Source organism: Chenopodium quinoa, unplaced genomic scaffold (genome assembly GCF_001683475.1).
Source record: "Chenopodium quinoa cultivar QQ74 unplaced genomic scaffold, ASM168347v1, whole genome shotgun sequence".
Classification (NCBI taxonomy): Eukaryota; Viridiplantae; Streptophyta; class Magnoliopsida; order Caryophyllales; family Amaranthaceae; genus Chenopodium; species Chenopodium quinoa.
In genome coordinates this window covers 5,902,847-6,045,221 of record NW_018743920.1, presented here as the reverse complement: position 1 = coordinate 6,045,221, position 142,375 = coordinate 5,902,847, and the positions used below count along the sequence as shown (strand labels likewise).

At 36.6% G+C, this 142,375-nt stretch overlaps 16 protein-coding genes and 1 non-coding gene across 20 annotated transcripts in view; 13 read left to right on the top strand and 4 right to left on the bottom strand.

Annotated features, from left to right (window-relative positions):
* Positions 1–29,070: 29,070 nt before the first annotated feature.
* On the top strand, positions 29,071–36,584 carry LOC110688162 (transcription factor LHW-like). Of its 2 annotated transcripts, none has more exons than XM_021864869.1 (10): positions 29,071–30,044; positions 30,845–31,099; positions 31,234–31,315; positions 31,760–31,801; positions 31,898–31,957; positions 33,185–34,906; positions 35,004–35,105; positions 35,277–35,417; positions 35,506–35,631; positions 35,737–36,584. In XM_021864869.1, the coding sequence occupies exons 1-10, from the start codon at positions 29,950–29,952 to the stop codon at positions 35,902–35,904; spliced, it is 2,793 nt and encodes a 930-aa protein (XP_021720561.1). In that variant the 5' UTR covers positions 29,071–29,949; the 3' UTR covers positions 35,905–36,584. The 2 variants fall into 2 exon arrangements, with proteins under 2 accessions (XP_021720561.1, XP_021720562.1); XM_021864870.1 differs by having other exon boundaries at positions 30,845–31,033; positions 35,737–36,503.
* A 1,292-nt stretch (positions 36,585–37,876) lies between these two features.
* On the top strand, positions 37,877–47,175 carry LOC110688163 (aluminum-activated malate transporter 2-like). Its single transcript, XM_021864871.1, has 4 exons — positions 37,877–38,776; positions 38,899–39,171; positions 46,097–46,212; positions 46,308–47,175. The coding sequence occupies exons 1-4, from the start codon at positions 38,404–38,406 to the stop codon at positions 46,944–46,946; spliced, it is 1,401 nt and encodes a 466-aa protein (XP_021720563.1). The 5' UTR covers positions 37,877–38,403; the 3' UTR covers positions 46,947–47,175.
* A 982-nt stretch (positions 47,176–48,157) lies between these two features.
* Positions 48,158–50,392, top strand: LOC110687628 (aluminum-activated malate transporter 2-like). The gene is made up of 5 exons (XM_021864266.1): positions 48,158–48,508; positions 48,605–48,745; positions 48,865–49,137; positions 49,275–49,390; positions 49,485–50,392. The coding sequence occupies exons 1-5, from the start codon at positions 48,304–48,306 to the stop codon at positions 49,752–49,754; spliced, it is 1,005 nt and encodes a 334-aa protein (XP_021719958.1). The 5' UTR covers positions 48,158–48,303; the 3' UTR covers positions 49,755–50,392.
* Positions 50,393–53,061: 2,669 nt separating this feature from the next.
* Positions 53,062–55,574, top strand: LOC110688161 (aluminum-activated malate transporter 2-like). Of its 3 annotated transcripts, XM_021864867.1 has the most exons (7): positions 53,062–53,463; positions 53,560–53,700; positions 53,836–54,108; positions 54,343–54,452; positions 54,534–54,680; positions 54,764–54,936; positions 55,038–55,232. In XM_021864867.1, the coding sequence occupies exons 1-7, from the start codon at positions 53,166–53,168 to the stop codon at positions 55,084–55,086; spliced, it is 1,191 nt and encodes a 396-aa protein (XP_021720559.1). In that variant the 5' UTR covers positions 53,062–53,165; the 3' UTR covers positions 55,087–55,232. The 3 variants fall into 3 exon arrangements, with proteins under 3 accessions (XP_021720559.1, XP_021720558.1, XP_021720557.1); XM_021864866.1 differs by having other exon boundaries at positions 54,770–55,574; XM_021864865.1 differs by having other exon boundaries at positions 54,764–55,573.
* Positions 55,575–59,995: 4,421 nt separating this feature from the next.
* LOC110688568 lies at positions 59,996–63,562 on the top strand. The gene is made up of 4 exons (XM_021865337.1): positions 59,996–61,768; positions 61,872–62,015; positions 62,131–63,006; positions 63,096–63,562. Exons 1-4 carry the CDS (start codon positions 59,996–59,998, stop codon positions 63,378–63,380), a joined length of 3,078 nt encoding a protein of 1,025 aa, XP_021721029.1. The 3' UTR covers positions 63,381–63,562.
* Positions 63,563–63,694: 132 nt separating this feature from the next.
* On the bottom strand, positions 63,695–64,852 carry LOC110688160. The gene is made up of 2 exons (XM_021864864.1): positions 64,512–64,852; positions 63,695–64,248 (listed from the first exon to the last, which is right to left on the bottom strand). Exon 2 carries the CDS (start codon positions 64,243–64,245, stop codon positions 63,766–63,768), a length of 480 nt encoding a protein of 159 aa, XP_021720556.1. The 5' UTR covers positions 64,246–64,248; positions 64,512–64,852; the 3' UTR covers positions 63,695–63,765.
* A 13,149-nt stretch (positions 64,853–78,001) lies between these two features.
* LOC110688159 (histone deacetylase 8-like) lies at positions 78,002–81,324 on the top strand. Its single transcript, XM_021864863.1, has 3 exons — positions 78,002–78,308; positions 78,589–79,169; positions 80,651–81,324. The coding sequence occupies exons 1-3, from the start codon at positions 78,062–78,064 to the stop codon at positions 80,975–80,977; spliced, it is 1,155 nt and encodes a 384-aa protein (XP_021720555.1). The 5' UTR covers positions 78,002–78,061; the 3' UTR covers positions 80,978–81,324.
* Positions 81,325–83,428: 2,104 nt separating this feature from the next.
* LOC110688157 (receptor protein kinase TMK1-like) lies at positions 83,429–87,849 on the top strand. The gene is made up of 2 exons (XM_021864861.1): positions 83,429–86,528; positions 87,038–87,849. The coding sequence occupies exons 1-2, from the start codon at positions 84,071–84,073 to the stop codon at positions 87,550–87,552; spliced, it is 2,973 nt and encodes a 990-aa protein (XP_021720553.1). The 5' UTR covers positions 83,429–84,070; the 3' UTR covers positions 87,553–87,849.
* Positions 87,850–87,942: 93 nt separating this feature from the next.
* On the top strand, positions 87,943–90,175 carry LOC110688158 (pentatricopeptide repeat-containing protein At1g05750, chloroplastic-like). Its single transcript, XM_021864862.1, has 2 exons — positions 87,943–89,729; positions 90,066–90,175. The coding sequence occupies exon 1, from the start codon at positions 88,163–88,165 to the stop codon at positions 89,726–89,728; it is 1,566 nt and encodes a 521-aa protein (XP_021720554.1). The 5' UTR covers positions 87,943–88,162; the 3' UTR covers position 89,729; positions 90,066–90,175.
* Positions 90,002–90,922, bottom strand: LOC110688567 (putative pentatricopeptide repeat-containing protein At3g11460, mitochondrial). Its single transcript, XM_021865336.1, has one exon. It carries the CDS (start codon positions 90,920–90,922, stop codon positions 90,002–90,004), a length of 921 nt encoding a protein of 306 aa, XP_021721028.1.
* Positions 90,923–97,763: 6,841 nt separating this feature from the next.
* On the bottom strand, positions 97,764–97,836 carry TRNAE-CUC. The gene has a single exon. It is a non-coding gene; the product is annotated as a tRNA-Glu (tRNA).
* Positions 97,837–103,496: 5,660 nt separating this feature from the next.
* On the top strand, positions 103,497–110,804 carry LOC110688156 (serine/threonine-protein kinase Nek5-like). The gene is made up of 14 exons (XM_021864859.1): positions 103,497–104,134; positions 104,212–104,278; positions 104,364–104,429; positions 104,519–104,565; positions 104,658–104,703; positions 104,797–104,877; positions 104,992–105,034; positions 105,144–105,193; positions 105,481–105,562; positions 105,650–105,699; positions 105,813–105,886; positions 107,318–107,369; positions 107,494–108,096; positions 108,539–110,804. The coding sequence occupies exons 1-14, from the start codon at positions 104,037–104,039 to the stop codon at positions 110,471–110,473; spliced, it is 3,294 nt and encodes a 1,097-aa protein (XP_021720551.1). The 5' UTR covers positions 103,497–104,036; the 3' UTR covers positions 110,474–110,804.
* A 5,447-nt stretch (positions 110,805–116,251) lies between these two features.
* LOC110688155 (NDR1/HIN1-like protein 10) lies at positions 116,252–117,323 on the top strand. Its single transcript, XM_021864858.1, has one exon. It carries the CDS (start codon positions 116,349–116,351, stop codon positions 117,075–117,077), a length of 729 nt encoding a protein of 242 aa, XP_021720550.1. The 5' UTR covers positions 116,252–116,348; the 3' UTR covers positions 117,078–117,323.
* A 3,011-nt stretch (positions 117,324–120,334) lies between these two features.
* On the top strand, positions 120,335–121,387 carry LOC110687627 (acidic leucine-rich nuclear phosphoprotein 32 family member A-like). Its single transcript, XM_021864265.1, has one exon. It carries the CDS (start codon positions 120,472–120,474, stop codon positions 121,339–121,341), a length of 870 nt encoding a protein of 289 aa, XP_021719957.1. The 5' UTR covers positions 120,335–120,471; the 3' UTR covers positions 121,342–121,387.
* Positions 121,388–124,270: 2,883 nt separating this feature from the next.
* Positions 124,271–125,487, top strand: LOC110688154 (NDR1/HIN1-like protein 1). Its single transcript, XM_021864857.1, has one exon. It carries the CDS (start codon positions 124,523–124,525, stop codon positions 125,159–125,161), a length of 639 nt encoding a protein of 212 aa, XP_021720549.1. The 5' UTR covers positions 124,271–124,522; the 3' UTR covers positions 125,162–125,487.
* Positions 125,488–132,923: 7,436 nt separating this feature from the next.
* LOC110688566 (5'-3' exoribonuclease 3-like) lies at positions 132,924–137,949 on the top strand. The gene is made up of 18 exons (XM_021865335.1): positions 132,924–133,053; positions 133,182–133,301; positions 133,410–133,472; positions 133,711–133,884; positions 133,973–134,143; positions 134,230–134,262; positions 134,485–134,577; positions 134,670–134,765; positions 134,851–134,921; positions 135,051–135,179; positions 135,277–135,353; positions 135,439–135,479; positions 135,621–135,695; positions 135,775–135,836; positions 136,106–136,181; positions 136,257–136,327; positions 136,380–136,918; positions 137,825–137,949. Exons 1-18 carry the CDS (start codon positions 132,976–132,978, stop codon positions 137,947–137,949), a joined length of 2,094 nt encoding a protein of 697 aa, XP_021721027.1. The 5' UTR covers positions 132,924–132,975.
* Positions 137,950–142,075: 4,126 nt separating this feature from the next.
* Positions 142,076–142,375, bottom strand: part of LOC110688565 (auxin-responsive protein SAUR71-like) — a 463-nt gene continuing 163 nt past the window's right edge. The window contains exons 1-2 of the mRNA XM_021865333.1: positions 142,199–142,375; positions 142,076–142,080 (exon numbers count right to left, since the gene is read on the bottom strand). The exon at positions 142,199–142,375 is cut by the window's right edge and continues 163 nt beyond it. Coding sequence (XP_021721025.1) covers positions 142,076–142,080; positions 142,199–142,375 — 182 coding nt within the window. The remainder of the gene's footprint in view (positions 142,081–142,198) is intronic.

Here is a 142,375-nt window from a genome sequence, read left to right as displayed (position 1 = left end):
GGCCCATGAGCCCAATCAAATGGGCCTTTTTGGCTTTTATGTGCGTGTGAATCCATGGTCCAGACGGCCCTACTTTTGTTCATCACCCATATGTCAATGTCCTGACCAATCACAAAATAGGGAGGTTTGAAATTTTTAGCAAAAATCAAGAAATTTGGATATGTTCTCGAGTGAGGCTTGTCGTACTCTGATTGGGACACGTGGCATGGATTTGAAGCTATTCGCATCTCTTTTGAAAGGCCCTTAAGTAACCTCTTGGACTTGTAGCTTACCTCGTATGCTTGAAAACTCACCCATCATCCCTTTGAGTTAGATTGTTTATCATTTTCAGAATATGACTTTTTTAGCCCTTTCACTCAACCTTTAATTTTTTTTTTTAAAAAAACAAAAGATTTAATCCCATTACTCCATGAATATTTGATAAGCTAATATATTGATGTTATACAACTTGATACATACATATGAAAACGTGATTATAAAGTTCAATAAAAAAAAAAAAAAAAAAAAAAAAAAAAAAAAAAAAAAATCATTTACCATTAATGTTTTCTTTCATATGTGATATGTACATAATTTAATCAAGAGGAAAAATTGAGTTTTGTACTATTATCGACCTCTTGTTATTCATGTTTTGGTTGATACATTCATTAAATAATTAGAGAAAACTTTGTTTAATTATAATTGTTACATTGTTTGTCTAATATGAAGTATAATTCCATCGTACACCCTTAACTTCCATGAAAAGGTTTACCAATATTGCTTAGTCTTCCTTCACTAGCTTAGCTAGAAATTAAACATGCATATATAAATGGAGCTCCAAAGTCCTACATACACCCTCCCATGACCCATGCGGCATGCATTTATGATGATGCATCTACACTAAAACTAACAATTTGCTTGTATCACCTCCCATACTCTTCGATCAATCTAATCATTCCATATTTGATCTGTATACTGTCTTTGACAAACTCGAAAACCGGAGAAAATGAGTTAAAATTGGACAAGCCACGAAGGAGACAGTCAAGGTCAATAATGCAAATTATATTAGGATGAATAATGCATGGCGAAAATTTATTCATAACCATAATCATCAAATGATGATATGTAGTGCACCGCCTGTACGGTGGTGGAGAACTTTAATTTATGAAATCCAGTAGTATTAATACAAGATATTATAATATGGTCATTTCATAAATTATTTTCATTCCATCAGAGGAGAGTGGGCTGATCAGATTATACTGTCCGACCATGTCCGCATATTTGGGATCAATATATATCCATACTTCATATTGCTGCGCAATTAATAATTACATTCAATTCCGTTGAAAATTTGAAATAGAGCAGTCCAAATTTCTTTTCTTTAATTTGTTAGCCAATAAAATACTTAGCTTTCATTTAATTAAGAAGTAAACATGCAACTCATTAAAATCTAATGTTCGTACTTATATATATTGTGCTAGTGTGCTACTATATATTAGTCTTATTACTCATGCTGCACGGAATGTATAGATATAGTTATACACATGCAAAATTTCTTATGAAACCAATAAATAATAAAGGTGTAGCTCCTTAAACCTTATGAAGTTTGGTTGGTAAATTATTTGCTCTTCACCAATGTAGGACAACGAACAAACTAGGGTTTAAAAACAAACGAAGTTTACATACGGATTACTTCATCTGTATTAGAATAACTGACACAATCAAACTTTGCACACATGCCAATGCATTAGTTTGACCTTATTTTTACATAAATAAATATTAATGAAAATTATCAACAAAAAAAAGTTATATTATGAAACTTTATATCAATACCTATCTAACAGCATATTTTATGATAAAAATAGGTTGTTAATATATTAATAAAAAAAAACTAGTCAAAGTTAATATATGTATAGTGAAAAAAAATGTTTATGCTAGCCACATGTGATAGGCCTGATAGTTTCATGTCATTGAGCTCCATGGATTTTATTTAGGTCCTTAGTCTTAGCTTGAAGCTTAGCCGCATGAGGGCACTCTTAATTAGAAGGTCGTACGATACTTGTAATTAGCTAATTAAGGCTAATTGGTAAGCTTGATGTGATGAACATGCAATATATCCTTTAAGTTTCCCCAATAAAATAGTGATTTAGGCATTATATTCATGCAAATGTGTTAAACCCTAATTCTGAAATCATATATTGTATTTTCATATGCATTATATTTAGTATATAAAGGTCGTGTAATATGTAGCATGTCGATTTATGTCTTGGTAGGGCTATTACGCTCACACTAATAAAAATATAACAACTTCTTCCATTCTTTATTTTATTGGTTGCATATTGATTAAAATATTAAAAATGAGCGACTGCACCATAAATATATAAACTTAAAAAATTAGGAGGGGGACAAGGGTTGTTACATTGTTAGGTGCACTAGTTATCTTTGTAGTTGTAGTCATAAAATTCATGTCTGCATAGGGGCCAAGGTTGATATGATCCACTAACTATAGTTTGTCCACATTAATTTTTAATTTAGCTCTCCATTTGCTGCTAATTAATTGTAACTGTTTAATTAGTTGTAATGCATGTAATCGATCGTTGAAATGTAGCTGTAATGCAATTGGCTGCTGCTAGAAGCACGTCTAGCTAGACTTGTTTGTAGTTTTGTACCAAATTCAAGGTTGCTAGATAGAGGGATTCATCTATGGAGAAAAGCTCCTCGGACAATCCCACCCGTGAATATGACTGACATTCTTTAGTCATCAAAATATTTATATGAAGTAACAAAATAAAAAGGTTGAGAAATTATTAGTTGACTTGGTTTAATAATAGAGGTTACAAATATTATGAGTAATAACAGTCAGAGATGTGTGTTAACAAGTACGGAGTACTACGTATTTTGTATTACTAACAAACTAACATAAAAAGCAATAATGGAGAAGCATTTTGCCAAAACAAATGTTGCAATTCCAGTTGTGATCATCAAAACAAGAAACCAATAATTAATTAAAAGCACCATAACATAAATCTGAGCACAAAAGTAGACTGCCTTCCAATGACATAAAAGTAGAAGCCGATGAGGCTAAACCGGCCTATATTTTTCTCAGGTGCCCACATAGCTACAAAATAGGCTTTTAATCTTTTATTTAATGCATCAGAAATTTAAAAATAAAAAAATAAAAATAAAATTAAAAAAAAGGGTGTAGTGTATTTAGTTATATAAATATCTTGACTAAAAAAATAAAAACTAAAGATTTATATTGGGGATGGTTTATATTCTATACCCTCTTTTTCCCATATTAGTTCACATTTTCTTTAAAAAAGTTTTTTTAAAGAAAAATATTATTGAAGAATAAGATTAGAAATTAAAGGATATATAAACTATTTAGATCAACCAATAAAGCCAAAGATTATTAGTTATATAAAATGTGTGTTTAACATGACTAAGGTTTTTTTTTTTCCAGGTAATTTAACATGACTAAGGTGTAAATTATTTAACAGGAAATTCTAATGACAAGTAAAATTTCACTAAGCTAGGTTGACAATTTCAAAAGTTCCCTCTAGGGTGTTTCCTTGATTGGGAGGGTTTTTCTGGTTCCCTCTAAAGTTTCTCCCTTGATAGGGTTTTTCTAGCCTCAATTTGTGAATCTTTGTAGAGGTTTCCACTGGCGTTTTTACCGGTGGTAATTAAGCCCCAAAAACTGTTTAATTGCTTTCAATAAATGGATCTCATCTTTAAGATGGTGGTTATTCTATTATGCTTAATTTCTTTTTTTTGTCCATCTGCCAAAAATTAAAGATTTAGGGTTTCATAATTTCCGAAAGTACCTAGAAGAACATATAAGTATTTTCACTCAATCAACTATTCATCAGTGGATCTCAAACCGAATTAGTGTTAACTTACATATATTGTATTGCTTCGAATGAAGTTTTTTATTAAGGCGATCGTTGATCGAATCTATGATTATACTAGTTCTAAAGTGATTTGTACTTGTGTTGAAATTTTAGATTTCCTAGAAATTGTTTGTAAGTGTCGTTCGACTATTTTTTTATTAATGAAATCCTTTTTCTTCTTATAAAAAAAAATTAAAAATTAAAAAAAAAAAATAAAAAAAAAAAGGTTGACAATTAACAAAACTATTCGTTAGATAAAAATCAGTTATTGATTATATGGATTTCTCAAATTTAGTTTTTTTTTTTTTTTTTTTTTTTTTTTGGAAAGAATCAAATTTAGTTATTATGATTAAGCAACAACTAATTAATTAAGATCAAAAGCCTGTATAATAATTATTGCTCGAATCCGCTTCTTTAAGCTGGAAAACGTAAGTTGTAATTTAATATGCCTTTCTTGACTTTGTTATTTATGATCTACGTAGAGGGAGCATTCCTAAAAGCTAGATATATATGCTCAATCTTCTTTGAGAGGGAGGGGGGAAATTCTGGAAGCTAAAGGTATATGCTTTCCTTGACTTGTATATAACTTGGATTGTTCCAACAATATTTTACCTGGCCTAATAATATTTAAATTTAATTACATTAGTATAGTTCTATGTATCAATGTATCTATAAAGCTACGGAGTATTTAAATATAAGTAACGTAAAGTCTAATTGTTGCAACTTTAAGAGAACATATGCCGACAACAAAAATGCCTATACTTTGCAATTTTGCATTGACTAGGGTCCTACTATACTATCTAGCCGTGCACTAAAGCCACTAATGCACTACATGTTGGATCACATCATAAAATAAGACGAAGGAAAAATATCGTTGTTATTATTATATACATTTGAAAGAAATAGATGTGACTTTGTACGTAGTATATCTTCCTAAAATAAAGAAAGATATTCACATTTATAAAAAGTATACCAAAAAAAAAAAATGATATTGTATGTACAATATAATTATCTATCCAATTCATCACACATCTCATCAATTTAATAACTATTCATTATTATTTATATATTCTTGATCTCTCTCACACACATACATATATATATATATATATATATTATTATAATGCAAATGCATTTCTTTAATTTAATTAATAAGTAAATTAAATATAAATAATGCATGTCCAAGTAGTTTTGGTACTTTGTGTAGGAAACATTGTGTGCTTCAGAAAGCATAGGCAAATCATGTCTTGTATAGAACAAACTAGTTCTTTCATTACAATAATAATAAGAATTATAATCATTTTAGATCTTGAAAAAGATATCATAAAAACATTTTATTTCATACGTCTCTATTCTTTAATTTTTAGTTTACTATGTGCTCGAATCGGTCCAACAACAATTATTATTTTTTTATATTATTATAATATTATAATATGAATTTGCACCACTTTAAATGATTTGTGAAGATGTAACGCGTCACAATGGCAGCTCATGCAAATCAAGTCATCAACAACTCAATTAATTAAGTATATTTTTAAGTGCTAATGACATGGTGAAGTGTTAAAATAGCTTATCGACATACTATGATGCCTAACCTTTTTAAAAGGCTATGTTATCTTTAAAGTTTGTGTAATCATAGTGTATATATTGCAGGTTAATATACTACCTCCGTTAAAACAAGTTTTAGTTACAACTTTTGCTATTTTAGGATGCTTCGTATTAGTTGCAATTTTTCATTTCTTTTCTTTTTTGGTAAATTTTTTTAAATAAAATTACAAAAATATCCTTACTAATAATGTTATAAACACACTTAGATAATTAAATCACAACTCATTAAATTAATAATTTAACTTATTTAAAATAACTATTCTCACCCAATTCCAATTAACCCGTACTAATTCAATCAAAAAATCTTAAAATCAACCCAACAAATCATTCCATCAGATTCATCTTCCAATAATTCATTCGAACACCACCTTCAATATCGCCGCCGTCGCCATCTCTGACCACCACCTTCAACGTCGCCACCTCTAACCACCGTCTACAACGTCACCACATCCGCCTCTTGCTGCGGTGTTCTTATTTCTCTCTCTCTCCCTCTCTCTCTCTCTATCTCTCTCTCTCTCTCTCTAAGATAAATGTTTCGGTCTGATGGTTTGAGGGCTAGGTGGTTTGATTTCATATGGTTTCGGACTTTCGGGTTGAGTGGGGGTTTCTGGTTTCAGGATGAGTGGTGGTTTAGGGGAGTTTGTGGTTCTAAGATGGGTGGTTCGATTTTCGATGATTTTGGTTGAGTCGGGTTTCTGGTGGTTTCGAGTTGAGTGGGCGTTTGATTTCCGGTGGTTTCGGGTTGACTGGGGGTTTTTGGTTTCGGGATGAGTGGTGGATTAGGGGAGGTTTCGAAATGAGTTAGGGTTTTGTGGTTTCTTAGGTGGTTCTGGGTTATGTTGGGGTGGTTTTTGTGGCCTGGGTTTTAGGGGAGGTTTCGAAATGGGTGGTTCTGGGTTTGTCGGGGTGTCGGTCGGTCTAGTTTAGGGGGTGCGATGGTGGTGAGGTTGGATTTAGGAGGTGTCGGCGGTGGTGGGTTTGGGTTTGTGGGGGTGTCGGTGGTGATGGACTGGTAGGTGGTCTAGGTTTAGGGATGTCAGTGGTGGTGGACTGGAGGGTGGACTGGAGGGTGGTTATTTAAGCAGAGTTATTTTCTCTCTCTCTCATCCTTAATCACATACTCTTTCATCCAATAATCACAATTATAAAATTTTGACTTGGGATCCGTGCTAGGCCTCAAAGTTGCAACTAAAACTTAACGGAGGTAGTAATATGTATATTAAAGTTTAGATTTTGAAACAAAGTTTTTATTTGTTTTTTTATTTATTTTTTTTCCCAATTCTTCATCATGATGTTATAAGTTTCGTTTTTTTAATTAGTTTATATCCGCTTTACATGTAATGTCCAAATAATGCCCGTTTTATTAGTTGATTTTTGTTCATGGATATTGAATAATCTTGGGCGTTATTAGTTAATTAGCTAAAATTACATTATTTTTTTTTTAAATCTTAAGGTTGATTTTAAAAACCCTAGGATGAAAAACTTGTTATACTTGCTCCTTTTTTTTATTTTTTGTATGTAGTATTGCTTATTGAGTAAATAATTACTATGGAGTATGAGATATGCTCGATCAGTGGCAGATATTCAGGATGCAAAAGGTGATTCCCTCGCCCCCAGGGCCCCCACCGCCTGACCCGACAGACAACATGGGGGAGGTAAATCATGGTGACTCAACGGCCTCCTAGGTGGGAGGGCTAGAAATTGAAATAATGGTGTCCTTCGAACAAGTGTATTATTCTGATAAAGGGTTCAGAACTAATTAGGAAAGCTAATTATTCAGTGAGGTCAAGTGATCGGAGTGCCTAGCTAGAGGCCGCTTCTAATCAGTAATATTAATGTATAATTAATATTACAGTTTGCTCTTGACTGAACCCTTCGGGTCACACCCTATCGTGTAACCGAACCATGGCAACGAATTAATTCGGAGGAATAAATGAGTCAATAGATTTTACGAACTAAGATGTCGAATTCCGAGCTTAGAGCGTCGAATCCAAGCGATGAAAATCGAGCTGAATATATGAATCGGCGAGACGAAAAATTAGTCAAACAACAAGTCAACGCACGTGAAATCCTAGCCTTGCAATGGCCTAGCCATGCGAGGGCTAGGTGGGATAGCATGGCTAGCCGAAGTCCTTGCCGCAAGGTGAGGCTTGGCCGCAAGCCCAGCATGCATCGCATGCATAGGCTGGGCGAGCTTGCCGAGCAACGCTTGCTAGCTAGGCCGAGCATGCATGCGAGCGTGGCGCGCAAGCAAGGCTTGCTAGGCCTCGATGGCAGGTGCAGTGCCTAGCGTAGCAGGCTTGCTCGCTGGGCCGCGTGCACGTGCGGGCTGGCTAGCAGGCCCAACCAAGCACCAGGCCGCCAGCAAGTCGCGCCTTGTGCCCAAGGCTGGGCGCCAGCTAGTCGTGCACCATTGGAGTCGGTTTTGAGGAGGGTCTTGCTTAGGGAGCAAGGAGACCTTGTGGTCCTCACCTACTCCCTTGCTCTCCTTGTGACACTTGTTACTTGCTAATTGACTTCCTATTTTAATTTAATTTAGAATTAAATTCATTCATTCGTTTTAGCATTTCACCAACTCCCCCACATGGAAAGTTGATGGAAAGCCATGAGAGCTTTTCCCTATAAATACCCACCTTGGATAATGGGAAAATTCACTTGAGTAGAACTCAAAAGGAATCTTCTATTAAGTGAGAAAGCCTTAAGTTCGTAAAACTCTAGTATTTTGGTCTAACCCCGTCTAAGCTACGGGGTAGGGGCCGGTTCGGTAATCGAGGGTGTGAGACGTCGGAGGTCTTGCATTTGCGGGGCTTAAAGTTTTCCAAGTCTGAGCTCGATTAGCGAACGAAGCACGCGTCAAGGGTGAGCTTCTTTCTCTCTCTTCTCTTTATGTATTTTTGTTTTATTTGTTTGCATGCTATTTTGTTATGTTGTAATTATTATGCATGCGATCCGATTTTTGGGTTTTGTTTCCGTGCGGTGTCAGACACCACAAAACCAACAGAAATCGATCCGCATTGGAATCGAACCCTGCACTTTCAGGATGCAATCTTCCACCCGAGTACCAACTGAGCTGAACCCTTGCGGATTCAATGGCGGATATTGGCCGAAAATATAAGAGGGGTCGGGATATGAATATTTTACTTCCCACTCAAAACTAATCACTATGTCCCAATATTTTATAAGTAAAAATAACGTTTTAAGTTTATTAACTAATTAATTATTATAATTTACCGGGGGTCAGGGACCATTTGGCCCCGGTGGAAGGTCCCCCTGTGTGGTTGATGTTATAAATTGATATTTTGCACATATGTTGAAGTTTGGCATCTATGTATTAATATCTCTAAAGCAATCATTAATTGTTGGACTTGAAGTCTTTTAGAAGGAATTTTTACAAGTATAATTAGTGTTTAGCCCGGGCGATTCCCCGATTCTATACGTTAAATATTATTTTGTTCGTATTATAGTTTTCATGTATTATAATAATCTTAAATACTTTTTTTTTGGAAAGAAAATATTAAATACTTTTATTATAGATTTAGTTGAAGAAAATAAAAATAAAAAACCCTCGTTTCCTACATCAACTATATTTAAGAAGAATAAATAAGCAAAAGTATTACACAGCAAAGATAGTATGGCTTCTTATTATTTTCTAGTGGACCTGAGTTCAATTCTTGACATAAGCATTTTTTTAATTGACATGTACCCTTCATGTATAATTCTCCTTGGTGACATGGCATCTTCTTGGTGGAAAAGAGGGGTGACACGTGGCGTGTATCCTTGATTAGGAACGCTTTTTAATATATAGTATAGTTGCCATTCATGAGCATATGTTATAATCAAAATTTACTAATTTAGGTATCTTCTTACCAATTATTACCTCTGAATCTTTTTGGTTCTACACTCGTTTTCCATTGTTTTTTAATGCACGTCTTTAATCATTATTGTATTTAATAATGTATATGTAAAGTTATAAAATTTTGAGATTTTGAAACAAATCCAAAAAAATTCCATATGAAAATTTTATTTCTTAACATGTATAGCCAGCCCATTAGGATTAAAATTTCCTTATTTTGAACACGTAGGAATGATTTTTTTTTTTTTCTTTTTTTCCTTTTCTTTTATTATTATTATTATTTTTTTATTTTTTTTTGTACTGTTTCAAGTGAACAAAGAATCTAAAGATTAATGAGCCAAAGACAGTATGAGATAATTGCATTTGCATATATCTTGTTCAAAAGAATCACAACAAATGAATCGATTAAAGTAGTCATAACTCACAAGTGACAAATTAACAACCAAACATAACGAAACTAGCAACTTAAAACTGAGCTTCGGCCCAGCGAAAGCCAAATAGCCCATTTTAGTTAAGGTAATAATTTGGGCCCAAAGATATTTGCCCATATAAGATAGTTGTTTGTGGCCCAAAGCCCAAACAACGCAAAATTTGCAGTTTGGTTTAACCGTTTAAGTTATCAGCTGGACCTTATAAAATCATATTATGAGTGTAACACCATATTATTTAACCCGGATTAGCCCAAAGGGTGAAATACCCAAAAAAAAAAAAAAAAAAAAAAAATATTTATGAGCGTAGTATCTATTGCTTGCAGCCTTGCACTATCTCGTGGTTTTTATATAATCTCAACTTATCCAAAAATAAAGGTAAATAGATTCCAAATTACGGGGTATATGTTTATATACCATGTACTTTTTTTTTTTTTTTTTGGTGTTCTACCCGGTTCACCCTTTGAGCTAATTCGGATTCGAAGATCAGTTCTAGGTGGTTAGGTTCCATTCCCCTCCCAATCATTGTACTAATTTTGGAAGTGTCTAAGGTCGTATAAGGAGTTAATAACCTTGTTGTTTTAAATCCCAGTTATATTGCTTACCATGTTTAGCATATTATTAGTATGTTACCACATTATCTCCTGCTTCTTATATTATTTATGTTGCCAACATTGCAATTCGTGTATGATTTTGCCCTCAACATATGCTCATCATATATTGTTTCTCATATTTTGTTGGATGTTATTTGGTGCAATCTGAACTACTTTGGAGCTTGAAGAGCTGATTGGTAGTCTTCGGTTTCACATTTCTATGTGTTTTGCAACAGTTAGTAAGTGAAATTTTGTAGAAGATAGCAAACATGAATCACGCACAATTTCATCATCTGATCCTTGTTTTTAATAGCAAACTATAACTATAATATGCTCTTGTTGTCTTGTGCAATTTAACTCTATTTAGAAAACATATACTACAAACTCTGTTATGAGTTTGTAGACACCTAATCGTGCCTTCCCGGCTCAAACTCAATGATGAGTAAGCTTTTGATCACGTTGCGTATCGGAATTATTAGCCCATTCCATATCCTCCCTAATCCAATTCCTTTTAACCTAAACAACAATCTAAGTTTTTTCCTCCCTTGTATATTAAGCCCAAACCCATTTAAACCATTTGCATCTATCAAGCCCAATCTCCAAAACCTAGCCCAAACCCTAATCTGGAATGTCAAAAACACGTCTGGGTAGTCGCTAAAGATCAATTTATTCTTAAATTGATAAAACTGAGAAAATAAAACTTCCGTAAACCATAATTTTGTCGCTCCACAGCAAAAAATTAGCATGTCATTGAAATAAATAAATACATATATATATATATATATATATATAGGGAATTGCAAATATTCCTTTCTTATATACTTTGTACTTTATAAGGGACACGTGGCAGTTTTTAACTGGCTTTATCATATTCTCATTTCTCTTTCTACCAAATCCTGATATATATATATATAACAAACCTTAGATTTGTCAAATCCAATGGTTGGTATTTAACCCACCTCATTAATGACATAATTGGTAATTTTCACCAAGCTTACTTAATTCGGTAACAAAACTGCTCTTCAATGATCACACCATCGAAGAACCAGCCACTACCCCCAATCCCCCATACTTCTTCTCTGTCCTCTGACTAGCAACGACGTCGGAAGTAACCGCTTCGCAACTACCGTCTTCGCTACCTCACAACTATGCTTTGTTTTCATTAAATTTTTGTCATTCACAACCGCTACTTTCTCCTTCCGAGGGGCTAATGTTTAGGGTAAAAATACCCTTCACGCTTGGACTAATCAGAGTCTGCCACGTGTCACCTGAGGAGAGCCCAAAGTGGACCTATCAAGGCTCAACACGTGGTAGGCAAATATTCAAAAGGGCTTGGTGGCCCAAAATCCTAGGCAGACCGTTAGTCCTAGGTCTTCGTAACCTACGATGGGCATGAATACAGAGACCCTATAAAAGGGAGATGTTTCCCTTTGGAAACACACATTGAATTGGACACATAAATTCAACTCAAAAATCAGAGAGTGAAACACTCGGATATGGAGGTTGTCTCAGATAGCCGGATGATCACTCCTCTCCTAGGAGGAGCCTGATCCCATCTACATTCCGCACTTTATCTTCCAAACTCGTTCTAACTTAATCGTCAGAGGCGAAACTCCACCCAACTGGAGTCTCCATTGTTTTGCAAGTACAGACGTCTGGAGTCCAGTCTTGGTGTTGTAACTCTTCCGCAGCACACATAAAAAACCCTGAAACATTTGGTGCCATAGATACGTTGCAATTCATGAAATTGGTCCATTATGGGCCGACCTTCAACAAACTTAAAGTTATTGAAATTGCTAACTAAAAATTTCTTACTTGAAGCGTCTTCCGCCATGTATTTGCTCTCTAAGGACTCCCAAAGCTCCTTAGCCGACTCAAAATTTTGGTAGACATCAAAAGATCATCCTCCATTCCATTCAAGATGTGACCACGACATATGAAATCATCGTTGTCCCATTTCGACCTCTCCCGAACGGATTACAAGGTTTCATTCTCATGTTCATCTGGCCTTGGAGTACTTATCACATAGGCAACATTCAGAGATGTAAGAAGAAAATACATCTTCTTCTTCCATCTCCGAAATTCCACGCCGTCAAACTTTTTCAGTTTAACAAAATTTGTGGTCAATTCTTTCACACTAGACATGCTTGCTAAAGATAGATTTAACTTCTTTAGATTGTTAAGTTTTACAGTAATTCAAAAACAAAGAATTACTTTAAAATTGTGGGAACAAAACCTAAATAGTGTATAATTCCAATCAAATTATACAACAACCAATACTAATCAAAGTATTACAACCAAAGCACCAAAAAGATCAATGTATTACAGAAATTACAAAGAAAAAACACTAATGTGAAAGTATCTAAACTTGCCTCAAGTCCAAGCCTTTAAAGATGAACATGAACATGAGAATACCGGTGACCACTTGAGTCTCAAACCTTGATACTCTGTCTTAGGCGTGTATACACTTTCCTAAAGAGGTTAATTCCCCCCACAACGGTGTTTGGGTTCAATCCGGAAATCCTCTTTGAGATACAAAAGACAGCACTTCGTTCTTAGCACAAAGTAAAGAATCGAAATATAGATGATAAATTCACAAATTTGACTGAATTTCAAGAATTTTTCTCACAAAAGTTTGCAATAAATTTGAGAGAAAATGTGGAGAATAATGTTGGGAAGAATTCTGTAAAAATGAAAACTATCCTTTCGTTAAAACGAAAGATATTAAAAGCCGAGAAAATAACCGTAAAAAACCGCAGAAAAGGGAAGCAGCGCGGGCGCGACTACCCAATTTTGCCACAATTTTGCATCTTCCCAGATAGTTAGTGCGATTTTGATGCAGTTTTGTCGCGAGCCGCACCAACCTTGCGCGGGCGCGCTGAACATTGGCGCGGGCGCTCCACTCTGATATTCTAAATCATCCGAAATAAATCAAATGATCACAATTCTCACATACACTCTAAATCATCTAACACTAAGCACTTCTTTGATATAGGCGGCATCCTAATTAAGGAAATGAAGGTGACCTACGCTTAGTGAGGCTAGCATAGTGAGGTTCTTCAATGATGATACAGCAGGCGTCATGAGGACGAATGTCTAGTACCTCAATGAGCTCACGGTTATGCATGTACTGCATGAAGGATGGTTGCATGACATACTCAACTCGCTTGTTCACATCAAGAAAAGAGCCGGCAGCCGAGTATGGTAGACGGCAGAAGCAAAGTTGAGCTTGGTTGTCTCAAGCGTAAGCACAAGCAACATTGTCAGCTAGCTAACATCAACACTGGATGATACAAAGCCATCTTTATATGTTGATACAACAGTTGAACGACACCATTGAGCTTGAGTAGCCGACACTTTGATGTTGGGCATTGGTAAATGGCACCTTCCTTGGTCCTCGCAAATAAGCTGGCAGTCGGCAACTCAATACCAGCCGGCTCTTGGTGGCAGCAACCGGCAAAGGTGGGGCTTGATAAAAGCAATGTATGACCTTCCATTGCCGACATTGACTTACAACAACGTTTCACCTTTCTTCCATGCATATCAAGCTAGCCGGCAACGGAGGAATGGCGCATAAGCATTCGACTCTTCGATGCTGAACCTTGAATGCAAAAGCTGAATGGCTTTTTATTTCGAACACATACAAGCGGCATTATAGAGGGAGCCTCTTGTTAAGTTTAAAGGTTAGCATAAGCGGCAAATACAAGACCCTCAACTCCGCAAACACAACCGGCATTGTCATGCATGAGAATCACGGTTCTCACGCTGTTGTTATCAATAAGGTCAGCCGGCACTATCCAAAAGTGAGCATGCTATTGCGTATGTAGCCGGCAAGAGAAAAGCACAGCGTTACAGCGAGGTTGTGATACATCCGGCTACAAGCCAAACACCAGGCATCCAGTCAAGATGCTAAGCCGGATGTATATATGCGAGCTGAGCCATGATCTGTCCGGATGGGTGGCGCATGTGTTACACCATTAAAGCCGGCTGTGGATGCATGTTTTTCAACGCCATGATCAACTATAACCAGGCATCCGGCACGAATAGTTCGGCTGTGTGTATACGAGTTGAGCCATGAATAGTCTGGGTGGCCAACAATATAAAGCAAAGCCTCGTGACTATAAAAACATCCTTCATTATCACGCATGGGGGAGGTGGCCTTTGAAGCCGGCTATGAGTGCGTGGGTTGCTACTGCAATTCTCGTGTGTGAATATTAGCGTGAGGTGATACTTGAATGTCGGATGGTCATGGGCAAGCAAAATCACCTTGTAAGAGCAGTCGAGAGGTAATTTAACTTCGTATACCGCCGGCCTTATCATGCATGAGTGAGGCGGCGCTTGTGTGAACACAAGCTTGGAATGATTGCTGGATGATTGTTTATTGCAAGCGGCATCCTGGTTGGCCGAGTGTATGTAGCTTGACGTCTTGCCGAATGTGTATGGCTTGAGTCTTGCCACATGTCTATGATTGAATGCAAGCTCATGAAATGGCATGGGTAATGACCGAGTATGTGGCTGGACGCCTTGCCGTATGGGTAGAGTTTGAAGTCTACCGTGTGTATATCGCTTGAAGTCTTGCCGCATGTATATGGGTTGCCAGCATAAGTATTGCTCATCATTATTATGATTGAAAAAAAAAATAATAAAATAAAATAAAAGTAGGAGGCATCTCAATAAAAAGCCGTCTGTATAATCCGAGAGCAAATTCATTTCTCGAGCCCTGTTACCTTGCGTCTCATGGCCGCTTGTCACCATTTGAAGAGCTCGGTATCATGAATCAGGCAGGAGGCATCTCAATTTCGTCCAGCATATTGACGAAGATCCTCCATTGAAAGGCACTATTCTAATACCTCGATATAAGCATTATGTGATTCTTTATTATTATTGATTGAATTTCAATAGTTAGACGGTCTAAAAATGACCTCTCAACCTACTTGAACTTTGTAAACATTTAATATTGGATTAAGTCTCTTTTCAAAGGCAGCATACTGACTGAAAAAAGGTCTAAAAAGTATGTTGAACTGGCTTTTTACATCCAATAAATGATAGATGTGTTTCTCGAAGGGAGAAGCACCGCCTGTGCAATGTGCAAGTGGCAAAATCAAAACCGGCCATCTGCCCCAACATGAGTAGATATAAGCTAGGCCTAAATAACTTAGCGGCTATGTGTTGTTCCTTTTAGAACAACCTTATGAGGCCTATGGCCGGATGATCAAAATGAGGCTTATGGCCGGATGATCAATATGAGGCCTATAGCCGGATGATCTTAATGAATTAAAAAAAATAAAAAAAATTACGTTTGCTCCAACATGAGAAGGCGTCCGGCACATCCATTTGGGTGAATTCGTCGCAGAGAGCATCTCCCATTTGGGTGGCACATTGCTCTATAAACTTAAAACAAATGGCCTTACCGACTGTCAAAAAAGACAAACTCGCAGCCGTTTGAATTGATCAAATGAGACTAAGATAACAAAACTGTCGACTGTTTAATACCAGCATTACCCAGTTACTATCTTGGTCAGATGCCGCCTGCTATTGCTCAGAGGCAATACAGTCGGCTAAATTTGAGGATATAAGCTTTGTCCAAAAACTTAGCAGCTAAGCGTTGTTTCTTTAGAACAACCTAAAGAGGCTATGGTCGGATAATATTGGACGCTTACCCACCTGCTCGATGGCCGACAGTTAGCCTGATTTGGGGCTATCACCATAGTGGGGATAAAAGGAATAAGAGTCGACATCTATCTAAGTTCAGCGGCAATCATTATTATGATTGATTAACTTAGAAAATGTCATACTATTCAAGGTATCAAAATTTTCCAAGTTAATCAAATCCCTTTTTTTATTGAACTAGACAAATGCCGACTAAAGAGACTTAAAACTGCAGCAAAAAAGTCTTAATTTCTAAAGGAGCAATCTCTCTTAAAATAGAGATTACTCCTTTCGAGGGGCTAATGTTTAAGGTAAAAATACCCTTGACGCTTGGACTAATCAGAGTCTGCCACGTGTCACCTAAGGAGAGCCCATAGTGGACCTATCAGGGCTCGACATAAACCTGGGCACGGGCCGGGTTGGCCCGCGTGCCGCCCGGCACGGCCCGCCGTTCGGCGCAGCCCGACACGAACCGAATTAAAGCACGGCACGACACGAAGTTCAACTCCCGTGCCACAGACAGGGTTGAGAATTCCCAGGCACGGCCCGACACGAGCACGGCCATGGCCCGCGGTGCTGGCCCGCATGCACGGCCCGGAACGGCCCGCGGGCCAACGGTAATGTTACCGTTTATTCTAGATCCTTAATAAGCCAAAAAAACGGCTAGTTTTTTGCCAATTTGCTCCCCAAAAAATCTATAAATACTCACCTCCATTTCATTCCCAAATCACAAAATCACAATCTCTTCTTCTTATCTCTTATATTCTCTAAATCTCTAATAATCCTTATTTTCTTAAATTCTCTAATTATTCTCTTAAATTCTCTAATTATTTTCCTAATATCGGAAAAAATTAAAAAGTTCGTAATCGTAATTAGTGGAGCGTTGAAGCACGGTTGTAAGATCTAAACTAATCTTAAATTTATTATTGTTTTATTGTTATTATTAGAATAATCTTGTTTAATTATTATTGTTGTTAATTGTTATTGTTGTTGTTATAATTGTTGTTATTAATTATTATTATTGTTACAATTGTTGTTATTATTTATTTTTGTTGTTATTGTTATTGTTATAGTTGTTGTTATTAATTATTATTATTGATATTTTTATTGTTAAAATTGTTGTTATTAATTATTATTATTATAGTTAACCACTTTTTATTAAAAAATTAATTGTTAATTATGGCATCGAACAACCCATCATCTAGGTCTAGGGGGAAAGGCCGACTTATCCGTAGTAGTAGTTCTAGGGAACCACCAAATACAACGAGCCCCCAAATTACGAGTCAAACCAATGACCCCATTTACTTCCCCCCGGGCTATGAGCCATATAATACGTCGGGATTTCCAGCACCACCACTAAACCAATTTCCACTACCACCATACCAATTTCCACCTAATTATATCGGTGATCAACAAAACTATTGTTCTAGCCAAGGTAGCCAAGAAAGTACCCGAATTCCCTCCGGTTCTACCCCTTCTACTGCCACTCCCACTAGTCCCACTACTAACCATCACACACATCATGAATGGTTAACCGAAACTGAGATGCTACTTTTGAAAAACCGAAGGAGTGAGGTATGGCGTTATTTTGTCCTAAGTAAAGATGGTGAACAACGGGCAAAATGTAAAACATGTAATAGTGTATTCACGGCAGTTACCAAAAACGGGACGGGACACTTATCTAGACACATGAAAGCTTGTGCAAAACCAGCTAGTGATCCAACCCAGCCCAAAATTTCCCAATTCCATCCATACGGCTTTACATACAACTATGAGAGGGATAGGGATGAACTAGGAAAAATGATAGTACACGCCGAACAACCTTTTCTTTTCTCGGAAAGTGACGCATTCAACACCTACATTAACAAAGCACTACAACCCCAACATAAAAGAATCTCTAGGAAAACCGTTCGTTCCGCCGCAATGAAAAATTTCCTAGAGTACAAAGTCCGGTTACAAGCCGAATTGAGTAACCTTAACTGTAGAGTATCTTTAACAGCCGATTCTTGGGATAGTGGTTATAAATATCACTATTTATGTGTGACTTGCCATTGGGTAGATGATCAATGGATGTTACAAAAAAGAATAATACATTTCAAAATGCTGGAATACCCACACACCGGCATTAACATTGCTCACCATTTAATGCAAGCAATAGACGAATACAACCTTCGAGATAAAATGATGTCTATGACTTTTGATAATGCAACCTCTATGACATACACAGCTAATCTTATCAAACAAAACTTAACCGATGTACTATTAGACGGTGAAGCTCATACTAGATGTGTTTGCCATGTACTTAACTTATGTGTACAGGATGGAGTTCGGGCAATTAGCCCATACTACAGCAAAATCAGAGATGCTATTATGTCTATTAATAGCTCTAACATGAGATACCAAGAATGGAAGAGTTTTCTAAAACAACAAAAGATAAGGGTAATAAAAATTAGAACCGATTGCCCAACTAGGTGGAATTCCACCTATGACATGTTAACAAAGGCAATTGAGTACAAGGGCCCGTTAACATTATTTTACAACCAAAAATTTCCACAAAATGCTTTGTATGATGATGATTGGAATAACTGTGAAAGATATATGCAATTTTTACAGTTATTATATAACATGACGTATTGTTTTTCTACTGTTTACAATCCTTGTGCTCAAAACTTTCTTTCTAATGCATGCTTACTCGCCCAACTTTTCGCTGATCATCGCCATCAAAGTGATTATGATCAGTATCTTCCAGCAATGGAAAAAAAGTGGCGTAAATATTATAGTGAGATTCCTTTGATTTATATTTTTGTTTCCATATTAGATCCTAGGCAAAAGTATGAAAACACATTTATGTTAGTTGACATTTACTTTCAATGCATGTTTCTTGACGATGATGTAGAAAACTATAAGACTAATGTGAAGGATCAGTTTTTTTGCTTTATATAGAGTCTATGAAGCCAAATATGGCACCGTTCCTCGCTCAGGGCCTTCCCAACCATCCAAAAACGTAAGTAAGAAGGCCAAACATTTATTTTCACAAGCTACTAACTTGATTTCAAGGTTTTTAGGTGATTCATCAATCAGGAGAACGCAAAGCGACGTCTCGGAGTTGCAGATGTACCTGAGTTACGACTTCACCAAAGGCATGGACGACGATGAGATAAACAGCCTCGACCTCCTTGCATGGTGGAAACAACAAAGCTCGAAGCATCCAACTTTGGCGGCAATGGCACGAGACATTCTTGCTATCCAAGTTTCCTCCGTCGCCTCCGAACGAGCTTTCAGCGCATCCGGAAGGGTTTTAGACGATAGAAGAACAAGTCTAAAACCCGAAACACTAGAAATGTGCGTGTGTTTCAAAGATTGGTTGGATGCGGAAAATCGCTCACAAGACCGTTCTTACGACCACAACGACAACGAAGAAGGAACCTCCGCTTCCGGTTCGGGTTCGGCTAGTTCCCAATCTATGCAACTAGCCGATGACCTTGAAGGCGAAGGCGAAGACGAAGACGAAGACGAAGACGAGCAAGAAGAAGGAGAAGAAGAATAGACAATTATTGTATATTGTACGATTTTAAAAATATCAATTTTATCATTTTCCAATTTTTGTTTAATACCATCATTGTATGATTTTTATCATTGTTATCATTGTACAATTTTCTCAACTCAAGTAATAATAATATAAAGTACGCATTATTCACATCCAAAGTCCAATTTGCCTTTTTTCCCCGTTTTGTTACAATTTGTAAATTCATATTAAAAAAAAAAAATTATACCAATTACTAATAAATCATAAACATTAAATTTTAAAGTAATAGTATAAAGTAAATATATAAATATAAATATTGAATATACAAATTATAAAACATAAATATTCAACTTATAATTATAAAATTCATAACTTAATAACTTATAACTTATAAGTTATAACCTTATAAAACTTATAATTATAATTTTATAACTTATATACATTATAAACTTATTAATTTATAATGTTGTCATATATATATATATATAAAAAAAAAAAAAAAAAAAAATTATTTGAAAACTGCACCAGCCCGCTGCCAGCCCGCAGGCCGGCACATGGCCGGCACGGCACGAGCCCGCCAGGCACGAGGGTCGTGCCGTGCCGTGGGCTGGCCTGTGAAAATGGCCGGCACGGCACGACACGAAATCCTGGGCCCGCCGGCACGACCGGCACGGCACGAACCAGCCCGTGGCCCGCCAGGCACGGCCAGCGGCGGCACGGCCCGGCACGGTGCCTAGGTCTGGATCGACACGTTGTAGGCAGATATTCAAAAGGGCTTGGTGGCCTTCAAGGCCCAAAACCCTAGGCAGCCCATTAGTCCTAGGTCTCCGTAACCTAGGATGGGCATGAATTTAGAGACCCCATAAAAGGGAAATTTTTCCTCTTGGAAACACACATTGAATTGGACACATACATTCAACTCAAAAATCAGAGAGTGAAACACTCGGATATATATGGAGGTTGTCTCAGACAGCCGGATGATCACTCCTCTCCTAGGAGGAGCCTGATCCCATCTACATTCCGCACTTTATCTACCGAACACGTTCTAACTTGATCGTCGGAGGCAGAACTCCACCCAACCGGAGTCTCTGTTGTATTGCAGGTACAAGCGTCCGGAATCCAGTCTTGGTATTGTAACTCTCCCTCAGGACACATCAAAAACTCCGAAACAGCGTTCATCCGAGGATCTGGCATACTCAGACACCTTGGCCCTCACTACTAAAAATAGGCCGTTTTCCGACGGAATCGTTCCAACGGACCTAAATTCCGTCGAAAAAGGTACGTTACGATGGAAAATCCGTCGGAATTCTTGCGACGGAAATTAAATTCCCTCGGAACTATAGGCTTCCGACGGAATATTCCGTCGGAAAGTTAACTTTCCTACGGAAATCCCAAATATTCCGACTGATTATTTTTCCGTCGGAATGTTCTTATATAAAAAAAAAACCAACCCTCAATTCCTTCGTTTCTCTTTCTCTCTCTTCTCCTTCTCTGACCTCTCTCCTTCTCCTTTCGTTTATCTCTCCTCCTTCTCTAACCTCCCTCCTTCTCTCAGTTCTCCTTCTCCTTTCGTTTCTCTTTCCTCCTTCTTCTTCCCCTTCGTTTCTCTCTCTTCCTCCTCCTTCCCCTTCGTTTCTCTGACCGCCGCTGCGCAACAAAGCCACGCACCACCGCCGCTACGCAACAAAGCCACGAACCACCGCCGCTGCGCAACCAACACACCACCACCGCCTTCTAAAGGTTTTTCAAACAACAAAATAAGGTTTTTCATGTCAAATTCGACCATGAAAACCCTAGATCTAGAGTTTTCATGGTCGAATTTGACCTTTAAAACCCAAATTCCAGCTAAATTAGGGGTTTTGAAGGAATTCAAGGTAAGTTGTCTATTCTCTTTCTCTTATTTTTTTCGGGTTTTGCTTGAAACATCAATGAATTTCTGGGTTATGTGATGGAATTTCTGGGTTTTGTAACTTGAAATTACTTGGATTTTTTTCCCTTTTTTTCGTTTTGTGATGGAATTTCTGGGTTTTTTTAAAAAAAATTCGACTTGCTTCGTTTTTTTTTTGGTGGTTTAGGTGGTGGTTTGGGAGGGTGTGGAATGGCGAGGTGGGTGGTGCTGGTTTGTAGATCTGGCGAGGTGGGTGATGGTATTTGGGTGGTTGGGAGGGAATACGGGTTAAAGTGGTGGGTGGGTTTTTCGGTTGGACGTGGTGGTGGTGGGTGGTGTGGGAAAAGGGGTTTGACGTGGTGGTGGTGGGTGGTGTGGGAAAATGGGTTGGACGTGGTGGGTGGTGTGGGCTGGTGGCGGGGGTGGATGTGGGTAGGGTAAGGGTTACAGGGTGGTGGGGCTTTTTTTTTTATTTACTATTCCGACGGAAATTTCCGTCGGAACATTGTGACAGAATTTCAATTAAAGTCAACAAAACCGCCGACAGAATTAAATTCCTAAAAAATGTAATGCGACGGTGCCTTCCAACGGAATTCCGTCATTTCCGACGGAATTTCAAGGTTTTCCGACGGATTTTTTCCGTCGTTGATTAGGCGTTTTCTAGTAGTGCCTCCAAAATAATTCGGGTGATCCTCCTCAGCAGGAGCCCAAATCTAAATCCACTTGCCTCGCCAGTCCTTATCAGAGGTATCGTTCGGCCAGGTGGTCAAATACCCCGTTTGGGTCTTAATCCTCCACCACCCAGCGCCATGATGCTCGTCTGATTGCTGGTTCGGCATCAATTTAAGTAACTTTCGGAATACGTGGATGCTCGGCTCAAATCTGTAGAACAGACACACCCAAAGGAATGTCATTACTTTTCGGATGCTGGCTAGGGTTAACTTGCACAACGAGATATTGTACCCGTTCAGCACCTCCACAACGAATGCATGCAAGGGATACCGAAGCCTAAATTGCAGCTGCCTGGTGTACACTCCAATGTAACCAGGAGGGCCTATGAATCCTATCCTTGGCAATGGGTATTCGGCACCAATACCCATCTTCTTCCATAATGTCGTGAAATACTTCAATTTGCTCGGCAAAGCCGCGGAGGGCACTTTCGTTGACCCACCAGTCATACGGAGCAACATTCATCAACCCAGCGTTCTCGGGTGGGTTATACCACTCAGTGGCCCCAGATGGCAGCTGCCGAGGCCCATGCGCTGAGCCATTGCTAGAAGTGCTTGCCTCTTCCCAGTCTCGGAGAGGCACCAAAGCTAGTGGTATCGCATCAATAGGGGCATCTCCCGAAGAAGCCCTAGCTTCCCTCCTAGGGCGGGAGGTTTGGTTGCTTAAGGGCGATATCGGCCCAAGTGGACGATTGCGCCGAACACCCAATTGAGGAATTTCCTCTTCTTCTTCAGCAACCATTTTCCTCGGTCTTAAGCCATTTTTATGCGAAGAATTGGGAAATCGAGAAAAAGGGAAAAGCTTTGGAAAACAATGAAATCCGAACAAGTTTCGGAAAAAATTACCTTTATCAAACGCGGAATTTGCCGATATATACTTTTGGAGCAACAAATTTTAGTCTAAGGTTCGGAATTGTAGAGAATGCTTGGAAACATAAATGCGGTTTGCAGTGGGTAAAATGCGAAAATCAGAAATTGTTTGCAAAGAAGTGAGGAGAGAGAGTGGAGCGAGTGGCTATTTATGCGTTTTTCTGGAACAAGTTTTTGGGAATTCTGGCCACTGAAAACCCCACTAACTACCCTTCTCCACTTAATTACCCACTAAACCCTCAGAATTCCGCAATTACTCTCCATAAATAGCAATAACCGTCCACCCTTCCCTGATTAATCTCACAAAACGGCAGTTACAACCTCAAAAAATTTCCCAAATTCCAAATTCAAATTACAATCATTTGTTTTCCTCCAAATTTTGCAAGTCAAAACCCGACTTGTCATTCTTCCGAATCAGGTCTGGGGGGCAAGTTGTTTGAGTCCAATTTAGTCATCCAATTGGGCTGGTCCAAATGATTTAATTACAAAAGCCCAAAAGCATGGTTCAACTCTCCAAAGCATGCTAAATCAGCCAAGCCCAGTCAGCATGGCAAGCTCATTTGACCCTGCGGTTCACTCGTCTATCGAGCAAGGTATAAAAGCCCTCAATTGCCCCATTTATTATTCATTCAAAAATATTCAATACAAGCCTCAAGCATTAAACCCTCTTGCACAGCTTACTCTATCTTTATATACACTGTATTAACTTCAGCATCGGAGGGGCCTTCCTCGGCACCACCTCCGAGACTAGTTTTAAGTGTGTTTACTGTGCAGAAAATCCTCGATCAGTCACTACTTGGACCGAGACCAGTCTTCTCCCACTAAAAAGGGCCGGTCGAAGATCCTATTGTTTTCATACCGAAACAATTATGAAATCAATAAATATTGTATGTTTAATTATAAAACCAATGAATAAATTGCCAAACGTGAAAACCTCAACATTGTGATTAGAAAATAATAGAGCTTGTATTAATATATCTCTTGCAATTAAAATTAGATGTAGAGGTACGTATACAAGTACGTGTAGATGATAGACTAAGCAAAAAAATGCCGTACGTTCAAGTCTAAATTGAATTTTGATTAAGTAGGCTTTCGGTCCGAAAGCATTAGTGAAAATCCTAACCAAACAAAAAAGTAAAGGATTAGATAAGTACAAATCCAAAAGGTGATACGATGCTTTTCTCCAACTCAATAACAATCATATAATGACAGTCCAACTGTCTCCCTTGATCATCATTCATTACTCATAATTAACCAATGCCACTATCTTACAATCTTTATCCATGATCTTTGAAATCCGATTATATGGGAGAATTTCTATGAAACAAATACTCCCTCCGTTTCCTTCTGTTTTTAACCTTTAAAATTATGCGCGGTTGTTAAGAAATTGTGTAAAATAGAGGTATATTGGAATATTGTAATGATTGAAAGTACAATTCTATTGAAAAAAACAATATTGTACATGCGGGGTGAATAAAGTAGAGGATAGAAGAGAGAGAAAGTAATAATGAATATTAGAAAACTATGAAAATAGTAAAAAAAAAGTACAATAGCACATGAAAAAGTAAGGATTTTTGAGTATTGAAATTGTAAAACAAGGGTAATTTAGTCCAAAATTTATGACTAAAAAAAAAATACTAAATGTAAAGAATAAAAAGAAACACTTAAAATGAAAACGTAAAAAACAAATGGGAACAGAAGGAGTAATAATAATAATAATAATAATAATAATAATAATAATAATAATAATAATAATAATAATAATGAAGAAGAAGATCCCAAGATGGATTTAGGTAGAAATTGAAGATAATGGTTTATGTATGTTAGTGGGGATGTGGCTTTATTCCTTTATCGATCAATAGTACAGTAATTTTATCGATCGGTAATATGAGTATGGTATCTAAAGTTTTGATTGAATAAATTTGATAAGAGAATTTGATTTAACAGTACTAATACGTAGTGTATGTTAAAATAAAGTTATTGTATTTTATGGTCATTTATAATATAATTATACAAACTCAAAATAAGCAAATAAATAAGAAATTTAGAGTAATATTAGGAGGGCAAGATATACTTTGTATTCTAAAGTCTGTAATCTGTAATACAAGTATGTAAACAGTGAATTGCATTACCAAAATTTAATGGCCGGTCTAGATCATCATGGGCCTTTTGTCGCTTTGCAATATTTCCCTTGCTAACTTTTTTTATTGGCTTTCCGTCATATCATCTCATCATATTCATGAGATTTTAGTGGCCTGGCTTTATTTTTTTTTTCTAACATGTTTTATTTTTAAATAAAGTATTGCGTGGCTTTTTAATCATTAAGAGCATTTTTAATGGTAATCTAATTGTTAAATTAACTTGTTATGTCATGTATGATTTTAAGCTAACCTTCTTTTTAGCTATTTTATACGCTAATGGTTAGCTATTAGCTTGCTAATTAAATAAGCTTGACTTTCTCAATTAGCTTTATAAATTTAATTATTTCATATATTAATCTCCTACAATTCTGGAAACTTTTTTCTCAAGCAAATTAGCTTGGGCAAGCTAATTTGCTTGGCCAAGCTAATTGTATTTTTTAGCTTTAATGGTCAAGCTAGTAGCTACAGGCTTTTAAAAATTACAAGCTAATCCCTAACTACAACCATTGGAGTTGCTCTGATAATGTAAGTGTGCTGAGCTTATCTTTGGCATAACCATAACTATTATTGCTAATTTGATCAATAATTTATTTATCTCTTTCCCCAACTCTCTATTTTTGTTGCAATCCATATCCTTCATATATAGCAAATGCCAAATGGACCCTCGATGATTATTATAAAAAATTATAACGTTACTGGCATGCAAGGATTGAACCCGGGTGCTTATGACCAAATAATGGGTGACCTACCATTTAACATTGGCATGCAATGGGAAAATATCAATGGGCTTATATGGTTTGGTTTGTCCAAAAAAGGCATGATATTCACACCTCAAGGGAAGGCAGCTCATTATAGAGTCTCACCATTTATGTATAGTAATATAGTGTGGTATACTGGTATGCCTTGTAAGGAGTAATCTAATGCTTACTTTGGATAATGATGGCGGACCCTTTGTTTCGTTCATTACTTTTCCCGCTACTCCATGAGTATTTTTGTAAAAAATTACAAGTAGCTTTTAAAAAGCTGCTGAATTATTATAATTACTCTTGACACTTCTCACTCTAGTGTCTAACTAGTATAGTTGTTGCATTCATACTTGGCCGTGTCCTCTTAATGCTTCTATCTGAAGTAATGTGAATATTATTGGATCAATTTGCTGCGAATAGGAAACATAAAGGGAAGGGATAAAAATAACTAACAAAAGACCATTTGATATACGTAGTTTCTGGTAAATAGACACGATTCTAGTACTCTAGTCAAGTATATGATTATATGAACATTAAGCCAAGAGCAAAGGCATATGATTAGTCAATAAAACTAAATAATGTTGATGTATGTGTTCATGGTTTTGAAGAATATTACTGTATATGGCTTTATTCAAAGGTTTACATAGAGGAAGCTATCACAATGTATATACTATACGTAGTATATATAGTCTTTTGTTTTTTCTTACTTGCATTTGAGAGAATTTATGCATGTACTCGTATATATGATTGTATAAATAAACATATAAAGTGTGAGTTTTTAATAAATTTATCATTTTAGTTTTACAAATATCTTGTTGCTTAAACTTTAGGGGTTGGACAATTATCTTATTACTATGAAACAATTATTAGTCGTACTAGTAAAAGTGTAAAAGATTACCACAATAGTACCATTCTTTGAGAGACAACTTTTCTTTAGCTGAATTGTCACCTCGGGGAGTTCTTGACTAACTTGAGGCGAGTTCAAAATTCACGCAAACAATGCAAAAACAAATTCAGATTTATAAATTACTCCATTTTTCATTTTCTTCAAGGATGAAACATGAAAATGTACTCATGCATATACTATTGCAATTGGAGAAATGGGAATCTTTTTTACCCGGTTCCCCACAAAACACACTATTATTACAGCAGATAAAAACAAGAAAGAGGTAAATATAAATAGATAAAGGAAATACTATATTGTACCAACCCACAAAAAAGCAGCACAAACTCATGTGTCTCCAACTATGGCTCCATCTTTTTATGCCGTAGTCCCCCCTTTGATTTTTTACTTTTTTTTTTTCTAATCTGAGAAAATACATTCCCTATTTAAATAATAACCCGTATATAATAAGCTTGAAATTACTAAATAATGTACTCCGTATATAAGCCATCAACCGGCGAAATCAAGAAAATGACGTATAAACCGACGGTGGAGAAGAGATGGGATGCCCGACGCCATCCTTAAATTGTCTATAGTAAAAAGTAATCCCACAACGTTTATCAATAGGTCAAGTATTGCTTGGTAATTAAATACATTGTGTAAATATACAATTACACATATAAATGCATGTATATACTGATCTGAGATACCTACCAACCCACCCCTTTTGCCCTTTTCATTCCAAAATTAATAATAATAAATAATTAACTGTATATGTGTAATGGATAATGTAATTGATAATTAGGGAATATAGGGTATTAGAATAGAAGGACATGAATATATTCAATAAAACACAGCCACCTAAGAAAGGGTTTAAGGGAATGTTGCTGTTTGTAAAACAATAATAATAATTGAGATAAAAGTGAGCCAACAATGACTGTCATGTCAGCAAAGTTTTGGTCGTACCAACAAATTTTTATTGAAAAAGAAAAATGGAACAACTGCCCAGGATATGAGTTCTTCCAATACATCTTATTTTATTTAGAATGTTTGTTTTTTAACATATCTTATTCCGCCCTTGAATGTTGGTATAGCGCATGCAAACTTAATCTTTTATCTATTATGTTTATGGTTAGGGATAATCATGTTTTTCTCAAGCATACAATGATAAACATCCAAAAGATTAAGTAAGGGCCATTTCATCATACTATGCAAATTGATTACAAATCAGACGATGGTATAATTGATATGAAAATCGTCGATAACAAGTACAAAGCTCAACAATAACAATGGCGGAGGTACAAATTAAAGTAACCATGAAAACTTGTTAAGGAAGCATCAACTTTTAACCTAGCTACAAACAATGACAATTGGTTAATAAGCTTGCAACTAGTGACTTCATGGTTGGAAGCCATATACATATGCCAACTATCTTAATTAATTTTCGTTGTGCTATTGTATCTTAATACCACTTTGTGATAGTTAGAAAAACAATACATACATTCGATTAGTCTCTTCCTAAATCTAAAGTGTGTCGATTAGTCAACAAGTACAGTCATTCAATTTAGCTTTATTAGGCATTAACAGATTGTACACAAATCACTTACACCTTCATAGTTATTAAGTGTAATCTCCATATTGGCTCAAATAATAGAAAAAATAATGGGATATCAATATAGTTATTGATTACACCCATATATCTTTAATTATAAATGTTTGACTTCATATTTTTTGATAAATCTATAGAATTTATAGAACTTATCAAAAATCATAATACACGTCTAATACACTATTGTCGATCTTTAAGTTACATATAGGTACATTTATACTGTAAGTAAGCAATTAAAAGACTTATAAATTCAAATACTCGTACGTAAGTCAAGGACAGAGTAAATCAAATAACACTTAAAATAATTTTGGTCCATTAATCTCAACATCTTACTGCCTATTTTAAGAAATGTTTGATAACTACATGTTCATAATCTGAAGAATATTGCCATAAAAAGAAATCCTACGACTATACGGAGTACTGAATAACAATAATCCTGAAATTAACAAAAAAAAAAAAACAAAATACTCCGTACAAATGAAGGTAATTAGGAACAAATTAGGAATTACGGATAAACAAAAATGCAAATATGATGAGATCATAGTGGGACACGCGTCTCCTAATAGACACAATTAAGATTTGGCCATGTCCCGACACTCTCACATGCCTCTTTCATTCTCTCTCTTTCAAAAAGCTGCTACTTCACTTCCCACCATCTATCGGAGTAATTTCTTCTAAAAAAAAAAAAAAAAAAAACCTCTCGGAGTAATAAACCCCATTTTACGAGGGCATTTCTGTCCTATTCTCACGTCATCTCTTTCGACAGCAATACTCCGTCCTATCCCCATACGACAAAATTCACGGAGTGGCATTTCTGTAATTTCTCCCTTCTTTTCTGCCCCTTTTTCTTTTCTCTTTATTCTTCCGCCATTCCTTTTCATTACTCCCTCTTCTGCTTACTTCACTCTCTCTCTTTCACTCTCAACATCTCAATCATACTAACTAACATTCAACCTCACCGGAAAACCACTTTTCTCGCCGTTAAGCCGCCTTTTAACCCTAATTATCCGGAAATGGAGGTCATTGTGTTTGATTACGAGCTTAAAGCTAGTGGTATAGTGTAGATTTTCTCACTCTTTGTTTCTTTAATTTAATTACTCTCATACTTTCCCTCTTTCTTCTTAGACACTTAATTGCTCACTTTCTTAAGAGAAAGAGAGTGTTGTTGCGGTGGTGGTTGTTTGAGGGGTGGTTCCGGTGTCGATTTCTCTCTCCTACGTGTCAAAATCTCCATCGTAGGATGGATATGAGAACTATGATCGTTGAAAACTTGGATCCATTGAGGAAAAGGTGTGGGGGATTGAGGACTAAACAAGCGGGGAGAGGTTCGTGCCGCGGAAGTTAGGGTTCGTTTCATCGCAAAAATTCGTCCAAAAATTAATAATAATAAAGCGAAAAAAAAATGTACTACGATCTCTATTCATTTCTTTTTCTCTTATTCGATTTCTCCCAGTAAGAAATCTAGAAAGCTACGTTTTTATTTTGTTTCTGGAAAAAAAAAGGTTATTATTGGTGTTAAAACGCATCGTTTTATTGAGAAAATTGGTGATTGAAAACGATGGGTTACTTGTTGAAAGAAGCACTTAAGGCACTGTGTGGCGTCAATGAGTGGTCCTATGCTGTTTTCTGGAAAATCGGTTGTCAAAATCCTAAGTAAGTTTGCTCTCACTTTTATTTATTTTCAATTTTTATGGCGCCAAAATAATATCACTATTTTCATTGAACTTGATTTTTCATACTAAATGGTCAGTGTTCTTTATGTGAATCCAACCCTTGTTTATTTATTGAATTTTAGTGTTGTTTTTGGTTTGATTTGTTTGCTGAAAAAGAAAAAAAAAAAAGAAAGAAAGAAGAATCAAAAGTTAATAGGAAAATGAAGTATGAATGTTTATGTTTGGTTTATTAGGGTCAAAAGAAGGCAATGTGCTGAAATTAGTAATTGAATGTCAGTCCTTGTACTTTTTCCTTGGCTTTGGGGATTTGGTTTGATTCTTTGGGTTTTCAGATGGATTTTGATTCTTTGTTTTTGGACTTTCTTATATTTTTGGTTTTTTCTTTATTGTCTTTCAGAATCTTATAAGAGTTATAACTGTTATAGTTCTATGTCTGTTTTCAGTTTTTAATTTTGCGATTTCAAGTGTTATTCTATTGTATATATTGCATAATAAACTTTATATTAACCTTTGTTGTATTAGTCATGTTAATTTTGAAAACTGACGGGAAATTAATTTTTCCAGCTTCCAAAATTCAACGATCACGAACAAGCCCTATAATTTTAAATTAGGTTTATCGTGACTACTAATACTACTCTACTAGCTTTCGTTTCTTCATCTGTATTTATTTTCGTCCTGCCTTGTCAATGTTGCTAATAGGTTGAGAATACTATTGGTGTTTGGGTGGTTAATATAATTGGTAACTATTCTGCTAAGATAATCAAAATTATGAATTGACAGGCTACTGATTTGGGAAGAGAGCTATTACGGATCATCTCCCAGTGTGCCCTTGAACTCAAGTATAGGTAACCAGGAAATAAATTTGCAGAAAGTGGAAGGTTTTAATAATGAGACGCAACTGAGTGACAAAGTTCATTTGCTAATGGATAGGATGATGATGTCTAACCATGTTAATGTGGTTGGAGAAGGGTATGCCCTGCTTGTTATTTTTGCTTTTCTTGGCTTGATTATCCACACTACAGTTGACAAATGCAAGTATGACGTTTTTTCAAGTTAAAGAAGAAAACCTTTGTTTTATTTCCCACCTTTTGTTCAAGCATCTACTGTATCTTTGTTTGGCTTCTTTAATTTTTTCCTAACTATAGTATTTTTATCCATGGGTTCTCTAGATTGGTTGGCCGGGCTGCGTTTACAGGGAGTCATCAATGGATTGTCTCTGGAATGTACAATGAAATTGCTCACCCAGCTGAGGTACATAGGAGATATTACATTTTTTCCCCTTCTTCCCATGATTGAATTTACGTCTCACTCATCTAGTAAAAGTTGGGTGATTGGTTTTTGCACCACAAAATAAAACAGTGGCTTCTTGTTTCTAGTCCTCTTAATGATGTCCTACATAGGTCGTAGTGTACATCTGTGTAAGAAGCTCACTAACCGTTGTGTTTATGCTCTTGATGAAACATCAGTAATTTTATATGGAGACATTCCCAGCTTTTACTTGAGAAGTTGAATATCTATTTTACTCATCTAGTGAAAGTTGATTGTTTCCTGAGTATGCGCTTATGAAAGAGTATGTTGCTTTCAAAAAAGCTTAAAACTGACGTGTTTATGTTCTATATTAAATAACATTCCCTTTTTAGTAACAGTGTGGATATGAGAGATAATATCTAACTCGATTTTTCTTGTTATCTTCAGGTTCTTAATGAGGTTCATCTCCAATTTTCTGCTGGCATGAAAGTAAGGCTCAATCTTGAACAGTGTTTGGTTGCTATTCTCCCTGCTGTTACTGCTTTTGTCATGCTGTTGTTACTCAGATGTATATCTATATTGCAGACAATTGCTGTCATTCCAGTGATTCCACATGGAGTAGTTCAGCTTGGTTCATCATTAACTGTAAGTTTACTTCATCTATCTGGATGAAGAAAATGTAACTGTTCATTTTCTTTTTTAAGTGCTCTCTTTTTAGATCATAGTTGATATTTCCAACATATTATTCACTGTTTTGTGTATTTCTCAATTCTCATGGAAAACACATCACTCAAAGGCACTTAGCAGCATAATTTTATTATTGGCTTGATCTTCACAGAAAGATCGGAGATATATTGAGTCATCTAATGCATTCTGAATGCCAGAAGTTCCCTAAGTCTAGAGTCTTTATCAAAGACTATTTATATCATTCACTCTTCCTTGGTATAAACTAAGTGTTAGCGATAAGTTACTTCTGTAAGATGTAGTGTCATCTTCCCCAATTTGCCGAAGTAATTCAAGAGCTTTGCTGCATATTGATGTTGATGCCTTCTTTGTTAAAATTTTGTTTCACGTGTTTGATTGTGAAACCAAAGCCCCTGCTATTTTTTACTGCAGGTTTGTTAAAAATTTAGTATAAACATTATAAAGCATTAAAAGCTATGAAGGAGAAAGCTGGGTTACTTACTTACCTGGCAAGTTGTGGGCCTAGGCAAGTAACATAGGTCACAGCTCACCTTTCAGTCTAGGAAGTTGGATCTATCGTGTATAGATTGTTCTTTCCATCGCTTGCCTTTCAGGAATTATATCCACAAGAGCTTTTTTTTTTTTTTGTTTTGTTTCATAGATGTCCCAATAGATTCAGATCCTGATACAACTTACAGAATCTGAGCATGCAGGTTGTTTGCTGGCTATTCAGGATGAGTCTAATCTTGTCATCCTGATACAATGACATGTCAGATGATTTTATACCCCAGATGCCTTATCAGATGTTTCACTACTAATTACGTTAGCATAATGCACTCTGAACTGGATATACCCACTTATCCCTCAATGCACTAATCTACACTTTCACCTACCTTTTTACATAAATTCATGCTACACCTTTCCTTTAAATTATGCTACATCTTCCTTACTGGGATGTTTTAGTTTCAATATTACTTTAAATGCCATGTAATCTCAAAAAAGCCAAGTTCAATAGGATATATGCTGGATCATCTTCAATTCAGTGGTTGAAAAAAAAACTTGAATTTACTGTGTCCTCATCATTTTGTTTGTATACTAGACTACTAGTTGTCCCTTTCTTGATGACTAATGTATTGTTCCACATTTCCTGGTTCAAATGATTTTTTCCTGATGTACCTTTTGCTTCAGATAATGGAGAATGTTGGATTTGTGCATGATGTGAGGAGTTTTCTTCTTCAATTGGGATGTATTCCTAGTGCGTTTATCTCTGATAATTATTTTGCAAAAGATGCTGCATCCATGTTGGGGCTGCCAGTTGCTGATGCAACAGCTAACCCCATCAATCTACACAGACAACCAACACAGATAAACTCTCATGATATAGCTGCAGGAGGTTTCAATTTGCAGAGAAACTCATCTGATATTCACGGGCTTGTCAATCAATCGTCCAATTGTCTTCTTACTCAGTTTCAAGATAACCTGCAAGTTAGTGGCTCAATATTTACGATGCCTAACCCGATTCAAGATTCATGCAAGGGCAAAGGAGTTCATGATGCATCAATGGTTACTCCTATTGTTCATTCCAATGTCCTTCCAGTATCAAACAGAAGCACTCAAGGAGTGGTAATGCCTTTAAAATCCGATTTAGCGATGAAACAATCTTCTTCCAATAACCCAGGTTTAGGGATCAGTTGTCCTCAATCAACTGTCAATTGTTGGCATCCCACATCGTCAAAGCAGCTGATTGTCTCACATGAAGGTTCAGTAAAAGGGAAATATAACACTTCAACATCTGTTTTTAACCCTAATGAACGCCATCATGCAGCTTTAAATCAGACTGATGCCCCTTTGTCAGCAAAAAATAAATTGGATATTGATATTGATGGTGGCCATTCATTTCAAACATCACCTTGTGCCAATATGGTTGTTCAGGACACTGATTCTTCTATCGAGGATGTGGCTAATTTGTTAAAGTCTGATAATTCAAGTACCCCTAGTAATTTAAAAGGTGTTCTTAATCATGGAAATTACACCAAAGATAGTGCGCTTACAGCTACATATATTCATGGGAAACTGAATGATCGTTGTGAAGTCCTGGAAACTCATCCTAGAAAACAAGTGCATCAATCTGGTGGTTTCACTTGTGATAATATTTGTATTGGTAATTATGTACAACCATCAAATAACTCTGTGCTTGAGGATATTTTTCTTCAGTCATCAGCAGGAGATGACTTATTTGATGTACTAGGAGTGCATCTTAAAAACAAACTGTTGAATGGCAACACTATTAATCTTCCTACCAGTTTCTGTGCTATTTCAGAAAATCAAACTAAGGATTTGCCAAAATCTGTAAACCAGCAAAATTTGGGATCTGAGGTGTATTCAGATTATGAAGGTATCTCTGAAAGTGTTGTTTTCTCTTCATCTGGTTCCGATCACCTTTTGGATGCTGTGATATCTGGTACTGGCTCTGTTACCAAGCAGATATCAGATGATGATGCTTCCTGCAAGACTGCTGTATCGAAAATCAGTAGTTCCTCTGTCCCTAGTACTCCTCAAAACAATCCTAACCTATCTGGACTGTTTAATATGTCTGATAGGATGCAGGGCCAGCTATTTGGGCTTGCTAAGCCTATAAGTAGATTAGTTGAACCAGTAGGCAATTCTGTAAGGTCTGCAAGTGGTAAGAATGATGATGGAAGCTGTACATATGGATCGCAAATTAGCTCCTGGATTGAACAAGGGCCTAGTACTAGTGTTTCTACTGCAAATTCAAAGAAGTCTGATGGAGGAAAGTCGAATCGAAAAAGACTTAAACCTGGGGAGAATCCTAGACCAAGGCCTAAGGATCGGCAGATGATCCAAGATCGTGTGAAGGAACTCCGTGAGATAGTGCCAAATGGGGCTAAGGTATTTTTTTTCTTTTCTTTTTCTGTTAACTGTCCTCTTAATAGGTTTACAGTAATGAAAAAAGACATTGACACCATTTTATGTCTATGTTGTGCAGTGTAGTATAGATTCATTGCTGGAACGTACTATTAAGCACATGCTTTTCCTGCAGAGTGTCACTAAGCATGCTGACAAACTAAAACAAACAGTGGAGTCCAAGGTAGAGATGATCATTCTTGCATTACTTCTGGTTTTAGAATCAGTCACAGTTCACATTTGAATTCAGCATAGCCATTTTGAATAGGCAGTTAGTGCTAGTTTTAGATTTAATTCTAAAGCACAGAATGTTAGAGATGCAAAGTGTCCTAGTCCTCTGTTTTTTATCTTGCAGGTTGCCAAAAAGGAAGGTGGAATGCCTTTAAAGGATGAATTTCAAAGCAGTGCTACCTGGGCCTTTGAGCTTGGTTCCCAATCTCTGGTTTGCCCAATAGTGGTTGAAGATTTAAATCTACCTCGACAATTGCTTATAGAGGTAATATCTTGTTTTTTAAAAGAGACGGTGATTCTTATTCCTTTGGAGCTGGATTTAGCAATCATGCAATGATTATATATTTTCTCAGATGCTTTGTGAAGAACGGGGTTTTTTCTTGGAGATAGCTGATATTATTAGAGGACTGGGGCTGACCATTTTAAAGGGTATAATGGAGGCTCGGAATGATAAGATATGGGCACGCTTTGCTGTTGAGGTAATTCTAAAGCACATAGACCTTCTCTAGGGCACTTGATTTCACATGGTAATGCAAGCATCATATTCCAGAGAAAATGACAATCATCTTCATTTGTGCTTGTAGGCAAACAGGGATGTCACGAGGATGGAAGTATTTATCTCACTAGTCCATTTACTGGAACAAACTCTGAAAGGCAGCACAAGTTCAGTTCACAGCACTAATGATGATAATATGGCAGTTCTTCCTGTGTCCATTCCCGCTCCGATAGTTTGCGGTGAGCCATCTATGTAGTCTTTTGAAATTGAATATGTTGCAGAGCCATGTATGGAGTAGTCTTTTGAGAGGGAGTATGTTGCGGTGAGCCATCTATATGAAGTAGTCTTTTGAGAATGGATATGTTGAGAGCAAGACGTCTAACTTGCTATGACCGACAAATCCAATGTCCTTGCGTGGGAGGGGTAGAAAGTACATATGGAGGGTTTTAATTTGGGTTGTGTAGGTAGTAGTCTTTGACCTCTGAATATGTATGGCATCTCTATATAGGGTATTTCCTATGGACATTGGCTTCCTTGGTATTCTTGGTGTTTCTAATTTGGGTTTAAGTAGATATAGATATAGATTTGAAGGGAGAGATTAACTATTTGGAGGTATATTATAAGGGGTAAAGTGCGATAATTGTATAGAATTACACAAGAGGTAGGGTTGGAAAGGGGGTTTTATAAACTAAGGTTTGAAGATTAGTGTGTTTATTAAGTTGGCTTCAACCATGTGTACTTGGATAGTTTAAGATCTAAAATTCCAGTAAATTTTATGTATGATCTTGTGGAGTACTATTCCAAATGCAATTCGGAAGAAAATGTTTTTTGTTTTTTCTAGGCAAGGAATTTTCATATGTTTTCGTCTTTTTATTGTATGTATGATCAATTAAGAAAATTGATACATGCGGATCTAAGAGCCGCATACTTCGTACAGCCGAGTGACGTGCCGGCGCTCATAATTTTTTGCCGGTTAGCAGCTCCAGCTCCGTATCAAGGTCACGATCGATATCGTCACACTACATTCTATGAACTTCGTCAGCAGTTGACTCTATAAGTTCAATTAACATCTTTCTTCGTACCAAACATTGAACTCGCAATGAATTGCTCCAATTTATGTTTATGACTTTATGAGGTAATTAAATCAACCATCTCAGATCTCACCTAAAATTTTCGTGAAAATTCTAACAAACTCGACTCTGGGACACCCTAGGATGCTCCTTTACAATCTCGGAGTTTTTGACACCCTCTATTGTAACCTCCTAAAGTGATTGATTTCGTGCATAGCCTTTATTTTTGGACAATTTTAGACTTTTTTTAAATTTTTTTAAAAAAGGGACCGTGATGATATTCATGAACGCTACGACACCTTGGACGTACATTTGGTGGTTGAAACTGTCCATTTTGCCTTCAAACCATTACTTAGGTTGGTTACAAGTCTTACAACTTATACCCCCTTCATAATATGACTGACTACTAAGTACTCATGTTCATATACAGTTTCAAACAATAATATACGATCTCGAGTTACATCTATTACAATCACGAGAGTTTTGACACCAGCTTTGAAGCCTCCCAAAGTGATCATTTTCGTGCATAGCCTACATATTTGGATAATTTCCAATTTTTTCGGATGTGGAAGAAAAAGAGGCCAGGTGATTTAGTTGATTACAACATACACCTTGGAAGTATATTTGGGTGGTTGAAAGTGTCATCTATTTTGCCTTTAAACCACCAATTTAGTTGGTTACAACTTACACCTCCTTTCTTAATTTTAGACTTGTGAATGTGATACCTTGGCTTGGCCTTGTGTTGTATTGGCTTACTTTGGCGGTAACAGAAGCCAAAACGATACCCTCAATTGCTAGAAATAAATGTTTCTACAGTAAAACTGAGGCGTTTTTATGCATTGTCCTTGTGAACATGGCTTGTGTAGTTTTGCCCATGCCGTATGTCTACAACATGGGTGGTGTGCCTTGGCTGGGCAACAACATCAACACCCCAAGGTTTGTGGGCAGAAACCTCTAACGCCCCACACTTAAGCGTTGTGCCTAGACCGATTGGCCCTCCCTAATTAAAATTCAAAGAAGGTCACCAAATTGTTCGTTTAAAAAATCCAATAATCTGTTGTAAAAATGGAATTAGCCAGCTACAACCAGAGAATTCATGAAAACGAAGTGACACGCGGTGCTTTGAGGCTAACCTTCCAAGCTATCTACCAGAAGAAATAATCAATCAGGATACTTCTCCGCGTTTTGGCACAAATTTATGGCTATTTGTTTTTAACTTTTCCTAACTAAACAACATATTTGACCCCAATGGTTGAACCATCACCTACGCACCACCTACTATTAACTTTCTTGTTTACTTCGTGCAAAGAGACCCACCAAAACGACAAATTTTTAGCCGGAATTCAGTCGTTCAAAACTGTAGCTAATGAATCAAACTAACTAGCAACCACAACTTTAAAGTTACTCCATATATGTTTGTCAGATGAAAAGGGAAAGAGTTGAAATTCATACTGGAAGAGTCCAAATAAATATCTCTTTTTTAAAGTTAGTAGTGGCCAATCATTCCAAGTTAACTAGCTTAGCACATGAGCATCTGTCATTCATTTACTAGATTAATTCCTACTAATAAACTAATTGTCTAGAATCTAGATTAGAAATCAGTTCGTACTACTATTATTATTATTATTTCAAGAGAGATCAATTAAGGAGACTAGCATCAATTAAGGAAGGAGCAATAATATAAGATGTTGATGTCTAAGTATGACAAGATTAAGACTGATATTAGTCATATCAGTCAATTAACAAAGACGCTTGCTAAAGATGATCCTAGAAGGATCATTCACTCCATCAAAGTTGGTTTTGCCATCACCTTAGTCTCCCTCTTCTATTACTTTGATCCTCTCTATCAAGGGTTCGGCGTCAATGCAATGTGGGCTGTTCTAACTGCTGTCGTCGTCTTTGAGTTCTCTGTTGGTGCTACGCTCGGAAAAGGGGTTAATAGAGCCTTGGCAACTATTATTGGAGGGATGTCCGGTTTTGGTGCTCATAAATTATCAACTCTTTCAGGAAATAAAATTGTAGAGCCTTTTCTTCTTGGGCTATTCGTCTTCATCACAGGTAATTATAACTTATGTACCTAATAATTTAAGTATTAGGATGATTTATGATGTTAGCGATTCTAATTCGTATAATCGTATGTACATTTAATTGTTGTATGTACTTGGTATGTATTTATGCAGCTGTATTAATGACGTTCATGAGATTTTTCCCAAAGATGAAGGCGAGATTTGATTACGGACTATTGGTATTCATATTAACATTCTGTTTGATATGCGTATCCGGGTACCGAAACGAAGAGGTAATAGACATGGCGCATAGAAGGATTAGTACCATTCTAATAGGAAGCTCAACTGCTGTCATTGTATGTGTTGTTATATACCCTGTTTGGGCTGGCACTGATCTTCACAACCTTGTTTCCACCAATATTCTCACGCTTTCCCTTTTCTTTCAAGGTAATTACTTCATCCTTTCTACATTTCCCTTAAAATTGCATTTCTTTTTATCAAAGATTAATTTCTTTTTTTGGTTAACATTATTGTTATAAACGGAACTGCGGGAAAAAAAACAGTAAGAACAAAGTTACCGAAAAATAGACTGAGTCGCGGACTATGTCGCTTTCTTTAGAACATTCACGGCACTGCCATGAAAAGGTGCAAGCAGTTCGTACTAAACCGGATGTTCCCCAGGATAAAACAGCCTTTCTGTATTGAAATTATACCGGTGGAACTGCACAAAACCACCGGGCAACTAAACACCCAAAAAGAAAAGAAACTGCTCGAGGGTTTTGTTTTTTGTGGGGAAAAATAGAGAGGAGAAGAAGATTGCTTTCTGTATTTTTTTTGTGTGTCAAAAACAGGAAATCAACACGCCTTTTATAGGAAAAATTGCAACGTAACTGCTGCTGTTTAATTAGGCACTAATCACGCAATTAAAACGGTCATAAGTTGATCGTTCAAAACGGTTACAGAAGATTAATGCGTGGCAAAACGTTTAGCAAAAAATCAGTGAAAACGTTTGCATGATTAACGCTCCATTAACCAGTGTTGAAAAAACGGTCAAATGTAATCAGTCAAAAACGTTTAGCAAAAATCAAGGAACTAATCACGCAATTAGCCTTGTCCAAAAAATAAGTTTATTTAATAAACCCGACCCGACCCGACCCGACCCGACCCGACCCAACCCGGCCCGGCCCGGCCCGGCCCGGCTCGGCTCGGTTCGGTTCGGCGCGCGTGTGTGTGATAGATGGTTTACCATATAGGTCCTCCCTCTCCACAAAATGTGGGTAGCCCAAGGGCCACACCCCTTTAGCCCACTCTCTATATTATAAAGAGAGTAAAACTCTCATTTCCCACCAATGTGGGACTTTGAGTTTTTCACAAAATTCACACACTACACACTTGTTGTTCCAACAATCCCCCACTTGAATTTTTTGAAAACATTTTCGAGCAGAATCCATACATATATAGGTTGCGCATAAACAGAAGTGTTTTTCAACTTGAACTTCGACGTAGTGAGTACGATTCAGATTCAACAAGGGTGACTCGAAGTTTTGAACCCTATCTCTGACAACGTACCACACACAACCTACTCTTGGTGTTGTTCTAGACCCGTGCTATTTCGGCCATGCACGTCTATCCCAGTGTAGTGAATGCTCTAGAAATGCTGCCACACATTTCATAGGAAGCGGCCTAACTTCCACATTCACATAGGTGAATCTATCAAGAGTACTCCTGTAGCTTGGTACTCCACTCCAAATTGGAGTATAGATTTCATTAAGAGTTCCTATTAACTCATCCTTGATCGCTTCAGGAAATTATGTCTTTTGAACATATTCAACTCATAACACACCATAACTTGTTATTACCCTTTGAACCTATTTCTTGGGATCTCCAGTTCATAGGTTGGGTTACCATTATGTGTGGTTCATTTCAATGGCAATAGTCCCATTTTCTTAGAGGAAAAATGGACTTTCTCCCTAGCTAATCCTTTCGTCAAAGGATCAGCCAAGTTATTCTCAGTGCGTACGTGATCCACTCTAACAGCTCCGATAGAGAGATATTCTCTCACAGTGCTGTGCTTACGACGTATTTGTCGTCTCTTACCGTTGTAATAACGGTTCTGAACTTTTGCAATAGCCGCGGTACTATCGCAATGGATCAAGACAGCCGGTAATGGCTTTTCCCATAGGGGAATTTCACCTAGCAGGCCTCTTAACCAACCTGCTTCTTCACTAGCCGTAGCAAGTGCTATCATTTCTGACTCCATGGTGGACTGAGCCAAAATAGTCTGTTTCTTAGACTTCCAAGATACAGCTCCACCGGCTATAGAAAAAATATATCCACTAGTAGCCTTAGAGTCATCTGATAAGGTGTTCCAGTCAGCATCACTATAGCCTTCTAGTACAGCTGGAAACCTTTCATAATGCAACCCTAGGTTCATGGTCCTCTTAAGGTATCTCATGACCCTTTCAATAGCATGCCAATGCTCATTACCAGGACAACTAGTAAACCTGCCTAACAATCCCACGACATAGGCAATGTCGGGTCTAGTACAATCAGTGGCATACCGAAGGCTGCCAATGATTCTCGCATAATCAGATTGCCTTACGGCATCACCAGTGTTCTTAAATAATTTAACACTGGGATCATAAGGTGTACTAGCAGGTTTACAGTCAAAGTAACTATATTTCTTTAGGATCTTCTCAATGTAATGAGATTGATCCAAAGAAACTCCATTTTCTGTCCTAGTAATCTTAATTCCAAGGATTACATTAGCCTCTCCTAGGTCTTTCATATCAAACTCAGCATTCAACAATAGCTTTACATCATTCACAGCATGAATGTTCGAGCCAAAAATTAACAAGTCATCCACATATAGACAAATTATAGTGCATATGTCATTCTCAAATTTTACATATATGCATTTGTCACTACCATTTATCTTAAAACCATGTGAGATGACTAAGTTATCAAATTTTTCATGCCATTGTTTAGGTGCTTGTTTGAGACCATAAAGAGATTTATCTAGCTTACATACCAGATGCTCTTTTCCTTGAACAACGAATCCTTCCGGTTGATCCATGTAGATTTCTTCTTCCAATTCACCGTTCAAGAATGCAGTCTTCACATCCATTTGATGTACAAACGGGCTTTGAACTTATCAATGGTCCCATCAACTTTCAGCTTTCTTTTTAGGACCCATTTGCAACCAATTGACTTGCAACCTGGTGGCAACTCAGTTAGATGCCAAGTTCGATTAGACTCAAGTGAGTCCATTTCGTCGTTCACGGCTTCTTGCCATAAATCTGCATCCACTGAGGTTAGAGCTTCTTGGAGGGTAGAAGGATCCTCCTCTACATTCAGAACTACAAAGTCTGGGCCGAAGTCTTTTGCTACTCTAGCCCGCTTGCTCTTTCTTAGTTCGGGTTCAGCATCCAAGTCTTGTGAGTTAGACCTGTCTTTAGGAATAATAGAGGAGGACGAGCCCCCACTATTTCTAGATTTAAAAGGAAACCTGTCCTCATAAAAATCAACATCATTAGATTCAATAATTACACGAGCATTTAAATCAAAGAATCTATATGCCTTACTGTTAATAGCATATCCAATGAATACGCATTCATAAGCTCTACTAGCTAATTTAACTCTTTTAGGATCAGGAATCCTAACATATGCTAGACAACCCCAAGTTCTGAAATAAGAAATGTTAGGTTGTTTATTACGAAGTATTTCATAGGGAGAAACCTTACTCTTAGTCTTTGGAATACGGTTTAAGACATAACACACAGTTAGTAGAATTTCACCCCACCAATGATCAGCAGCACCAGAATATAAGGAAATAGCAACTACTAATTCTGTAAAGGTCCTATTTTTCCTTTCAGCCTTTCCATTCATTTCTGGGGAATAAGGAGCTGTCCTTTCATGTATGATACCATGTGAATTATAAAATTCTACAAAAGCATCAGTATCATACTCAGTTCCACGATCACTTCGTAATATTTTTATTTTCTTGTTAAACTGATTCTCAAATTCTGTTATAAACAACTTAAACATTTCAAAAGCATCACTCTTATTTTTCATCAAATAAATACAAGTATAATCAGAACAATCATCAATAAAGGTGATAAAGTATCGTTGTCCATTTCTGGTCAACGTTCCATTTAGTTCACAAATATCCGAATGAATTAAGTCTAATGGTTCTGAATTTCTAATCACTGATTTATGAGGTGTTTTTGTAATCTTAGCCTGACTACAAGAATCACATTTGTCAAAGTCATTGAGAGAGATATTTGGAATAAGGCCTAAATTGCTCATATTTTTTATGAGTCTTTTGTTCACATGACAAAGTCTAGTATGCCAAACATTAATAGTAGAACACAACATATAAGCAGAATTAGAAATTTTATTAACTTCAACATTCAGTTTGAACATGCCATCAGTAGCATATCCTTTTCCTACAAATATTCCATTCTTAGTTAAAGTAAACAAATCAGAACCTATGGTTTGTATAAAACCAGCCTTATTAAGCAAAAAACCAGAAACTAAATTCTTCCTCATTTCCGGAGTGTGTAACACATCTTTTAGAATGAGAGTCCTGCCAGAAGTAAACTTCAACTCAACATTTCCAACACCAGCAATGTTAGTGGAATGGGAATCACCCAACAGTACTTTCTTATCATCGGTCTTTTCAGTGTATGTTTTAAACATTCGACGATCATAACAGACATGGCGTGTGGCACCAGTGTCTATCCACCACCCATCTGATCCACCAGTAAGGTTGATCTCAGTAATCATAGCCACAAAAGGCTCTTCAATCATGCTAGCCTGCGCTGGCACAGGGTTAGGCATGTTCCTGCACTTTCGTGCCATATGGCCTGGTTTTCCACACCGATAGCACAGAAATTGACCAGTACCATTCTTAGGGGGTTGTGACTGTTGTCTTCCATTGTTCTTTTGAACATTCGGTTTATTGAAGTTATTCTTCCGGTTCTGAGGTTTGAAATTCTTACCAGCAGGTTTAAGTACTGCAGCAGATCGCGTAGGAGCATTATTAGCAGAGATTTGTAAAATCTCTTCCTTTAGATCCTGTTTTCTGGATTCTTCTTCTATACGTAGCCGAGAGATCAAACTCTCTAAGGAGAATTCCTTAGTCTTATGCCTGAGATTATTTTTGAAATCTTTCCAGGAAGGAGGCAACTTGTCAATAATAACAGCAATTTGAAATTGTTCATCAAGGGCCATACCTTCGGAAATTATCTCATGGGCAATTTTCTGAAGGTCGTGAGACTGCACTTCCACGGACTTATCATCAGTCATCTGGAATTTTAGGTACCTACTGACAGCATACTTTTTGGCACCTGCTTCTTCAGTATCATACTTTTTTTGTAGGGCATCCCACAAATCCTTAGCAGTATTTTCCATATTATAATAGTCATAGAGGTTATCAGACAGACCATTAAGTATATAGTTTTTGCACATGAAGTCAGTTTCATTCCAGGTTTCGATTTCACTATTCAAGTAAGCTAATTCATCTTCAGGAGCATTATCAGGAATAAATGGCCGAGGGGCTGTTAAGGCAGAATTAACTTTTTTGACAGTTAAGAAAAATTGCATTTTTTGTTTCCATCTTTTAAAGTGAGCTCCTTCAAAACGGAAGGGCTTGTTAAGGTCAGCAGACATAGTAATATCTTCGGTAGACATATGGTTCTTACAGGCAGAAAATGAATGTTCTAAAATTGTTATAAACGGAACTGCGGGAAAAAAAACAGTAAGAACAAAGTTACCGAAAAATAGACTGAGTCGCGGACTATGTCGCTTTCTTTAGAACATTCACGGCACTGCCATGAAAAGGTGCAAGCAGTTCGTACTAAACCGGATGTTCCCCAGGATAAAACAGCCTTTCTGTATTGAAATTATACCGGTGGAACTGCACAAAACCACCGGGCAACTAAACACCCAAAAAGAAAAGAAACTGCTCGAGGGTTTTGTTTTTTGTGGGGAAAAATAGAGAGGAGAAGAAGATTGCTTTCTGTATTTTTTTTGTGTGTCAAAAACAGGAAATCAACACGCCTTTTATAGGAAAAATTGCAACGTAACTGCTGCTGTTTAATTAGGCACTAATCACGCAATTAAAACGGTCATAAGTTGATCGTTCAAAACGGTTACAGAAGATTAATGCGTGGCGAAACGTTTAGCAAAAAATCAGTGAAAACGTTTGCATGATTAACGCTCCATTAACCAGTTTTGAAAAAACGGTCAAATGTAATCAGTCAAAAACGTTTAGCAAAAATCAAGGAACTAATCACGCAATTAGCCTTGTCCAAAAAATAAGTTTATTTAATAAACCCGACCCGACCCAACCCGGCCCGGCCCGGCTCGGCTCGGTTTACCATATAGGTCCTCCCTCTCCACAAAATGTGGGTAGCCCAAGGGCCACACCCCTTTAGCCCACTCTCTATATTATAAAGAGAGTAAAACTCTCATTTCCCACCAATGTGGGACTTTGAGTTTTTCACAAAATTCACACACTACACACTTGTTGTTCCAACAATTATGTTTTAGAGTAATTAGGTACTCTGTTTTTTTTTTTTTTTTTTAAATACTTCTTCTAGTTGGTAACTTAATTGATAATACTGTAACTAAATTAAAATAAGATCGATGTATTTTCTATTGACAGTTTATGCTTGATTGTATGAGTTACATTACTTTATTGTAAAACAAATTATTAGTAACAAGTGTCCATGAATTGAAAAGGACATGGATATATATTAAAAAGCAGGGAGTGGTAATTGGGTGTCACTTTCAGAAATGAAATGATAAGCCATTATAAACTCAAATAAGAGTAGTGTCTTATCTTGCATCTTCATGATCTGAGGTGTTGGATGCTTTGTCGTTAATTTAGTGAATGACCCACCTACTCTAGAATCTTAGATTTAATACATCATACAAATACCTGGCCTTTTAATATTAACAAATGACAATCACAATTATTATAATTACTCAACATTTGACTCATGCTCCCATCTACCTCACGTCATTATAGTATAATTTAAGTCTATAAACAAATATTAGTTAAGGATAGAATATTATAATAATTTAAGTCTATAACAATAAACAAATTCCTACTGTATTAGTTAAGGATTTTCCTTTCACAGTAGTAAATATGTTTTACTTGTACTATTATGCATGCCTATCTATCTTCAGATCAGAGGACTTTTTGGTGATAACTTTTTGAAATATGGAGTAATTAAGTTTATGACTTTTAGTGCAAGCTACAATAATTAATTCCATGCATGATTGAGCTTTTCTTTTGAGGCATATTGCTTCATTTGTTAATTTTACCTAGAGTATAAATGAATAACCATTTGGTTCATCACAGGATTTGGACTTGAATATTTCAACACTTCATCGGAAATAAACTCAGATGATGAGTATAAAACATCAATTGATGCAATTAAAAATGTACTCAACTCCAAAAACAACATAGATACTTTGGTATGTTTCTCTGCATTACTACTTCCTTTGTCTTAAATTATGGAGTTCTCTTAATTTCCCATTTACTTAGACTGAAAACATATCCATGAATACAGTTAAACTATGCAAAATGGGAGTTTCGCCATGGACGGTTCAAGTATGGCCATCCATGGACTCAATACCAAAAAATTGGAGAGTTAGCTAGACATTGTGCCTGCAGAGCCGAAGCCCTCCACGGGTTGCTATATTCTCAAGTCCAGGCATCAAATGAAGTGAAGGCAAAATTCCGAGAACCTTGCATGAAGATTAGCGCTGAATCAGGCAATGCATTGAACGAACTTTCGATAGCTATCAAGAAAATGAATAAGCCCTCCAAGGCAAACCCTCACCTCCAAAATGCCAAACAAGCAGCTGAAAATCTCAACCTCATGTTAAATTCAAACATATGGAAAAACCTTAACCTTTCAGATGTAACACCAGCGGCCACAGTTGCCAATCTACTAGCAGATGTTGTCTCATGCACTGAGGATATTGCTGAGGCGGTCCAAGAGCTTGCATCCCTTGCCAAATTCAAGGATGTTAAGGTTTCACCTAAAATCGAAAAAGCCAAGTTGACGAATCAAGGATCCACTAAAAGGCGTTGTGTTGCTAATCATGTGATACTAATTGAGACCTCGTCACCAACTTCTTCTCCGAGAGTCTCAGTACCAAGGGATCCACCTTCCTTAGCTATGGCTCAACAAAATGCAGAGTAATACATGAACTCTGCTCATTTGTTTACATTGGGAAGGCATAGTCTTCTACAAAATTTTGAACTAATTGTTGGTCTGATCATGTTACTTTGCAGACTAATTAACTTTCTTAATTTAGAATGTATAATATGCATATATAATGCTGCAGACTAATCAATAATGTGGAATAATATGATCCGTTGATTATTACTTCAATACTTCAGATTTAATCATCATTTTTATGGTCATAAATGATGTGACTATATTAGATCTTATCATGTTATTTATGTATTCATGTTAGCCTTGTTGCCTGTTGGGCTTTGATTTATGAGGATATAAGTCAACCTAATTTGCAAACTTACTATACCTGAATTGTGAAAGGTTTTGGGCCAAAAACATGTTGTAGTCATGGGCGAATTTTAGCCCAACAAGATTGTTATTATCTTTGAAGTCCACTTGCCAAGTGCAGTTGATCTTCCACTGGTCAATGGTCAACCTTCTAGATGGAACTAAATAAGACACAATCGGAACTAATTAAAAAATTGAAAAGTGTAACCTTAAAAAATGCTTATCAGTATAAATAATGCAATACATAATCAGATGGAGGAAATGCCTTAGTGCATGTGTGGAGTTGCCACTACTAGTAAGCCAGGCTGGTTTAATTTGTTTTTCTCTATTAAATAAGATAATCTTGTTAATCTTATCTGCGCTAAACTGAACGACCGATTAAAATTAATCATCCTTGATTTCATATCATATTAATTGATATCTAATTAAACCCGATTAACCTTGATAAAGTCTTGAAATTTATTTATTTATGTATGTATGAAGAGAATGCATCGATATCATAAATGTAATATCTTAACATTATATTAATATTATGAACATACGAAGTAAGAATATAAGCTTATCATTTCCCATCCAAAATAAAGCGGTATTCAATAAAGTAACTCAATTATAGCATGTGAAATGTCCTATTAAAATGAAATAATATAATAATATGACAAGTATTTATAATGAACCTAAATACTAAAATGAATCTAATCACTATTAGTAGTATAATCTGTAGCATATAAAAGATAGCACTAAAGCTAATATACTACTCTCTAAACCAGTAATCCTTAAAACTTTAAATCGCACTACTCAAGTTGAAACCTATAGACCACACTAACTAAATATCAAACACTAATGTAGTATAAAGATATTTAGTCAAACAAGATACAAGCAGCCCGGCCCCCACGCGGTTGCACTGCATTAGCTAAGATTAATGGAACCACTATATAGCCCCAACAGTACTGCACTTCTTCTTCAGCAATTACACAGTTGTATCAGTTACACTTGTTCTTGTTTGTTTATAATAATCTAAGCTATTTGTAATATAATGGGTAACATAGTAAAAGAGGTTACAAAGTGTGTTTTAAAGATAGGGCAAGATGATCCAAGGAGAGTGATTCATTCTATGAAAGTAGGATTAGCAGTGACCTTAGTATCTCTCTTTTACTACTTTCAGTCAATCTACCAAGACCTTGGCACCACTGCTTTATGGGCTGTCCTTACTGTCGTCGTCGTCTTTGAGTTCTCTGTTGGTACTGAATTCTCAACATTATTCCTTCGTTACTTGTTTTTATTTTTTCTTTAGTAAGGTGCCAAAGATTAATTGTGTTTAACTAACTTGCATGCAGGAGCCACATTCTACAAAGGTTTGAACAGGACAATTGCAACATTAATAGGAGGGGCACTAGCAGTTGGGCTACATAGCTTGGCTACTCAATCTGGTCATATTGGTGAACCCTTTCTCATCAGCATCTTTGTTTTCCTTCAAGGTAAATTACTAATTATTATCACTAGTTATTAACATAAAGATCGATTTCAATAGTATACATAATCCAACACTATATATATATACGAAGGTAACAGTGTAAGTTGATGTATGTTAATGCAGCTTCTTTGTCGACGTATGCACGATTTTACCCAAAGATCAAAGCAAGATATGATTATGGGTTCCTCATCTTCATACTGACCTTTTCATTAATATCCATCTCTGGATTCCGCGTTGAGGAAATTATAGACTTGGCTCGCGATAGATGGGCTACAATTTTAATTGGTGTTTTTGGTTCTCTTCTTGTTTCTATACTTGTTTTTCCTGTTTGGGCTGGTGAAGATCTTCATAACTTAATTGCAAACAACTTCGACAAACTTGCCAATTCCTTAGATAGTATGTAATTAATTAATTAATGTCATCTCCTCTCTTTTTAGTGTATTTTTTCATTTCATTAATTTATATATGTGTGGCTGCTTAATTAATACAGAGTATTATCGAGGTTAAATAATAAATGAGTCATACGATTTCAGGATATGGAAATGCTTACTTCAAAATGAAAGAGAATTGTACTGCAAACGAAATTCAAGTATCAAGACTTCGAAGTTACAAGAGTGTTTTCAACACAAAGGGCAATGAGGAAACCTTGGTACTTAATACAAACACAACTACATACATACAACTACTAGCTACTTGTTCATCTGTTAATATCCTAATCTAAGCTATTACGTAAATGTCAACAGATTAATTTTGCAAAGTGGGAGCCAACTCATGGTTGTTTTAGGTTCAAGCATCCATGGAAACTATACCTACAGCTAGGAGCTCTTTCTCGAGAATGTGCCTACAAGATTGATGCGCGCCTTAATGCAAATATTAAGGTATATATCCATCTTCTATTGTCATACTCACATACTTTCACATTTACATCTCATGAAACATTGAAACATATGATACATTACATTATTTGTGTACCTCATAAGCTGCTCCCGCCAGCTACAATACTAGCAAATTAATTAATAGCAATGTTTGATTTTACTCTTTGATTTGTAATTTATGGCATACATCACCAAATTCTCAACATGAATTCAGTGCAACTTGTAATCGAATGACATTAGAAGCAAGCAAAACACTAAAAGAGCAAGCAATTGCATTGAAGACTATGACCCGGCCTTCTCGTTGCAAAGTTTATGTTGCAAAATCCAAACAAGAAATGAAAAGCTTGCATGAATTGTTGAAATCAACTACATTATGGGAAGACTATGAGCTGCAACTGCTCCATGTCATTTCAGCTACAACAATCATATCCATACTAACAGATATTGTTATTTGTACTGAAAAAATAGCAAACTGCACCAGTGAACTTGCTTCCTTGGCACATTTCAAGACGACTAAGCTAGAAAAAACACAACCCGAGTCAAAAAGTATTGATCAAGAATTGGGAAAACCGGTTTTCATAACAAGTGATGAGAGACAAGAACGGAATCCAAGTGATGTCAAAGTTGTGAATTGCTCCCATACAGCAATAACAATTGAAGCAGGAGACTAAAAATATATCATCCTTCAAAAATCTGTTGCGAGTTTAGTGTGTATACTAATTAGTTGTGAATTAAATAATGAATGACATCTCTTTATTCATCAAGTTACTTACAAATTAATTTCTTGTTAGGAAATAGATGAGGATCGATTGATTTAGGTTATGTGTTTGATATGCGCGGAACATAGATAACAATATATAAAACATAAATTTGAGAAATAAGTAGAAAATAGATTAGATGAACACACATATATACGTAATTCGGTAAACAAGACCTACGTCCACGGGGTAAGGGATAATACGTACATTCTTATTAGCTTTCATGGAGGATACATAAGAGAGATAACAAAAGGAGATGCAACACTCTCCATTTCACAAAATCTCTCAAAAAGTGGATTACATAACGACTTGAATTGAATAGGCTAATTAATCATATTTCACACTTTTAATTGTCCACCCAATGGCTCCTTATATTACATAAGGAAACCATAAAGAAACCCTAAATTATTCCCCAAGGAATACTCAAATAGCCATCAAAGAAAAGAAATAATTTTAGGAAATATCCCACAAATTATCCTAGAAGAACCGAACTACCAAGCTATAGCTCGGCAGCTAGCTCAACCCTACCGCAAGTCTTCATAGGGCCGAGCTATAGCTCACTCGCCTAGAGCTATAGCTCACTCGCCTAGAGCTATAGCTCGCTCGCTCGTCGCAATTTTACAGGTTCGTTAGATTTTCGTAAAATAGCCATAACTTTCTCGTTTCTTATCGGAATTGGGCATATAACCTATCGTTGGAAAGCTCTTGAAACAAGCTATCACCTCCAACTTGAATCATCTCAAGATCACTTTTGAATTGAGAGATATGTGCGTTTGAAGTTGACCCTTTGCCATTGTACTAGATTTCAAGTCATATCTAACAATTCTCTTGGTTTTAAGTTGTTTGCATGAAAATATAAGATTAGTATAGACATAGTCTTTAATTTATCACTTATCAACCCTGAAATACTTGTAAATAGAAACAACCAAACATGCACACACACTTTTAAATATATCATATTATTGTCAATTCATGTTTTTAGGCCCAATGCAGATTTCGATCCATCGAGACTATATCATCCCCATTATATATTGTGAATTTGTGAGCTAATCTTAGCTTACTTGAGCCCATTACTCCTAATGACGCCCATGATATCACGGATTTACCTTTAATCATTACGATTTCACTTTAAATATCATACATGCACCTTGGTACAATTGTATAAGTATCTTTTTTTTTTTTGACTTCAAATTACAATGTTGATTTACCATAAGAGGGGCATTTTCACTTTTTCAGGACCAATCCTAAAAAACTGCCTAATACCTATGATTTTCATAGGGCCTTAGAATGGGTATCATGTCAACTATATGTACATTCTGTTTCATAAACATGATATTGCAATTTTGCAAGATGAACTGCTTTTACAAGGATTGGAGTTGATATTATATATAGACAGAGATGATTTGATCAGACAGATGAATAAAAAGGTTTTAACAACTTATTTTGAGATGATAATCAAAGTAACTTCTCAATTTAAGTCCTATTCTTATCACCTTAAAATTTTATTTAATTTATTTAAAAAGCTTGGCAATTAGTAATCATTTAAAGTGTTAAATTTGTCAACACCTTATCGTTTTTGGTATTTGATTATATTAGATGTGTAGCCAAACATAGCCGGACAAAAATCACAAGAGACGAGATCTCCAATCTTTATATGAGAAATAGTTCCTATAATAATAGGAAGAATTTCGCATATTCTAGCAATATCGAAGAATTATAATGTATGCAGCCTTTTACGATCAACACACTAACCCTATATTTTAGTTGTAATTTGGCTATTAATAAACGGCTGACAATCTGTGATGCATCATAAGGCTGCATCTTCCTTTTTGACCCACCCTACTTCTCGTAGTACTCAATCTTGATTTTTCTTTTTTATTATTATTATTATTATTATTATTATTATTATTATTATTATTATTATTATTATTAGTTTTCTATAATAATAATAGCTAGTGTGGTGACCCCAGTGCGCGATACTGTATTATTACTTAAAACAGCATATTTTATACTTTGTATAGTTACTTAAGCTCCTAATCACATTTTCTGAATAGAAGCTCATAACTCTGTACATAATAATGAGCATTAGTAAGCAATGAAGCGGAACAATTACAAAAAAAAAAAAAAAAAAAAAAAAAAAAAAAAAAAAATATCTAATAAGTTACAAGTAGATGTATTCAATTTGAGTTAAATTATAAAAGCATAAATAAAAGACGATTAAGATGATAAGACATCTAATTCAATTTCAACACTATAAAATTTTATTGTGAATAACGTGACATGATTTTAGTGCATGAGAAAGGTGTCACGTGATATGTATATTTTTTAAAAACGCTTTTTAAAAAACTATTATCCTCAGCTTGGAATTCCTGTAGAGCACGCCCTGTGTTAATAAAAACATCGAGCGGTCAGTAATTATCTTAGGCCATCACGACAGTAACAGTACACACCACTTACTCACTTAGGCACTTACCGATCACCTCCCTCTGTTCCTGTCTTACACCATTTACACACGCTTTCTATTGACGGACTACTTTCAAAACGACACCACTTAGTGCTTTATTATTATGCATTATAATATAATTATTGTACATTTGTCATTACTTTATTTTATTTTATGTTATAGCTCGTGTAAATTTCATTTTGCATTCCATCATATCGATCGTATGGCCCTATAAATACAGCTGATGACTTGTGCTGATGTTGTCCACCTTCCACTTCTCAATTACAACCTCCTTTCCAAAATATAAATTATAACCAAAAAATTAAAGCGAATTTCAATTCTAACCAAATGGCCACCATGAATGTTGTTTCATCTCCAAATAATGAAACAAAAGGTGGTTGTACCCGAGCATGCCAATATCTAAAGTCCTTGCCTAAGAGTGTAAAGGACAATGTTGTCAACTTTACCCTCGAGGCCAAAAAATTAGGGCAAGATGATCCTAGAAAGATTTATCATGCCTTAAAAGTCGGCTTTGCTATAACAGTTGTTTCTTTGTTCTATTACTTCCAAGCTCTCTATAATGGATTTGGTGTCTCTGCTATGTGGGCTGTTATCACTGTTGTTGTCGTTTTTGAGTTTACAGTTGGTAATAATTTATATTTGCAATTATTTGTACGTAACAACTAATTAGCATCTTTAACAAACTTAATTATAATTACGTTGCATTTGTGTGGGCATGCAGGAGCAACCTTGGGAAAAGGTTTAAATAGGATGATCTCCACTTGTGTGGCAGGGTTTCTAGGGGTGGTGGCCCATTACTTGGCTGATCTTTCAGGGGAGACAGGGGAACCTATTTTACTTGCTCTCTTTGGCTTCATAGTAGGTACGGATATACATGCATATAACATATGTATTGTTACACTATAATATACGAATTGAAATACACATTATTCAATTCATACAACTAATAGAATTGAAGTTTTTCACTAATTAAAGACTAAAAATGGTTTGGATGCAGCTTCTATACTTACATTCATGAGATTTTTTCCAAAGTTGAAGGCAAAATATGATTATGGACTGATGATCTTCATCCTAACCTTCGCTTTGGTGGCGGTTTCGGGATATCGGGATGATGAGGTGATAAAGATAGCCCAACAAAGGCTGGCCACGATCTTGATAGGAAGTTGCATTGCCATGCTTATTTGCATACTTATTTCCCCTGTTTGGACAGGAGCTGAACTCCACAATCTCATTGCTTCCAACATGGAAAAACTTGGCAATTTCTTAGAAGGTACATCTTTTTTCGATCTGGTTCTTATAATCACTTAGTTAACTTTAGTGCATGTAGCTATCATATAGCTAGATTAATTAGTAATACAACGATCTATAATAACTTGCCATTTCCTTCAAATTTCATTAAGAAAATCTGTTACACTTTCTTTCACCCTTTCGAGATTAATTATATATTTATATAGTGGTTCTTAATTAAATTAGCTCATCACCCTCAAATGGTAAAAATCCACAGGATTTGGAAGTGAATATATGACAACAAAGGACGAAAAGTCAAAAGAGGAGAAGTCTTTTCGTCAACAATACAAAAGTGTACTAGGTACCAAAAGCACCGAAGAGACCATGGTAAGCTCATATTCTTTTTTAGCTTAAATATTTAACAAACTATTATATGTACTAATTAATTCAAATATTATCATATTCTAGGCAAACTTTGCATTTTGGGAGCCTAGCCATGGCAAGTTTAAATTCCGTCATCCATGGAAGCAATACCTTAAAATTGGAGCCTTAATTCGAAAGTGCGCCTATAGTATTGATGCTCTCAATAACTACCTTAACCCCGACATCCTACAAGTATGTAACAATTTTAAACACGAAATATCTATCCTTGTTCAACAAATAGACGTGCTAACACAATATATGTTGATTTTTGTAAGATGCAGACACCAGAAGAAATCGAAGAAATGATGAGAGAAGCATGCAAAAAATTAAGCAACGAATTAGGCAAAGTACCAAAGGAGGCAGCTATAGGGTTAAAGAAGATGAGGAAGACATCAACACCAAAAACACAATTAGCCGAAACAAAAGAAGCAGCTAAAGAGCTAAAAAGGTTGTTACAAGACACAAGTGTTTGGGAAAAAAGCAATCTCTTAGATGTTTTACCAGCAGTAACGGTAGCATCGATACTAATCGATATCGTTGATTGTGTAGAGAGCATAACAGAGGCGGTACACGAATTAGCTTCCATGGCGGATTTTAAGACCATGGACAATGAAATAGTCTGCCCTGAAAAAGAGCTCTCCCAGATAGTTGTTGTTGGGGATGTCACTGATATTGACACTCATGTTCCTGATCATCAGAAAGTGACAACTTCATCAGCTGAATCAGAAACCAAAACTTCTCACTAAAAAAAAATTATATTGTATGCATATTCTACGTCCGTACTATCAAGATGCACGTATAGTAGATTAGTAGCTGTGTAAATTGTCAGTTATCCACTTTCTTTTTTTTTTTTTTTTTGTTGGCAAAGTGTATCCACTATCCAGTTATATACTTACATACAATTACTCGGCTACAAATAATTAAGAATAACTTAGGTTGAGTTGAAACATTACTCATTCTTATGATCATAGTCTGTATAATTACACATATAAACAACAAAAACACATAATAATATATGATTATGTATCATGCACTTCGAATTCACAGTGCATTATAATGTTTCTATAATCATATTTATGTTTCTACAATTTTTAATTTATGTGTACTAATAAAGCAAAAAATATGTTTATACTATGTAGTAGGATTATATTGGAATACCAATTATTCTTTATCAAAATCTTATGATCTTATTATATACATTCTGATTTTAGAATGTGGCATAGAGTTTTATGAAAAGTGTACAAATGCTTGCACGGCATTATATGTTCAATTCTATTTTGATTCACAATTATTGCTTCAATCATACCCACTATGCTGCTAAATCAAGTGAATTTGGGGGGTTCGACCATTCACAATTATTTTCTCTTAATACTAAGCCTTTGTTTTCGTCACTTATTTTCACTTATTTCAGATTTAATACAGAGTAAGTTCTTATAAAATAAGATAAGAGATAATAAATTTAGATTAAATAACATTAGGGTTAATAACTTAGATAAGATAAAATAAGATTGATAAGTTATCCTGATAAAATAAAGATAAGTTATTCTTTTTTTGACACAAAAGATAAGTTATTCTGATAAGATAAAGATAAGTTATTCTTTTTTTGACACAAAAGATAAGTTATTCTGATAAGATAAAGATTGATAAGTTTCACTAAGGTCTAACAAGTTTGCTATTTGGATTCAAGGATCTTCAAACTCTATATGCCCCTTCTCCTTTCTTCCTTTTTCTCTCTAGGTTTCTTCAAAATTAGTGTTTTATAAGTTGGAAATAACAATAGCACCTTATATAAGGTTCAATAAGGTCTATTAAAATTTAACAAGATAAAATTAGGTATACAACTGAAAGTTATACAATGTATGAATGTATGATTAAGATAATTTTCTGTGAATATTAAATGAAAAATAATTTAATGTTGTCGTATGTACACTGTGAATGAGGGGTGGACTATCCGGAGAAAGTGAAAATCGACAAAAATTGATGTCTGATTAATATAATCACCAGGAGTCCACTAATGTAAAAAAAGGTTATTAGCACCAGACCACATTTCAACCAGGTTCCATACCAGTATTATCAATTATACCTACCTATCATCTTTGCTTTATTTTGAGTTTTTAAAGGCTCCAAATTAAATATTCAGAGAATTAATTATTATAATGAAGAGAAGTAATCAAGTGATTTTTTGGGACTGCAAGCCCATACATAATTATATAGTCCGCCTCCTTTATTTGCTAATACTCCGTATCTGATTTGATATCTATGTCCTGTTATAAAACACAAAAAATTCCAAATTCCTTGTGCTACGTACGCATTAATAAATTTATAATACTCTCATAATTCACTTAAAAAGTGTTTGGACTTTGGATTATTGTATATAAATTGTTTTAATTGTAGCGAATGAAATAATTGAATAGTTCTGTAAATGGTAATAAATACTATATATTTTTGTTTTCTAGGTAAAATTTGTTTGTGAATGATGAATACATAGAGAAAGAAAGATAAAGATTGAGGAGAAAAAAGAGATGAGAACTTGAAAAGAAAATAAAACATTTTTTTTTGCAGATAATGTATAGCAACCAATTTTATTAAGTTATACAAGTAGTATATTTTTATTTTTTTTTTATTTTTTTTTTGAAAGAACAAGTAGTATATTCTTAAGTGTACTTTTTATCTATCTTGTTTACTTATTTCCATATTAATTTATTATAAAGAATCAAACTATAAGAAGTTGATCGTTAATTAGACAATAGTTCTATTTTCCTCTAGAAAGATGTTTTTTTTTTTTTTTTAATAAAATTAGACTCCGTAGTAGTTTTCATTAAATATTAATATGTTGTAATCATAGACTCATATAGTGGCGTAAATGTGATTATAAAGTTGAGAATGAACGGAACGGCCTTGTGTACTTGTAAGTACAACGAATGACATAGGACTAATAAGGCCAGTGTACTCGTCTTTTTCTGATTAAAGGGAAATAAACCTAAATTTTCAAACATCTGTGACTCTAATTAATATATACGTGGGCCTATTGTTTACCTATTTTTTAACCATTCTTCCTGGCGAATTATGACACCATTGAATTTGAGACTTCTTGTCATTATCAATAGATAATGGTATTCACGAAATTGATTTAATTTGAGAATAATTGAAGATAATTTGTTAAACCACCCAATTCTAACTTTCAATTTAAGTCAAGAGAGGAAGATTATATTGCTACGATATATGAAGACAATCGACAAATCACCCATGGCCGACAATCAAATGAGGTCATGGATATTTTCAGTTGTAATTAGATAATAACTAGGAATTTTTAACAATAAATAAATAAAATCAATTAATTTACATAAGGGAATAGGAGTCAATCATGATCAGAATTATATGTACTCCTTTCACCCTTAGACAATTGAAGTTATTTGGTACAATTGTTAAAAATGATTTTAAGAGTTAGAACTTATAAGTGACTTAAATTGAAATAGTACATTAGTATTTATGTAGTTATGTGCATCTAAAAGCATTTTTTTTTTTTTTTTTTTTGTTGGAAACAAGCCTAAAATTACATAGCCTAAAATCTTGCTCTGATCACCATTTCTTAGTTTTCTCATTTTTATTCTCAAACCCACCAAACATTAAGAAATGAAGGGAATATACATTTTCAAAATAATGAAAAGAAAGACATACAAATAGTGTCAAAAATCAATATAAATAGAGAATTAGATTTGGATTTAATTTTATTATGACAACTAAACAATAGTTATCACAATTCTTACAATTGCCAACTTCTTGGTTCCCCCTTAATTTTTTAATCTTAAAAGTAAATTCTCTATATTACAACAACAATAATAAAAAAAAAAAATTGACAACTACTACTACTACTACTAATAATAATAATTAGGTCAAAGCAGAGGAATTTCACTTCTCCTTATTTCCGCGTCAGGTTGCCTTATGGAAGTCCCACCAAAGGGATCTTACTTCTGCCTGGTTGCGAGCGGTCCTAATATCGGGGTTGGGTCAGACTATGAACAGTAAGGCTTACCGTTCTGTTCTATGCTACCGGTTGGGTGTTCCTTTATTCTCCATTTCGACACCGTGTTTTGCTTGCTCAAGGGTTTTCGATGGGGATATTTTTTAGGATCATGCAGTGTCCTGTGCTGGGATGGTGGGTATTAAACATCGGCATAATGTTGTTCGCAATACCCTTGTTGATATTTGTTTTCGGTCTGGGATTTCTGTAAGAAAGGAGGTTAACGTTGGGTTGACTAGAGGGAACGATGGGCCTCTTCGACCTGCAGATGTGTTACTTTATTCTTGGGACAGAGGCCTTAATGTGTGTGTTGACTTGACGGGGTCTTCTCCCTTAACACAATCTGGGTTGTCTGATTTCGTTCCTGGTCGTGTTGTGTCAGTCGCTGCTCATCGGAAGCGGCAAGTATGGGGCGCGTTGCAGAGCTATTGGCTATGGTTTTCTTCCTTTCTCCTTTTCTTTATTGGGGGAATTAGAGAATGATGTTGTTGCGTTGCTGAAGCAGGTTCAGGCGTTCGCTGACTCAGGATATTGGTGCTCGTGCAACTGCCCACATCTTCAGCAGGATCAGGTTCGCTATAGCTAGAGGGCTGGGGGCCAGATTGTATCTCGGCTTCCCACTAATTTCTTGTAATTTGGTTGATTTTGTAGGTTTTGGTATTTTTTTTTATAATAATAATAATAAGGATTATTTTGGATTTTAACACCTTACAAAAGGCTGAAAATGTTTTTTAACACCCCCCAAAAAAAAACTTTTATTTTAACACCTCCCAAAAATATAAAAGTTGGAAGTTAACACCAGTTAACGATTTCCGTCACGGAAATTTAACGTGGGTCCCACAAATTGGCTTGAACTTCAATTTTCACCCAGCAAAACACGAAACTTCTTTCTTCATTGAATTCGCAGCAACCTTCTGCATTGAATTCTTTCTGAACCTTCATTGATTTCGCTTTTGAACCAAAGGAGATCTTGGCTGAGAAGTGGAGTGTAGGGTGGTGTCAACGTTGGAGAAGATAAGCTCAGGAGGGTTTCTTCATCATCTTCTTCAACTACAAAAGTGCGAAAGCCGCTTGAAATTCACAGAAAATAAGGTAAAATTGCTCTCCTTTGATAGCAATTTCGTCAATTACTGGTGCTTCATTGCTGTAAACCTTGCAATAATTGGGTAATTAGGGTAAATTTTGGGACCACAGTAGGAAAGCCTTGATAAATCAATTTCTTTAACTGACTATGCGACTTAGGTTAATTGGATTTCGTAATTGAAAGTAGAGATTAATTAAGGTGGTTTATTGTTAATTAAACTAGCAAGTGTGGTTTGTTGATTAATTTATGTTACTGAGCACCTACATTGGCTTGTATATGTTTATTTTCAATTTTTTTATGTGTTTGTTTGTGTGGCTGTGATGGATTTGTTTATTCGTATTGTGCATGTATAGTTACATGGCTTTTAATATGTTTTATATGTTTTTCACTGGTGGGTAGATAATGGGTGACAAGGATAGTTTGGTTGACATCTGCCTTAGAGTGGGAGGTGCTTTTGTCCCTAAAAGAGTAACCAAAAACAGGCAGCTGCTGTGTTGGTGTGGTGGTTGGTGTTACTGGAAGAGGAAGGTTCAAGTATCTAAGTTGGATGTGCATTTGATTAGAACAGCTGCAATTCATGGTTTTGTTAATGGTGATATGGATGTGCCTATGCATTACAGCTGTTGGTATAGGCAGAAGGGGAAAACCTTTAACACTGGGAAAAGGGAACTAGTTAACAGTGAAGAGGTTAAGGGCCTTTTGGAGACAGTAAATGAAGAGGGGTATGTTGAGGTTTTTGTAACAACAGAAGCTCCTAGTCAGCCCATACAAGAGGCCCAACCCAATCCTGCAAAGACAAAAAAAAAGGATAAGAAGGTAGAAAGTTCAAATACATCGACTATTAGGAGGAGCCCTAGGTTTAAGAAGACAGAAACTGAACAAAGGGAGGAGAGTCCACCTAGGAAAGCCTCAGCTAATGCTAAAGTGTTGAGGTTTGATGAAGAAAAGGATGATGGATGTGAAGGATCTGGTTATTCAAGTTCAGATTTGAGTGATGAGGGACAAGATTGGGAACCTGGTGAAGAAGAATTTGATGAAGGGGATGAGGAATGGTATATTGAAGGGTCAAAGGAGATCTTGGCCAAAGTGAACAAGAGCCTTAGGAAAGGTTTGGAGAGTGCAGTAGATGACAGGGTTGGCAAAGATAAGAGAGTAGAGTTGAGAAATGATTTGGATGTTGGAAAACCGAAGGTGAATCCAGAAAGTGATGCTGATTCAGATGATTCAAGGAGTTTGTGTGGATCTGATGAGGAACAGGACTATGCTCCTTGGTTTAATGCTGATGTGGACTTTGACAACCCAATCAAGTTGAAGTTAAATCAGAAATTCAGTAATGCTTCAGTCTTGAGGAGGGCCTTAAGACTTCATGCCATTCAAAACAGGTATGAGTTCTACTACTTGCATAATGACAGTAAAAGGATTACAGTTCAGTGTAGATATAGATGTGGCTGTGAGTTCAATAGCTACACTTGTAGAATGCCTGCTTGTACATGTGTGGGGGGGGTAAAGTGTCAGTTCAAGGTGTTTGCATCAAAACTTGTTAAGCAGCAAACTTGGCAAATCAAAACCTTGAATTTAGACCATTCCTGCTTCAGAGTAAAGAAGAACAAGATGCTTACTGCTGAATACATAGCAGAGAGGTATTTAGAAGAGTTTAGGAGTAACCCTGGTTGGAGAATTAAGGAGATTAGGGCTAGGATTTTGAATGATTTAGGAGTTGATGTGAGTTACTATAAGGCATGGCTAGCTAGGTGTAGGGCAAAACTACTGATATTTGGTTCAGCTAGGGAGCAGTATGCTAGGGTGTGGGATTATGGGAAAGCTGTGATGAAGTACAACCCTGGTTCAGGGTGCAATGTTGTTGTTGATGGTATTGACAGGCCAGAGCCACCATTGTTCATGAGGATGTTCATCTGTTTAAGGCCATTGAGAGATGGATTTGCAAAGGGTTGTAGGCCTTTAATAGGGTTGGATGGTTGTCACCTCAAGGGTGCCTTTCCTGGGCAAATTCTGGTGGCAGTTGCTAAGGATGGGAATAACAACTTGTTTCCTCTAGCTTGGGCCACAGTGGAGATTGAAAACCAGGAAACTTGGGGTTGGTTCTTGGAATCCCTTATGTCAATGTTCACACATGATCAAGGAGCTGGGCTGACCATCATGTCTGACAGGCAAAAGGTAATGCTTCTGTTTCCCTCTTAACTATTTAGGTTCAATTTCTAAGTTTTCATGTGTATGTATGTGATTGACTGATGATTATACTTTTGTCTGCATTTGGTAGGGTTTGATTAAAGCAATGGCTGATGTTATTCCCAAAGCTGAGCAAAGGTTTTGTGTGAGGCATATTTGGGCTAACTTCAAGCTCAACTTCACTGGATCAACCTTTAAGGAGCTGTTTTGGAGAGCAGCTAGGGCCACCACCATTGTAAGTTTATTGATTGTTGAAGCTAGCCTATGCTTTTATATGACTGTTGGTGTGTTTTTATATTGGTTAGCTTGTATATGCTTGGTGTGATTTCTGGTATGCTTTTATATGTCAGTTTGAGCATGAAATTGCCATGGAGTCTATCAAATTCCTCGATGAAGAGGCATATGAGTATTTAATCAACATTCCTCCCCACCATTGGTCTAGACATGCATTCACACCAAACTGCAAGTCCAACATGTTGTTGAACAACATGTGTGAGACTTTCAATGCAGTCATTAGGCCTGCCAGAGATAAACCTATCCTCACCCAAATGGAATGGATGAGGAGGTATATTATGAACAGGAATAATGAAAAGTGGGAGGATTCAAAAACAATTACACACAACTTAGTGCCATATGTGAGGCATGTTCTGGGGAGGATAGACTTTGTGGCTAGGTCCTGTGTGGTGCAGCCATCCAGAGGGAATACATTTGAGGTGCAGCTGAAGGATGACCAGGTGTTGGTTGATTTGGACAAGGAGACCTGCACATGTTACCATTGGGAACTCACTGGCATTCCATGTGTTCATGCTTATGCCTGCATATTGGATATGAGGGGTGACATAGAGGCTGTTGTTGACCCATACTATACCATGGACACATACAGGTCTGCTTATGAACCAGCTGTCCAACCAATGCCTGGCCCAAAGCACTGGGAGAGAGTCAGAATGAGGGAACCACTACCCCCTTCTGTTAAGGTGCAACCTGGGAGACCAAAGAGCAAAAAAAGGAAGCTTGAGCCAGGAGAATGTTCTTCTTCAGGTGGTCAGGCAAGTACCAAGAGGAAGAAGCAATGCAGCAACTGTGGGGGATATAGGCATTATGCCAAGACTTGCAAAGTACCTGCTGCACCAGCTACAGAGCTGATAAAGTCAGCAGGCAGACCCCCACTGAACACTCCTTGGATGGTGGAGGAGAGGAAGAAGAAAGAGATTAGGGCTGCTAAAAAGGTAACACAAGCATTACACCAACTCCCCCTTTGTTTTATATATGTATGTGTCTTTTCCATTGACTTTTTATTTTTATATGCATGTCATAGAGTGCAATTGGGGCTGGACCAAACAGCATAGGAAACAAAAAGTTTCCTCAAGAGCAAGAAGGTTGTCTGCCATTCAGCAAGCGCCCACAGCCACAGTCTTCCTCAGCTAAGCATTCCTCAGCTCAGCCATCCTCTAGTCAGCCATCCTCAGCTCAGCCTTCCTCAAGTCAGCCTGCCTCAAGCCAACCAAAAAGAAAGACAAGGTCTTCCTCAAGTCAGCCTACAACAGCCACAGGTGTTGTAACAAGGGCCAGGCTGCAATCCCTCAACAACCTTACTCAGTGATGTACTCATGCTGGATATCAAACATTATGTCTGTTGAACAATTTCAAACTTTTATTATGTACTCATGACTGGTTATGTAACTTGCTAGTTTTTTAGTGGCTTCCCTTAACAAATTTGAACAATTAGATATTGAATTGTAATGGTTGCATGGCTTTGATTGCCATTGAAACATGTTGAAGTAAGGTTCTTTTGTCAACCTGTACTTGAACTATCTTAGTGTTTCACATATTTCCCATGTTTTAATGTTTCACATGTTTAAATAGGTTGATTAAAAGACAAGGCATAAATAGGAACTTAGACAAGGCATAAATAGGTTGATTAAAAGACATATTTATAACACTTCAAGTCATTACAAGAAATTATAACTACTTAATACAGCTTACTATTACACACCCCTAGCCATTAGGAAAATTACACCCATTGACAAACCTATACAAATGGCCATGCCCACCCAACCAAAACAGCTGATTGAAGACACCTTCCCTTCATTGCACTCCCTGTTCATTCTCTTCCTGTCAGCGTTCAAGGCCTTGCATCTCATCTTCAAATTATCAACTTCATTAAGTAGGCACCTCCTTTGGCCACTGATTTCATCAACTTCCCTTTTCAATTCATTAACTTCACCCTTTAGCAGCTTCTTATCCAACAACAGGTTGTTGATAACCCCTGTTTGCCAATCTGTTCCATCAGGTTGATCAACCCATTCGAAAGCTTTGCAACCCCTTGTTTCTGTTATTGGGTCATAAAACTTACATGATATGAACTTCCTGCCTGGATTCTCCCTTGTCCAGCTAGTGAGCTTGGCCATTGGCACACCACACTTACATTTTCTGGCCTCAGGAGGGGAAGAGCTAACAAACGACATAATCTGCATCAATTTTAGATCGACAGTCACATTTACAGATTTGTACACTGACGAATTAACATTGACAGCAACAAAATTCATTTTTAATTTCATAATACGAAAAGCCCCAAATTCAATTTCTGACGAACCCTAATTTCGCAATTGGGCATTTAGATGCGTACATAACATAATCCAACCATTAATCTGAGTACGAAACAATTGCAAATAATAATTGAAGAGAATTTAAACCATAATTACCAAACAACCGAACAATTGACCGCACTCACCTGTTTCAGCAGCTTCAATCTGTTCCTCTTCTCAAAAATCGTGGAAGAATCGTGAAAGAATTGTTTCAAGTATCGTGCAACAATGCAATGCGCTGCTGCTATTCAATAAGAACAACGATTTCGTTCATTGGGGGAGAATCGTGCAAGAATGGTTCTTATATATCGTGCAAGAATCGTGGAAGAATGGTTCTTATATACAGATCTTTTAAAAATATATCCGTTGGGGTGGGCCCCACTAACAGTTCTGTTAACGGAAGATGGATTTTGGTGTTAACTTCCAACTTTTATATTTTTGGGAGGTGTTAAAATAAAAGTTTTTTTTTGGGGGGTGTTAAAAAACATTTTCAGCCTTTTGTAAGGTGTTAAAATCCAAAATATCCTAATAATAATAATAATAATAATAATAATAATAATAATAATAATAATAATAATAATAACTTTCTCAATTCTATTCTATGGTGTTGTAATAAGCTAGACATGCAAGGACGAGTCCAGCTAATGGATGTTGACTTCTTTAAATGAGCATGGGATGTGCCCATTAAGAGATGTGCCCTTAAAGAATGAAGAGATCGAGTTATTACTTTGATTTTATTAAGAGGTCTCATCTCATAAATTTTAGTGTTTGGCTTTCCAACATAAGGTATGATATCATTTTGACTTTGTCAATAGGACCTAGGTCGTGCAAATCAATGAAGAGAAAAGTTATTCACTTTGACCTTAATATGAATTGTCATCTTAAAATCAAATTGATAATAAGAAAAGAAGTGGAGAAGCTTACCAAATTTATACGTAAATTTTTATACGTGGCCGGTCACACCGTGTAGCGAGAGTTATTTATTTCGGGGTTACTTATTTAGAGGTTACCTATTTCGAAGTTACCTATTTAGGAGTTACTTTTTCCAGGGTTACTTAGTCGATCATGAGTTACTTATTATGGGGTTACTCAGTCGGTTAGCGTGTTTTCTGTTTCGGGGTTTTCTGATGTCCTGCGGGAGAGTTACAATTCCGAGACTGGAACCGGACGCCTGTACCTGCAAAATAACGGAGACTCCTGGGAGCTCCGCCTCCAACGGTCAAGTTAGTACCTGATTAAGGAGTAATTAATGCGGAAATTAAAGTAATAAGGTCTCTCTAGGTGAGAGTGTTTAATGTAGGTAATCTGCTTTGTTAGCGAGATCAGCCGGTTATTAGTGTGTTCCGTAATGTTTTTGTTCTGTTCTGTTCTGTTCTGTTTTTCCTTAATGAGGATTAATTAAGTATTTATAGTCTTGAGAAGCGTGCCACTCTCTAGGTTTAGGGTAAACCTAGGGCTGACCGGGCCTCTAAACAGGATTGGGCCTTGTTGGCCGGTTTTCCCATTTGGCATGGGTGGACACATGGCGTGTCTCAATTGGTCCGTAGAGGACGTATCTGTGATTGACACGTGGCAGGCTCCTATTGGCCTACGTGAAGGACACGTGGCGGAACCTGGTTGGTCCACTTGTCAGACGGTGATTGGTGGATAAAAATCCCCTAATCATTTGCCCCTCACAGGTGGCACGTGACTGGTCACGTGTCACCTGTGACAGGTGCCGCACAGTGACAGGCGACGGCCTGCTACAGGTGTCACCTTGCAAATGGCCGAGAGATTTTCCCGCCCAAATTTTGAATTTGGAAGCGACCCTTCGCCTTCTCACTTTGCCTATATAAGGAAGTGCTGACTTCGGTCATTTTCACATTTGAGAACTTTGCGAGAACATTCGGACCCCTGAACTTGCTCTGACATTTCGGACCTTTTCTGCCTACCGCCTGTTCTGACAAGCCGACTGCACAGGATTTCCAGAACTTCATCAACCGTCACTCGTTCAGGTAACTGTCAGTTCTCTTACTCTTAATTTTTCTTTTTATTTTTTGAAATGGCACCACGGAAGCACACGACACGACCTAAGTTAGTGATCAGCCGGTCACCGGGGACGGCTGAATCTAGGACTAGGAGTGCCGCCTGCCCTTTTCTGGACCCATCTTTGCCCTTTATACAAAGTCCGACTGTATCTGTGTCTATGCAGAACGTGATGGCCAGAACAAAAAAGACTGATATGATCTCAAACTCGGACGGCTCCTCCCAAAGGGTGCTCATTAGTGAAACATCTGACCAGGCGCCAGATGTAGAAGTGAAACAAAGCGGCTTGACAGCCGGCAGTTCTGAGGGAGGGGTCAAGGTGGTCCCTTCCCATTTCACCGTTGATATGTCTAATTTTCCTCTTGCTCCTTCTAAGGGAGAGGAGGCGGGCCCCTCTGGGAAAGGGGAGGAGTCGTCCTCTTTGGACTCGTCAGAGGACGAGTCCGAGTCCAGCTCTTCTGGCCACGCTTCTCCAGGCTCAGAAGAAAGAAACAGCCGCCTATAAGAGGCGAGGCTTTCTCATGCAGTTGAGAAGAGGGGCAATTGGGCGGAGCCGTCCGCCTCTTACAGAGAGGAAAACACCCCCTACTACTGCACGGTACCCCGGGGCCGGATCGCAGCCATGCAAGACAAAGTGGAGAGCTTTATAGCTAACCACAGAATGGGCCCCGGATTTTTACTGTTCGTGCCGGATCCAGAAGACACTGTCGTCTGGCCGGCTGGTACCAGCTATGATGGCGGCTGCTTTGGCTGCTATGTGGCGGCCATCAAAGCTGGACTGCGCTTCCCATTACATCCGGCTGTTCAGCGGATTTTAGATGGGTATGATTTGGGGTTATGGCAGTTAGCCCCCAACTCTTGGGTAAACGTACTCGGCTATGTGGCCGGGTGCGAAATGTACGGGGTGGAGCCAAGCTTTGAGGCTTTCGCCCACATGAACTATCTCAGCCGGACCCCTAAGTCGGGAGGTACCGGCTGGTATCAATTAACAAGCCATAGGGGCTACCTCATGACGAGAGGTAAGGCGAACAAATGGAAGGATTGGCGGAACACCTTCCTTATCATCGAGGGTTCAGACACGGAGCTGAACAAACGCTTTAACAAGTGGAATAGGGATCCGCCTCTTCTCGCAGGCGGCCGCAGCATGCCGCCTGTTCCCCCAAAGGCTAAAAAAGAGATCCTAGACAAAGGACTCTTCAAAGTAGATACTAGGGTGAACTCTACTTCAGGGGTACGAGAGCAAGTACCCCTAAACTGCGTCCCGAGCTTCAAGTGGCTCTATGACGAGTACTTTTTGGCCGCCTGTGGCCTCAGCAGTCGGTGCTCTAGAGGTAGCCGGCCTGACAAATACTCTGTTTTTTCACGCCTTGTTTACTTGGGATTTTTACTAACTTTGCTGTTTATTTTTTGCAGCTGACGCCATGAGTAAAATAACAGCATCCAAGACTGCGGCGGCCATGTTGCGGGCCTCTCTCATGCAACAGTCTTGTACCGACTCCCCCAACAAGGGGGCACCCTTGGTAGGCTTCGAAACTCTTCCTCTTTTAGGAGTTGTCTTATGCATATACTAACTCTTTTTTTTTTTTTTTTTTTTTCAGTCGGGCACTCCAAGAGCTTCTTCCTCGCAACAGCCGGACCCCAAGGCCCGGAGGACGACTGTTGCAAGCTCTCCTGGGTCTTCCAGGAAAACAGTGGCGGCTGAGAAGCAGCCGGCCACTTCTTCTAAAACTCCGGCGGGGCCGCCTAGAAGTATGGACAATTACTTGTAAAAACTTTTACACTTGCTTCCTTCTTGACTAGGTCTAACTTGCTTTTTTACGCTTGATGCAGCCGGCCCTCAGGGGCCTGACTTGGTAGAGGTAGCCAAGTCCATGATCAAAGTAGTTCCTCCATCTGAAAGGGAGGCGGTCAGGGGTGTCGGCACCCTTGACCTTGATGGGATTGCAGGGGTCCTTGCTGAGGTATACTTTTTGAGTATTTGAATTCCAGGACGCCTGTTATCTTTTTTGTTTGGAAACTGACGCCTGTTTTTTTTTTGTACTTAGGCCCTGCTCCGAGTTAACGGCCTTCGCAAGCCGCTTGATCGGAAGAACAAAGAGGTAAAGGCTGCGAAAGCTATGGCCGCCTCTGACTGTGATAAGGCAATGTTTCAAATTGCCCAAAATGAAGTACTGACCATTGATATTCTTTATTATCAGGCGCAGGCTACCGCCGCTGTTCGGGCTCAGTTAGAGGCGGCCCAGAAGAAGAATGACGAGCTGGAGGCGACCATCACAAATCTTAAGGCCGAGCTGAAACCTCTTTGCCTAAAAATGTACTCTTACGAAGCCATGGAGAAATCCTTGGCAAGCGTAAAAGAACGCCTGGTGAGCCAAGAGAAGAGCCTTACCCAAGAGCTCTCGGAAAAGGCCGAGCAAGAGAAGAAATAGCTCGTCCGGGAGATGATGGAAGACTCCGCTCAAATCCAGCGCATGACCTGGGGCCGCCTGTTCCCCAATGCCGACTTTGCCTCTTGGGAAAGAACGTACCGCCAGTGTTCGGAAACATATAATCAAGAGATCCTGGCGGCTGCTGAAGAAGAAGCGTTGGGAGAAGCGTTGGAGGAGGAGGAGCCGGTTGTGGCGCTTGTGCCACTTGGGGGTAAGGCATCAAAAAAGGATGCAGCTGAAGCCGAGTCCAGCAAGAAGAGTGCTGACCAGGCGGCAGCTGCTAATACTGAACTGCCCCCTTCTTAAGCTTAATTTATTCTTTCCACGGCCTGCGTGCCGTTTGCTTTGTATCTACCCGGCCAGGGGGCCGGGGCTTTGAATATTTTGCTGGTCTTTAATGACCGGCTTATTTTTAATGAATTTTTGTTTGCAATGAATTTTTGTTTGCTTCAAATTTGTCCAAGTATTCCATATCTAATATCCCATTGTTTACTAGACCGACTGTTGTACATGGCCGAACGTGTTGCAGACAGGTACGGATAGTTAGTACGCCGCCTATGCCCCTGGACGACTGGTTGTCTGTTTCCAGGATAGACGATCAGTCGACCATTTATTCAATCGGTATTCGAACTATTTTGTCTGGATCCTTTTTAGGCAGGCGTGCCTGTCTTTTTGTAATTTTAACCAAGTAGGAAAGTGGTCTGACCAAGTAAATAGAGTATTACCTAGTCGCCAAGGAATTGAGTAGTAAAGATAACAAGCGGCGGGTACCGGTTGTTTCCCTTTATTGCCAATGTTGTTGGCTTTTAACTCATAATTTGTTAACTTAGCAAGAGTAGTGGTTGAGAGCCCCTGTTTGTTAAAAACAGGCGGACGACTCATACCTTTTAGGCTCCATACTAAGTTTGAGTGACTATTAAGTTAACATAGGAGTTACTTAGTCTTCGTCACAATCTAGATTGAGTAGTAGAGGTACCAGGCGGCGGAGGCCGGCTGATCCCCTTGATTTGCCAATGTTTGTTGGCTATTAACTCAATAGGTTACCTAGTAGGAATAGGGGTTTGAGTGCCCCTGTTTGTTAAAAACAGGCGGACGACTCAAACCTTTTAGGTTCCATACCAAATTTGAGGGAGTGACTATGAGTTAACGTTGGAGTTACTCAGTCGCCGTCACTTTTGTTTGAGAAGTAGAGGTACCAGGCGGCGTAGGCCGGCTAGACCCCTTGATTCGCCAATGTTTGTTGGCTATTAACTCAATAGGTACCCCCTGCATTTATCCCAAGTAATACAGGCGGTCATCTGACTTAGATGTCAACTGCTACCACTGGTTTGGTTAGTGAAAGAGTTATCCTTGTCTCAAAAACGGCTACGTGGTTGCCCTTGGGGACAGTCGTATGGGTGCCGTGTAATTAGTTTATAGAACAATGTTCCACCCAAAAGGGAGCTGCTCTCTGCGACGAATTTCATCCGGAGGGATGTCGTCGGACGCCTGCTATGATGTTGGGACAGGTCGTATTAGTTTTGTAGATTTGATCAGTTGGCTTGGCGCCTGGTCTGATCATTCGGCCTGTGGCCTTGGTAAGTTCTTGGTGAACGTTGGTGCTAAATAAAAGGAGGGTAGCCGCCTGTTAGGCACAGGGTCGGCCAAACCCTAATTTTTTAGCTAAGTATTAGGGGGGTGGCTATGTGTTTGGAACCAGTCGGCCATCTTCTTATGGAGAGTAGCCGACTATATGCCCAGGCGACATGCCCCTATTGTGAGTGAAATAATCAATGGAGAGTAGCCAACTGTAAAGGTACAGACGGCATGCCCCTCTGAAGATAGAGTGTAAAACTCAATGGAGAGTAGCCGACTGTAAAGGTACAGACGACGACATGCCCCTCTGAAGATAGAGTGTAAAACTCAATGGAGAGTAGCCGACTGTAAAGGTACAGACGGCATGCCCCTCTGAAGATAGAGTGTAAAACTCAATGGAGAGTAGCCGACTGTAAAGGTACAGACGGCATGCCCCTCGTAATACAAAATTGAATAGTAAGCGCAAACTTTTATTAAGTAGCTCTTTACTTTACATCATTCAAAAGAAATATTTTTTAAGATTATCTACATTCCAAGTTCGAGGCAACGGTTGTCCGTCTGGTGTTTCCAGACGGTAGGTACCGTCCCTGACTTCCTCATAGATTCGATAGGGTCCTTCCCAGTTGGGAGTTAGTTTGCCAGACTCATTAGCCCTACCAACTGCTTCCATTTTTCTAAGTACAAAGTCCCCTACTTTGAGTGGACGCCTGTGTACTTTTTTGTTGTATGATCTAGTCATTCTCAGGCGATAGATCTCATGGCGCAAGACAGCATTGCCCCTCTTTTCAGGAAGTGAGTCTAATGCCAGGCACATGGCTTCCCAGTTTGCCTCTTCGTCATATAGCATTACACGAAGAGTCGGCTCGTAGTGTTCTATTGGAAGAACAGCTTCCGCACCGTAAGTTAGGAGGAATGGAGTTTCTCCAGTCGCCCCTTTTTCAGTCGTCCTAATGGCCCAGAGAACATGTGGTAGTTCATCCGCCCATAGGCCGCCTGCTCGTTCAATCTTTTTCTTGAGACCGTCTGAGATGATTTTATTAAAGGCTTCTACCTGGCCGTTTGCTTGTGGACGGCCGACAAATGCAAAGTAGTTTGCAATTCCTTGGTCACCCAACCAGCTTTTGAGAACAGGCGTCTCAAATTGGGGACCATTATCAAAAACCATAGACATGGGAACCCCGAACCAAGTGATGACATTTTTCCAAATGAATGAAATTACATCTTTCGTCTTGATTCCCTTTACAGCCTCCGCCTCTACCCATTTAGTGAAGTAGTCAACGGCAACAAGTATGTACCTTCTGCCGCCTGTAGCAGGCGTATATGGACCCAGAATGTCCATGCCCCACTTAGCAAACGGTAGTGGGCTGTGAATGGTAGTGAGGTCAGTAGCCGGACGGTGAATTAGTTTGCCAAACCTTTGGCACTTGTCACATTTTTTCACCATCTCCATTGCATCTGCTTCCAAAGTAGGCCAAAAGTAGCCCTGCCGCCTTGCCCTTTGAGCAAGCATCCTACCACCTATATGCGAAGCACAGTAACCAGAGTGAAGATCATCTAGTATCTCTCGTCCCTTTTCTGGAGTAACACACTTTAAGAAGGGTTGAAGGTACCCCCTCTTGTGAAGTTCTCCCTTAATCATTTCAAAACAAGTGGCTCGTTTTTTCAGTGCTGCCGCCTGTTGAGAATCATCCGGTAGTGTACCGTTTGTCAGATATGCCCTGATTGAATCCATCCAGGTTGAGCTTCTGTCTAGGATTCCAATAGGGTTTTCCTCGATGCTTCTCTTCTCCATTACTTCCCAAAAAACAGTTCGAGGAGTATTAGAGGAGGCGGATGATGCTAATTTTGAAAGTGCATCCGCCTGGTTGTTTTCTGATCTCGGCACTTGGGTCAGATGGAAATCCTCAAGGGAGCCGACTGCTTGTCGGACCGCCTGTAAATACTTGATCATGGCCGGATGGGTTGCTTCGTATTCGCCATTGTACTGACTCACTATCAATTGTGAATCGGAACAGGCGTCTATTTTTCTTGCCCCTGCCGCCTTGCACATGCGGATCCCGGCTAGTAAAGCTTCATACTCTGCCTCATTGTTTGAAGCCTGAAAACTGAAGCGTAGAGCATACTCGAACCTGTCGCCCTCTGGCGACTGACATATGACGCCTGCTCCACAACCATTTGAAGTAGAGCTTCCGTCCACATATACCTTCCATACTTGGTCTGGAACTTGAGAGTCAGGAGGACGAGTCATCTCTACAATAAAGTCAGCAAAGGCTTGCCCCTTCACTGCTTTTCTAGGCTCGAAAGTAACTTTGAGGCTCTGTATTTCTATGGCCCACTTGATCATTCGGCCTGACGACTCCATGATGGTCAGCGGCCGCTTGATAGGTTGGTCTGTATACACGACGACTGTATGTGCCAAAAAGTAGGGCTTCAATTTTTTAACAGCCATGAAGAGTGCAAGACCAAATTTCTCCACTAGGGGATACCTCAACTCGGCATTTTTCAGTACGTGACTGACAAAGTAGACCGGGAGCTGACAGCCGTCCCTTTCAGCAAGGAGAACAGCGCTTAACGCATGATCAGAGACGGCCAGGTACATGTAGAGAACCTCTTTGGGCAAAGGGCTGACCAGCCTCGGCAAGGAATGCAAGTGAACTTTTAATTTCTGGAAGGCGGCCTCAGCATCCGGCCCCCATTCAAACCTTGCCTTTTTCTTAATTGCCTGGAAAAAATATAGGCATTTGTCGCCTGATCGGCTTAGAAATCTTCCCAAGGCCGCCAGACAACCTGTTAACTTCTGAACCTCTCGGATGGTACGAGGCGACTGCATGTCAATGACCGCCTGCACCTTCTCAGGGTTCGCTTCTATTCCTCTCTGATTGATAAGGAATCCGAGAAATTTCCCAGACTCAACACCAAATACACATTTCTTGGGATTGAGCATGACATGGTGCCGCCTGAGTGTGGCGAAAGTTTCTCGGAGGTCCGACAGATGATCTTTCTGAAGTTTAGTCTTAACAATCATATCATCAATATATGCCTCGACGTTTCTCCCAATCTGATCAAAGAACACTGTGTTTATCATTCGTTGGAAGGTAGTCGGGGCATTCTTAAGACCAAACGGCATGACCGTGTAACAGTATAACCCCTGATCAGTGACGAAGGCCGTCTTCTCCTGATCTTTCTTCCATAAGGGAATTTGATGGAAACCAGAATAGGCGTCCATGAAACTCATCAAGGCATGGCCGGCTGTTGAGTCGACCAGGTTATCAATTTTAGGCAGAGGGTAACTGTCTTTGGGGCACGCCTTGTTTAAGTCTGTGTAGTCTACACACATTCGCCAGGTGCCATTCGGCTTTTTAACAAGCACCACATTTGCAACCCAGTCTGGGAAGTAACATTGCCGAATGAACCCTGCATCAAGTAATTTTTTAACTTCGGCGGCTGCCGCCTGACTTCTTTCTTCGCCATGGTTCCGCTTCTTTTGCCGTACCGGCTTCTTTTTCGGATCCACGGCGAGTTTATGTACCGCCAGATCAGGACTAATGCCTGGCATTTCATGGACTTCAAATGCAAAGATGTCCTTGTATTCTTTCAATAGGTTGTGAAAGTCGTCACCAAGGTTTCTCAGAGCAGTCGTCCCAACTTTGACTGTTCGGTCAGGACGTGAGTCGTCTAAGATCAGGTCCGCATGCTCACCAGCCGGCTGAGGGCGGAACTCATCCGGCCGCTCCTCTGCCAATGATTGCTATTTCCTTGCTTTTCTTGCGGACTCTGTCTGGGACGCCTTTCTCTTTTTGCCGCCTGCTTCTTGAACAGGCGCACTCTCCTTGACATTGTCAAGGTCTGTTTTTTCACCACTTGACCCAGTGGCCATAACAGTGGGCTTGACATCCGAGAGATAGCACTCTCGGGCCATCCTCTGATCTCCCCTTAGGGAGCCGACTGTTCCATTATCCCTCTCAAACTTGAGCAACATAAGAGACGGGATTATAACAGCCTTGGAATTATTCAGGGTTGGTCGACCCATAATCATGTTGTAGGCCGAGAGTTCCTCTACTACTAGGAACCGGACTACCATGTGTCGTCCTTCCCCTTTTTCGCCCAGGCGAATGGGTAAATCTACTCGTCCTAGTGGGTGGACGACTCCTCCTCCAAACCCTATTAAAGGGTGGGAGGCCGGATGTATGCAGTCAGTCTGATATTTCAGTTTCGACAGACATTTGCTGCTGATGAGATCTGAGGAGCTCCCGGTATCTATGAGGATTCGGCCAACTCTCTGGTTGGCCACTTTACATTCAATAACGAGAGGGTCGTCATGCGGCCCCTTTACCCCTCCTAGATCCTCTTCAGTGATGACAATCTCAGGAAATGTATATTTGGACGGCCGTTCTTGGTGAACGGAATTTACATCTAACCGCCTTATATTATCTTTGTTGCCCCTAATAGTGGGGCCGCCTCCTGAGAAGCCACCTGCAATGTTGTAGACGACTGCATCATCTGTATTGGAGCTGTCGGCCTGCTGATTCTTTTTGGCCGACTGCTTTTTTGAGGAAGTGTTCCCCGTAGATTTCTTGACATAAGTGTCAAGATCACCTTGCTCAGCCAGGCGGTCTAGGTACCGCATAAGACTGATGCAGTCATTGGTGTGATGACCAACGTCATCATGATAAGCACAGATTTTATCTTGGTTCCGGTTGTTTGCAGAACCCTTCATGGGGACCGGCTTCTCAATTGAGATCCGTCCCTTGATTTCTTTTAGGAAAAACTGGTTATCCTTGTTAAACGCATACTTTGGGGAGTATGGTTTGAATTCTTTTTTCTTTTTCTGGGTTGGCTGTTTAGAGGAATCAGCCTCCCAGACCTCTTTTCTTTTCTCATCTTTGTTTGACGACTGTTTCTGTCGTCCTTCTCTTTTGTCGAACCTTTTCCCGTCCGACTGTTTTATCGTACAAAGATCAGTCGCCTGTATATAGGCTTCTGCTTCAATCAAGGCCTCTTGAAGAGTTGCCACCCTTTTTCGAACCAAATCAAATTTAAAGGTAGACCCGTCTTTGAGACCTCTAAAAAAGTCGGTATAAGCTACCTCATCCGGTAACCCTTGAATCTGTATTCTCATCAGGTTGAACCGCCTGATGTAAGAACGAAGCCCCTCCTTCTCGCCCTGCTGAATTGTTCCCAAATCAAGGGTCGTTTTCTTCGCAGGGATGTTCATGGCGAAGTTGGAGGCAAATAAGTAAGCAAGCGTCCTGAAGCTATTTACACAACCAGTCGGCAGGTTGCCGAACCATTGCTGTGCGATTCCTTTGAGAGTCGCTAGGAAACACTTGCACCAAGTGGGATCATCCAACCCTTGAAGGTACATCAGGTTGGTGAATGCCATCAGATGGTCTTCTGGGTTAGTAGTGCCGTCATAGGCGCCTACTAGTACATTTTTCACTTTGGCCGGCTGAGCGGCTTCAGTAATTTCCTTGGAGAAGGCCGACGGCTGTTCACCAAGTCTTAGCAACCGTAGCTGCCAGTCCATAGGTTGGACGTTTTTTGCTGTAGGTCCACCAAATGGAGGTGGCTGCATAAAATACTGTTGTTGCGGCACAAATGGTAAGTTTGGTACCGCCTGGGCACTATGAAAGCCGGACTGACGGGAGGTGCCGCCTGACTGACTCTCATGGTACGATTGAGTATGTCTTATCGAGGCATTTCGCAAACTGTCTTGAAAGTTTGAAGTAGAAGCCGAATCTGACAATCGGTCACTCTTCTTCTGCTCTAGCAGTAGCCGAGCATCTGTGAATGTTTGCTTTGACCCGTCCGCCTGAATATGACGAACCGGTTTCCTATTTCCTGTAGGATAACAGAATTTTGTGAAATCAAGGGCAGGTGGCTCCCGCTTCCTAGATTTAGGATGAGGAGTCGCCTCTCGCCCTTGAACTGGCTTCCTCTTCAGTGAAGTGGAGGGTTTCTTGGCCGACTGCTCCTTGACTGAAGCAGGCGGCTTCTTGTTGATCAACTCTTGAATCTCTCCCTTGAAGTCCCTCATGAAGGTCATGAGTTCGTTCCTTGTGATGGGAGCAGACCCATCAGTCGGCTGTTGCCGAACAGGCGGTGCGCCTGCTGGCTCGCTTCCTGTTTGAAGATGCTCCCGTTCCCTCCTTTCAGTATGACGGGTACGTCGGGCCCTTAGGGTCCCGTTTGAAGCTGTATGAGTTTCAACTTCAAATTCACTTTCGGTGTCATGGTCCGACTGAACTTGAGGGTCGTCTACGGGACGCCTCTCTTCAGGAGTCGGTACAGACTTGGATGCCATCTCTGAAGTACTCTCCCCACAGACGGCGCCAAATGTTTCGGGGTTTTCTGATGTCCTGCGGGAGAGTTACAATTCCGAGACTGGAATCGGACGCCTGTACCTGCAAAATAACGGAGACTCCTGGGAGCTCCGCCTCCAACGGTCAAGTTAGTACCTGATTAAGGAGTAATTAATGCGGAAATTAAAGTAATAAGGTCTCTCTAGGTGAGAGTGTTTAATGTAGGTAATCTGCTTTGTTAGCGAGATCAGCCGGTTATTAGTGTGTTCCGTAATGTTTCTGTTCTGTTCTGTTCTGTTCTGTTTTTCCTTAATGAGGATTAATTAAGTATTTATAGTCTTGAGAAGCGTGCCACTCTCTAGGTTTAGGGTAAACCTAGGGCTGACCGGGCCTCTAAACAGGATTGGGCCTTGTTGGCCGGTTTTCCCATTTGGCATGGGTGGACACATGGCGTGTCTCAATTGGTCCGTAGAGGACGTATCTGTGATTGACACGTGGCAGGCTCCTATTGGCCTACGTGAAGGACACGTGGCGGAACCTGGTTGGTCCACTTGTCAGACGGTGATTGGTGGATAAAAATCCCCTAATCATTTTCTGTGTGAGAGTAATCCTTAACCGACTGAGTAACCCCTGACCGACCGAGTAACCCAAAATAAGTAACTCCGACCAGACATAATTTATTTTTATTTTTTTTATTACATCCACCTCTTTCTTCAATGTCAACAACTCAAAATAAACATTTTTCATGATAAAGTTTCCTCAAAAATGGTTAGTTGTGTTTTTGATGGACTGATTCATATTCCATTTACTTCATATTTAATGTCCTTTCAAATATCCACTTTCCAACCTCTAAAGATACTTGTATAATACTCTCTCCGTCCCTTTATTTTTGCCCCATTGCTATTATTTGGGTCAAATTTTGAAAATTTTGACCATAATTTACCGTTAATCTGTAAAAGATAATATATTCATGAGTGCTTTTGTTAAATTCGTCTCATGATATATTTTATTAATATATCATGTTTTTATAATTTTTACGTATGGAAATAAAGATATAGACGTTTTAAAACGCGTCTTGGAGACCACGCGCAGTCAAATGGGGCAAAAAAATAGGAACAGAGGGAGTATCGATTTATTGTTGTTACAAATTGACGTCATTGCTACGTTGCCTTTTCGGTGTTGAGAAATGGCCCAAAAATTAACCTTTGGCCCAATTTTAAACGAACCTTAGTCCATACGACCATGCAGATCCAGCCCAACCCGTGAAAACTCCAAAAAGCCAACCTAATTACAAATTTTGACGATTGACATAAACAGAGATAGAATCCCCAAAATTGTTGTCAATCTCTCTTCTCTTGCTGTCCCATGGCAGAAGCTGAGAAAATTCACGTGTTCTGGGATGAGGGGATGTTAAAGCACAATACGGGTCGGGGTGTGTTCGATTCCGGTGAAGACCCGGGTTTTCTTGATGTCCTTGAAAATCACCCTGAAAATGGTGATAGGATCCGAAACATGGTTTCCATCCTTAAACGGGGCCCCATTTCTCCTTTCATTTCTTGGCATCATGGAACTCCTGCTTCTCTTCCTCAACTCCTTTCTTTCCACTCTCCAGGTTACTCTTCTCTTTTTTTCTTCTTACTTTTATTGCATTTTAGTAGTTTTTTTTTGGGTGTTTATGTTTGATTTATTCTTACCCTAACTCTGTATATCTATAAGACTATAAATTCATTACAAATTTGCCATTTTATGATAAAAGATAGAATCTTGTAATAGTATGATTTGAAAATACTTCGAAGTCAGCGAACTTGTGATTTAATTTCTAGGGTTCTTAGTTGTTTAATGAAGTAGTAAGATAGATTACTGATATGGGGTTTAAAGTGAGTGCATTGCAGAATATATCCAGGAATTGGAAGAAGCAGATAAAACTGGAGGGAAGATGTTGTGTGGTGGAACATTTCTAAACCCTGGTTCTTGGGAAGCTGCTCTTCTTGCTGCTGGCACTACTCTTTCTGCTATGAGATTTTTATTAGATGGACATGGTAACATTGCCTATGCCTTAGTCAGGCCACCTGGCCATCATGCTCAGCCCACTCAAGCTGATGGATATTGCTTCCTTAACAATGCCGGTCTCGCCGTTCAATTAGCATTAGATTATGGTCGTTCTAAAGTGGCTGTTATTGACATTGATGTTCATTATGGGAATGGGACTGCTGAAGGCTTCTATCGTTCCAATCGAGTTCTTACTACTTCGCTTCATATGAATCATGGTTCTTGGGGTCCTTCACATCCACAAAATGGTACCATTGATGAGCTTGGTGAAGGAGAGGGATTTGGATATAATATTAATATACCATTGCCTAATGGAAGTGGAGATCGCGGTTATGCGTATGCTGTGAAGGAGCTTGTTGTTCCAGCTATTCGCAACTTTGAACCGGATATGATTGTCTTAGTTGTTGGACAGGACTCCAGTGCAGTAAGTATTTTTTATTTTGGATTTGTAGATACATATGATGATGCTTTTGACTGACATTTTGACTTAAGAATCCACACTTTTGTTGAAATTATCTGTATCCTTGTTTGCTATGACACTGTCCACCAGAATGACTGGACTCCGAGAAGGGTTTAGCATCTTGATGATGTCGATCATGATATTTAGGGGAACTGAAGGATATTTAATAGAGAGTTGTTCTTTGATCCTCATGTAGCTCCACCTCTAGTGTAGAATTTAATGTTCAGGGGATTGTGTATATGAAACCCCCCTGATCGATTGTAGTCCTGCACTATAAATGCTATTCACCTAGTTATGATTTGGATTATGATTTCTCAATGAGTCAAAATCATTATAGTAACCTAAGCAGCGTACAAAAGAGTTGGGAGTATAATTTACAGCTTCATGCTTCAATCAATGATTTAGATAAAAAGTTGTGAAACTGCTGCATGATTTCTATTCTCAAATCCTTATATTGGTTGTAGCAGGACAAGCAATAGTATAATTAAGTAATAATGTAAAAGCAGCTGCCCCGGTTTAGGGAGGTCATATTGTAAATGTAAACAGTCATAGCTCTTATGAGTCGAGAGGTATCAGGTAGGTTTTTTATGAAATATTGATAGCGGTACACGTTTTTGTCGAAGCAGTAGAGGTGCTGGCCTACTCAGGTCATATGAATCTAAAGTCTGTAAATCTATCAAACACTATAAAGCCAAGTAGAATTAGCACTTTTCAGAGTTACTCTTGTTCCTTTCAATTAATTATCTAAAACTTAAATTTACTAGGAGCAATGTTTCTGTGATAGTTGTTGCTCAGGTCTCAAAAATTGCTGGAATTTGTTTTTGAAGCCTTGAAGGCAGAGAAACTTTGGTAGTTATCAATCTGTTTTCCTGACTGGATGGAGAGTCTGTATCTCTCATCTATTGTGTCTTCATTGTTAAACTTGTAATATGTCAAGAACTGCAATATTTTCTGGGAACTCGCATATTTCTTCAAGTTCATTTCTGAGTGCCATGAGTAATGCCGTTCTATTCTTACCTTTTGACTCTTCCAACCTAAACCTATATCATCATCAAGTAACAGTTGGGTCAAAGTTAGATGTATGAAAAACTTGTTAGCTTAATGAAAGGACCGTGGTAATCATATGAGATACTGGTTGGGATTGGGGGAAGAGAGAGAAAGAGAGAGGGGGGGGGGTGAGGGAATAAGTCTTATGCTTATAACACTCGCTAGGTTTAACAATTGTTCTTCCTACAATTGTGTTTATCAGAGACAGCTTTATAATTCTTAGTCTTAATAATAAGCAAAGTACTTAGATGTTTCTGACCGTCACCACTCACCACAGAAGATGTTTGTTAAGTGTAGGATCCATCATCTTTATATTTCTTAGTTCTGTTGTATTTTACCCTAATAAATCTCATAATAAATTTGAACTGAATCATCACCACTTTCTTCTGCATATACAGTTTGACCCAAATGGAAGGCAGTGCTTGACAATGGATGGATACAGAGCAATAGGAAGAATAGTTCGTGGCCTGGCCAATGCACATTGCAACGGCCAACTTCTTATTGTTCAGGAAGGTGGCTATCATATAACATATGCAGCCTATTGTCTTCATGCAACACTTGAAGGTGTACTGAATCTTCAAATCCCTCTATTATCTGATCCTATTGCTTACTACCCAGAGGATGCTGATTTTACTAAGAAGGTCATCGATAGGATGAAAAAATATTACACAATAAATGTTCCTTTTTTAAGGGAAATCAGTCAAATCAGCAAAGAGCAAAATTGAAGCTTGTTTCTTCTTTGATGTTTACCTCTACATCTACAGACCATGTGAATACTACATGTAAGTGTAAATTTTAATTTGGAGGATTACTGGTGCAGTAGTTGTGTTATACACTCAAAAGTTTTTGTTTTTCTAATGTGAGACAACTTATATATGTGTGGAGCAAATAAATCGTGGGGTTAATGGTGATATATTAGGATGTGTATAGCCTTGTGAGTGTTGTAACTGTTTGTAATTATACTATTACATCGGTGTTATGTATAAGTCATCACTTGTAATGCAGATGATGGTGAGATTCGTAAAGGCCTTCGAATTCATCGTGAAATAAAAAGCCTGATTTTTTGCAGCAAGTAGGCGTATCTTTTTCTCTCTTTACATTTTTAAAATCTGGTTATCGATCACTTAGCATTATTCTTTGAAATCTAAAAATGATGATTCAAGAAATTGATTAGCAGACAAAGATGGGCCTGAGACTTTTCAGGGAAAGAAAAACCATAATTGAAAATTTGAAAGGTAGGGAGGCAAAATGGGGTCTTCAATCAATGATGTTTTGTTCAATGAAAACAAGTCTTGACTGGACAATGGAATAATAATGTAATTGTGAAGTATTTGAATTTGTTGATTAGCACATTTTGTCTATCTTATTATGTGTTCAAATTTGATAAGAGGGAATCAAGGAATGGGAGTTGGGATTGGTTCTTGTTTGTACGTTACACCCACACGTCTTGTCCCTCTAAATTTGAGTATGACTATGCTTTGCATTGCAAATCTTGTGGTTGTGAACATGTACTGTCTGCTGTGCTTCTTCAGTTTTAGAAGTTTGCATGATCAATGGTCTCAATTGGTATTGCTTCTGATTTTTTTTTTTTTTTTTTTTTTTTTTTTTTTTTGACAACGGCTTCTGAGTTGATTTTCAGCACTCGACATGTTTTATTAGTCTATACTTGGCGTGTTTGGGAAATTTCAAACTATTATTAGCCTATTAAAGTATTTCTCCATATGGAGTATTTGTCTAGCACAAAATGGTGTGAATAAGAAAGATTCGTGCAAGACTAACGAAAATGCAAGAATTTGAATGTTAAGCCCCAACTTAAGACTTTCTTTATTCTATGAGTTCAACTTTAATAGAGTAAAACCTAGTCCTTTGTTGAGAAAAACGGTATATATTGGGCGTGACCGAAGATGAAAAAGACCGCAATCTAGACAAGCAACAAAAGTGAGGTATCAATCATATCACAAAACCAACTACGCAAGTACCAGTAGTAGATTCCATGACCAACTTTCTGTTTACAAAGAAAGCAATACCCATATTTAATTGCCTCAGCAAAAAGAAGCTGAGCAGGGAGAATCAGTGACAAAGATAGGATCTTATATTTATTAGTATCTCTATATGCTCAATTGCTCATACATGTAGATAGTATAGTAGTTTGGATAGGAAAATCAAGAATGGGGAGCTTCCTTATACAGAGTATAATCCTAAAGAAGGGATCAGGCCATGCTTCGTGATCTAGGTTCACTTGGTTCAACCCATGACAAGGTCTACTAAAGCTGCAACTTTTAAAATGTTGTCTCAAGCACAATCTAAGCCAACATGCCATGCCATCGGCCTTGTCAAAACTATTCGCTGAAGACAAATGTCCCACCCTTATTTTAATTTGTTATGCTATGTTGTGTTTGATCGGGTCTTGTAGTATCTTATCATTTAAACAAGATGTAGTAAAGAGCTCTAGCAATGATTTGCACTCTAACAACCATATTATAAGTCGATAACTTATTGTGCTATACTCACCTTATGCCTAACCAATAATAAAAACATTTTAGTGTCGTAGCTAAGGTCATAATAATGTGTTATCTAACACCGCAAGTCCATTGATTGAAGCATCTAATCAATAATCACTGCAATAAGTGTATAAATCACATTAAATTGCTCTTTAATTCTGTAGTTTGCTTTCAAATCTAAAGGATTAGATCCAATAAGTCAATACCAATAACCAATACACCATCCTTATTGTGAGATTGTGAGTGTCATAATCTAACTTTTATTTTTGTTGAATTTGATTTGATAAGCCACTCCCTAAAAAGCCCCATTCTACAAAATTTTCTTTTTAATTTGTTGAAATCAATTGGTAAAATACCTTTTTTATTTTTATTTTTTTTTGTTAATTATGTTATTGCACTATTTTTTTCTTAGATTTGTATTAGTTTATATATTTTAAAATTTTAAAATTTGAGTCCAAAATGATTTCCTGCAATAGATAGGATGGAGAAATTAAAATTTAGACGTGTTTGTAAAAAATAAAAAAAAATATAAAAAATAAAAAAAAAAAATATAAAAAAAAAATCTAACTACAAGTATATGAGTTCCAATTGTGGTAAGATTGTAAGACTTAGAGAATAATTGAAGGATAAGTGAGGTTGATTTTTGTTTAGTCCTCTTGGAAAAATGAGAGATATAAACATAGTCCAAATTTTTATAAAATAAAATAAAATAAATTTAGTCTAAATTGGAGCATACATAAGAACACTTGGAATGGAATGTAAGATGAGAATGAAGAGGGATGACGTGTGTCGGTGAGAAGCTTCTGCAGCACAACAAAACAAAGGTACAACATTGTTTGTTTCTTGTATTTATTCCTGATTTACCCTCAGCAAGCGGCATTTTCTCAGGTCCTTTATTCATAATAATAGCGACAGTTATCCCCACCAAATATGGCTTTTTCCGTGATTATTATTAAATTAATCAGAGTAATTAACACTCTCACTCTATTACACACAACACACACTCTCAAAGTCTGAAACTGTACATTAATCCATTAGTACGGCATTTTCCCAACCAAAATTCACTCTTCTTCTACAGTTTCCAGTTGACGGTCTTAACACCCAATTCAATTCTATATTTTCCAATTTAAGAAACTAAATCAATTTAGGGTTCTTCTTCCTTTTTCTGTCTGAATCTAATCTTCTTTTCATAATTCCTTACGTTACACTAAGTTCATCCCCCATTACACTCTTCTCTTAAATCCTCAAACATACATAAAATCCTCCAAAATGTGTTTCATTTTTTGCCATTGATGTAATTCATTTGTTCAAACCAGGATGATGATGATGATGATGCAAAAGCAACAGAATTTATTATTTCTGTGGTTAGCATTGTTGGGTTTTTGTTTGAGCTCTGTGGTTTGGTGTGTGACTGATCCAAATGATCTGAGAATTTTGAATAATTTCAGAAAAGGTCTGCAAAATCCACAGCTCCTTCAATGGCCAAAGGATGGTGATGATCCATGTGGCTCCAAATGGAAACATGTGTTTTGTTCGGGTAATCGGGTCACTCAAATTCAAGTTCAGAATTTGGGTCTTAAGGGTACTCTTCCTGCTGAATTCAACCAGCTTTCTAAAATGTCCAATTTGGGTCTTCAAAGGAACCAATTTCATGGGAAATTGCCAACTTTTAATGGGTTGTCAGACTTGGAATTTGCATACTTGGATTTCAACAATTTTGATGAAATTCCTTCTGATTTCTTTGAGGGTCTCACTAGTGTCAGGGTTTTAGAATTAGATAATAACCCTCTTAATGCAACAAAAGGCTGGTCATTGCCTCCTAATGTGGCTCAATTAACCAACTTGGTTAATTTTTCATTGACTAATTGTAATTTGGTTGGTCCATTGCCTCAATTTCTTGGTTCATTGCCTTCTCTTAGTGCTTTGAGGCTTTCATATAATAAGCTCTCCGGAGTTATTCCCATGAGTTTTAACAATTCCATGTTGCAGATTCTATGGTTGAATGATCAGGAAGGTGGAGGAATGAGTGGGCCTATTGATGTCATTGCTTCAATGACTTATCTTACTCAACTTTGGCTTCATGGGAATCACTTCACTGGAGTAATTCCAGAGGGTATTGGTAGTTTAATCTCACTAAAAGATGTTGATCTCAATGGGAATCAGCTAGTCGGTCGAATCCCTCAAAGTTTGGCTTCAATGGAGTTGGAGAGGCTGGATTTGAATAACAATATGTTAATGGGTCCTATTCCCAAGTTCAACTCTGGTAATGTTTCTTATGACTCGAATTCGTTTTGTCAATCAACACCTGGACTACTATGTGCACCAAATGTGAATGCTCTTTTAGATTTTCTTGCTGGTATCAATTATCCTGTTTCTCTTGCTTCTCAATGGTCTGGTAATGATCCTTGTAAAGGGCCTTGGTTAGGTGTCACTTGCAATTCTGATTCTGAGATTGTTGCTCTTAATTTGCCTAATCGAAATCTTAGTGGCACTCTTAGTCCTTCTGTTGCTACCTTGGATTCGTTGAGTCAAATTAGGTTGGCAAGAAACCATCTCACTGGTCAAATTCCTGCCAACATTACTCAGTTAAAATCTTTGACATTGTTAGATGTCTCCCAAAACAATTTCAAACCTCCATTGCCAAAATTCAATGCTGGTGTTCAGGTAGATATTGATGGAAATCCTTCTCTTGTTTCTAACCATAGCGGGAAATCACCTCCTCCTGTTGCTCATCCACCACCCCTTAGCAGTCCACCAGTGGTTGAATCCCCTTTACCAACTCCATCCCCTGGCTCATCTCGAGGAAGTGTGAGAGCACCTGCACCTGAAAAGAAACATTTTGCTGGTGTTTCCTCGAAGCAGAGTTCAAGTGCTTCCTCGAAAGAAAATACCAAACCTCAAAAATCAAAAAGAGTTGCCTTCATTATTGTAGTTGCTGCTATTGCTGCTGCTATTGTGGTCATTCTTATTTTGATCCTGTTTTATGTATTCTGTTGTAAGAAGAACAATGCTACTGTTGAGGCACCTTGTTCTGTGGTTGTTCATCCAAAGGACCCATATGATCCAGACAATATGGTCAAGGTTGCAGTCTCAAGTAACAACACTGGAAGCTTATTTACCAAAACTGGTAGTAGTTCTGGGAGTAGAAACAGCAGCCCAATGGAAAATTCTAATTCTCATGTAATAGAATCTGGAAATTTGGTTATTTCAGTTCAGGTTCTTCGTAAAGTGACCAATGATTTTGCCCCGGAAAATCAACTTGGTCGTGGTGGGTTTGGAGTAGTTTACAAGGGAGAACTTGAAGATGGGACTATAATAGCAGTTAAGAGAATGGAGGCTGGGGTGATTAACAGCAAACAATTGGATGAATTTCAGGCTGAAATTGCAGTCTTGTCTAAGGTTAGGCATCGCCATTTAGTGTCTCTCTTTGGTTACTCCACGGAAGGCAATGAAAGGCTTTTGGTTTATGAGTACATGCCTCATGGGGCTCTAAGCAGGCATCTGTTCCATTGGAAAAATATCAATTTGGAACCTTTGTCTTGGAAAAGGAGGCTTGTTATTGCTTTGGATGTTGCTAGAGTGATGGAATATCTTCACACCTTAGCACATCAAAGCTTCATACACCGTGACCTCAAATCTTCCAACATTCTCTTGGATGACGAGTTTAGGGCGAAAGTTTCTGACTTTGGGTTGGTGAAACTTGCTCCTGATAGAGATAAATCTGTTGCAACCAGACTTGCTGGAACTTTTGGGTACCTTGCTCCTGAATATGCTGGTATGTTGCATTCATTGTATGAATTGTCTTAAATTATCATTTCAATACAAACCATTTTTTCTTTTTATTTTACCAACATTATTTGCAACACAGTAATGACATTTGTAGAGTCTTAAAGGTGCAGTAGTATGTTATTTTGCATAAATTATGTCATCATTCTTCAGTAAAAACTGTTGCACATATACTCAAGTTTTCACAAAATTTCTGCAATATGATTGGTTCTCTGTTGGTATTGTTTGGACATTAGCACTTGTTGTATTTGCTCATTGCATAATGCAATTCTGTGGGTAAAATACACATTATTTGCAGAAACATTGCTTCTGTGGATGTATAGTTGTAGCTGACGTTAAAATCATTTGTTGTATCTGTTTGCTTATAATGTTTATTAGAATCTTCTCTGGTCTTATGTCAATTCAACTATGAATGTTGCTGGATGACTTTTTGAATCATACCTATTATTTAACCTTGAGAAATTTTACTAACTTTTTTGCTTGTCATTTCCAACCCAGTGACAGGGAAGGTTTCAACTAAAGTGGATGTCTTCAGCTTTGGGGTAGTACTAATGGAACTATTAACTGGATTAATGGCACTTGATGAGGAACGTTCTGAAGAGAGCCGGTATTTAGCTGAGTGGTTTTGGAGAATAAAATCAAACCAAGACACATTAATGGCTGCAATTGATCCAGCTCTGGACATCAAAGAAGATGCTTTCGAGAGCATAAGCATAATAGCTGATCTTGCAGGGCACTGCACTGCAAGAGACCCGAACCATCGGCCAGATATGGGGCATGCTGTGAGTGTGCTTGCACCACTAGTTGACAAATGGAAGCCATTTGATGAAGATATTGAGGATTATTCAGGTATTGATTACAATCTGCCACTGAGAGAGATGTTAAAGGGATGGCAAAATGAAGCAGATAAAAGCAAGGGGAATAGCAGTGCAAGCATGGATGATAGCAGGGGAAGTATACCTGCTAGGCCTACTGGATTTGCAGACTCTTTCACTTCAGCGGATGCCCGATAAGTTTAAATTTTAGAGAAAATCCTTTATATATCAGGCAATTAAGTTTTCTCCATTAAATTATTTGGAAGTTTCTCCTCTCTTTGGAGTAGTATCGCAATCTGACACATTTAGGCGTTCAGAATTTTTGTGCTTTTATCTTCTTTTTTTTGGTGGCTGATTAAAATTTTTGTTTTTCTTAGTGTGTACATCTGCAAGAAACCCCCCTCGGATATGGTAGTAATATATCACAGTCCTGTGATTCATTGTCTGTACAAATTAATAATAATAGTAATACTATAATTTTGTGGTTTTTCTTTACCTTTGGTTTATTTTTCTATGGAGCCTGTTTTCATTAGAATTACCCAGAGTGAATTGCATGATGTTATACTGTTTATATTCAATGATGGGTTGATACTTGATAGAAACAATCAAACAATCTACTCTATATTCATATACTCATACATACGAAGTATAAGTATTATTTATAAGAAAATTCTTGTGAATAATCCCAAATACTGGGTCTTATCATAAGCGCATAAACTCATAATGGGTTATTTTGATATAATCTAAAGCTTTAGTTTAGCTCATATACTCATATAGTCCATTTTCACAAATTCCAGGAGTCTACGAAATGGGGTTTAGCAGCGCCACTCCAACTCAATTCCAACTCCAATTACAACTCCAACAACACCAACACCAACACCAACACCCGCCAATTCCGCCTTCAAATTCAACCCACAGTCTGACTGGAAAGCATAACAACAACATCATCAACATCTCTCTTAGGCAATCCCACAAACAGGTTGACCCCATTATTCCATGGACTACTTCCATTGCTCGCCATTCCAAAAATGGCAACCTTTCTGCAGCATTCAATGAATTCAATCGAATGCGATTTTCTGGTATTTGCCCAAATCATATTACTTTCATCACTCTTCTCTCTGCCATTGCGCATAACCCTTCTCAAGCAAAACACTTTCCTCTTCCAATTCATGCTTATGTTCGAAAATTGGGCCTTAATAGCCTTAACGTCAAGGTGGGTACTGCCCTTGTTGATATGTACTCTAAATGTGGCTTTGTTCATTTCGCAAGACTCTGTTTTGATGAGATTTTTGATAAAAATTCTCTGTCTTGGAATACTATGATTGATGGCTATATGAAGAATGGTAAGCTTGATGATGCACTCCAACTGTTCGATGAAATGCCTGTTAAAGACGCTGTTTCTTGGACCGTGTTAATTGGTGGCTTTGTGAAGAAGGGTCTTGATGACAAGGCTTTGGACTGCTTCTATCAGATGCTACTTTCTGGGGTCGACCCAGATTATGTAACCATTATTGCCGTACTTTCTGCGTGTGCTAATTTAGGCGCGCTTACTTTAGGGTTGTGGATTCATAGGTTTGTCATGGGGAAGGAGTTTAAGGATAACATTCGTCTTTGTAACACTTTGATAGAGATGTATTCACGATGTGGCCGTGTAGATTTTGCTCGTGAAGTTTTTGACAATATGCCAACTCGTATTTTGGTGTCATGGAACACAATGCTAGGTGGATTTGCTGCCAATGGCCATGCTGAAGAGGCATTAAAGTTTTTTGATAAGATGCAGAGAGAAGGATTCAAGCCTGATGGAGTAAGCTTCACCGGTGCTCTTACTGCTTGCAGTCACGCTGGTCTTGTAGATCAAGGGCTCAACTACTTTGATGACATGCAAAGAGTTTACAATCTTTCTCCTCGAATTGAACATTATGGTTGCTTAGTTGATCTCTACAGCCGGGCAGGGAGGCTAGAGGATGCGTTGAATGTCATAAAAAATATGCCAATGAAGCCTAATGAAGTGGTCTTAGGATCATTATTGGCAGCATGTAGAGATTGTGGGGACATTGGCTTAGCAGAGGTGGTCATGAAATATTTAGTTGAGCTGGATCCAAGCTCTGATTCAAACTATGTGATGCTTGCAAATATGTATGCTGCTGTTGGAAGTTGGGAGGGTGCAAACAAGGTTCGAAGAAAAATGAAAACTCGTGGGATACAAAAGAGACCCGGAGTAAGCTCAATTGAAATAGAGGGTAGTATTCATGAATTCATGGCCAGTAACAAGTCTCATTCTGAGACAGATTCTATCTATGAAATTCTAAAGCTTCTGTCATATGAACTCGAGAATTATGGATATGTTCGAGAAGCTTCAATACCAGAATTATAAGGTGATCTCAACTCCAATACAAGGATTATTCCATAAATTCTTGCATTAGTTTGACACATCATTTTATAAAATCCAGATTGTATTGTTAACGTGCTTTTAGTTTTGGATAAGCTTATACTTATTTTCCAACGTACTCTTTAGCATTTGAGCATGTCTAGCAAATTTTTCACACCAAAAATAATTACGTACACAGCAACGAAAATTGTCTATTCTATCAACTACCTTCCTAGTTACATTAATAGCAAAACAGCATAGATGTAGTAAATAATCACACTAATCTTGTAGCGTCCAATGTTTACCTCTGACTGTTATCTCATATTTTCCATGGATTTTGCAGGCTCCAAGGAATGCCCTCCATAAACCAGCATCAGGCTCCATCTCCATACTCTCAACAATCCCTTTGGCTTGTTCAATTCTCCCCGCTCTACCCAACATATCAACCATACAAGTACAATGTTCCTTGCTTGGCCTCAACTCAAACCTCTTAACCATCATCTCAAAATATTCCTCCCCCTTCTCTACCCTTCCTCCATGACTGCATGCCGTAAGCACTGTGGTAAAGATCGCCCCATCAGGCTGAACACCAGAATCCAACATCCTATCAAACAACCAAAAGACCTCATCAGAGTTCCCATGCATTCCGTAAGCACCCATCATGGCACACCAAGTAATCAAGTTTCTTTCAGGCATTTTATCAAACACCTTACGCCCAGACTGCAAGTCGCCGCATTTACCATACATTGTGATCAAGGCATTGCAATGAGCAAGATCGAAACTGAACCCATGTACCAATACAAAACTGTGGAGTCGGCGGCCAAGTCTTAGAGAAGAAAGGGCGGCGACGGATTTAAGAACAGCGGGAAGGGTGTTGAGGTCAATTGATTTGCGTAATTGAAGCATTTGATGGAAAGAAGCGAGAGAAAGATGGAATTGGTTGGTGGAAGAGTAACCCCTGATAATGGTGTTGTAGAGAAAGGTGGATTTACGGTTTGTAAAAGAGAAGATAAGCTGAGCATCGGACATTTGAGAACAAGCGGAGTATGAAGAGACGAGTTTTGCTCGAATGAAGTCATTGTAACAAAAGCCGAGTTTGATTGTTTGGGAATGGAGTATTCCGAGTTTATGGAGGTTCTTGGTGTTGCAACATTGTTCCAGAAGCGAAGCGTAGGAAGGGATGTCTCGAGGAAGACCCATTTCTTCCTTTGCTGCAGCTATTGCCTTTCTCAATTGCTATTGCTAATCTTTCTTTGTATATTCCCGCCAAATTACCGATTATGTTAGGTACTCCGTACCCCTGCTGAGACTAATTTTTGTTTTTGTACTCTCACGTTCATTAATAAATCACCTTATACTAAGTAACATTTTATAGACTATTCAAAAAAATAAAAAAGTAAAATTTTGTAGTAAGAAACCTGTCTCTTAAATGATCAATATTTCTCCCATTAAAAAAAAAAAATCATCAATATTTCTATTTTGTTAAGTGAAAAAATTTATAAAATTACTTTAATCTTAAAACTTATAAGTATGGGTACAAGTCGGTCAAAAAAATCTAATTAATATCAAGTAGAAAAGGGTAAAATTTAAAGGTCATGTGCTCATCGAAATTATATAGTGTGCAATGTGCGAGATATTATTATTGATCAATTTCCTAGAAATTACGTGTGATGAATTTGGCAAGAAACTCCTAAGTAAGCAATTTTGTGAGGGGAAACTGCAATATAAATTGAAGTCCATATGTAGGAATTACATGACGAGCTTTGGTTGTAGGCTTGTAGCTTAGATGATAATATGATATGATCATACATACTCACATAGATAAGTAATACAAGTACTAGTTAGTTAGGTGTGGTGCAGCTTACAAATATTAAATGTAGAAATATCATGTGGTTCAATCCAATAAGGAAAATGTCAACTTCAATGTCACTTGAAAGGCTATGTTAGCTGTACAAATATGACGTAATAATTAAAAGATGTTAATACAGTATTACTTCACTTGATTGTGACACTCACACTGGCCTGGATCAGAATTTTAATTATTAGAGATTCCTCCAACAAATTAAACCTTTCAAAATTTCTACGTCCATTTGATACCTGCAGTCCAGTTCACTACTTCACTCAAAACTCCTTTTTTTTATTATTCATTTCATATCACCTTTCCTATTCCATGCAACACTACTACTTTTCTTCTTCCTTTACGTTTTTTCCACTTAATTTAACATTAAGCCATGCATCATAGCCAAATTTTCAATATTTAAACTCGAGTGGTTTTTTTTTTTTTTTTTTTTTTGGGAGAGATTTAAAACTCAAGCGTCATCCTTGTCAAAAAAAGGGAAATTATATGGAATGAAGTTTAATATAATATGTTGCTATATATTAATCATAATATAATTGCATTTCATACAAACGAACATTACAAGGATACTAAAACAAAATTATCTGAAAATTTCTATTGTTATACATTGAAAAAGACAAATTAAAGCATTAACCAAGAAAGGAAGAAAATTAGTAGACAAAAAGTGGACATGGCACAAACAAAACATCCTGGTCCGATCCTTAGTTACTAGAGGAGTATATATATATATATATAATACTATTTTCAAGTGCAAAAACCAAAATGTAGAAGATTGATGATGTTTAGGTCCCTTAGAAAGAAGATGATGATCATGGACTGTTCCTGGGCCTTCTTTGAGGACTACCTAATTGGTGGTGTATTGGGTCAGGTCCAGCAGGGACAGTCCTCAATTCACCATAGTTGGGCCTTTGTTGGGCTTTAGATACGTCCATCAGAAACTGCACTCAAAAACAATTAACACATAAATAATCAACCTTGCAAGTTGCATGCAAATTAATTCTTTACTAATTTAGTTTTGGGAGAAGAATATTTTGGTAATGTGATAAATAGTACGTGTGATACAAGTAGTAGCTTAGGCAGTGACCTTTCTGTTAGGAAGATGAAGATCAAGGCGAGCGTCAACAGCCATTTGAGCAAAGTTGCATTCATTTCCGGGTGTACAATCTGCATTATTGCAAACAAACACATTTTTTTTAGAAGCATATCATTTATACTAATGTATTCTTCATAAGTATATGTTTTACTTTATATAATTGCAAAACAAATTAAAGAAACTTATATATATTTAACAAACAAGAGAGAGAGATACCAAGAGCAAAAGCGGAAGGCAAGTCGATGAGGAAAAGGCCAGAAATTAGAAACAAATTGAGAACAATAGTAGTGGTAGTAGTAGCCATCTTTGTTTTCAAAAACTTTCAGAAAACGAAAACGGAGAAAATGAGCTTAACTAATTAGTTAGGTTGGATGGTAAGGTTAACTTTGCCTCCAACATTCAATATATATATAGGGAGGGAGGGTGATGTGGGGTGGGATTCTATTAGGGCTAGCTATTAATACCAAGGTAATGTTTGGTTAAGAACGAAAGTAAATTCACATTCATTTGGAATTCGTGGGAATTAAATTTTAAATTATTTATTTTAAATTTGTGAGATTTTATAAAAGTTGTTTGGTTTGTACTGTGGGAAGTAACTTTTTATAGAAATTTCTATTTATCTAGATGGAACTAAGTAATTGTATTCCTATATTTTGTGGAAAATAAAAAATTTCTAACAATTAATTAAACACGGAGTACAACAAGGTTAATATAAACGGGTAAGTAGTAGCCCTAGTAGGTGTTTCATACATCGTATAATGATTGTATAGTGAAGCCATATCTAAATTCTGATATACTTAAGAAATTTTTATTTTACAAAAAAAATGAAAAATGAAATTGATAAAATGAGTGGGTTGAGTAGTGAAAGAGTGGAGTAATTTTACAAAAAGAAGGGATATGTGATAGGAGTACCTGATTCTGCATCTGCATGCAATTAACTCTATATCTAGATTGATATTTATACGTCACCGTACGGTCACTGACCGTAGCCGTCATACCTGTTTTGAAATCTATCTCGCTCTTTCCTCGATTCTCGTTTAATAATATCTGTGTTGAACAGCTGGAGATCGACAATCTAGCTAGATTACATACATACCAAACGTACTCGTTCAATTCTACTTAGGCTGTAAATTTAAGAATATTCTATCGCCCCTAAACTAAACACCCCCTATTAATCTACTACTCCGAAGTTCACATTTATGTAAATTTATATGGGATGCAAATGTATTTGAGTGTCTCTAGTCCGATCTTGAAGCATGCACGTTATCGTTGTCAACATACGTGAAACAAAGGTATCCAAACCCCAACATTTAACTAAACTATAAGTTAATGAATCGTATATATGATAGAGAAGGTATTGAGTGCAGACTATCGCACGCAAATTTGGTGTGGCAGACTTGACTGATATATTTTACTTTAGTTGATATGTTTCATTTGTTGGCTGATATGATTTTTGTGTTGACTAATATATTCCTTTTGTTGGTTGATATGTTCATTTTATTGGCAGGTATCAGACATCAATTGGCTGATATGTTTCTTTAGTTGGCTGATATCTTTATTTTGCTGACTGATATGTATATTTTAATTGTTGGCTTATATGTTTCATTTTATTGGCTGATACATTTATTTTGTTGGCTTACCTATTGTTTTTGTTTGCTGATTTCATCCTTTTGTTGGCTGATATGCTTTATTTGTTGGTTGATATATTCCTTCTGTTAGTTGATAAGTACATTTTATTGGCTGATATATTCCTCTTGTTGGCTGACATGCATCTTTTGTTGGCTGATATATTCCTTTTGTTGGCTGAACGTTTTTATTAATGTCTGATATGTCCCTAATGTTGACTGAAATCAGACATCAATTGACTAATATGTTCATTTTAATGGCTAATATGATTAATGACATACATATATACTTTCATTTCTTTCTCTCTTTCCTCTTTCCCCATCTTCCTCTCTTTCTTTCTCTTGTTTCAATGAACTGGGTTCATTTCATTTGCTCACCTCCTTTCTTCTCCAACTTCTCAAATCAGGCACAAATCCCACGCCACCCCACCGCACCCACCAACCACCGAATCCACCCACTGAACCCACCCATCGAACCTTCCTCTCTTTCTTTCTCAAATCATCCCCAAATCCCACGCGACCCCATCGAACCCGCCACACCCACCAACCACCGAACACACCCACCGAACCCACCGCAAATCACCAACCACCAAGTTGCCGCCATTCAAGCCTATGCAAATCGAAACCCTTGTCTTTTGTTTTTTTTGGGGATTTATTTGTTTTAATTTGTGATTTGTTTTTATTTTGGGAATTTCGTTTTTTGTTAGTATTATTTGGGGATGTAAATTTGGATTGTGGTTCCATGTGTTTGATTTTGCAAGTGGTGGAAGGCTATCGATGCTGTTACCACTGCCTTCTTCGCCGCATAAACTATTGAGTGCTGACTGCCACACCCAATAGTTAGAGTATATGATAAGTTAACGAATATGCTTTCCTTAAATTTTAGGTGAAGACTAAAAGAGCATGTGGTAAAGTAAAATGAAAATGTAGTGTAAAATCTCAACAAAACTAAGGTTATTTTATTTTGCAAATTTGCTATCCATTGTTTTGATCATATGTATTAGAATAATAACGTACTAGTAAATTATTTTGTATTCTTCAAAAAAAATTGCATTTATATCCTTATTTAGCCACGTAAATCTTATAAAAAATATTAGGCTATCAAATCAAATTCATGGCCTATTATATAGCCTTTATATGGGCATGATCTTGGCCTAATTTGTAGCTTTGATATAGGCATATATCTCTAAACATCTTACAGTATGCTCCTAAACTCAAATTTTGATTTAAGTGAATGTCCTAAATTAGGTGCGGGCTTAAAATAAGAACGTGGTCACGTGAGTTGAAGTGCATGTTGATACATACTCCGCATCATAAACCACATAATGGTGGGCAACTATTTAGGTAGATGAAAAGTACTAGTAGAGTTATGAGAGGAGATGACATCAGCAAATGATGAGGGTTTAGGAGATGGCAGAAAGAAGTTGAAAAGATTTGATAAAATAGTTGGAGTTGGGCTTTAGTGATTGACTCTCTGTTTGTTCAGGGTAACTCAGATCCTCTGCTTAGCTTCTACATTAAGACTTTTCCTGAATCTTTCTCCTTTTGGTGCCCATATATATTATTATTCACCATTATACTCACTGTTTTTTATGACGTTCGACGCCTTGCTTACCTTTTTTCTTTCTTAATTTGTCGTTTCATATCAATTCCCTTTCAATTTTTGGATTATGGCCAACTTTTACTACTCCTGCCATTATTTTAGTCATAGTTTGCTTATTCGAAAGCACTTGGATTATTGAGTAAGAAAAATATACATTAATAAAGTTTTAAGTATATAAATAGATTTATGGACAATCTTAATGGAATAGAGGGAGTACAATTATAGTATATGCTTAAGCATTGGATTTAGTAATATAGCCAAATAGCATACTTTGTATTATTTAAGGTGCGACATACGGCGATTATATGTAGTGATAAGGTGCTGATTAACGATAACTTCAATTTGATTACTAAAATAGCAATAGTTTTAATTTATTTTTTGAATTAGTTAGGGTTCTAAGTGAAGTTTACAAATGAAAAAAAAAAAGTGTTGTTAAAGGTTGTGTATAAAAAATGTACTCATGTGAAGGATACTAAGGGGGTGTTTAGTATGACTAATGGAAATGGAGTGGAAAATAAACAAATAAGTGGGAGGAAAATAATCATTTAACTCTTACATTTCCATTTGTTTGGTTTAATCATGGAAAAGAATCACTTAAACCTATCTTCCTTTATTTTTGTTTGAGGAGAGTAAGGGTTATTGTTATATTAGGTTTTAGAGAGGTAACAAATGGGTGGAAAGCATTACCTTTAGGTAATGGTAATTATTACCCAAACATTCCAAACTTACACTTGATAACGGTATTGGTTTCTTTGAATCCGTTTCCAATAAAAAAAAAACACTCCAACCAAACATTCTCTAATTGTGTGCAAAAGTTTGTAAGGGTAGCTAAGAGAAATAAAAGTGTTACAAAAATCATTATGTTTAAATTCAAAACAAACTTGTATGTAAACATTATAATTTTGTGACGAAAAGAGGTATCCTTGTAATTTATCCTATAGAAATAGAATATTTGGCATTTAATTAAAAAAAAAAAAAAAAAAAAAAAAAAAAAAAAAAAAAAAAAAAAAACATTGAGTAATAAACTCATGAATAGGTTGACTAGTTACATAAGGTGAGAACCTATTTTTGGCGGAGGATTTACAGCTGAAAATATTACGCAATTGAAATTAAAGATGGTAGTGATTAAATATGGATGATGGGATGAGTTTGAATCATTGGTGTTGATAGTGGCAATGGAATTGATATTAATGGAGTAACAAAGAGACTAAGCTTGAAAAAAAAAAAGGCAACTGATTGATGTGGCGTCATTGGCATGGCGTCATGCACGAACTCATTACACTCAAGAAATTAAACACTTTGATGTAAACGAAAAAAGGGCTAAACATCTATCTACGGAGTGTTAAAATATCTTCTAAATATACTACTAACAAACAACCTTACTAACCTTGCTAAACAGGCATTACTAATTTACTAACAGAAAATTGTAATATCTGGCTATGCTAATCATATTTATACTGGGCTCCTATATAACCAAGGGATGCCATTTCTTAATAAAAATTTGAAGGTTTGTGGCACTCTGTTTGCATTATTTTTGTGCACATGTCCCTTACCCAAGCCTATCACATTTTCCTAAATGCGAAGTATATGATTTATAAAAAGGTAATTCATATTCAATTTTGTGTTTAAGAACACTCTTTCCATCTTAAAAAATAAAAAAAATAAAATAAAAGAGAGATTACTTTGGGATAGAACGAATGAGTATTATCAAATTGGGAGAGATTATATATTCACTGAACTTGAGATTTGATAATTTTAGCTTTAATTTCAACCAAGATTTAAATATTATTTCCCAAAAAAAAAATAAAAAAAATAAAAATAAAAAAAAAAACACTAAGAATTGATTTATTAATTTCAAAAAATTCCGTTGCCGGGACTTGAACCCGGGTCTCTCGGGTGAGAGCCGAGTATCCTGACCAACTAGACTACAACGGATTACTAATTTCTAATATACTAATATATTAATTAATATTATACTACGTAATTGGAGGAAATAGATAAAATTTTCAAAGCTTAGGAGATGAAAAAGAAGTGTGATGGGTTAAGCCAGCCCATGAGCAATCGACAGTCATATTTGAAAATATGGGCCGATTTGGCTATTAACACCATGTATTGGTTTATAGAAACTCAAGTAGGCTGCCCAAATAAAGAAAACTTAGCCACTAGCTAGTGGTACAAATAATTACACTTGGCATATCATTCATACAAGTATGAAGTATGTTATCAACATTTAAGTAGTGTCGGCAATAAGCAATGAGAATAATAAAATCATATTATAAAAATACAAAGTAATGAGAGAGACTAATAATTGATGTTAATTATGAGCCAACGTAATGGGTCACGTAGCGCTGTTAAGAAACAGTTTGTTAAAGCAAAAAATTAACTGCCTTTTTGTTCATTAGTGCTGAATATATATTGTGTAACGTTAATTAATCTGTATTGTAACGTGTTATTGCTATTACTTAAATCCCAATCATTGTTGGGATATTTTTCCTACCTGTCCAAATCCTTGATATTGATATCTTATCTTTGCCTATGATTTTTAATTTATAATCTTCAATTCAGGTCAATAATGTGTAGTACAAGTACGACTTAATTAAGTTTAAAATGTATGTTAGGTACAAATAATCGACTAAATGAGATGAAGAAGTAATCCCTAATTTCCTCATACGTTAGTTGTTGTTATATTACTTGCTATAAATTATTACTTCCCTTCTGTCTTGCACATACGTAGTACATACAAATCTTATAGATCCAAATATCCAATTGTTATGTTGGACCACCAATGTAGCATTTACTTACTCTGCGATAATGACATAAGATAAAATAAAATACCGTACTAATAAGCTAGTGTCTAACCTTTCATACATACAATTACTTTGCCGCTCCATCGGATGGAGGATAGGATTGAGTACCACTTAATTCATGATTATTAGATACTTATATTATAACTTTATAAGCTCCTAACCTTAATTACAAATTGCAAAAATCAATAAATCAATCAAAGTCTTAATCCCATAAATGGGGCTGGCTACATGAACTAAAAGTGATTATATATTTCGTATAGTCATCGACAAAAATCTTCCTCCTTCATCCTTTAAGATCAAATACCTCATTTTCATCATGCAAATCCATATGCTTCATATCCTTCCTAACTCCTTCCAACTAAGTCATTTCGATCTCCCTCTACCTCGTCTAACCTCTCCATGATCCCACTCTTCATACCGGTGCGCCTTGGGATCTCCGTCTTACATGCCGAACCAACGCATGTGATTTTCCCTTAGTTTGTCTCCAAGGCCTGCGACATCCACTTTCTTGTGAATAAGTTCATCATTTCTGATTATTACAGAACCCACTTTCTAGCAAGAACCAAAATACCATTTTTTTTTCTTTTGTATGTGTATATTACTGTCTTATAAGAACGATATTGTGGAGTGACAATGTGTGAAGACCTTAATATTGTCATATACTTCATGCAGGGCAGATGGTATAGATAGTAACTAGACGCACGAAGTATATCCTATATATATTCCTGATTGTTAGCAAAATAATTATGGGGATGAAGGATTAGGGACGTGTTTACACTGTTCTTAAAGCAATTTTAACCCCCACTATAATTGCTATGGATTACCGGTTAATATGCTTTTAGGATTTTTCTAAATTCGAGATCAGTTAAAGCAATGTAATTAAACTCTCTAAGAACACTTTAAGAACAATCAGAATAGAGAGGAAGAAGAAGATAAAAGTAAAAAAAAAAAGTAATTTCTAATTTGGAGCCATTAAAATATATAATGAATAGCCTTTTTAATCCAAGTGTCACTATTTTCAAAAAATAATTAATTAAGATAATCTGGCTTTTAATGAATAGTCACTATTATCCTAATCAATTTAACCGTAGGAAAGTAACCGCTTACACTCGCCCGATCGGGCCAAGCTTGCCCGGTCGGGCAAATAAACGGACAAATCTTTTAATTAGGTCGCGCTCGATCGGGCCATCTATACTTCAGAAAATAAATTTGCTCTCACGCCCGACCGGGCTAACTTAGCCCTATCGGGCGAGAAAATATTATTTTTCTAAGTATATGTTTGCGCCCGACCGGGCAAAGCCCGCCCAATTGGGCCAGTGGTCATAAACCATGACACACGTTAAAATTTTTGTTATACTTCAAATATTAAACTTATAGACTAGCTTCAAGCTAAACTTTTCTATTTAATCAATGTGGGAGCTTTTTCCCAACATCAAGTTAAATAGAATAGAGTAACTTATAGACTAGGTTCAAGCTAAACTTTTCTATTTAACCAATGTAGGAGTTTCTTCCCATCATCAAGTTAAATATAATAGAGTAAGCTAATATCCTCTATTCAACCAATGTGGAACTTTTTTTTTCGCAACAACAAGTTAAATAGAATTGAACAAGCTAACTTCTTCTATTCTACCAATGTGGGACTTTCATCCAACATTTAGCTATATAGACTAACCTATATAACCAACTTCTATTCTACCAATGTGAGACTAATTTCCCATCATTCACAAACCTATTATGAAGACTACTCTAACACTGATTTCCTGTATAATATACCTGTGATTTGATTCACCTCATGCCATGTCTTGGATTGCTATTTCTAAAACTTGTATGTTCTCATCTTAACATTTCACTATGGGTGTGTTCTATTCACCTGATTTTTACTTATCTGAACTTGCTTGAACTCAGAAACGGACCTTTGAAGGGGCATGCAAGGGCTTTGCTCTCCCTTTAAAATTTGCCCAAATTAGTTTCTGTAATTAAATCCAGTAAAAGCCAAAAATTTTGACTGGTGAGTCCCAATGAAGTTAGCCTATTATATGACTTAATAACTTTGTTTTAATTTTGCACAAAGACCAATGCAAATTAAACCCACCTAAAGTTACTACTACTATATGACTTATCCTTGATTTTACCATACCCTTTTGAAAAGAGACTACCACAAGTCTAATGACGTGGCATAATTTGATTGGAGATAGTCATGTTATCTTTGATTTTTCAAAGCTTTTTTTTTAAATAAAAATTCATATTTTTTACTTCTAAAATACTATTTTTAATTTTCAAAAATTATATTTTATAATTCAGAAATTCTTTTTTTGATTTCTTATTTGAGAAAATCAAAAATAAAAAATCAAAAACAAAAATTGTTCTTCATTTTCTTCATCTAAAATCAAAACTTTCATGCAAATTTGTCACTATTATGCACTAATTCGTTCAATGTTTCACTGTGAAGTTTGATCTTTCATTTTGTTCATCAATTTGTTTGGTAGCATTTAGTAACAGGGGGCATGTAGTAGAAACGTAGGCGTGAAATAATAAAAAGATTAAAGACGCATGTGATAATGAAGATGGATGTGATGAGTGGACTGGGTAAGGCAGAAAAAATGGCAATAAATAAGCAGTTAGCTAAGATTATGTTATGCATATAAATATAATACAAGACGACTAAAAGACATGTGCAGGTCACATGGGCAATGGGCAAGTAAACAGCTACGCAACATGTTAACTCTTTTTAAAGAAGAGAGGTCTGAGGTCTGACGACTGTCGACTGACCAGCGGCCGTACATATTTGAAACTGTCCTAATGTCCTGACTTGCTTCGCAAAAATACCATTCACTACGTGATACGCTAAATACCACGGAGTATCCTACGATTCTACGAATTGAAACCTACTCTTTCTTCCTCGTCTTGACTTACATGCCGCATGGATACTTTGTTATGAATGATGATACTAGTATACTACCATACATGACATACACTACTTGTAGTCTTGTACATGGCCGGATCAGCTTTCAATAATAAGTACTTGTATCAATTATTTAGTAAATGTATTGTATTTGTATGATGGGAATCATGGGATTGTTCATTATCTCTACACATAACTACTACTATACAAGATATACTCCATCCATTATCTCAAGTTGCATTTTTCGTGTATTATTTTGACTTTTTACACTGCTGTTACGTTTACTCGATCCACTTTAATTATTTGTGTGTGTTTTATTCACGTTAACATATTTTGACTTTTTATAATTCACATTAGATATTTTTATAATTTGCGGCATTATTGATAGTGGTTAATTACCTAACGTGCCCTATCTTCAATTTTTCTCAATGTACAAACTCAAGTCCAGTGATAAATTATACGAAGAATGAAAATTTGATATTTTGTAAAAATAATTTAAGACAAATAGGATAAAATCTCAAGAAGTTTGTTATATGATTATGTTTTCCCCAAGTAATTATAATTTAAGGAATACCAAAGATACCTATTCAAGGTAGAGTGCTTCATTAGCAAATACCAAAGTACTCCATAGGGCCAAACTTGGAAGAATCGATCGATAAGATAATTAATTAGTTTATTACTATTGACAAAAATGAAGCTAGATATTTACGTTTTTTTTCTTCTTCTTTTAAAACGAAGTATAGAAAAGGGATTACAGTAGAAATTACAGTAATTGTCCTAATTCATAGGAACATTTAAGGTTTCAAAATCCAAGATAGTGTGAGGAGTATATCGTTGATCCTTGAAATTTGTAAACAATATAATCCCCGGCAAACAAAACATGTACACGAAGTATTTGCATTTTGCAGGCATTATTGCAGCTAGCCGAAGGGTATTTTTAAAGGTAGGTTGAGAATTCTTTTGCTCATGTGTCTTTGCAAGCCAGTGTAGAGGTGTAGTGTGTAATAATGGTAATTCCAATGATAAGGAACAACATAGCACGTATTCATGTAGTTACTACGAGTATTTATAATTAGAAGTTTAGAATGTGTGGGATATATAACGGCGTATTTGTGAAATCACCTTAGTTATTTGGATATGTTATAGTGAGCAATAGTCACACACAAAGTTGCTATAGTGCTAGCTTATAATTTTACTACGGAGTACCATTCATTGATTAGTAACTTGGAATCTTAAATATATGACAGATTTTTTGCACAACTGACTGTACCTTATATGATACAATCAAAACTATCTATTTATTCTTATATAATCACAAAGTAGAATAAGCAAATAGGCAAGGTTGTCTAGATTGACAATAAAGTGAAAATTTAGTGTTAAAGTTGTTAAATTTCACACCTACTATGGATTTGATTTAATATAGTCTTTTTATACCAAGTAAATGCAAATTTCCAAGTATAGAGTCTACTTAATTTGTTTGAGCCTTTGAGGAAAGGGTCCTTATTCCCTAACCCAACAATTATGGCTTAGTAGTTGGACTTAAGCCTTAACCGGTTAACCCTGATCAACAACACTGTTAGTTTAGTAGTTACACTACTTTTTAATCTATTAACTATTACTAAAACAAAACGTTGCTGACATCATCAACCTCTAATCTATTCTACGTGTCGTTCTCACATTAAAAAATTTCCCTCCATTCTAATGTGTGATATCATTAATTATTAATTTTTCTTTTAATCTACACTATGTTTTTCCAACAAAAAATAATTGCCACTTTTTTTTTTTACACAAATGATAATTTTTTTTTATGCATAATAAAAAAATTATTCAAATTGTGTGATGCACAAATCTAATCTAGTACAAGTAATAATAATAAAATACTGGGTTGTGTAAACAGGTACAGTTGAACTTTATTATATACCACTGCTCTTAAAGTCAGTGAAATAAATATGTGATATTGATTTTTTTTTTTTTTTTTTTTTTTTTGAATTATTAAACTTGTATGAGATTTTTGAATAAGTGAGGTTGAATTGATGAAGAAAGAGGGTGTGTGCTGGGAGAAGAAAGAGAGAGAAGACCAAAAGAGCAATGAAATGCAAGCACATCGAACCAAGATTACTACTTGTTCAACTTCCAATTCATTCTGGAAATTCGTTAATTGCTTCTGTTATCCTCAATAATCTCAGTAGTATCACTCATTTACTGCTATAGCATCCGTTACTCGTTTCAATCAAATTCAACAAATTCATTCGTTTTTCCACTTGTTATTACCATCCACTTTATTCTGGAATTCTGCAATGAACTGTGAAATCCAGGAAGAGGAGCTTCAACTCTGTAACTGTAGTAAAAATGGAGTTTTGATTTGAAGTGAATTGATTGAAGAAGGTGAATGAGTGTGAGGGGATCTTATTTAGGGTTTACAAGAAATGGAATCGAGAATGGATCAGTACGAGATCATGGAGCAGATTGGTCGCGGTGCTTTCGGAGCCGCCATTCTAGTCAATCACAAATCAGAGAAGAAGAAGTATGCATTTCTCTCTTTTTTTGTTCGAAGTATTTCTTTGTTGATTGTTCAATTGCTTAATTTCTGAGTTTCTGCAGATATGTTTTGAAGAAGATTAGACTCGCTCGCCAAACTGAGCGATGTCGTCGATCCGCTCATCAAGAGGTTAATTTGATTAATACTATATTATTATTACTGTTATTATGTTTAATATCAATGGTTTTAATCTTTCTAATTTGGTAAATTGTAGATGTCACTAATTGCACGAATTCAACATCCTTACATTGTTGAATTCAAAGAAGCTTGGGTTGAAAAGGTTGGTTAAGATTTGCAGGATTTTTCCTTGTTTCTAATTTTGGGATTTGATGAATGCAACGTTAATTAAGGTGGATTTGATTAACGCAGGGATGCTATGTTTGCATTGTCACGGGTTATTGCGAAGGTGGAGACATGTGAGTATATATAGATTGCAACTAATTTTATAAAGTTTTGGATTTTTATTTTATGGGGGGTTCTTTGTTGTTGATGATTGAATCTGTTTCAGGGCTGAGTTGATGAAAAAGGCTAATGGTACTTATTTTCCTGAAGAGGTATAATGGATATCTAATGTCTAATCCACTATTTCAGATTTCAATTTTGGACTTTAAGAAATAATTTGATTGAAATTTGTTATCTTTGTTTAGAAACTTCTCAAGTGGTTCACACAATTACTGTTGGCTGTTGAATATCTTCATTCAAATTATGTCCTTCATCGAGACCTTAAAGTATGTGACTCTGCTCCATTACTGGATTTTTTTTTTTGTTTTACCTGGTATAGGGTTCCCTTGCTGTTCACTGCCATGTTTTCCTGCTTACCCTTTGTATAACAATTTTTGCAGTGTTCAAATATATTTCTGACAAAGGACCAGGAGGTCCGTCTTGGTACGTGCTTAATTACTGCTGCTGAATAAAAAAAATTCAATTTGCCTGGGTTTGTACTTGTTATTTACAGTATATGATTGTTGGTGAAATCATCTTATGGTAAATGCAGGTGATTTTGGGCTTGCTAAAACTCTCAAGGCAGATGATTTAGCTTCATCTGTAAGTAGCGCTGGACCTTAAACTCACCATCCTAAAAGTCTGTTCTGCACTGATCAATGATTCTTGTTGCTGTCTATTGCGTTCCTTGCTGTGTTTCTCCTTTACAATTTTGTCACGGAGGGGAAGAGACAGTTTTTCTTTCATTTTTTTTTTTGAAACATTAAGGGGGAGAGGACAGAAAGAAGTGTGGCCTTTGACCTCACTCTTTAGCATGCATTTCTGGACCTCTTTTGCTGTCACCACACTAAGTGGATGTGACACTGATATTCACCCTATTTGTGCTTTAGGTGGTTGGAACTCCGAATTACATGTGTCCTGAACTTCTGGCAGACATACCTTATGGCTTTAAATCTGATATTTGGTCCTTAGGTATGTGTGTTTTTTTTTTTTTGGGGCTGTTAGTATGTGGACTTCTAGCTGTATAAAATATGGTTTAATTTATGTTATCTTGATTAGGTTGCTGTATGTACGAGATGGCTGCTCATCGACCGGCATTTAAAGCTTTTGTGAGTATTTCTTTTACCTTATTGTGTCGCATGTTCTTCTGCTAAGACATTTCATATTAGCTCTCCTTTTCTGTTTCGTACTTGAAACACGACATTAAACCACTTTATTCCAGGATATGGCAGGATTAATTAGCAAGATAAATCGATCTTCTATGGGTCCCTTGCCTTCTTGTTACTCTCCTTCAATGTAAGTGTTTGCTTTTATGTTTGTATGATTAGGATTTTGTTAATTTTAATCAGAATCAGAAGTTTGTTGCACCAGTTAATAATATTGCTCACACGTTAATGATATGCTTTGTCCTCTTCATAAGGTATTTCATCCCATATCCCTGCAGGTAGACGAGAGCTTCAGAACCACCAAGTTTGATGATTATTAGCTAATTTTACATTTTTTTTGCTCGTGTGTGTGTTACCATCTCAGAATATGTATTGCATGCTCAAAGTTCCAGTAGGTTTGTAACCATTGTCAAGTCAAAACTACTGCTATTTCACCAGTAGCATGGCTGTGTGGGAATTTTTCCTGATGATGTTCAAACTTCAGGACTTGTATTTTTTTTTTGTGAAACTCACTTTAGATTGGACTTAGCTTTTTTTTTTTTTTTTTTTTTTTTTTTTTTTTTTTTTTTTTTTTTTTTTTTTTTGAAAGAGACTTAGCATTTGTTTGAATAAGAGGAAATATAGAGAAAGGGTGGGAGGGGAACAAGTTCCCTTGTTTAAATAAGAGTGTTAGGGAGGGAGGGAGTTGAGTAAAAACCATTCCTTTAAAATTGGAGAGATTTGGAGGAAAAATGGAGCTCCACCTTCCTCCTCCCATTCCTTTCCCTTATCTTATATTTTGCTATCCAAACAATGTGTAAATATTCTCAGTTGTCAATATGTGATATGTGCTTTGTACTTCAGGCATATATTGGGAATCTATGTATTATATCCAAATTTGCCTTAAAAACCCGTTGTTCTATATACCCTGCCTTTTCTTTTTTTTTGTGCTTATCTCAAGCTTTGTATCATATTCACGTGTCAATCCCAATGGATTGTTTCATTTCAACCACTAATCACTTGTTTTCACTTTTCACTCTCCTTACTATTAGTCTTGTGTAATGCATTAAGAGGAAGGGCTCCTCAGGAATTGCCATTATAATTTAGTTAGAACCATTAGAGCCGTTAGGTAACTTGAACAATTAGAGAAGGGAATCAGTTAGTCTATATATAGAAGACATTAGAGAGAAAGGAATCTTGAAATTAATTGTGTATTTTTTGTATCAATCAATTAACTTCATCTTCTTTTTTCTTTAATTATCTGCCCAAACTTCCAGTCATTACATCCTGATCACTCATTTGATGCCATAGTGAACAATATATGTGTATAGCTAATTTCTAATTAGGCACAGTCTTGGTGATGAATTTGCATTGTTTCATATGCTCATATGGTCCTCACCAAACTTTTGAAAGATCTTATAGAAATTTTGTCTGATGATCTATTAAATCCGGGCTTTTTTTTCCCTTCAAATAATCATAGTTGGCCATGTATTCATATAAAGCATTTTTTTTTTCTACTGTAAAACTTCACCATACTATCTTAATAGTATCTTATATGTGGATCTTTGTATTGTACTTGCAGGAAGACTCTGATCAAGGGAATGCTACGCAAAAATCCTGAGCACCGCCCAAGTGTATGTAATTTTTTTATTTTTTTATTTTCTCTTTTTAATTTCATACACTTAGTAAAAACATTGTATTTGGCAGCGAGGGGCTTCTTTCTTTTTTCTTTTTAATAATTCATTTGATTTGACACAGGCATCTGAGATTCTGAAGAACCCTTACTTACAGCCTTATGTCAACCAATACAGATCCTCCAATTTTCCATCTCCTGGGAAACTTCGTGAAGCAAGGAAACCCATGATTGAGAGCCAAAACAGTAGCAGTTCTTGCAGTGATAAAGATAGTTCTGTATCAACTGAGAAGAACATTCCAGTCATGGTATACTGTGAGAATAAGGCTACTGAGACAGATATTGCATCTGATGATGATGTAGATTACGAGAATCCCGCTCAAAGTGATGCAGAGCAATGTGTTGCTGAACGTGTGGTCAGTGTGCATGAACAAGACAAGAAATCTGCTAATACTGAGCCAAAATCCAGCAGTGAGATAAAGCAACCAAAGATCATAAAAAATATACTTATGACCCTCAGGGAAGGTAAAACTAGAGAGAACAGCTCTCCTATGCGAAGCAACAGAGGAAGAACTGTGCAAAGAACTAATATTGAAGCATCACCTAAAGTCTCCAAGCCCACTATTGTTCCTCCTACTGTCAAACCTGCTGATTTTAATTCGGTTGTGCCAGCAAGGACCAGTCCAGATTCTACGAAAAGAGTTCATGCATCATCTCTGAGACATCAGGTCCAAAATGATAATATTGTCTTGTATAATAAAAATTACCCCAAAAAGTTTTTGAACTATTGACTATATCCGATTGATAACCCGAACTATACAGCATATGAAAGTAAACTAAACTTCCGACAATGAAACTGAAAAAATCCTACATCTCACCCGAGAATGGAAAGTCCATAAAAAAGTTTACTTGCATCTCACATGAGAGATGAAGAGAGGGAAGAAGGCATACTTTTCTATGGAATCTGCATTCTCAAATGAGATGTGGGTTATTTTAATTCAATTACTGGAAATTAAACGGTATTTGTTTTTGTTTAACCTATAGTTTTGCTTCATTGTTTTTGGCCAATAATTTAGGTCACTTAGAGCTCTCTCTCTCTCTGAAAGGGTGTATATGAGTACTTGTTTAGTTGCATAATTTGCTAATATTTGGTTAATATTGTTTTTGCAGTCGCCTGTAATTGAATCCTCACCTAAGACTAAGCCCAGACATGAAGCAGTCGCTTCTCCCGGATCCATCAAACAAGCTGCTGAAGAAGGAATTGCTTCTAGGCCAAGGCAAAAAACTCCTCCTACCAATGTAGTTAGACGGTCTTCCTTTCCAGGGAGAATAAAGCAAGCAAGTCAAGAAATTCCAAATGCAGTAACTGATTCCATTAAGGTTGATACTGGTGAGATGGCTCAGAAATCTGAGAGCATTGGTTTGGTGAGCAAGACCCCTTCAACTCATGCTCCAGAGGTTACAAAGCATGAGTCAGGAAGAGGTTCAAAGGTGCCTCGAAGATTAACACGAGCTGATAGCAGCAATTCTGTTTCTTCCTCTGTGTCCATGCAAGCATTTGAACTCTCTGATGATGCGACAGCCCCCTTCCAGAGTTTATTGGAGCAGACTACCCATGATTATGAGGTAATAAGCCACTCTGAAGAGTCTGAACAGTGTGGCTCCCGTAGGCCTAGCAGTGCTTCTGCAGCCATTTCGTACAGCAATGCTACACATCATCAGCCTACAGTGACTGAGGGTGAACAGTTTGAATTGCATCGCCCAAGCAGTGCTTTTGCATCTGTTGTGCACCACAAGATGCCTGAAAATAGTTTTAGCAAGGCAGTGAACCATCCCCAACTGTATGATTCGCATCAGCCAAGCAATGCTTCTGCTTCCTATTTGTTCCCTGAGATACCTGAGAATAACTCAGGAAAGGGTATTTGTGATTATGGGATAGGAAAGCGTGTTGAATTAGACTTACGTCGTCCAAGCAATGCATCTTCGTCCCATATGTATCCTGAGATGTCAGACAATGGTGCTGGGAAATGTCAACGACATGATGGTGAAGCTGAATTATGCTTTGTTGAGACATTTTCCTTTCCTTCTGGCTCTCCTTCTGGCACAGATAAGAATTTATCAAGAGATTCCTATGGACATATTAAGTCTTTGTCATATGTAGCTGATGCCTCAGGCTCAGATGCAAACCCTGAGTATCAAAATGTTGGTTCTGGTGATGTAGGTATTAAAGCTCATACATCATTAAAACGTCCATGTCGGAGTTCTCAGGATATTTTGGATGTTGATTCTGGGCCTTCTGATATTGTGGGTAGTGAAGCTTATACCTCATTAACGAACCCATATAGGAGTCCTGAAGAAATTTCTGTATATAAAGATTACTTTTCTCCCAGCAGGTCTGGTGGTAAATCTGATCCTATGCCTAGCTCTAATCCTGTGTCTCCATCACAAGGTGATGACAAATTCACAGTAAAGGAATTCTTGTCAACAGAAGGAAAAGATAAAGCAGCTTCAAATATAACTATATCTCCATCCAATCAAAATACATCACCTGAAAAAGCTCCTGCTCCCTGTATACCTCCAGTTTTTGAGGATGTTGTTCATGTCACTCGGCATAGTAGTTTCCAGGGAGGAAGTGAGCAGCCATTTATTGAAACTGTTGAAAGAAAGATGGATGTCGGCACACTCATCAATGTTACGAGGGAAGAGAGAGATACGAGCAATGTGACTGCTCCTGCTTCTTTGCAGCCCTCAAATTGCTCATGGACTGTGACTCCAAGATCAGATTCTTTAATAAGACTAGGTCTTTCTGAACCCACTGTGGCAAACTCAGATACTCCACAGCAAGTGAAATCCCAATCAGGTGCAAAGGAAGGAGACTCTCCATTTAAGGAAGTCATGGATGTTAAGTCTTTTAGACAGAGGGCGGAGGCTCTTGAAGGACTACTTGAATTGTCGGCTGAATTATTGGAGCAAAGTAGACTAGATGAGCTTGCGGTTGTCTTAAAGCCTTTTGGCAAAGATAAGGTTTCCCCAAGGGAGACGGCCATCTGGTTGGCTCGAAGTCTTAAAGGCATGATGATTGAGGACTCCTCTCGTAATTCATGAGTTTAGTTTCACATTCATGCTGGTAAGTTACTGATACCGTGTATGCAGGACTCCAGCAGCATTCTGCCCATAGTAATCATTCTTCACGGTCTTTTCTTTTGTGCTTTTAGAAGAAAAGGAATCATGTTCCCCTTTTGTGGAATTTTTGAAGGAACCCAAATGTTTTTTTTGCTTATTTTTTCTACCATTCTTTGGATGCAGCATGTTATTGTACATAACGAATGATACAGGTTAAATTTTACTACTGTCAATTGTACCAATATGCTGCACTGTATAGCACATATATGAACACCTGGATCATTCTTCCAGGAAACCTTGTCATTTCTTTTTATCTTTCTTTTTATCTTTGAGACATGAGAAGACTAAACAGTTAACAAAAAAAATTGATGTTTTCAAGCCTCACGAGATACTAGTTTTTTTTTTTTTAAAAAAATAAAAATAAATGCAAGGCCAGAAGATCTGTTCTCGGGTCAATTTAATTTCTTCTCTGTTTCATTGCCAATCATCGGAAATCAATGTACTGTATGGATGTTCTTCGTAAGTGTTATGAATTATGTAAAAACTAGCTACTGAGATTGTTGCCTTGGTCGACCTTGCATCAATTGCATGGCCTCGAGCTGTTGAGCCACCCGTCGTGTTGCCATAACCCCAACAAATACGGTACTAGTGTCAACACATTAATAGAACTAAGCTAATGGCAAAGCATGAGGCCGCATGACACATACTATCTAACAGCAGTTGGTATTGGGAGACGATGGTAGCCGATAGAGTAGCCACATTGCGCAGGAACAGAATATGACTTGAGTCTTTATATTACATTCCTGAACACTAACAGGAGAGATCTGGTACCCGCCTCATGAGACCATTTTGTTAATTTAACCATTATTTTCTTTCATACTAAATTTTCCTCAGAAATGTGTGTTAAATTGTTTTATGTTGTAAATCAAGAGAGGTAGAATACACGTCACACCAAATGATTTATTACATACGAAGTACCTTGTTATATTATAAATTCAAGAACAATCAAGCATCTGAGAGATGCATACAGAGCATACGTATAGAGAGAGTACTAAAAAGCATAATTGCTTAAAATTCATGGAAATTGATTAGGCTAATAACAAACACAAATGGAGTGAAAAAGAAAAACATAAGAAATGTGGGATTAACAAAAAAGTTGATGGACGATTAAGGTATCAGGGATGGTAATGAGCACTACTCCGATCCTCTAGTGTTTCCATGAAATCAACGATATGCAATGTTTAAATACAAAGCAAGAGTAGAGAGTAAACAATTACATAGCATGACATAGGATTTCATGGCAGTGATTTCCCAGTAAACATTGCAAGGAGCGGGAGCACCGAGCATAATGCCAGACGGAAGAGCAACGGAGAAAGGTTTGCAAGTGACCACCAGATGAGTAGGGTAGTAGCGAAACCACCTGTAGTCGGCCGTAAGCTTGAGACTGAGGTGGTTGAGTTGGCCGTTGTTGATGTCTGTAGCCAAGGCAGAGGCAATGGAGTGGTCTGAAACCGGAACCGAGGCGGCTGCGACAGTGAGCGGCAGCCAGATGCTGGAGGTAGAATCAGGATTGTAAAAGGAGTGAACAGAAGATAGTGAGGTGAGGAGGAGGTGATGCTGATAAAACAGCGAGACGACGGGTTGTTTGTAGAGGGTGCCTTCATTGGGGTTGCCAATCCACAATGTAGCCCCAAAGGCAAAGCTGAGTGTGGTGTTGGTGAGTGGATTATGAACAAGGCTGAATGTGGTTATTGCATTCATTGACTGGACTTCGAATTCAGGGGAAGAGGGTAAAATTATGGATACTAAAACCATGTGGATTGCTACAATCACCTGTAAGATTATTGCGAACACCTTCGCTATTTTTGGGTTAAGCATTTTTAATCAGGAATTCAACAACTGTGTCTGTAATTGTATGTGTTATTTATAGACTCATTTGGGGGTTACCATAGTACTCTACACCTTATTACACAGGATCATACCACACCCAATCTTCTAACAAACTCTTTGCTGACTTGGATTTTTATCATAACAAACTTCATTTCAAATTTTTGATGCTTCTTTGAGTTCTTTTTTTCTTTGTTTGGGCCTGGACCTATACTTCTTTTTCTTATGGATTTACTTTCTGCTGTCCAACATTAATTTTTCAGATTAGGACTTAGAACAAGGCGCCCAACTAATATACTTTTATATGTGATTCATATTTAAAATTATTGCTCTTGTTAAAAAAAATAAATCACTTTAAATTGGTTAATAAATGGCCAATTCATTTGAAACAATTTCAATTGTAGCAAAATTTAGTCCGATTAGGGGGATTAATTGTAATTCTTGATTTAAGAATTAGTATCACTTCTTATGTTCACTCAAATAATGACATTTAAGAAAACCGAATTACAAAAGTATATAATCGATTTACAAAAGCATATAATCGATTTACAGTAAAGTAAAATTGACCCAATCTAAAACATGCATGCACAACTAATTTATTAGTCGACCTAATTAAATTTACTACTTTTATTTAATGATAAAATATGTTGTTTAATTGTTGACCCAACCTAATATCTACATTGTACAAAAAAAAATAAAAATAAAAAAGGCAAAATAAATTACAAAAGTTATTATTTTTCAAATAATAAATTTTATCTTACAAGAAACTTATAATGTATTAGATTAATCATACTAGCCTATATAGTATGTAATCATGAATATATAAGAAATAACACATTGAAATAAAATTTACACATTGAAATAAAATTTGAACCAACGACTAATTATAAGTTACCCTTTAAGTTACCATAAAATTAGTTAAAGTTACCTTCAAACTTACCGTCTTACAATAAATTTACGTACACCCGCCTTTTCTGAGAATTTGTGTTCATTTAAATAATAACACTATCCAAATTACACCAAAAATTGGCTTAATCCGAGACTAGGGTCAACTTACTTAAGGATAAAACTTTAATTTTTTTTATTTTTACAACAAGGATAAAAACATCTTGTTTAACTACGGATCAATGGAGCATTAATTGGCATCCATGAAAAGATAAACTCACTAGTCAATAATACAATACTGATATTAGGCTATTAGCTATTTCTTTATTGTTAGCTAGCTCTTTAATTTGACGATGAACCATTTACTAAAGGAAAAATAATTTAGTAATGCATATAAATTATAAATCATCCATCTTATTAATATAGCAACAAATTTTATAATCTATTTCAACAATTTCTTAACTACTCTCCATGTATGTATCAATGTATATCATCAAAGGACTAAGGAGTTCTCATGTATTTAATTTGAAAAGGATATGATAATCTTCTCGTCAAAAAAAAAAAAAAAAAAAAAAAAAAAAAGGATAATCTCATTATATATCAAGAACTCCTTAGTCCTTTCTTCTTCCTTATATAAATAGAGATGATAATTATTATACCAATCCATGATTCCTAAACAATTCGTTGAGATTGAACAAAACCCTAAACCTTGCTAGCCTTTAATATAGGAATAATAGTTGTTATTTTTCATCTATCTCTCTATTGAGCTCATCATTAGCGTATTACGATGTCTTATATTAGAGGTCAAACAAATCCTCCAAGGAATGCCCAAACTTATGTCTAAAACCGTAAAAATGTTAATTATTGTATAATTTTCTGCTTTCTTTTGTATACCTTATTAATTACTAGCTGGATAATCTACGTGAAAACCCCTCCTTTCAAATTCCAAGTTGATTATTTTGACATCGATTCAATAATGATTAACCACCACAATTTTTTGGATGCATCAATGGACGTGGATTTCAAGCTAACCCTCTGTGTGAAGGCCTTGAGTGGAGCCAAAGCATTCGAGTCAGTCGTAGTTTTGGTCAATTATCGACAAGAAATATTGTCGACAATTGAGCTTGAGTCGTTCTATGTGGAGAACCAGAAGATGGATACTAAGGAAATTCCAAGTATTAAGGGTACCAATAAAAAATTTAACTGCTGATTTAATTGCTAGAGATTTAGAAAGACATCATGCTTTGGTGTTCACTATTAGTGTTCAAGGTCAAAGATGGGATCTTGATTCAATGAGTGATAAAAAGGAGACTATGATTAATAATTGCTTGGGCATTAAGGTTAGATTTGCACAGTGCTATAATTTGCAAAAGGGATCTATGATTAGGGCTCCATTAATGTGTAATCTTGAAAAGATAAAATGATTTTATGTTGCAATTAATTTGCACCCTTTGAGATAGGAATACGTTGCGGTTAGTTAAAAGTTTTCGGAATAAGCATAGCTTTATTAATTTAAGAGTTTTATCATTCTAGGCTTTAGATTAATTAGTTTAATAACCCTATATCAAGGGGTCATCATATTGTATTAATAGTAGAGATTGATTAATTATATGATAATATAAGTTGAATTGAGTTTTCTTGTTAATTGTAGTATTTTTGCCATTAAAATATTAAATTCATGTTTTATATTTATTTCCTTAGTGCATGGTATTGGTTACGTTCTTTGATATTAATGGACGTTTTCGATTTTGTAAATAAGCGGTACAATTATCATAAAAAAAATTGGGCTTTTTGGCTGTGATTAAGTATTGAATTTAGTTGAAAATTGACTCTGCAATTATTATGTATTTATGTGTATCTAGGGGTGTCAATTCGGGTAAACAGTTCAATTTCGGGTTGGGTTTATCAATTTCGGGTTATAACGGGTCGGTTTTATAACGGGTTGAAATGATTATCGGGTCGGTTTTGAAAATTATCTGATCAGTTCTGTTTGGATTTTTTATTGCGGTTTCTTGTCGGGTCGGGTTGTAATCGGTTCAGGTCATAATTAGTTTGGGTTGAATCGGATCGGTTTGAAAACGGGTTTAGTCAGTTTAAAGCGGGTTTCGGTTTAAAATAGTTTGGGTCCTAATCGGGTCGGGTTGTAATCAATTCGGGTCATAATTAGTTTGGGTTAAAATGGGTCGGTTTGAAAACTGGTTTCGGTTCAAAACAAATCAGATGAAATTGGTTTGGGTCATAATCGGTTTGAAAACAGGTTTACGCAGTTTGAAGCGGGTTTCAATTCAAATCAGATTGGGTTAAAATCTAGTCGGATCATTATCGAGTCGAGTTAATTAAAAAATTGGTAAGGGGTCAGGTTATGATCGAGTTAAGTCTTAAATAAGTTGGGTTTATCGAGTAGTAGGATGAAACAAATCAGATCATAAACATATATATTGGGTTACGGGTTGTAAACGACTCAGTCATAACGGGTTACGGGTTGTAAACGGTTCGGTCTCAACGGGTTACGGATTGTAAACAGTTCGGTCTCAACGGGTTATGGGTTGAAAATGGTTTGATCTCAACGGGTCACGGGTTATAAACGGTTCAATCGCAACGGGTTATGGGTTAGAACGGTTTGGGTTTATCGGTTTTTTGCCAAATTTAAACGGTTTCGATTTAAAATGGGTCGGGTTACTATCGGGATTCAGACGTTATTGGCTCGGGCTGTTTTTGGTTTTGGGTTGTAATGGTTCGGCTTGATAACGGGTCGGGTCATTAACGGTTTGCACAAATTCGGTTCAGTTCAGTTTCGGGTTGGAAAAAATTGGGTCGGATTGATTTTCGATTTTTAAAAAGCGGGTTTTAAACGCATCGATTCTTTTTCAGATCGATTAGAAACAGTCGAATTTAACGATTCAGGTTAGAAACTGACATCTCTATGTGTATCCTAACAATGCTCCGTGCAAAAAGGTTTCTTGTTGGAATCACGACTTGTTTTTCTATTTGAACCCATTTACTCGTATATTTTCCACTCTCCAGAATCCTCCAATTACTTCCTCTCCAAATTTTCTCTGCAAAAACCGCCTTTACTTTCTCTCCAATGACAAACCAACCACGCCCTGCCACCGGCTATCCGGCCCCACCCCAAAACGGTTACCCACCACCGCCACAACCACAATCCAACTACTATTACCCAAACCACAATCCTTACAACCATAACGCGCCGCAAGCATACTACCCTGCTCAGCCACGCGCCACCTTCTTCCGCCGCTTTTTCGCAGCACTCATCGCTGTTTTCATCATTTTCGGCGTCATTCTCCTCATCGTTTGGCTCGTACTCCGCCCTCGCGTCCCGTCTTTCAGCGTCGATTCTCTCACTCTTACCTCCCTCAACACCTCCACCTCTCCTTCCCAAATCTCCGGCACTTGGTCCTTCCACTTCTCCGTCGCTAACCCTAACCACAAACTCCACGTCTATTACGACGAAATCGAGGCTCGTTTGTTCTACCGGAACTCGTTGCTTTCTCAGAATCAACTCCCGCCGTTCGATCAGGGTACCAAGAGTATAACTACCATGGATGCTCATCTTGTAGCTTCTTCTGCTTACCTTAATTCGGATTTGGTGAACAAATTAAAGGATGATCGTTCAAGAGGCAGCGTCAAATTCGATGTTCAAATGATGGCGGTGGTGAGGTTTAAGGCTGGGGGTTGGAGAGCTCGAAGACGCTTTCTTAGGGTTTTCTGTGATGATTTAACTGTTTCATTTTCATCCAATTCTACCAAGGGGAATTTATCTGGTGGGCCCAGACGGTGTTCTGTTGGAATCTGATACTTGTTCTTCTTCATCTTCTTCTTTCCTTTCAGGTGATTGTTAATCTTTGCTATTAGTTGGTTGTATATGAATTATGGAACAGAGTTTCTGTATCACACTAAAATCACAGGCATTTTGATTGTTCTAGCTTCTTTTGTTTTTTTAATGTCTTTAGTATTTCACTGTTTCTGTAGATAGAGTGGTGACTGGTAACAAATTATGTACACTTTTAATGAATTGTATATTATTATTATTATGCCCTAATGTCGTGCTCAATTAGTTACTGATTTAAGAATATGATCGAGTTGATGCAATTATCCTGTTGTGTTGGAGGATAAGAAAGAAATAAAGTGCTTTGTAAAGTGAAAGACTTTGTATCTTTGTTTATCTTTTAATGTTAAGTTAATTACAAATAACAATGGCGCCTCCATTTTGTTGAGTCATTATCAACTTCTCTATCAAAGTTTTATGATGCTGCCACTTCATTATGGAGCATTGCAGTTGCCTTTTTTGTTTGGTTATGGTGGAGTACAGGTATTTCTATTTTCTATTGAGGTTATACGATTACAAGTATTTATATATACGAGTATACTATAATTAAGAATATAATGGAATGATTAGTAATTGGCAGCTTAATTTGTGCTGGGATTATATATTTTTTTTTTCTCATAAACAATTGCAAGTGCTTATAATTTACTTCCATTATAATTATAGTGTGTGGCATGTCATTATATGCTTTTGAGTTTTGATTATGTTGTTTGGAGAAAGTTTTGTTTCTTCTGAAGCGTTATCGTTGGAAAGGAGGCCAGATATATTATATTTGAGATAAATGGTAGAATGATATACATACAGAGTCCATACTAAGAACAGGAGTTATAAGGAAGGGGCACTGGGGCAGTATAGGTTCTCCATGCTCCTCAACTTTGCGGTTCTATAGAGAACATACCATACCATATATTATTGTGGCCTTTTAAATTGATATTAGTGGACGAGGGTAGAGGTAATAAGGAACTTGCTTGTAAATGTGATGTATTCTCAGAGTTTTAGAAGAAAGCAGAGAATTTAGATTGTATATGTCTAGGGAACATAGTATTTGGGAACTATCGATTACACTTTGTATGGAATTAGTTGTCTAAATGAGTTTCCAGTGACGCCATAGCTCAATTAGCTGGTGTTGCTAATCATGGGTAAGCTGGTAGCTTTTGCAAACATTTTTGTCCACTTTTTACAAATGTTTAGATTCAGGATGTAAGTTTACAGTTTTATAAGTGTGGATGATTTGTGTGTGTGTGTGTCTGTGTGTGTGGGGTGGGGGTGAAGAGGTTGGGGTGTTATATCAGAAACGTAAAATATACAAGTAATTTCTAAAAATCTAAATAAAAATATTACTGTAAAATATACTCTTAAATATCCACTTATAATAGGAACAGAAACTTAAAATATACAAGTAATTTCTAAAAATCTAAATAAAAATATTACTGTAAAATATACTCTTAAATATCCACTTATAATAGGAAAGGAAAAAAAAAAAAAAAACCACACTTATAGTAGGAACAATATAAATATAAACTAAAGTTTAAAGCCTTGCAATCAATCTACTTATAGATTATGTGGAATGTAGTTGATGTGCTCCCCTTTATCTTATTGAGACTAATTGTTACTTCGTAATTTTTAAATCCTAAGTGTAGGAGGGCTTACTTCGTCATATAGAATGTAGTTGCACAAAACCTGGTATATAGATACAGGTCAAGATAATGTTATCAATGGATTAGAAAATTCCAACAAAATTTTGGGTGAAGAAATAATGTCCCCTGCTGAGTGCTGCCCTGCATCAATGCATGCTCTATCTTCTGTACAAAAAGAACCAGAGTAGAAGGGTTTTGTTAATGTTTTTCTGTTTTTTCTTTATCTGGCAAACATATATTTAAGTGGAATTTCCATTTGGATTTTCTGAAGTTAATCTGAGCTACTCTGTTCTTTATATATCATCTACTGTAACATACAAATCCCATATTTGAGGAATATGTTTGCTAAGATTACATGCGTGTCCTTCGGTGCTAAATTTCCATGAGAATCAGTTTTCCTAACCTGCAAGTCTGCAACAAGGACTTGTTCTTTGGCATCTCAAACTAAACACACTTTTGAAAAGAATCAAAGAATATTGCATATGGGTAACTTGGCATCTGGTTTAGCCTTTCACCCCTAAATATATATTTTGACCCTTTGTTTATTGTTTCAATTCCATTGTCCTCACCACACCTGCCTATATTCAACATATTAACCTCTTACCTTCCATTTTCATAGAGCCTTTGCAACCTTACGTTGTTGTTTTAATATATACCTTTATTGTTTATCAAATTCACTTGAGAAAAGGTTAAACAGCTCTTCACATGGAGAGTAGATATTTATAAAAAAAAAAAAAAAAAAAATGGGATCAGAATTATCCACCGTTGCAGCAATTGATGAAAAAATTAAAGAACTTGATAAACAACTTTCTTCTACCAAGGCTGAGGCGTCATCTGCCAAAGCTAGTTTTGAAGCTTCACAGAAGGAGGTCTTAGACCTAAAAGAGCAGTTTCTAGCTTGTAAAAAGGTCCAGGAGGATACTGAAACGAAATTGTGCAAAGCGTGTGACCAACTTTCTTCAATGGAGTCTGAACTGCATGCTAACAAGGATGAGTTGGAGTTGTCTGAAAAAGAGTTAAAAGAGCTCCAAGAGCGAGTCTCTACTTGTATTAAGGAAATACAAAGCATGGAAGTGCAATTAGAAAAGGTGCAAGATCAACTTTCTTTGACTACTTTTGAGTTACAATCCACCACGATCCAGTTAGATCTTTCAGAGGAAAGAGCCATGGATCTTGAGGAACAACTTTCGACTTGCAAGAAGGAAAGTGAAGACCTGCAAACAAGATACCAAACTGTAGAGGATAATTTCTGTTTGGGTCCAATTTAGTCCAATTGGGCCTAGTCACTGAATGATCCAATTAAAAGCCCAAGGTCAAGGTTCAACTCTCCAATTGTGCTAAAGTCAAAGATCAGTCCTCAAGGCAAGCCAATTGGGCTAAGGCCCAACTTCTCCATATATGCAAAGGTATAAAAGCCATCAATATTACATTTGTACATTCATTCAAGCAAAGCCTCAAGCAATTAATTCTCTTACATAGTGTTCTCTTTCTACACACTGTACTGACTTTAGCATCGGAGGGGCCTTCCTCGGCAACACCCCCGAGGCTAGTTTACGTGTGTTACTGTGCAGGAAACCTTCGGCCCAACATCACTTGGACCGAATCCAGTCTTCTCCACTTCATCGGACCTTCGACAAGGTCCCATTGTTTTCACCCGAAACAATTTCTATGCTGTCAAATCCGAGTTAGAATCCACTAAGATTGAGCTAGAGTCCTCGAACAAAAAAATGAAAGAGCTTGAGTATGAGCTTTCTTCGTATGTGAAGGAGAAGGAAGACAAGTTTATAGAACTAGGAAAGATACAAAATGAACATTCATCCATTATGTTTGAATTGGACTCTACTAAAAGTCAATTAATATCTTCGGAAGATAAGGTAATACAACTTGAGGAGCTGAAAAAGGTGCAAGATCAACTCTGTTTGGCCGTTGATGAGTTCCAATCTGCAAAATTCATGTTGGAGTCCTCTAAACAAAAGGTGAAGGAGCTGAAGGATCAATATAGTGTTTGCAAGATGGAATTACAAAAGATGGAAGCAAAAAGGCATAGGTTATCAGATTATCTTTGTTCCATTGATTCTGAAGTCAAGTTAACTGATCCAAAGTCTGATGGAGTAGAAATTTCTATGTTACCGACTGAGATAGACATCAGCCTCGACTATTCTGAACCTATGCAACAAAGTGAAGGTGAATATGGCAATTCGTGTGGTATAAGAAATGACCATGAAGATGTTGAAGAAAGCTTTGAAGACGAGAAGGGTTTAAGGACTGACCATGAAGATGACGAAGAAAACTTTGAGGACAAGAAGGGTATAAGAAATGACCACGAAGATGTTGAAGAAGAGGAAAAGAAGGGTAAAAGAAATGACCACAAAGATGTTGAAGAAGAAAAGAAGGGTATAAGAAATGACCACGAAGATGTTGAAGAAGAGGACGAGAAGGGTATAAGAAATGACCATGAAGATGTTGAAGAAAACTTTGAAGACAAGAAGGGTGTTGAAACAAATGGAACTGAAGTACTTCTTGGAGAAATACCATTGAAATTATCCTACTCTGTAATTATGTATACAACAATGATCCAAGGACAGTGGATATGTTAATAAATCCTTGTGCATATATATTAATTAATCCCTCAATGCACGTAAATTTGGGCTTAACAGCATATTAGAGTATACAATGATACATACATCCTAAACCACAAGCTTGGGCTTAAGTATACAAGACTAGTTACACAACTAATGTAATTATGCAAGCCCATATAACTTAAAATTAAGGCAGCTTATGAATAATCCCAACAAAACCAATATGAATTGTATTCCTCTTTCATATCATTCAAATCCATACAAAAGTATCCATTCACTCATTCCAGCTTTTCTTTTTCATTGTCAAGGTTTAAGAACGATGTTGATTGTTTAACCATACGGGCCACACCCCCACACCTCTGAATTTGCCTTTGTGCTTTGCTACTTCACATCTTTCGTTTAGAGACACACCGACAACTGTTGTTCTATGTAACACATGATTTAGTTAAAACTTCATATTGAGATTATAAGTTGTTGATTAATACAAAGTATAATGGACTTACTTGCTGCTATTATTAAACAAATGTAAAATATGTAATAGCATACTCTGCGATAAGTGTATGCAATTCATCTGGTTTATGCTTCAATGATTGTAAATTGTACTCCTTGTAATTTTTTCCCTTTATTATATTCCTTTATTATACTAAGTTGATTTTGTATTTTTGTAAGTACCCTATAAGGTTTTGTCTTGTTATGTGAGTCATGAATGTAATAGCCCCGGCTAGGCAGCTTTTACAATATGAATAAAGAGCTTTTTGTTAAGGCCCTTACTTCTAAGCTTTACCTTAATCATCTTTGCTTAATGATCTAATATAAGCACTACACTTTTCAGTGCACAAACAAAAAGGGAGTTGCAGTAACACCATTAGTAAAGTAATGGTTGCGCTCTTTCTTTTATTTAATGTAATAATTGTTTCCTTAATGCATGAACCATCTCAAGTCGTCTTTCCAATACATTATAATTAATTGTCATATGACATTGAACAAATCCTTATTAAAGCATTAAATTATAAACGGTGATTATTAAATACCCGTAATAAGGAATTTCATTCCAGATTACTGCCTGTATTATTAGTTAAAGATTATTTCGGTTTTTTACTCGTGCTTAATATGACTTGTTAAATGGTGGCCAATGATAACATTAAATGCCCACATGAGTCATCAATACTACTCAAAAACGACTGCTCAAGTACTCAGTGTTCTGCTAGTCTGCTACTTGTACAACAATATATCAATTTGACAATCTGTTGTACTAAAGCTTTTTAATTTTACAAAATTGTAAATAGACCGTTTTATAATAAATAGACGTTGTATTTATTGACAACGTATGTATATGATAAATAGGGGCCAGGCTTAAAAATATACTGTATAAAGTCTACATTCCTTTATTTTGTGATTAAAAAAAATATATATCTACTATACTTTCTTCCATCATATTCTCCTTTAGCCTTTCTTCAATTGAAATTCGAATAAATTTCCATTATTCTGTTGAATTTTAAAATGAAGAAACGGAAATCTTTATTTGCTGCTTCTCTTTTTTGGTAGAGAATGGTAACTTCTTTTTTTTTTTTTTTTTTTTTTTTTTTTTTTGGAAATAGAGAATGGCACTTGTTTGAGCCGACATAAAGCACAAGTGCACAATATGCCACCACCGCCTACAACCCATTGCAGGCACCATAAATAATTATGTTATGCCCTACAGGCTACGGAGTTTAAGCAAAGGACACCTTTATAGTTTAACAAGCTTGTATAAATAATTAAATAGGTAATTACGCATAATTGTAAATATAGTCATCCTGAAAAATAAAAATCAATAAAATATAGTCATCGTTGCACTAAAACACTCAACGAATGGAACCAAATTAGAAGCCGCGGCCCACAGATTCCGATGGTGATAAGATGATCCATTGCATTTGCATCCCCACATGCCCAACATTTTCCGCCACTATATTCACATCGCCTAGTGACATCTACACACTTCACTCCATTTTATCTTCACTCACTATTTCGATATACTATAATTCTATGTACCATATACTATTATTCTTTGGCTAATTAACATGTACCCTTAGATGTATTGGCGTCGAATTTTAAGGATAACCAACTAGCCATCACACTTTTTAAAAGTGTAATTGGTAATTTTCTTAGTTACCGAGTACTGTTAATTATTATTATTTGTCAAAAAAAAAAATCAATTGTTGTAATATATATTAAGTTACAAAATCAATATTTTTTTACTTTGTATAGTACACTATTACCATTATTGTTGTATATATGAACGGACTTTTAACAATGTCATGATACTATTATTTTAATTAATTAATTTTTTTTTTTTAATAAATATATAGCTTGGTACTCCTTGCATTTGTAATTTTTGTTTTGTTGATACGCGTATTCATTGTAAATTAATTTTCTTACAATAGCTTGATATGTACAAAACTACATGTTTTATATAGTTCATCCTTATAACTAAGGGACGCTGCAGTCAATTTAATTTTCACCATTACAATTAAATTAAGATTTCTATGTAAGAAAACACTTTCAAATGAAGAATCTTAATTTAATACTGAGTAATACCTATTACCTAATACTTCGATATGATTTATCACCTCAAAAATCTACTTGAAACCAATTCAATTTCATTGACCATTCTACATGGATCCTCATCATTGTGATCATAGGAGAAAATCTATCCATTTGAGTAGCTAGTTAATGGAGCAATGGTGGCAATAATAAAACATGAAAAGGGGGATTAAAGTAGTTTGTTATTTGTCATTTGAAAAAGAAAGTGGCTAGTTTTAAAAGAAACTTTGTAATATAAAGCTATTTTTTGACAAATTAAAAATAATTTTTTATATGTGTTAAATATAGTGAAGGTGTGGGATTAAAGTAGTAAACTTACTTTAAGCCCCTCGGTTATCCCCACACAACAAATTTATCAAAAAATAAACGAGTTTCACCTAACGCGTCAAGACACTCCTACATACAAATACATACACTCCCTTTGCAAAAATACTCCTCCACAAAACAAACTCTCACACTCCCACCCACCCCACTCTCAATTAACCTCATTCTCTCTCTCTCTTACAGTCTCTTACTATATATCTTCATCCTCCTTACTTCCCACAAAACCTTTTCTACTCTTTCAATTCTCCTCTATTTAATCCAAATTTATAATAATAAAAAAAGAAAAGAAAAGATGACATCAAAAGACTGTGGGCACGACGATGACGATCGGAAGGGAGCATTCCATCGTCTAATAGGAGGCATCTTAACCTTCATAGTCCTAGTCCTGTTGGTCGTCTTCATAATATGGCTAGTCCTACGCCCCACCAAACCAAGGTTTGTACTCCAAGATGCAACCGTCTACGCCTTCAACGTGACCGCACCAAACCTTCTAACGGCTACCTTCCAAGTGACCCTTTCCTCCCGCAACCCAAACGAGCGCATCGGAGTCTACTACGAGCGCTTAGATGTACACGCATCCTACCGCAACCAGCAGATCACACTACCAGCAAGGATGCCGTACACTTACCAAGGTCATAAAGATGTCACTATTTGGTCTCCCTTTCTTTACGGCAACAATGTTCCTATTGCTCCTTACTTAGGTATGTCCTTACAACAAGATCAGAACGCCGGTTTGGTTGTCATGAAGATCAAGGTTAATGGTCGTGTTAAGTGGAAGGTTGGCACTTGGGTTTCCGGAAGATATCATTTGAATGCTAATTGTCCTGCTTACCTCTCTTTTGGTAACAAAGGTAACGCCTTTAATAATCTTGGTTCTTCTGATGTTAAGTTTCAGATTTCTAGTAGCTGTCAAGTTGATGTCGCTATTTAATTCGGGTCCCCACCATCATCAACTGTACCACCTTTTTTCATGGACCTTACAAGTACCACGAGTATTGTTTAGCTAGCTACTACCAGTATACTCTTCCATCATAGTAGTACTTCGTGTTAATTAATTAATTAGCTTGTGTAATTTTTACTCTTTCATACGATTTATCTTTTTTTTTTTTTTAAAAAAAATAATTGTGGCTTGGTAATTACAGCTAGCTAATAAGCACAATTTTAAGTAATTTGTAAATGTTATTGATGATCAGATCATTAATTAGTTCATTATTACTCATATTATTATAGTCTCAATTATACATACATAGCCAATAATTATTCATATTGTCTTGTAATAAAGTGATGAAGGGAAAAAAGGTACACAATTTTTTGTATGCGGTATGCTGTATTGTACGACAGGGGTTACTCGAGTTACTCGGTCAAGGATTACTCGAGTTGTCGGGATTACTCGAGTTTCTCGGTCAGGGGTTACTCGAGTTGTCGGGATTTTACTCGGTCAGGGGTTACTTGAGTTACTCCTGACCGAGTAACCCCTCAAGTAACTCCTAATTGAACCCTCAAGTAGCCCCTGACCAAGTAACCTCTGACCGAACTCCTTAAGTAACCTTTGACTGAATTACTCGAGTAACCCCTGACCGAACTCCTTAAATAACTCCTAACCGAGTAACTCGAGTAACCCCTAACCGAGTAACTCAAGTAACCCCTGACTGAATAACCCCTCAAGTAACCCTTGACCGAGTGAACCCCTCGAGTAACCCCTGTCGAGCCCCTCAAGTAACCCCTAACCGAGTAACTCGAGTAACCCCTGACTGAATAACTCGGATAACCCCTAACAAAATAACTCGAATAACCCCTGCCACACGATATGACCTGCTGTACCAAAAAGTTGCTGAAAAAGGAAAGACGTATGGGACTATGATACTTTGCCACTTTGGCTTTTGATTGGATAGGGTTGTGCATGTGAGCCGCTCATTCATTTCTATTGTCATAGTGATTTCTCTTTTGGCTTTATAGCATTGTCACGCTTTTCTTCTTCTATTTTTTTCAAATAAAAAGGCCATGAAATGAAAGACACAAGAGTTGTTATCAGTGTAGAGTTTATAGGGGTGGAAATTGAGTCATTTCCTTAAGTTCACATTAATTAGGCTTCGTTAATTAGTTTCACGTTACTCCTTGTTATATTAGGCCACCCCCATGTTATATGCACTTATTCTTTATTTGTTACTATATAATCATTAATCAATTCATGTCTATTACACGTATAGTAATATTCAACTTGGATCAATTCGACTTATCATAAATACATCATATTAAATTATTGCATTGACTTTTGGTAAAATAACAGTAACATATTATAGTAGCATACGGGCAGAAATACGTATTATAGCACATATGTAACAAAATAAGCTAGCTATTCATGAATTAATCGGTTCTTTGAACATTTACATAATTTTTTTTTATCAGGAAAAAAAAACATGCCTTTTGTAATATCCACTTACTCAACCCCACCATAGAAATAAAAATCCTCTGATGAATTTTGGAGTACAATATCAATTGAAATTTATGGTCTGGATCCACGCAATTATTACGAGTACTCTATAAGAAAAGTAACTCATAACATCCGTCTCCTTCTATGTTTCTTTAATTTAACGAAACTATAGAGGTTAAAACTTAATGCATCCTTCAGAATAATGCGATACTTGCAGCTAGTTTTATACTTGATGCATATAGAAATAAAAAAATACTTGTAAATGGTATAATAATTGTATAAGTAGCCAAAATTTGAAATGGCTCATTACTCCGCCAATTTACCTTGACTTGTTATAGCGAGTGTCGGCAATCTGTGAAGAGAGAGAGAGAGATATGTAAATGTATCCTTAAATAATAAATAATGAATAATAATGATTAGGTGAAGCTTCCTTGCAGTAACAAATACGAGTAGTCGATGAGTGGCAACATGTACGTATGAATTGGTCCTATCATTAATATTGTCTTTGTGAATCATTGCATGTGCTTCCCATTTCTATATATCATCAACACCGATCCCTAACCTTTTTTATTTTCTTATTAATTTTTACTAATTACTGATCCTGATTATTAATTTAAAGTAACAGCCCAATTAATTAAATATTACAGCTAAGCTAATTATCATATCATGCGATTGCATGGTAGCGAGGTACGACGACTCCTCCAATTCAAATGAAAACAACGTGGTAATTAGATCCGTATCCGTGGGATCGTGTTCCTTTCTCTCTTGACATCATGACGCCCTCTGCGTCTCCAACCTTTCTAGATGCTCTCATATTGCTCTTATTCTATTTTTCTGTATTTACATTGTTTCATACATTGTTACTATGATTCATTAAATGATGCCATGTTAATTTATGAAAAGAAAGGAACTAAATTGAACATATATAAATAGCATGTTGGACTGATCAAACAAAGCAGAGGGGACCTAATTATTGTAATTAATTAGTTAATAAACTTAAATAAACTTATTTTACTCATAACATATCAGGACATAATGATTAGTTTTGAGCGGTAGGTAAAATATGTAAATCTTGACCCATTTAATATTTTTGGCCAAGATCCACGCCACTGAAACAAAGTAGGTGTAAATTTTGTCAACGATATTACCACCGTGTATCACTAATAATCTACTTATTACTTTAGCCACTAGGTGCAATTAAAAAGTCATATATTTGAATGTTCATGGTGGCCTGGCGTGAGCTAGAAATAACTATACATAGTGTATGTTCGAATTAAACTCCTGATTATATACGCCGGTAAGCGAGCATATGCCTAAAATAGATTGGTTGACTCAAATTCACAATTTTGATAGATGATCTATATTACTAATTAGTGACACTTGTACCAATTAAGAAGAATAAGTAAATTAGTTAAGTTTAAAATTTTGAATGTAAATGAATAATTCTTTATTAATTTGATCTAATAAGTAATATACTTTAATTACTTTATTGTTGTTAATTTTTAATTAGGTTATATATGATGATGACTTATTGATTATCAGTGATGAAAGCATTATGTTAAGTGTTAATGTCTTTTTTTTTTTTTGACAAAGGCTAAATTAACATAAAAAAAAATAAATCAGAGTTTACAAGACACGATATAACAGAAAAAACTTGCTACTAGAGGCCTAGACTTTAAAACAACAAAATAAAGGATAAATAGGCTTTTAACACATAAGCCTTTACAACACTTGACACTAAGGTGCAACACCACACTACATTTAAGAACCTTAATATGTAAAGATTCAAGAGAGACCTTAACTTTGCAGAGGAGGAGCTCCGTATAAATGAAGGAGCGGATACACACAATAAAACACAATGAGAATGTTGATTTAAGATGTATAGTAGGCTAGACAACCATAAATCCATAATGTTAGGTGGTGTGCAACTTCATCCCACATGGATGACAATTGAATTGACACAACAATTAGAGTTGGGTGTGCCAAATTCAGATTTTAAGAGTACTAGTCAAGCAAACGCACCTACTAAATATAGTAAAAATTGGTATAAACAAAAGGGATCACAATTGTTGTAAATTTCCACAGCTTTAATCGTGGGAGAAAGAAAGAATGTTAAATTCCACGTACGTAGGGCCGCCGGGGTTTAAGGAAAACAAATAAAAGGGAATTGGAATATGTAGTAGTGTGGAGTGTGGACTGTAGTAAGTATGTACATGACTAAATGGTGAACGTGTGTGATGATAGATGGACGAGATTTGATGATGATTAGTTCTGTATATGTGCTAATAATAAATTAAATAGGAAGCAATAGTGATTCTATGTGGTAAACCACAAGAGTGTTACCATGTGGCTGCACTGAAATCATTCAAGTTAGGTGAGGTGCTCTCTTTTTCTGCCTCGTCGTTGCAAATACTCCTTTCTACTTTTCCAATCGCCACTTGCCATCTTTTCGCACCAAATTCATCAAACTAACACTTTTTGCTCATTGCTAGTACACCGTTGTTTTTTTTAAAGGTTAGGGAAAATATATATAAGGACTTAGGAAAGCCTCATTAAAATGGAAATTGCACACATAATCATTGAATAATTTAAGCCAATTAACCAATTAATAACGTTATGTATTTAGTTTGTATAGTAATAATTATAAGTAATTATCTATTCGTATCTCTCTAATAAGATGGGAATGTCAATTTATATTACCTTCACGAAGTGTAGTATGGTGTAAATACTAATAAGCTTTTATAAACACATCTTATAGATCTAAAAATATAAACATAATTAAGACATGTAGACTACATCCCATATCACTTTACAATTAAGTACGGTAGTAGTAAACAAAAAGTGAGATCCATTATGATCATGTAATTTTTTGCCCGTGCGAAATGTAACACCATAGAAAATAAGTGAAAGTTAAAGAAAATGAATTTTGCTTATGCTTATTCCCTGGATCATAGCTAATAGCAATAGGCCAAATTCATTCAAAAGGTACCATGTTAAATGCGACACATCTACATCATTGGAAAAAGTAATTATTTGCTTAAAAATAAATATAGCAGGAAAAAAAAAAAAAAAAAAAGAAGGAAGACCTGGATTAGATTATGATTGATTCTTCCTATAACAATAGAATAGAGAGAGAGGCAATAATAAGAAAAGATAATAATAAAGTGTGGCCGAGGAAGGGATGGGATGCCGGGAAATGAGGTAACACAGTTTTGATTACTGTCTTATGTTAAGACAAAAAGGCCGGCACATAACACCACTCTCATATTATTATGGAATACTCCGGACTGTATGAATTACTCTATTTTATTTGGTCTTTGACAGTTGACTTGATCAATTGACCCAACTAGCTTATTACTAGTACCAAATTGCAGATAACAAATAAATACTGTCCCAAAGAGTAAAAGTTACGAACAAATGAATTTCAATTTGGGGTGTTTAAAGCTGATCCAAAAGGTACGTAGGTCCACATTTTTGGTGTGCATGCATGAGCTTCACTATTCTGAAGCTCTCTTGTAGGTTCCTAACTTTGTACATTTATCGTTGTCCTCATTTTTATTACTATGGTATCTTCGCAACTTCTAGGCTTAGCTTCCGCTTATGTACCGGAAATTATATTATAATGGTTGTTGCTCAAAATACATACTCATATTATCGTAATTTATTATTAGCTACCAAATAAGTTGTTATTCCTGTTAAAATATATATTCCCTCCATTCCTAAAAGTTCGACTCACTTTGCAATTGCGCGATCTCCAATAAACATCTTTGACCATGAATAACTCTGGTCGTGTATAAGTGAAATTTGTAAAAAGTTGACATTTGAATTATTTATAATAAGGGGAATCTAATATGATCTCACATGCTAATTTATTTATATTGTATAGCTCATAAAATGTGGTCAAAGTTATTTTATTTTAACCATGTAAATAGTAAGTGAGTCGAACTTTCAGAAACGGAGGTAGTATTTTAAGAGTTTTATAAAGTAATTAGTTTTAGTAGTAAAATTTATGTTATTATAGATAGTTTATAGTAGAGTAATCTATTTTTTAAACATATTCTCTCTACGATATTAGTTTTCATTTTTATTTTTTATTTTTCTACCAAAATAAAAAAAAAAAAAAAAAAAAAAAAACTTTCATTTTGAAGACAAGGTACGCGGGCAATTTATTATAGCAAATCAATTTCCGCCAAGGCTAGAATACCTTGAGGGAAAGAATCAATACAAACACGTTCTATTCTACTCCCCGTCTCCCAACGAGCAATGGAATGGGACACGGCATTACATGCCCGTCTAACATGAGAAACTTTAAACCAATCGAAACATAAGCTATCATTCTTCACATCCCCAATAATCAAGAAAAAAGGACTAGCACCCTTCCATGTACCCCTGACTACTGACTGCATTCACGACATTAAGAGCATCGCTTTCGATCCACACCCGCTTGTAACCAAGCCTTAGAGCAACCTGAACACCATGCCGAACAGCCATTGCTTCAGCTATGCCTGGGCTAGTGAGTGGCACTCTTCGCACAGCAGCAAACAGCAACACTCCTTGATGATTACGAGCAGCAACCCCCAACCCAGCCATACCCACTTCAGGAACATGTGCATCAACATTTACTTTGATGCAGTCATGCGGTGGGCGAGTCCATGACGACCTTGAAGCCTGGGCAGCAAAGACACGAGAACCTGTAAGCTGTAAAACCTTTCTAGTTTCTACTAAAACTGTCGTTTTTTCCTTTGTTACCAATCTTTCCATAGGTTCAGTAACCAATATACGGGCTCGGCTTAAAAGTTTAGCACCCCTATGGTTGATGGTGGACCTTTCTAGCAAAGACTAACTAAACGGGATGACTCTGGTTTCAGCCTTTTAGAATATGGGCTTTTCTAATTGGATTTACACAACAGTGTTGTCACAGCTTTGGTTTTACATGAAGGGCATATAATATTGGGCCTCCAACACGACAACAATGAAAACCAATATACACCACCTTATTTATTTTTAAATAATAATAATTTTTTTTTAGGAAATAATAATAATTATTACTAGTATAAGTAGTATTATTTACTACTCGTACTTTTTTTTTTTAAATATTTACTTTTCACAAAGTTTTAAAAATATACCCTTAAAAAAAAAAGTTTTAAAATATAGTGTATTTTATCAAAGTAATATTTTTAATTACCCGACAATCACTTACGGAGTACTCTATACCTCCCAATGTAATAAATTAATTAAAATACTTAAAATTATGTGTTATCCAAAGCAATGTGACTAATTTAGGATACAGAGAGTTACAAAAAACACTATCAAATGAAAATAGTTCATCTCAAAGTATACTTTCTTAAAAAGAAGGGTATGAAGGAAGTACAAAGTATATACATCAAAAAAATATATGAAAGTGATAGTCGATCAAGTATGTAATACTCCCTCTATCTCTTATTGACATGCCTACTTTCTTTTTTGGGGGTTTTAAAATTACATGCCTATTTCTATTTTAGGAATGTATTTTTTGACACTATTCCCTCTTTTTGATAAGTTGTCATTAATTTTTTTTGTACTTTTGACATAAATTTCCAACACTTTCTCTCTCCATCTCTTCAATAATTACCAACTACCTTTTCTTTCTCTCTATCTCTCTCTAAACCCACATGCATATTTGTACTTTTCAGTCATGGCTTTTAAGTTCCTTAATTCCCGTGTAAAATGAGAACTAGACATGTAAATAAAAGACGTAGGGAGTATGTTAGTTAATTGTCGACCTTGAAAAAGTTGAAAGGTCGGGCAGCTTTGGAATTAGGTAGTATCTACAATGTAACCATAGTGCTATTGCCCGACATACATCTATATACCTATATACTCGTAGTAGTCTTTTTTGCTTGGATTGGGCGTAATATATTAAGGGGGTAATAAAAGTCAAACTTGAAAAAACATAAGTAATTAGAGGTATTGTTGTAGGAGGCATGATGCTTACAAATAAAATAAGGTAGTTTTGCCATGAGGAAAAGAGAGAGATGGAGGAATTATTACCTTCATAATGAGGTTAATAGTTACCCACTCTCCCCCTAATGTAACTATTACCCCCAAAATGAGGATATTAGTTTCTTTTTCTTCACCTCATACCACATCATCACTACATAATTTTCCTTACGATCACACCATCACTATCTCCTCCTTCTCTATTTTCATATTCATTTTACTTAGTTTGACTTTTATTACCCTAATAATACATCTTTCCAAATTCAAGCATGCCTGAGGAAATTTTCTCTCTAACTTTACTTTATTTTTTTAATAATTTATTATGATTACATTTTATGCACGACTTTTCTAGGGCTTTGAACTTGTATATCTGTCAAAAGCTTAAGAATGATCCTCTTTGGTCCCAACTTGAGGTTCATTATTTGCTTTATACCGTACCATTTTTTTATTTTATTTTTTTAAATTTACCTTGTACGACTATTTCATATGAAAAACTACGTACTCCGTATATATTGAGTTCTTTCATTTTGTATCATGTCAGGTTATTCTTTCTGATGCTACTGTTCCTGGTGAAGGAGAGCAGAAAATCACTTCTTTTATACGCACCAAGCGTAGCTTGCCAGGATATGATCCCAACACAAGGCATTGCCTATATGGACTGGTACGATATATATATATATATATATATATATACATGCACTAATGTAATATTCATTTCCTCCATTCTCCTCTACGATTCAATGATTTGGTTTTGCTTAAACTATTTCAGGATGCAGACTTGATAATGCTTGCATTGGCTACTCATGAATTGCATTTTTCAATTTTAAGGGAGGTAATATATTTTCCTCAATTTTTTATTTCTCACTTTGTGGACAATTACTTATATATGAGATAAAAGTGTATAATACATACCACTGGAACACGTAGCAATGCAAAAATGTTGAGCAGAAAACTAAATTGATAGATATTTCACACATAGTGATTATTTTATATATGATTCAATGCTACACGTTGTAGAATGCTAATTCTTTTTATTATGTTGATGTTTTATTAATTGTGTTATGTTATAGGATGTGCTTACAATGCAAGAACAGGCCCCTATTTCTGAATCAACTCTGATTACAAGTATTCAGAATGCTAAACTGCATTATTCCTTGGCTAAATCAAGCGGGGATAGGCCAAAACCTTTCTTTGACAGTGGTGATAAAATGCTATCTTCGCTTATTCAACCTCAGCACTATCAAGTATGTAACAATGTTTTTTTAACCTTAAAATAGTCGTCACAAATACTTAATTTATTTCAGTTAAACCTCACCATTACATGTTCTCCAGTTTCTGCACATTTGGATTTTGAGGGAATATTTGGAGCTCGACATGCAGATAGATGATCCACCAGAAAATTTTGTTTATGACATAGAGCGAGTTATTGATGACTTCGTGTTCTTATGTTTCTTTGTTGGGAATGACTTCTTGCCTCACATGCCCACCTTGGATATACATGAGGTTAGCATTACACACAATAAAGAAAACAGATTTTTACTTGTCAGCTAATAAGTGATTGTTGATTTTTCTTCCTTCTTAAATGACAGAATGCTATAGTCTTGCTCATGGATATTCAGGAAGTAACACGAAACTGGAATCACTTTAGAAAATAACTCAAGTTCAGATATTCAGGAAGTAAGTCATGTCGTCCTATATGTCATTGACTGGTGGCTGTTGATAATTATTTTTAATTGGAATGCCTGAAGTTGATTAGAATGTTGAATACGTTCGTTATTGCTTGCTTAACAATGTGTTCAAGTAGATTTGTTACTAAATTTTTGACTTAATTGATGACTTATATGTTACAAAATACGAAGGAGCTGAATGAGAGACTGAAGAATCGCATTCGTAAAAAGTCTGATTTATTCAGACATGGCAAATTAGGAACAGATAAGGTAACACTTGCAATTTTTACCACAATTTGAGTTTTCATGTTGATCTGATTGGTATTTTGTTGCTAATAATAGTCAGCTTCACAAATGTTCAGGTGAAACTAGGTTCATTGGGTTGGAAGCTGAGATATTACAAACATAAATTCAATGTTGAAGACTCCAATGGAATGGAAAATGTCAGAAAGGAAATAGTAAGTGATATTTTGATGTTATTGTTCAATAATGTAAATGTATTGCTTAATGAGGTAGAACATCATTTGGCTTGTTGGCTTGCAGGTTCACAAGTATACAGAAGGACTATGTTGGGTCTTGCTCTACTATTATTCTGGTATACCGTCTTGGAATTGGTAATGCAACACACCACCACTGGAAAATACCTACTGTATAAATTTTTTCTGATTTGGTGAAAGATCCTGCCTATTGTTATTTTTATCAAAACTCATCTACTACTTAATACCCCAAGTGCATTACTATAGGTATTATCCAAAGTATTATGGACCTTTTGCTTCGGATCTAAAGGGTTTAGCCAGTGTTAAAGTAAGATTTCAAAAGGGTTCTCCATTTAAGCCATTTGACCAGTTAATGGCTGTGCTTCCACCAAAAAGGTTATTGTTGACTGTTGCTTGATCTAGTCCTTAATTCAAGATTAGAATGAGCATCAAATATAATTTCGGATGTAATGATGACTAATGATTTTTGCAGTGCACATGCACTTCCAACTGTTTATCAAGAATTGATGACAGATAGCTGCTCTAGTATCATTAAGTTTTATCCTATTGGTAAAAATCATCAAACTTGACTGATTTTACTATATATGTAGTTTATTGTGGATTCACTGACTTCTATTCCATTTTAATGATTTAGATTTTGAAGTTGATGTGGATGGTAAAAGATTTTTGTGGCAGGTATTCAATGCTTCTTCCTATTTTCCCATCTTCCCTACTTTCTTAATGCATTGATGGACCTTTTTATATGTTAAAGGAGTATATGTCCGTCGGAAAGTTGTCTAATCTGCAAATGTGGCTTTTTATGTTTGTGTGGGAAAGGGGATTTGTAAGCTTCCTTTCATAGATGAGGAAAAACTCTTGAACGCCACCAAACAAGCGGAGCAGAAAGTAATGGTAAGTTTTTAAATTTACTGGTGCAATTTGGAAGGATTCCCTGCTTTCATGATGATAAAAAGTAAACTACATTATGCAGGACAGTGAAGCTGCAAGAAATGTTCAGTCAACTAACAAGTCATTCACAAGGGATTCAAATAGGTTTTGATTTCTACTACTACTAATACTCTTTTGTCATATACTAAGCATATATTAGTGCTTAATCTACATGCCCAAAGCTAAAGTTATTCTTGTTCTTTTGCTTAGTTTCAAAAGGGACTTGGGGTGTTATCTGCAGCAGCAAACAACAATTGAAGACGATATCATGTTAGTTGAAAGAAAGAGGGTGTATTGCATATACACAACATCTAGCTCTTCAATTATTAGTAATGTGCAATAAATTCTTAGTTGAAGTTTCTTCATGTCATCAGGTGCTTTAATTTTGAGTTGCCTGCTGAACGCTTTCACATACCTCGCCTGCTTGAAGGCATCCAGCTTCCCATTAAGGTACTCATTTCATGGATGTCTCCTAAAATTTTTCTCAACTTCAAACCGATTCCTAACTATTAGTGAATATGACAGAAAATATTTGAGAATGACATCAAGAAGACAGTTCCTTGGCATGAACATAATGGCAGGCCCCCAATCACTAGGTATGGATGTATGTTAAATTAGCATTTCATCATTATTTCTTTGTTACTTGAGTTGGAAGAGAATTAATAACAACAATTTCCGTAGACGTAATGAAAGGTACAATAAGACTGCAGCTGTCGATGCTGGGACTACAATTAAAACTGCTGGTCCAGGTCGTGGCTTTGAAAGTGCAGGTAGAGGAAAGGGAACCGGCTCAAAGTCATACTTACCTCATAATGGCAATCTGAAGTATGTGCGTCGATCTGACAACATACATTCTACATCAACATTCCCTCGAAATGTCAACAGGAGCTTTGAAAATTTGAGAATACAGAATAGTCACAGAAATAGATCAACATACGATGGAACATGTAATACCAGCACACACAATAGCTTCTGGCGTTCAAGTAATGAAAATGCCTCTTGGAGACCAGTATCACAGACAAGGCCTAGTTTCTCTTCCCAAGGTGGTGAGGGATCATCAATGCAGTTTAGGCCTTGTTATGCAAATACCCCTCATCAGTTCATGGGTAGAGGAAGGGGCCAATCTGGGCCTCAAACATACAACCGTTATTCTTCAGAACTTCCTGGTTCTAGGAAGGATTGTAATCGTTGGTAGTTATCAGCTGGACACTATTTGGAAGAAGAGAAGGTAATTTTTGTGGATTGAGATTATTTGTTTCCTTGTTACATCTAGCACGCCTATTATTTTTTGGTGCTAGAGTTTATGTTCGGATAGGTTACAAAACTTATTGATGTTTGGATGTATGTAGTGCTAGACTGCTCCTATTTGCCTTTTATCTCTCAAGTCTAATTAAGTTCAACATTTCAGATAAAAACAGAGGATTAAAATTTGGAAGTAGATCAAATTGCTCATTTTTGTCATGTATTTTGTTACAGTCCTGATAGTACCTAAAGATGTCATATAGTGCCAATTTTTATGGCTATAATTGTCTAATTGAATGCCATATTCAGCCTTCCTAAGAAAAAGTTTGTAGTATCTACACTGATTTTAAATTACATTGACAGTTTTTTTTTTAAAGAACATCATGACAGTTTTCTCAATAGAATTTATACATGCTGCTGTTGCAGCATCTCAAATTCTACCCCATATTGGCTCGAAAAGGAGCGAAATTATGTATGTAACTTGGTTGATGGGTTATACAAGTAGACAAAAATTAGGATAAAGAATTTAGATTATTCCACATTATTAAGTTTCATTTGCAATGTTTGGTCTACTTTATTACAACTCGAGAATACATCCACATACAAACCGTGGAAATGAAGAATATATTGAGCTCACTACTTGCTAAGTTACGTTGGCCACGTAACTTGAAACTATATGCTAGTAATGCTACCATAATCTAAAGACTATTATCAAAATTAGGCTACGTTATGATAAACGAGGATCGAAGATTATTGTTGCATGATATAAATAGTTTAACCTCTAATTAACTAAGGTTGGGCCATCTGATCTGCTGGAGTGGCATTACCTCCTGTTTGATCGCTATATTCAGAGGCAGTAGGTGCATCACTTGTTTCTGTAGGTGTACTTGTATCTGTACCTGTGGGTGTGGATGCACCATCAGTTGATGTACCGGCATCGGATGCAGCTGCACCTGCACCTGTGGCTTCGCCATAGTATTCGGAGCAATGTTGCTTGACAAGGAATTCAAAAAAGGGATTTTCAAAGTGTACGACAGACTTGCAAGCATCATCAATTTGAGCAAGGAAAGAACAGCAAGGTTGAGACAAGGTTATCTGATGGCTTTGGAATGAGTTACCCAAGTCTTGTAGGCAACTTTGTTTACCCTCGCTTTCGAAGGATGTAAAACATTTTTGCTGCTCTCCCCCAAATTCAGGTAATTGGAACCCAAACGCCTTTTGCCCACCCGCGCCTCCGCCCCCTTCCTCGCCTTCCCCTAATACTAGTACATTATTCTTCCCTAGTATGCTTAAGCAGCTCGGGATAATAAATAACATTTTCATTTTCTTTCCTTTTTTTTTTTTGGGTGTTTTTTTTTTGTTTCCTTATTTCTACTTGTTGTTTGAGAGTATCGGAGAAGAGTAATATATATTTGATATCTTGAGGAGTATGTCTTTAACATTATTCAGTTATCATACCCTATATTTATGCTAATGGCAAAGTAATTGACACTTTCTCCCTTACATGTAGTTTATTTCAAGGCTTAAGTTTCTCTAATTTTCTCCACCATGCATTTTAGAATTAGCTATTAATTTATATATATTTTCTCTCCTTTACCCTCAACATTGATTTCTCATTTTCTTCCACCTTCACTCTTTTCCCCGTTTTTTCTATATTCCTCGTCATTCTCTTTAACTGTAGCATGCTATTATTAACAAAATTGTACGGAACATTATTCTCCCCAAATAGCTAGTTTTATATAATATTTCATCCATTAGTTTTTAACTAGACAATTAGTTGCAAAACCTATTATATATGCACGTCAAATCACTTGATAACAATTTAAAGATTTTTTTTCTCTTCTACAATATAATGTTGTGCACTTGTGCATGACTGTAGTGCATGTACAATAACATATTAACAGTAAGATAGGTTAGTAACTTAGTATGGATGATTGGATGGTGTATATACATCACTATTTGTCATCATATGCAATAATAGGAAATTCTCAACAGTGACCTTTAACTTTTGCTACTCACCAATGGTCACCTCCCTTTTTTTTATTATATAAAATAACCTTAGTTAAAAACTTAAAAAATTCATCTCACTCATAACCTTATTTCATTAAATATTAACTATGGGTAGATTTCTATTTAAAAAAAAAAAAGAAAAATTAAAAAAAAATTAACCCCAACCACCAAAAACAAACTAGCCACCACATGCCCAGCCACCATATCCCTTCCGGCGACACTACCCCAGGTTCCATCGATCGCCGCCGACACTACCCAGACTCCCCGACCGCCGGTGACACTACGCTAACTCCACCTCGACCACCGCCAAACCCGATTCTCACCCGAACCGACCTTAACCTCACAACTCTCTTTCCTCTGAACTTCAATTCTCGCCACTTCGTCGTGAGGTTTCGATTCTGGGCGGGGATGAGGGTGGAGGTGGTGGTTTTTTTTTTTTTTTATAGTTTTTTTTTAGAGCTGATCAAGTATGCCCGGTCCGGCATGTTTATTATTTTTTTTTTTGGATGGGTTTGGGAATGCGTTTTTATGTATATTTAGTTGATTTTTAGCCCCCCGGCCTGGAAAATGGGCATAATTTTTAAGCTCCGGCCCAGCCCGCCCAATGATCACCTTTAGTTTTTTTTTTCAAAGTTAACCATAGTTAGTTTTTTCAAATAAATAACACTCATTAATGTTATATGTGAGATAAATTTCTTAATTAGGATCATCTTGTATAATAAAAAAAAGGAGGTGATCATTGGTGCGTAGTAGAAGATGGGGATCACGGTTGAGAATTTCTCTACAATACTTAGAAAACATTATCAATGATAACCAAACGCAAACTAAATCCACAATAATAACAACCAACCAATTCAAAATAAACTTGTAATCATATTGTTAGACCAATGAAGTATAGTTCTCAAATTAATGTAGTTAGCTTGTAATTGTATATTTAAATATATATGAAGAAAAAACAAAACCCTTATTTTCAACTTATACCTCGTATCGGCAAGATAATTTTTATTTTTTTACGGATCAACCTTTTTGGTAATGGTAGAAAAATCAAAAGGATAACTTCAACTTATACATAGTTTTTTTTATGTGACAAGAACTTATACATAAATAGTCGGTTTATCATTTTTTAAATAGGTAATTAGTCGCATATGATGACTTTCGATCGCTATCAATATAACGGTGATTGATGATAGGTTATGCTAATGCATTCCTCAATTATCTATATTTAACCAATTTTATGTATGGATGTAATATAACAGGGTCAATGTAAGCTAAACGCGTCCATGGTATTGGAGAATGTGACTGATTATGAGGATATATACATTTAAAATAATGTTGAGCATCATACTGTATATTAAAATGAATAGTAGTTGCTTAATGGTCGTTGATGCTAATCAGTGATCGTATCTTGACCATGTTAATCAAATGATTTTTCTGTCATGTAATGAGTTTCATATCTTCAATTTATTTATAACAAATAAGCGATTCTCCTTATTTGATATATATAGGACATCAAGTTTAAGTGAGATCTCAATTAAATTTATGCTGAATTCTTAACACGTAAAAAGTAAGTAATTAGTATATAAAAGTATGCGAAACCTACACATAGGCCTAATGATACAAGTAAATAATTGAGCATGTCACGAGTAGAGAGTATTGTGCATTGTGAGTATGTACTCAAGAGGCAATATGGAGTATGTGTATAGGTAGATCAGTGAGTAGTTTGGGATTGCTCTTTGTAGTGTATTACTGTATTCCTAATATCATATCCGATCCATGGTCTTAGCATTACACTTTACAAATACTCTTGTACTACGTATTATATGCAATGTTACTACAACGGAGTAGTTGCCAAAATTAAACGATCGAATGCATGATTGATAACTTGATAAGCATATGAGCATCAATAATAAGTCAAATGAAAAGTTGGAGGATTCACACTGTCCTGCTGGTCAAAAATTGCTGTTAAGCAGCTTGACAATTGACTTTACATCATTTGCGTGCTATATATTAGTAGTAACCATTATAAAAGTAGGTCGAATTCAAAGGAACATACAAGAGTACATATACCAAAAGCAAGTAAGGAACTATGATTGCGCTAATCTAGCTGCATTCTTTTGTCTGCAATATGTCAGAGAAGATTGGGGAAATAGCTAAATACTGTAGGAGGTTTCTTTGGTGATAAACTGATAATCATCCGATCCTTATTAAAACAGCGCTAGTAAATCTATAGATAGATAATATGGGCGGGCAGACTGCAAGAGGGTCATATTTCATATGGAAATGCTTAATTTTATTTCTTTGCTAAAAGTGGAAAGTTCACATAATTAAGTTTCTTCCCCTGTTAAGCAATCATGCCAATTAAATCTTTTGAAGGTTTAAATATATATATGAAAACTTAAAACTTTACTCCGTAAAATATACCACCTTCGTTTCACATTATGTGCAACAATTGAGTATTTTTGTGAAATGTAAAATATTCATTTTTTGCACAAAATGTGAAACGAATGTACTAATATATAGATATTGCTCTAATTAAGCGGGTTGAAAATTGGATTATCGGAATGATATCATTCATATCAACAAAGCTTCATAACTATAGTACAATTAAAATAAATAGATAAATAAATAAATAAAAAGAGAAAAGAATACAAGCAATGGATTATAAAAATTTTAATTTGCTTGTGGTATTACAGTAAAGAGTCGAGTAGTTAATTGTGTATGCAGCCGTAAATTGTTTATAACATATGAAATTTGGTTGGTAAAAAAAAAACATATGAAATTCATTAATATTCTACATATAGAATTATAGATCAAGTATGTTTAGAAAGCGTACATTAATAGATAGAAGTGTATGAAAAAATGATACTTGTATTAATACAGTAAAAGAAAAAGATTAAGCTTGTTAATATTACAAAAGAAATACATCATCAACCTCTCAAACCCAAAAGTTGAGCTGGTACGACGTAGTATATAATTTCAAATTTTCAACCTAGCTAGAACTCAGTATTATACTATGTAATCTGATTGTATAACACTAGAGCAAAAAAGCTAGAAATAAAAACCGAAAAATCAATTCAAACAAGTTACATACATCAATCTAGCATATTTCACCAAAATATAGCTTAATAGCAATCATATAGGAGTAGCACCCAATAAGATTAATACATCAAACCATAGTATAAGACAAGATATCTATCTTTTCTTATATAGCTTACCTATAATTTTTTGAAAATATTCAGGGTGGCAAGGAATCCGCAACACCCCTTGATGATCATAACCAAACACATCGGCCGATAACTGAAGCAACGCAACAATGGAAGGATCCTTCATAAACCGAGTCGGAACCACAAATCTCTTGACTTCCTTCTCCTCCATGCCGACCATAACTGGGA

Excerpts from the sequence above, each read along its gene's own strand:
- LOC110687628 (XM_021864266.1), top strand. The coding sequence starts at position 48,304 with ATGGGTAACATAGTAAAAGAGGTTACAAAGTGTGTTTTAAAGATAGGG. Across the intron at positions 48,509-48,604 it reads CGTCTTTGAGTTCTCTGTTG|GAGCCACATTCTACAAAGGT; the intron begins GTACTGAATTCT and ends ACTTGCATGCAG. Across the intron at positions 49,391-49,484 it reads AGGGCAATGAGGAAACCTTG|ATTAATTTTGCAAAGTGGGA; the intron begins GTACTTAATACA and ends AAATGTCAACAG.
- LOC110688155 (XM_021864858.1), top strand. The coding sequence starts at position 116,349 with ATGACAAACCAACCACGCCCTGCCACCGGCTATCCGGCCCCACCCCAA.
- LOC110688162 (XM_021864869.1), top strand. The coding sequence starts at position 29,950 with ATGGGTTACTTGTTGAAAGAAGCACTTAAGGCACTGTGTGGCGTCAAT. Across the intron at positions 30,045-30,844 it reads ATCGGTTGTCAAAATCCTAA|GCTACTGATTTGGGAAGAGA; the intron begins GTAAGTTTGCTC and ends ATGAATTGACAG. Across the intron at positions 35,632-35,736 it reads GGGCACGCTTTGCTGTTGAG|GCAAACAGGGATGTCACGAG; the intron begins GTAATTCTAAAG and ends TTGTGCTTGTAG.
- LOC110688157 (XM_021864861.1), top strand. The coding sequence starts at position 84,071 with ATGATGATGATGATGATGCAAAAGCAACAGAATTTATTATTTCTGTGG. Across the intron at positions 86,529-87,037 it reads CCTTGCTCCTGAATATGCTG|TGACAGGGAAGGTTTCAACT; the intron begins GTATGTTGCATT and ends TTTCCAACCCAG.
- LOC110688163 (XM_021864871.1), top strand. The coding sequence starts at position 38,404 with ATGTTGATGTCTAAGTATGACAAGATTAAGACTGATATTAGTCATATC. Across the intron at positions 38,777-38,898 it reads GCTATTCGTCTTCATCACAG|CTGTATTAATGACGTTCATG; the intron begins GTAATTATAACT and ends GTATTTATGCAG. Across the intron at positions 39,172-46,096 it reads GCTTTCCCTTTTCTTTCAAG|GATTTGGACTTGAATATTTC; the intron begins GTAATTACTTCA and ends GGTTCATCACAG.
- LOC110688161 (XM_021864865.1), top strand. The coding sequence starts at position 53,166 with ATGGCCACCATGAATGTTGTTTCATCTCCAAATAATGAAACAAAAGGT. Across the intron at positions 54,109-54,342 it reads ACTTGGCAATTTCTTAGAAG|GATTTGGAAGTGAATATATG; the intron begins GTACATCTTTTT and ends AAAAATCCACAG. Across the intron at positions 54,681-54,763 it reads TTAACCCCGACATCCTACAA|ATGCAGACACCAGAAGAAAT; the intron begins GTATGTAACAAT and ends GATTTTTGTAAG.
- LOC110688154 (XM_021864857.1), top strand. The coding sequence starts at position 124,523 with ATGACATCAAAAGACTGTGGGCACGACGATGACGATCGGAAGGGAGCA.
- LOC110688158 (XM_021864862.1), top strand. The coding sequence starts at position 88,163 with ATGGGGTTTAGCAGCGCCACTCCAACTCAATTCCAACTCCAATTACAA.
- LOC110688568 (XM_021865337.1), top strand. The coding sequence starts at position 59,996 with ATGGGTGACAAGGATAGTTTGGTTGACATCTGCCTTAGAGTGGGAGGT. Across the intron at positions 62,016-62,130 it reads CAGCTAGGGCCACCACCATT|TTTGAGCATGAAATTGCCAT; the intron begins GTAAGTTTATTG and ends TTTATATGTCAG. Across the intron at positions 63,007-63,095 it reads AGATTAGGGCTGCTAAAAAG|AGTGCAATTGGGGCTGGACC; the intron begins GTAACACAAGCA and ends TGCATGTCATAG.
- LOC110688159 (XM_021864863.1), top strand. The coding sequence starts at position 78,062 with ATGGCAGAAGCTGAGAAAATTCACGTGTTCTGGGATGAGGGGATGTTA. Across the intron at positions 78,309-78,588 it reads CCTTTCTTTCCACTCTCCAG|AATATATCCAGGAATTGGAA; the intron begins GTTACTCTTCTC and ends AGTGCATTGCAG. Across the intron at positions 79,170-80,650 it reads TTGGACAGGACTCCAGTGCA|TTTGACCCAAATGGAAGGCA; the intron begins GTAAGTATTTTT and ends CTGCATATACAG.
- LOC110688567 (XM_021865336.1), bottom strand. The coding sequence starts at position 90,922 with ATGGGTCTTCCTCGAGACATCCCTTCCTACGCTTCGCTTCTGGAACAA.
- LOC110688566 (XM_021865335.1), top strand. The coding sequence starts at position 132,976 with ATGCACGACTTTTCTAGGGCTTTGAACTTGTATATCTGTCAAAAGCTT. Across the intron at positions 136,328-136,379 it reads GGCAGGCCCCCAATCACTAG|TTGGAAGAGAATTAATAACA; the intron begins GTATGGATGTAT and ends TTGTTACTTGAG. Across the intron at positions 136,919-137,824 it reads TTCTAGGAAGGATTGTAATC|AGGCAGTAGGTGCATCACTT; the intron begins GTTGGTAGTTAT and ends CGCTATATTCAG.
- LOC110688156 (XM_021864859.1), top strand. The coding sequence starts at position 104,037 with ATGGAATCGAGAATGGATCAGTACGAGATCATGGAGCAGATTGGTCGC. Across the intron at positions 104,566-104,657 it reads TATTGCGAAGGTGGAGACAT|GGCTGAGTTGATGAAAAAGG; the intron begins GTGAGTATATAT and ends AATCTGTTTCAG. Across the intron at positions 105,563-105,649 it reads ATCTGATATTTGGTCCTTAG|GTTGCTGTATGTACGAGATG; the intron begins GTATGTGTGTTT and ends TATCTTGATTAG.
- LOC110688160 (XM_021864864.1), bottom strand. The coding sequence starts at position 64,245 with ATGTCGTTTGTTAGCTCTTCCCCTCCTGAGGCCAGAAAATGTAAGTGT.
- LOC110687627 (XM_021864265.1), top strand. The coding sequence starts at position 120,472 with ATGAAAGAGCTTGAGTATGAGCTTTCTTCGTATGTGAAGGAGAAGGAA.